At 37.3% G+C, this 141548-nt stretch overlaps 16 protein-coding genes, 1 long non-coding RNA gene and 3 pseudogenes across 21 annotated transcripts; 9 read left to right on the forward strand and 11 right to left on the reverse strand.

Annotated features, from left to right (window-relative positions):
- Positions 1-3267: 3267 nt before the first annotated feature.
- Positions 3268-8462, reverse strand: LOC137732089 (protein LAZY 1). 3 transcript variants are annotated; one of them, XM_068471383.2, is made up of 6 exons: positions 8194-8334; positions 7156-7386; positions 6867-6933; positions 5325-6094; positions 3972-4251; positions 3268-3458 (listed from the first exon to the last, which is right to left on the reverse strand). In XM_068471383.2, the coding sequence occupies exons 2-6, from the start codon at positions 7159-7161 to the stop codon at positions 3439-3441; spliced, it is 1143 nt and encodes a 380-aa protein (XP_068327484.2). In that variant the 5' UTR covers positions 7162-7386; positions 8194-8334; the 3' UTR covers positions 3268-3438. The 3 variants fall into 3 exon arrangements, with proteins under 3 accessions (XP_068327484.2, XP_088544483.1, XP_068327483.2); XM_088688357.1 differs by lacking the exon at positions 7156-7386 and having other exon boundaries at positions 3981-4251; positions 8194-8462; XM_068471382.2 differs by lacking the exon at positions 7156-7386 and having other exon boundaries at positions 8194-8462.
- An 18281-nt stretch (positions 8463-26743) lies between these two features.
- On the reverse strand, positions 26744-27880 carry LOC137732112 (uncharacterized). Its single transcript, XM_068471405.2, has one exon. The coding sequence runs from the start codon at positions 27749-27751 to the stop codon at positions 26906-26908; it is 846 nt and encodes a 281-aa protein (XP_068327506.2). The 5' UTR covers positions 27752-27880; the 3' UTR covers positions 26744-26905.
- A 4292-nt stretch (positions 27881-32172) lies between these two features.
- Positions 32173-34136, reverse strand: LOC137732978 (uncharacterized). 2 transcript variants are annotated; one of them, XM_068472207.2, is made up of 3 exons: positions 33981-34136; positions 32915-33638; positions 32173-32636 (listed from the first exon to the last, which is right to left on the reverse strand). In XM_068472207.2, the coding sequence occupies exons 2-3, from the start codon at positions 33533-33535 to the stop codon at positions 32421-32423; spliced, it is 837 nt and encodes a 278-aa protein (XP_068328308.2). In that variant the 5' UTR covers positions 33536-33638; positions 33981-34136; the 3' UTR covers positions 32173-32420. The 2 variants fall into 2 exon arrangements, with proteins under 2 accessions (XP_068328308.2, XP_088543383.1); XM_088687257.1 differs by having other exon boundaries at positions 34004-34125.
- Positions 34137-47277: 13141 nt separating this feature from the next.
- LOC137731490 (Gap junction beta-4 protein) lies at positions 47278-50087 on the forward strand. Its single transcript, XM_068470610.2, has 4 exons — positions 47278-48105; positions 48484-48724; positions 49366-49483; positions 49591-50087. The coding sequence occupies exons 1-4, from the start codon at positions 47489-47491 to the stop codon at positions 49680-49682; spliced, it is 1068 nt and encodes a 355-aa protein (XP_068326711.2). The 5' UTR covers positions 47278-47488; the 3' UTR covers positions 49683-50087.
- Positions 50088-62723: 12636 nt separating this feature from the next.
- LOC148689898 (uncharacterized) lies at positions 62724-63716 on the forward strand. The gene has a single exon (XM_088688167.1). It carries the CDS (start codon positions 62803-62805, stop codon positions 63526-63528), a length of 726 nt encoding a protein of 241 aa, XP_088544293.1. The 5' UTR covers positions 62724-62802; the 3' UTR covers positions 63529-63716.
- Positions 63717-66740: 3024 nt separating this feature from the next.
- Positions 66741-70051, forward strand: LOC137731966 (glucose-6-phosphate 1-dehydrogenase, chloroplastic). The gene is made up of 8 exons (XM_068471237.2): positions 66741-67238; positions 67402-67634; positions 67732-67826; positions 67987-68101; positions 68321-68797; positions 68888-69117; positions 69213-69410; positions 69585-70051. Exons 1-8 carry the CDS (start codon positions 67034-67036, stop codon positions 69832-69834), a joined length of 1803 nt encoding a protein of 600 aa, XP_068327338.2. The 5' UTR covers positions 66741-67033; the 3' UTR covers positions 69835-70051.
- Positions 70052-76482: 6431 nt separating this feature from the next.
- On the forward strand, positions 76483-79494 carry LOC137732031 (ACT domain-containing protein ACR4). The gene is made up of 7 exons (XM_068471321.2): positions 76483-76788; positions 76964-77009; positions 77135-77249; positions 77349-77416; positions 77889-78488; positions 78631-78735; positions 78822-79494. Exons 1-7 carry the CDS (start codon positions 76715-76717, stop codon positions 79164-79166), a joined length of 1353 nt encoding a protein of 450 aa, XP_068327422.2. The 5' UTR covers positions 76483-76714; the 3' UTR covers positions 79167-79494.
- Positions 79495-82316: 2822 nt separating this feature from the next.
- On the reverse strand, positions 82317-85021 carry PNSL5 (cyclophilin 20-2). Of its 2 annotated transcripts, none has more exons than XM_068470025.2 (7): positions 84835-85021; positions 84513-84734; positions 84252-84402; positions 84053-84141; positions 83233-83287; positions 82912-82997; positions 82317-82681 (listed from the first exon to the last, which is right to left on the reverse strand). In XM_068470025.2, exons 1-7 carry the CDS (start codon positions 84856-84858, stop codon positions 82529-82531), a joined length of 780 nt encoding a protein of 259 aa, XP_068326126.2. In that variant the 5' UTR covers positions 84859-85021; the 3' UTR covers positions 82317-82528. The 2 variants fall into 2 exon arrangements, with proteins under 2 accessions (XP_068326126.2, XP_088544495.1); XM_088688369.1 differs by having other exon boundaries at positions 84032-84141; positions 84835-84999.
- Positions 85022-85718: 697 nt separating this feature from the next.
- Positions 85719-88349, forward strand: LOC137730706 (catalytic/ hydrolase). The gene is made up of 10 exons (XM_068469666.2): positions 85719-85946; positions 86053-86124; positions 86235-86314; positions 86777-86876; positions 86970-87023; positions 87141-87218; positions 87377-87474; positions 87567-87624; positions 87846-87967; positions 88071-88349. The coding sequence occupies exons 1-10, from the start codon at positions 85734-85736 to the stop codon at positions 88222-88224; spliced, it is 1029 nt and encodes a 342-aa protein (XP_068325767.2). The 5' UTR covers positions 85719-85733; the 3' UTR covers positions 88225-88349.
- Positions 88268-95760, reverse strand: LOC137730705 (uncharacterized). Its single transcript, XM_068469665.2, has 11 exons — positions 95398-95760; positions 94368-94430; positions 94159-94229; positions 92995-93843; positions 92804-92897; positions 92574-92723; positions 91716-92471; positions 89453-91621; positions 89283-89343; positions 89023-89165; positions 88268-88836 (listed from the first exon to the last, which is right to left on the reverse strand). Exons 1-11 carry the CDS (start codon positions 95471-95473, stop codon positions 88505-88507), a joined length of 4764 nt encoding a protein of 1587 aa, XP_068325766.2. The 5' UTR covers positions 95474-95760; the 3' UTR covers positions 88268-88504.
- A 599-nt stretch (positions 95761-96359) lies between these two features.
- LOC137730620 (BAG family molecular chaperone regulator 6-like) lies at positions 96360-97230 on the reverse strand. The gene has a single exon (XM_068469601.2). It carries the CDS (start codon positions 97139-97141, stop codon positions 96419-96421), a length of 723 nt encoding a protein of 240 aa, XP_068325702.2. The 5' UTR covers positions 97142-97230; the 3' UTR covers positions 96360-96418.
- Positions 97231-98589: 1359 nt separating this feature from the next.
- On the reverse strand, positions 98590-102587 carry LOC137731849 (uncharacterized). The gene is made up of 10 exons (XM_068471092.2): positions 101392-102587; positions 101112-101284; positions 100828-100986; positions 100585-100734; positions 100347-100490; positions 99992-100148; positions 99710-99882; positions 99495-99550; positions 99025-99127; positions 98590-98914 (listed from the first exon to the last, which is right to left on the reverse strand). The coding sequence occupies exons 1-10, from the start codon at positions 101603-101605 to the stop codon at positions 98825-98827; spliced, it is 1419 nt and encodes a 472-aa protein (XP_068327193.2). The 5' UTR covers positions 101606-102587; the 3' UTR covers positions 98590-98824.
- On the forward strand, positions 102454-102869 carry LOC148689899 (uncharacterized). Its single transcript, XR_015957917.1, has 2 exons — positions 102454-102585; positions 102713-102869. It is a non-coding gene; the product is annotated as an uncharacterized LOC148689899 (long non-coding RNA).
- A 3875-nt stretch (positions 102870-106744) lies between these two features.
- Positions 106745-107532, reverse strand: LOC137730456 (indole-3-acetic acid-induced protein ARG7 pseudogene; annotated as a pseudogene).
- A 3568-nt stretch (positions 107533-111100) lies between these two features.
- LOC137732601 (protein MICRORCHIDIA 7-like) lies at positions 111101-113480 on the forward strand (annotated as a pseudogene).
- A 978-nt stretch (positions 113481-114458) lies between these two features.
- On the reverse strand, positions 114459-116070 carry LOC137732602 (uncharacterized; the record flags this gene model as incomplete). The annotated part of the gene is made up of 2 exons (XM_068471911.2): positions 114459-115342; positions 115923-116070. Coding segments are annotated over 2 exons (882 nt in total), but the record flags the coding sequence as incomplete, so codon positions are not given.
- A 6965-nt stretch (positions 116071-123035) lies between these two features.
- LOC137730570 (glutaredoxin-C1-like) lies at positions 123036-123676 on the reverse strand. The gene has a single exon (XM_068469552.2). The coding sequence runs from the start codon at positions 123540-123542 to the stop codon at positions 123159-123161; it is 384 nt and encodes a 127-aa protein (XP_068325653.1). The 5' UTR covers positions 123543-123676; the 3' UTR covers positions 123036-123158.
- A 5854-nt stretch (positions 123677-129530) lies between these two features.
- Positions 129531-129932, forward strand: LOC148689900 (uncharacterized). The gene has a single exon (XM_088687872.1). The coding sequence runs from the start codon at positions 129531-129533 to the stop codon at positions 129930-129932; it is 402 nt and encodes a 133-aa protein (XP_088543998.1).
- Positions 129921-131202, forward strand: LOC148689901 (uncharacterized). The gene is made up of 2 exons (XM_088688108.1): positions 129921-130593; positions 130917-131202. Exons 1-2 carry the CDS (start codon positions 129990-129992, stop codon positions 130958-130960), a joined length of 648 nt encoding a protein of 215 aa, XP_088544234.1. The 5' UTR covers positions 129921-129989; the 3' UTR covers positions 130961-131202.
- Positions 131203-135567: 4365 nt separating this feature from the next.
- Positions 135568-138053, reverse strand: LOC137730658 (exocyst complex component EXO70C1 pseudogene; annotated as a pseudogene).
- Positions 138054-141548: the final 3495 nt, after the last annotated feature.

Here is a 141548-nt window from a genome sequence, read left to right on the forward strand (position 1 = left end):
GGAGCCAAATACATGTAACTAACTAATAAACTAAATGCACAATCTGTTACAAGTGTCGTAATCACATAACACTAATATATCCTAACAGAAACATGGTCTGCTGATTAGAGCTTTTTACTTAAAGTACCATTATTTCCCTAAGCAGCCTTGAGTTGTCACCGTACAAGAAATAGTTTCTGTGCAGATGATGGGTGTAACCGTAAACCTGATCTAGATTTGTCATCTTTTCATTGCCTCTTTATCTGTGCTCTTTGGCATTTGCTCTTGATATCCAGGCACATCTTTGTCTGATCTCTAAGCAAAGGCAAATAGCAAAGATGGGGAAAACTCTTTAATGAAAGGGGTAGCTCCCTCTCTTCAATCACCATTTCCTTTCCTTTGTTTAATTTTAATCTTCTTAGAGATGAAGGGAAAATCTACGGGAAATAAGAAAGATAGAAGGGTATAAAAATAAAATGATTATCAAAGTAGCCATTGATGTTCTTTTTTATTGATTTTTTTTTGTTCATGCCACAAATAAATCATTTTTCTTAGCATCTTATTTTTGTAATTTTTGTAAGTTGTACGTAAAATTCGAAGAAATATTCAAGTTGATTGAAAATGTTTATAATTAAAGAGGTGTGGAAATATCGATCATAAATAATTGTCCTCTTTTTTTTTTTTGGTAGTTTTAACGAAAAGCCCGCAGTACTGTTCACTTTAACAAAAAAACCACATTTTTACACTAAAAAGTCAATCCTGGTACTATTCACTTTATTCGTTAATTTTTTTATTTTTTTTTTCTGGAAATAGTTGTACGACTGTTTAGATTGGCAGTCTCCCTGTGTTTTACTTCAATCTTACATGGTATGTTGAGATTCTACTTCACTAATTGATTATATTTTGTGTTTTACTTCAATCTCACATGATATTGTGAGGTTAAGTCTATCCCCTTCTTTTCAATGTAGATAATATCGTTTGTTAAAAAAAAAAGTAAAATATTATTGTGATAAAATAGATTGTTGGGACATTCAGTTTTTGGGAAGGAGACATTGAGATTCGCTTCTTATATTTGGTTTTTATGACTAAAGAACTTCAGGTTTTTAGGTAGTTAAAAAAACAAATAAATCTCAAGTCTTTGTCTGCGGACAAGGTATGAGGATCCTTTAATCCTCTTTGTGAGGATCCGGCGTATCCTTCAATCATATTCGTTCATTGTATATCGTGCGGTCAGTTTTTATCAGATACTATTTATATTCAATTTTAAATAAAAAAATTTACAATGATTTCTGACCGCACGATGTACGATGAATAGATGTAATTAGAGGATCCCCAAGATCCTCACAGAGAGGTTAAGGCGTAATCAACTAATATCGTCATTGCCTACGTGTCACGTGATGGTGCCGAATGTTTACTTGACTCTACAACCATACTATTACTAAGTACATTTATTCTTGCGAACTAATTGGTGCTCCCTTAATTTTGATTAAAACACTACTTTTCTAATCAAATTAAGATTAAGCACACATAATCTTAACCTTGGCAAGTGACGCTATAAGCCTATAACCCAGCAACCCACTTGGTGCACGCAATGTCGTGACATGTATTTGCATGTCTCTCGTTGCAAATCCACTAAATCACTTACACATGATCAAGATTTCTTACAATCTAAACTGACCATTATTTCAAGATCAATATTTCATACAATCTAAACTGATCCACTAAATCACACACACACACACACACACACACATAGGATCAATATTTCTTACAATCTAAACCGACCATCATTTCAGGATCCATATTTCTTACAATCTAAACCGATCATCATTTCAGAATATTATTGAATTTTTGCAAGGATGATCTTGTCCTGATAACCTAAAATTTGAATGGTTCGAATCATGAGATTACATTGTGGAGTGCGCTCAAATGAGTGGTTAATGTTGTATTAAAATACTAACTGGTTAACGCTCTTAAGGGACCCCTCAAATAATTTTGATTGAGCGACAACTCCAAACCGTCTATATGTTTATATATCATTCATTAATCATCCTTACACTAATATGCAAATTCAAAACCATTAAGATATCCGATTGTAGTGAAGCAAAAAGATGAATAAGATTTTTCAAAGATTCATTAATATGACTACCATTAATCCAACAGACAAATAGTTCTGAATTTGGGTGGTTTTTGGTAAAATTGATATTTAAGGGAAGACAAAAATAAAATAAAATAAAATAAAAAAAACAGATAGTTGGATCGTGAAATAATGTCAAGGGGGTTGTACAAAATGGGTATAAAAAAACTATGATAGTGTTACCGTCTCACTCAAAAATCAAAATATATTAAAAATTTACAAACAACAGCGTTAGTGAGTTAAATTATTAGTTGTTCAGAGGAAGGGAGATTGATGAAAATCGAACCCACACCAGGATGAAGGTTTGCAAGCTAAGTCTCTCAGCTCTCATTTTCTTCATTCTTTCTTATTCTTGCATAATCGGTTTCAGTTGTTCATAATCACTTGACTGTTAAAATAGTGCCATGTGCACAAGGAATTGATCAGTAATGCCAATGTCCAAAGCATTCAACTTGTTGGCAATGTTAACCAACTTCAGTAAGTGCTCCCGTATGCTGCTAGAGCCATCATGCTTGGAGTTTATTAAAGCTGACAAATAAGCCCCAATTTTAGCTTTGTCTGATCTCTTGAACTTTTCTCCAATTTTGTCCATGTAATTCTTAGCCAAATCAGAGCTAGGAATCCCTCTTCTTAGAAGTCCTCCATTGAGTAATTCTTAGGCAAAACAGGGCTAGGAATCCCTGCTCTTAGAAGTCCTCTATTGAATTTTGCTTGATGAGTAGAGACATTTGATTGGCTCTATCCCACTTTGCAAAATTCTCTCTTGTGCAGTACTTTCATCAGTTAATGTAGAGAGTTGAGGTACCTTGAATGCCATGTTAAATTCCAACATCCCAAGGTTCATTTCAATTTGATGCTTCCATGCTTTGAAGCTATTGCCATTTAACTTCTCAATGTTCTTGGTATAAAAAACGCGTCTTAAGCCCTTCTAAAAATGTTGCAAACGGACCTTAGGCTAAATTTTTTAGTTTGTACCCAATCAAATATCTAAATACCAAAAATTATGATTCCCCTTCCTTCTCCTGTTTTTAAGCTCTCTGATTACATTTTTTTCTTCCTATTTCTATTAAGTAAACACGCCATAAAGTTGTTGTGGGAAAAACAGTCGTGGTTTGAGTTAGCAACCGTAAAAGGGTGGAGCAGGCAACACGTTGGCGGGAAACTACAAAACGACACCGCATGCAATCAAAGGGGTAGATAACATGTTCTTTGATACAAACAAGTAGAATCTCACTCTTACAAACACTAATCAATCTGTAGAAACACTTCTTACTAATCAAGCAGTCACAATTCGAAAAACCCAACTTGAATCTCTTATCCTTTCACAGCTCCAGGATTAGGTCTACAATAAACACAACATAACTGAATCAGATATAATCCTCAACTAAACTAATTCAAGATTCATATAATTAATACTTGATTCGTTTTAGGCTCTTTACATATAAGCATCTCAAACCTCTGTTTCTTAGTCAAACACCAAAACACTGTTTTGAAAAGAAACAAATATTGGACACAACCTGAATATTATTTTACCTGACATTATTTGTTGAGGCAAGGAGTTTTTCTCCATAATTTTAGGGCTCTTCTCAGATAAGCACAGTTTCAAAGAAAGACACTGACTCAACTGTTATTGTACCCGACATTAACACTTGATATATGAGGCGTTATTTTCTATAATTTGATTCTTGAAGTGTTTCTTGTTAACAGTAACAGTAGTCAGAGGCTATGCTATTAAGTATTCATTTTTAAGTGCTTTGCATGTAGTCATTGTTGAGGAAAGACCAAGATCAAACAAAAGGGGTTGATTGGTACTCTACATTGTATTTTGAAATGAGTTGGTGCATAATGGACTTACAGTCTGCACCTGTTTTGATCCAGTGCCCCCTGTTCTCATTTGAATTCATGCCGCTAAGCACAAATTGGGGTGGGTTTGATTGGCTCTTGTAGTGCCGCATGCTCTGATTTGACGAAAATCCTTGTTGAGGATATAACAAGATGTCTTCATCCTGATCTCCATTGTTGTAAGTCCCCTCACTGCTTGGTTTCTTCCTGCTTTGGTTCCCTTTGTACTTACCGGGTTTTCGCTCAGCCGCCGAGGTTTCAGGGTGAACTTTTCTACGGAACATGTGAAGGATCTACACACGAATTTGATACACATATACCCCATTTCAGTTCAAATTACTTTTTCGATGCGAGAAGCTTGGAATGCACGTAAAATGTTTGATGCAATCATATAAAAACTGTAAGACGGGCGGAGAGCATTGGCCTAGGCCTACCCTCACTTTTTCAAAATATTTAGTATCACATGTATTATATTTCCTTTTTTTTTTAGGTAAACTTAATATTATACTTTTTTAGTACACACAAAATTTCTAATTCTATTCACCAATGAATAAAACAAGATGTCTCTTTTTCTTTTCAATCCCAACAACGCTCATCCTAAAACTAAGCATCTTATTTATAAACAAATTGGTAACTCTTAAAATATAAAATCTAAAGTCTAATTTAGTTTTATCAAAATAATATTCTTTTACATTGCCAACCGAAGAATAATAAACTTTGAGCTTTTCTTCCTCCCCTTCTTGAAATTTCAAATATTTTTTCCTCTAAATTCCCAGCCCACAACAATATTAAGGTTTGTAAATCTCTCTATTCTTTGTAACTTTTACTTGGTTTTTAAAATTTGACATATTTGTTCTCCAAATTTCCAATCCATTCTTCTCATTTTTGGTTTGAAAATTCCCAATTTATTCTATCTTGACTTGGGGTGGTGTTGGAGAGACCATCTACTTGAGCCATATTTTGGGATCACATGATTATATAGCGGTTAATAGTTGGATTATTTCTTTAAATCATTAAAGGAAATTAAATCATTAACCACCACATTGGTCTCCAAAATATGGTCTAAAAAGTTGTTTCCTTAGCATTTTTATTGACTTGATATTGGAAGGCTAATTTCTCTTAATCCCTTTAAATTTTGATTTTACTAGTCTATATTAACTTGATATTGGAAGATTAATTTCAACATGAAAAATGCATTTAGCACCTCAAAAAAATTTAATTAGCTCACAACTCCAAGTATGTATTATATTGTCTTGTACGTACTATCTATTTTTTTTAACAATTGTGAGGCCCCTCCTCACATAAAATCATGGCTCTGCCAGTGCTGTAAGAAGCAAAATTTTTCCATATTTTTCGTTAGAGTTACCTTATTGAGTTTTGTTTCTGCTGAAGCATGATCAGCAGCTCTGCCGGAGCCACGAGAAGAAGCGTGAAGCATTTTTTTCTTGAGCATCTTTTTGATTAAGTGCATGGCGGACTTATCCGCTTGCTTCTCCTCTTTGATCAATTCTGCTCCGGAGATCTCCTCAGCCAATTTAGTCCTCTGGAACAGCTCACCAAGAGATGTCCTGTGTTCCTTCTTTGCCACTATTATTGTTTCAGACAACACATATCCCGACCCGAAAAGATATCCCTGGAGCGGGCACACTGCCGTTCCATTATTCCCATTGTTCTCTGCGCCTTCCAGTGCCTTCCCGCTTAGCGTAATGGTGCTTCCTTGGCTACTTCTTCCATTGCTGACATAGCTGTTTCTTCCAGATAAATCATTGCAAATATCATCCTTCGCCGGATCTGCCACTAGCTCTTTCTCCAATTCGTCATTGATGAGATTCAACTCGTTCTCTGCGGCCTCAGTTTCTTTTTCGGTTATGTTCTCCACGGAGATTCCAAGCATTGGGGTTGATGGTTCAGTGTTCACTTGGTCCAAGCTTCCAAGGGTGCCGATTGCAAGAAAGCCATGGAAGAGCTCAGATGCCTCAGCAGATGATTCCTCTTCATAGTATTCTTCTTCTGTCCTGGCTGCTTCTAGACTGTTGAAAGATTTTCGAAGGTGCTGATCTTTCGGGGCTTGCGTTAAGGGTTTCGTGCCCCAGTTTGACTTCTGATAGTATTGTTGATCGTCGAGCGATGGCTGTCCTGAAAGACAACCACAAGAATGTTCTGACACAAAACGCATTGTACGGAACTTGGATGAACATTAACTTTTTTTTGGTTTTTTTATGTGATCATGATTGGTCTTTCAAAATTTCTAGTTTGGACTAATTCTATGTTCTTAGGCAGACTAATTAAGTTTCAACCGTTGGTTATTTTTAATTATTTTAATTATATTTTATTTTAAAGATTCAAAACTTATTATTATCTTATTCATTTTTAATACTTAAGAGTTGTGTTTTATTTGAAGAGTCATAATCCTTTTCTAAAGGGGTATGAGAAATTCTTTAAATAAGAAACCTCATACAGAAAACGAAATATGTTAAAAACTATTCTGTCTCCTTCACTTCTCACATCTTTATCAGTCAATTTACATTCCTACTTTATAATTCTTGAGCAATTGATCACTACTTGGCAATCTCGTCTGCCGTTGGCGTGCATAACAGATTAGACATCCTCTGAGGCTTTGGGTTGCATCTTGGAGCTGTAGGCACCACCATAACCTGCACGTAGGGAGGCGTCTACGGCTTTGGGGCAGCGACATCGTGCCTCTCTTTGGTTCACAAGCCAAATATTCTTATTCCTTTTTTCCTAATTTAATTTTCATAAGCCTGATAGTGATTATACATTTGATTTGTTATATTTGATCATGAAAAAAGTTGATATATTTCTGCAATATATTTCACATTAACTGCATTTTTGGGAGTGAATTTCTCGTGTTACAAGAATGTGCAGTCCAAGGCATAGAGCGACTTACCAACGACGGAAACTTGAAACGGATCGTTGCTATTCTGCCGAAACATGCGATGCATCCAACCTAGTAACTGCAACATTAGCAGGCAAAATCAGTTTATACATCACAATTGTTGAAGAGAGAATTTTACAGATTTCAACGTTGAAATGACCAATCAAATAACAATGGCATATGACATATGGATAAAATGTTGAAACAAAATGATCATTTTAGCAGATGGAACAATGTATTTCCATTATTTTAGCCACCGTCCTATAAGAATAGGAGAATACTAGGGTTTTTCTTTTCTTACCTTCATCTTGTAACCTTTCTTTTGGATGACTTGAACTTTGCTAGGAGAGGCTCAAACTGTAGCTTCTTTTCATTACTGGTTAGTCAGTCTTTATGCTTATTTATGAACAAGGTGTCAAATGCATACCCGAATGCCTCCCGCGCTCTCAACAGAAAGTGCGGGAAAGACAGATGATTACAAACTGGGCTCGCTATTCTTTGTGAAGGTCAAATCAAGTGGCCAGTGGGTCAACTGGGTCCCGGTCCCCAAATCCAGTCACGCACATGGGTACATAATGTGAGATTGGTTGGAGGGTTTATATATATATATATATATATATATATTAGTTTTTTGGTAAATTACATTTTACTCTTTTAGATTTGACTATTTGTGTTTAATTACAACCTCATATAACATTTTCAAAACATTTAAATTTTATACATTTATTATCATTTTATTTCAATATGACACAACCATTAGTCAATCCGTTAAACTGTTAAGTGGTGATGTAGTAAATCTGAAACTTATTTTTGTGCTGACATGGATACCACAAATATGCCACATAAGCCCAAAAAACAATAAAAATAAAAACTCAAAAAATAAATTCTTTTAAAAATTAAAAAAAAAAAATTATTAAAAACCGTGGGCCCCACCCCCTGCCAAGTCCCAGCCCCACTCTTCTTCCCACTCCATCCGTCTCCTCCCCCACCCCTTTTTTCCTACCCTCACCGCCAGAACCACAACCAATTTCCCCCACCACCTTCTTCTCCGGCCGAATTCGGCATTCTTTGATTTTGATAAATATAATTTATCTAAAAAAAAATAGAAAGAGACATCTCCATCCAAGAAAATCAACAAGGAAACTAAAAACCCAAACATTAAAGGCAAACAAAATACCCAGTCCCTCTTCTCTAAAAAGCTCCCTTTTTCTGCACATTTTTGGATAAAAACTGTAAAACCAAACATGGAATGGACACAATAAGCCGCCTTTCTTGAATTCCAATTCACAATTCAAATTTCTAGCCATATATTAAACGACCCCAAGTAGAGGGATTTTACCAGAGAAAGCAAGAACACTAAGATGGGTGAATCGGCCTGCCTGAAGAGATCGTTCTCCGACCCTTCGGAGTGTTCCACTGAAGTCAAAGAGGTCAGTCTTCCTTCTGCAGAATTTCCCATTTCTTTGACTCTTTATGCTTTTCGATTCATGGGGTTTTCTTGTTTTCTCGAAATCTATAATGGGTTTTGATCCGCTTGATTTGTTTTTGTCGCACTGGGTTTTGGTCCCGTCTTCTCTCTCTTTTTCACGCTGCACCAGCAGCCAAGACGCAGTGCCGAGAAGACCAGATCTGAACCTCTGAATGGCTGATCAATCAGTCCGGATCTGATGTGAATCGGGTAGCTCCGATTACCCAAATCGACGTCCACAACGGTGGGAGCCACAGGACCCGTTTTGCTCGACGGCTGATCCACCACCTGCGCTGAGCTCGCCATAATCCTCGACCTCTATCTCTAACGAATGGTGTGGTGAGGGGTTCGTGGAGGTCGATGTCGATGTGGCTGTCTTTCGCAGTGCTCGCGGCCATGGCCCACGGGAGTGGCGTACGGAGAGGCTGGAGAATCTGGCTTGGAGAGAAGGATTTAAGTTTTAAAATTAAATTTATTTTTAACTATATTTTTTTTAATTGAGATTTTTTGTAATTTCTTTTAATTTAATCCACGCGGCACATATATTATGGGATCCGTAATGTCCACGTTGGTAGCTAACGGAAAAGTTAATGGTTTTTATAATGGAGATATAAAATTGAAAAAAGTAACAGTATGTGATTGAAATGTTTTAAAAATATTGTATGAGATTGTATTACATCCAAACTTGATGGGTTAAAATATAATTTATCCTATTTTTTTGGGTGAAAATTGTAGGGTTTATATTTCATAGTATCAATTTGTGGTGAATAATTCCGGGACAATCACTTCATATCTTTCTGTATAGTAATACAAAACTCCACACACACTCATGTGTGTGTATATATTCTTGTTTAGTCTTGTTCATATAGTTCTGTTTGATTTATTCAATCAGGTGGTTAAAAGTAAAGAAAAGGTGAGAGATTAAAAAAAAAATGTGAAAATCAACTTCCTTCCATTTATTGTGAGCTAAATGGTCTCTTAACGTAGGAGACCAAGTACCTGGACTTTCTTTTGGAAGCTTTTCTCTTAGATTTGCCTAGATTTCTAAAAAGGAGGATTCTCTACCCTCGTATTCCCATCTCCTTTTATTTCCTCCTCTCACATATTATTTTTTGTCATATTATATCTATAAAAAAATCAATATAAGATGTTGACGTAACTTAACCGTGACCATTCAAATAAGAGGGCATGAAAAAATAAAGAAATTAAGAGAGTAGAGAATCTTCCCCGATTTCTAAATACGGCGTTTGTGATGCAATTGTGCACGTCCTGTTTTGAAGAAAATGCCCATATCAGTATCAGGTGTGTACCATACTACCATGTTCCTATGGGGCTTCCAGTAACATGTTCGTGCACATCTTCCTGCAGAGGATGATAAGGTAATTTTCATTCAATTATTTTCTACTATTTTGTTATTTTACTGGCTAGGTATGTTGTTGGGAGTTCCCTATCTTGAACAGTACGGACTGCAGAAAATATTTTGTCGGACCCCAAGCCAAACATAAAATTCGACAATTAATTGAATATTAATCCTTTGATAAGATTGAATTCAATATTTAAAACCTAATGTAAGATCAAATATTAATTATAGTCGTTTGACTAGATATCCACATCAGCATTTATATTTAAATGCATAATTAATTGCTATTAGATACTTAAATACCTTTTTTCTTTCCCATAATGCCCATATTAAATATTTAATTTTTTTTTGTAAAACTAAAAAAATTTGATTTATTGATTTGATCCAGATTTTTTGCCATCATCCTTGACTTCCTCTATTAATAAATGCAGTTGAATGATTGAATCCTTGACTTCCTCTATTAATAAATCCAGATTTTTTGCCATCATCCTAGATTTCCTCTATTAATCATAACAAAAAAATATTAATGAAACGTTAAGAAAAAAAAAAAGAAGCAAAATACATGGTCTATCATTATGCAAGTTGCAAAGTAATGAGTATATACCAAATAATTACAAAATGATTGAACCAAAGTATGTGTTCCGAAATATGTGCATCAAAGATGTGCACTGAATTATATAAATGTACTAAAATACAGTAACGAAATATATGTACTGAACCATGTGTACCGAAATATATGTACGAAGTAGTGTTCTAAAAAACGCCCTAAGCGGCCCTTTGGAACCGAGGCAATTTTGTGCAAAACGGCTGGAAAAATCATGGTGGCTCTAGGCGGTGCTAGGCGGCTAGGTGGTTTTTCCTTTTTTTTTTTTTTTTTTTGTGAAATTTGTTTAAAGTCTAAGTTTTAATTATACCTTGAAATTTTGTTTATTTTATAGAATAGGTGTGTTGTGTATCAACTTAAATTCCGGGATGCTAAAGATAAGTAGCTTACATTACTAAATTTCCTTATTTTCCTCCTATTTTCTATTTTATGTTGTTTTAAATTGTGAACTTGTTGTATATGTGTCATCCTACAATACTCCTCACTATGGTTATATGACATATATGCTTAATGTGTTTTTAAATTTTGGACTTGTTGGATACTCTTTTTGCATTTTATCATTCTTTTATTATCTTATCCATGGATTTCATACAAGAATAATTTTTTGAAAGTGTCAATATGCACTTATTTACAATATATACAAGAAATTTACCTAAATCCGCCTAGCCGCCTAGACGCTAGGCGCTAGCCCGCCGCACGACTAGCGCCTAGCGTTTTTTAGAACCTTGGTACGAAGTATATGTACCAAAATATATGTACCTGTATAGTTCTCAAAAGTATAATTAGCTATACGAAAAAAGGCTTCTTGTTGAGATCACTATTACTGTGAAATGAAAAACCAAATGGAAAAAAGGCTTCATATATTTAGGTATGACAATCACCAAATGGAAAGTTCCATTCAGATTAATAGAATTTTTTTAGGGAAGGAGGGAGGGAGAGAGAGATCGAGAGAGCGAGAGGGGGAGAGAGAGATAATCACCACCTTATATCAAATTCTCCAACATTTCTCAAATGAGTAATAAATTAAATGCAAATATTTGGATTTCAAATGAGTAATAAATGTTGCAATATTTCTCATAAAATCAATTATTGTTCACAAGGATATAATTGGAAGAAAGAAAACCATAAAATCAATGTAAAATGGATAAATATAATGTGGAATATGTAGGATGACATGTAAACCGAATCAAATGACGAAATTCAATTCTTAATCTTATACCAAATATTAATTAAAAGTTGATCTTATTCCAGGATTAGACTCTAATTTTCTATTCATGGGAACATTGTCATATCCCGACCCGGGCACGACTCCGCCGTAGCACGATATTGTCCGATGGGCACAACTCCGTCGTAGCAAGATATTGTCCGCTTTGGGTCCCTACCACGCCCTCACGGTTTTGTTTTTGGAAACTCAGACGAGAACTTCCTAGTGGGTCACCCATCTTGTGATTTCTCTCGTGCGAACTCGCTTAACTTCGGAGTTCCGATGGAACCTGAAACCAATGAGCTCCCAAAAGGCCTTGTGCTGTATGGAGGTGGACATGTACATATAAGGCATAGATGATCCTCTCCCCTGGGTGATGTGGAATCTAACAATCCACACCCCTTAGGGGCCCGACGTTCTGGTTGGCACATTCCCGGCCAGGGATTGGTTATGATACCAAACTGTCATATTCCAGACTGGCTCCACCGTAGCACGATATTGTTCGCTTTGGGTCACACCCTCACAATTTTATTTCTCGGAACTCACGCGAGAACTTCACAGTGGGTCACCTATCCTAGGAATGCTCTCGCCCGAACTAGCTTAAATTCGGAGTTCCGATGGAATATGAAGCCAGTGAGCTACCAAAAGGCCTCGTGCTATATAGAGGTGGGCATGTGCATATAAGGCATAGAGGATCCTTTCCCCTGGACGATGTGGGATCTAACAAACACAATATAATTCTCTACTCTTTGGTCAGTCAATCACATGCAGGTGGAATAGGCATAAATTTTCGGTGCGACAATCAGTTTACTTATATATGATATTATTAATCCACTTATGTTATTTATTTATTATTTTTTTTTTTTTTGGAAACTAATGATATTAACCAGAGAAAGCCACACAGGGCAGAAAGCCAACAAGGGCAAACAAACTGATCAACCAACTAGGAGAGAGATAGGGGGTACAAACAAACACACAAAACCTTGAAGTTAACCCAATCGCTCAACATCAAAAGACTAGTTCGGCGGGCAGGGAATGCCGTCATTGTTGAGAATGGCCACAAGCGAAGATGGAGGTCTTTCGACCTAAACGGTATCGGACATCTCTGCACTAGAATGAGACAACACATAGTCCGCCGCACAGTTTGCTGATCTTAAGACCCAAGACCAGTCGCAAGCATGGAAGGAATTCCTCAATGCACGGATGCAGGATAGGATGGGGAATGCCTCCCAACAGCAATCACCAATTTGGCCATTGAGGCAAGACACCACCTCTAACGAGTCAGATTTGATGATAATTTCAGAGAAACCCTGCTGCAAGGCTAACAGGCATCCCTCGAGGACCGCCGAGGATTCCGCTGAACACATATTTGAGGCCCAAACCTCCCTGCGACTGATCCCAATGCAGCAACCCTCTAAGTTTCTTACTACAATACCTGCAAATCCACCGGTCCGACCACCCACAAGGCCCTCAATCCACGATGTGTCAACATTAATCTTTAGCTTATTCACGGGAGGATGAGTCCAATTAGATGGCGAACACGGAAGCCTTTTGTATGGTAGAAGGGGAGGGGCCAACCTGGAGTGGCCAGCCAAGAATGAGGTAATTGCAACCCCCGTTATATGGATAATTTGAGAATGGGATAGGATTATGTTGTTGAACACCCCATTGCAGCGAGCCTTCCAAATGTTCCAGCATGTAAAAGCAATTATGGATAGAGATTTCATCCATTCATCCACGGAGCTAAGATCCGAACCCAAAAAACCTTTAAGCCATGCTTGCAGATATCTTATAGACTCCCGATCCACACGGTTACACAACGGCCCACCAAACCAAACCCTTTCAACCCACGGGCAAAGCAGCATAAGGTGTTCCACTGACTCCTCATAGGAATTACATAACGAGCATAATGGTGAAGGGGAACATCGCCTAACAAATAGACTTAGTCTCGTAGCAAACCCCTTCCTAAGGGCCCTCCACATAAAATTTCAAATTTTTTTTTGGGGGGGGGGGGGGACCTCCATTCTCTATTTGCATTTCCACACCCTTGATTCAACAACATTAGCTGCCAAAGAACGATAAGACCAAGCTCTAGCATTACGATCATGCAGCCACCTGTAGTCGGACTTGACCCAGTATCTTCTTCTACGATCAGCAACCCACACGAGCTTGTCACACCTCGTGGGGTCACCAATAGGTGTATCCAGAATGACTGCATGCTTATCCGGAGAAAGTAGATCAATAATAGGATTCAAATGCCATGAGGAGTGTTCCTGATCAATAATTGAAGAAACAGAAAGTGTGTCATCTGTTGAAGTCCCTAACAAAGGAATGGGATGCCCCGTTGGTAAGGTAGGAATCCATCTATCCACCCACACTCTAGTTTGTGCCTTACTCATAAATTACCAATGAGAACCTTGGAGCAACAAGTCCTGGCCTGCAAGGATACTCGACCAGGCCTACAAAGCCCTCCCCCTTCTATTGGCCTCCCTAAAAGACCCATTAGGAAAGTACTGGTCCTTAATAAACCGAGCCTAGAGAGAATCAGGCTCATGGATTATACTCTAACACTACTTGCCAAGAATGGCCAAGTTAAATTCTTTCAAATTTTTAAAGCCTAAACCTCCATCAATCTTAGCCTTACCCATAGTTTCCCAGCTAACCCAATGAACCTGCCGCTCCCTCTCTTTCTGACCCCACTAATACCTTGCAATAGCAGCATCAATATCATTGCATACAGAGTCCAAAAAGAGGAAAACATTCATTGGATAGGCAGGGACAGCATGGGCTATCGATTTAATAAGAACATCTATGCCTGCTTGAGATAAGAAACAGTGCTTCCACCCTTGAACCTTGGCTAGGACATGATCTTTAACATAAGCCAAGGTTGCCCTTTTAGTGTGCTTTGTTGCACCGGACTATCTCCAACTGGACTAGCTTCAAGGACTAAGCTAGATTGGCTTAAACTAAACTAAGCTGGACTGATTTAGTGAAGTGTTTGGTGCAACATTGGACTAAGAAGCAAGACTACAATATTATATTATTTTATATTAATTTACTATATATCAATTAATATTTTATTATTACTTTTTCTTTTTCTTTTTATTTCTAGAATCCTTTTCTTCATTTTGGAAAGATCTCGTCCATAAACCCACTTAAGCAAATTGACATTCCACTCTGAGAAAACAAAGCAGCAGTCCATCTCACAAAGCCTTCTCTCTCGTGGGTAACTCCCAATTGTTCATCAATCTTTGCTCTTCAATTCATAATCTATCTCTTACCAATTTTATTTTAGATTTTGTGCTTAAACATTCATGGGTTTTAATGGGTATTTCAAAATTTTGTTTTCTGCCCCTTTCCCTTTTTCCCCATTTTTGTCCCTCCGCCTATCCCTCTCATTTCCCTTATTTCCCCATTTTCGCCTTTTTTTTTTTGTTACCAGTGTCTCCCTCCCCTTCCCTTTGTTTCTCTCGTTTCACCTCTGTATACTGTCTCATCTCCCATTGCTCTCTTTGTATTTCTTTTTTCTTTTTTCTTCAAATTTGGTTCTTGTATTTTCTGGGCAAATCACAGTTGGTCAAGAAAAATCACTCAGAGTCACTGCACCAATGCTAAATTTTTCAATCTTATTGTTGGCGGAAGAATCTGGATCACTATGAGACCCGTTTTTGCTGTTGTTCAGGTCGACCCAGATGGAAAAAGACACCAAATCACCGACCCAGATGCCAAAAGGGCGCTGGGTTTACGGGACAATGGAGGGCTGATGCTGCTCATGTGGGTTTGAGTGACGTTGCTTGCAGAAGAGGGAGACGGGACTAGCAATCCCGTGGTTTTTGGGGGTCTCACTAAGACCTCTTAGTGAAGCCTTTAGTGTAGGCGAGTCCGGGCTAGTCTCATTAAGACTAATCCCGCATGATAACAAACATCAGACTGGACTAACTATTAGTCCAGTCTAGTCCAAGGACAGTTAGTGAGGGCAAACAAACACCCCCTTAGATCTCCCCCAGATAGTCGGAACACCAAGATAGTTTCCTAGATTCTCCACTGAAGGCATCCTGAGAGAAAGAACTAGTTTCTCCCGTGTGTCTGACGACGTGTTGTTGCTAAAGAAAACCATTGATTTCTGCAAGCTTAGCTTTTGCCCTGATGCATGACAGTAAGAATCCAAGATGCTTACAATATTTTGGCAATTAGTAGATAAGGGTACCGTCGACAAAGAGAAGGTGAGAAAGCACAAGCCCGTGCGAGCTCAGCTTAATTCCTTCTAGAAAGCTCAACTCACAGGCACAATGAATTAGCCAGGATAGCACCTCACTAAGTAATAGAAAGAGGTAAGGCGACATTGGGTCCTCCTGTCTTAACCCACGTGTTGGGGTGAACTTCTTGCCTAGTTGGCCATTAATAAGAATCGAGAAGTCCACAGTGGTCACACAAGCCATAACCAGCTTGACCCAATTAGAGTTGAACCCCATTTTAATCATGATAGCCTCAAGAAAGTCTCATTCTACCCGGTCATAGGCCTTGTTCATATCGATCTTCATGTACCTAAATTTATGACACGTGAATTAATAATATCATTTGACGAAGCAACAGTCAAACTCAAAATTTTCTCGTGAAATACTTCAACTAAAAGAGCTTTAGCTGATAAACAATGATAAAAGTATATATGACCGCTTTTTAATAATTATCTTCATACTTAATTAGCTTTAATTATAAGATTGAACATCTTTTGAAAAAGATTTCTTTCTTCTTCTTTTTTCTTCTGTTTGCAGTCAATATATTCCAAGTTTAAACTAATCCAAACCTATTGCTTATCGTATGTATATACCAAACTAGAAGAGGGGGCGTTGAGAGAGAGCGAAAGGTGCAGTCGCACAAGGTCCCAAATTTGAAAGGACTCCCAAAATTTTTGTCATCTAATATTTATATATAATAATGTTCTGTATTTAAAAATTACTTTTATTAGCACTTTAAAATATTATCGTGCACTCCTTATAAGCGTAAACTTTTTCCTTTCTAAATATAAAAATTTAGAGTACAATGAGATATTTTGAGTGCTAATAATGAGGTGAACACCTTAAAAAGGGTTTTTTTTTTTTCAATTTTATTTATAATAATGTTATATATTAAGTGAAACTTTAAAGTTAGTTTTGAATTTTTTTATTTATTTATTTATTTATTTTTATGTTTGGTTGTTAAAGATTGAACTGTTTTTTATTATGTAGTGAACATTACGTTTGTAGTTCTTTTTACTTATTAATAATGACATTTTTTAACTTGCAATCAGTAAGTGCTAAACTTTGTTTTGATTTAAATGATTGCTTTCTAGTGTCAATAGATTGTTCTACCTTTTTTTAAAAAACTATCTTAAGAAGGGGTATTTTTATAAATTTCATACAAGACTCCAAAAATCTCATAGACATCCCTGCAAACTAGAATATAGTGTTCTACCATGTTTGGACTCTGGAGGATATAAGTTTTGATGGGATCGGTTGCAGGTCTTGATTCCACATCTCCCTCCAATTCCTGTCATGTTTTCTGTTTGATAGTTGCAGCGAATGCAATGGCATTCATTTTTCACCATCTTTCTGGCGTAGCGTAGAATCAAAAAACAAAACTTCATGCATGCATCAGGTCCAAAAAACAAAACTTCATGCATGCATCAGGTCCTTTATCATGACATCAAAAAACAAAACTTCATGCATGCATCAGGTCCTTTATCATGACATCAAAAAACAAAACTTCATGCATGCATCAGGTCCTTTATCATGACCTTAAATATTCAGAAACTGTTTTTGCCCAACATGAGATGGTAATCTTGCTGCCAATGGTGGAGTTATAAATTTATATAAAATAAAAGCCCTCAAAAATTGATCATAGGTTTATTTATAATTGCCAATTTATAATTTTTTTTTTTGGGCAATCTAAATCAATCAATCAGTACAAAAATCTTAAAAATCCCAATAAACCCAAGATGAGAAAAATACTGATATGATTAGAATTCCGTGAAACAACCAAGTGGGATGAAAAGTGGCTGACTGAACTTAAACATCAGAGAAGCTTTGAATTAAAAGATATAAAGTCTAGATGAAAAAAATGTTTGCATTCAAACGGCGTACGTAGTTTTAGTTTGTGTCAATTTAAAAAATATTGAGGAAAGGTCTTCTTATTTCATTTGTCTTGGCTAGCATAGAGATCAAATGAAATTTCAAAAGAGGGATTTTATGTCATTGGGGCCGGAGCAGCCAATGCATGCCGCATCTTGCCAAGCTGTCCTCTACTCTCCCATTGTTAACCATTCATGTCATGTACTTACAACTATCATTATGCGCATAGGAAGGAGGTGATAAAAGTGAAAGGGTTTGTACTTAGAGACAAATTAAGGTCTGCTGATTGGAGCTTATTACTTAAAGTACCATTATTTCCCTAAGCAGTCTTGAGTTGTCACTGTACAAGAAATAGTTTGTCTGCAGATGATGAGTGTAACCGTAAACTTGGTCTAGATCTGTCATCTTTTCATTGCCTCTTTATCTGTGGCCTCTGGCAACTGCTCTTGATATCCAGACACATCTTTGTCTAATCTCTAAGCAAGGGTAAATAGCAAAGATGGGGAAAAAATCTTAGGAAAGGGTAGCTCCCCCCGTTCAATCACCATTTCTTTTTTGTTTCCCAAAAAAAGAAAATCACCATTTATTTTCCTTTTTTAATTTTAATCTTTTTTAGAGATGAAGGGAAAGTCTATGGGAAATAAGAAAGATAGAAGGGTATAAAAATAAGATGATTACCAAAGTAGTCTTTAATGTTCTTTTTTATTGATTTTTTTTTTTTTTTGTTCATGCCACAAATAAATCATTTTTCTTAGCATCTTATTTTTGTAATTTCAGTAAGTTGTACGTAAAATTCCAAGAAATATTCAAATTGATTGAAAATGTTTATAATTAAAGAGGTGTGGAAATATCGATCATAAATAATTGTCCCTTTTTTTTCTTAGAAATAGTTGTACGACTGTTTAGATTGGCAATCTCCCTGTGTTTTACTTCAATCTTACATGGTATGTTGAGATTCTACTTCACTAATTGATTATATTTTGTGAATAGCAGGAGACATGATCATGGATTTGTCCACTTAATCATGATGGCTATCTGAACTTGCTTTTTATGATAATAATTCTCACAGTGATATCTGAGAATGCCCCACTTCATCTTCTACCTTTAAACTACATCCTATTCTCACTTTTCTTAGAGACCCACTTTTCATTTTCTCCTCCATCTTGCTCTGATTTCTACTCATTATTCACCTTTCCAAACAGTTCTTCCCTTTTCCTCTACAAATCTCACTTTTTTCTGACCAGTCCATGCTTATTAACAAAAGCACTGCCATTGTCTTTGCTTTCAACAATGCTTTCTTCCTCATCCTTCTCCAATTAATCCACCCCCAAATTTCTGCTTCTCTTGCTAATTGAGTCACTAGTGCCATTAAAGAATAAATAAACAAAACCAAGCCAGCATACTTCTTTGACTAGCTTGAATTACAAAAAAATCCTCCAACAATATTAGCAATTAATGATGAAATTGAACATAGAAAAGACAAAAAAAAAATCCTAAACATCGGGAGAACTAATGAAGAATGGATAAGACTGGAATTTGCGGAAAAATGATGAAACAACACCAAGAAAAAACAAATTAGAAGATAATTCCTCAAATAATCTTACCGAATGAGAAAGGATGAGGTTGAATTCGAATTTCTAGCAGCAAAAAGAAAAAACTAAGAGATAACAAAAAATATTAGGGTTAGGGAAAGGGGATATTTGAGAGAGGAACAAGAAACATAAATCCTTACCTGCTTCAATTATGTCTCAGCATCAGTGGTTGTGGCTAGGGGTGAAAAAATTCCCGAAAATCCCAAACCGAACCGAAAAAATCCCGATTCCAAACCAAAAATTTCCCAAACCAAAATTCCCGAAATTTTTGGGATGTTATCCCGAACCAATCCCAAAATTTCGGTATGGGATTCGGGATTGGCTTCTCGATATTTCGGGAATCCCATACCAAACCGAAAATATATAATATTAATTACTATATATATATATTTATACATATATATATATATTATTCTTTTATAATTGATGCTAGTAGTTTCTAATTCATGCTCAGCAACCTAGAATGCCCTACACCTTGCATATTTTTCATGTTCTGTTTGATATTCATGTGGATTTTATTATTGCTGCTGTCATGGCTGATGATTTCAGAAGGCTTGATTCTTTTGTCTCTCAACAGATTGCAAAAAAAGTTTAATTAATTTGAATTTTGACTATGATAAAAAGAGTCAAGCATGCCAGTGTTCAATTAAATGGTAGTGTGAATGAAATGAAATTCCTAGTTCATGAATGTGTTCTTGAATTATATATTTGAAGAACAATTCATAATTTCATATTTCAATTTGGGATTCCCGATTTGTCCCAAAATCCCGAAAATATTTCAGGATTCCCGAAATTTGGGATTCCCGAAAATTTGGTTTGGGATTGGTCTTCAAATTCCCATCCCGAAAAAATTCGGTTTGGGATTCGGGATACTAGTTTCGGTATGGTATCCCATACCGAACCACCCCTAGTTGTGGCAAGAGTGGCAAAGAAGGATCTATGCTTGGAAGAGAGGGAGATAGGCGGAGAACGAGAACGAGAGAGGCGGAGAGTGAGAAGGAGATGAGAGCGTGCAGTTGTTTTTTTTTCTTCTTCTACTTATTCACAATAGAGGTGTGTGCGACGAAACTTATTCATGTCGCAAACAACAGAGCGCCAAAGTTTAGCGCGCATAAAATAATGAAATTTAATAGTTATTGCGAGGGCCACACCACGCGTTGTAAAAAAAGGTGTCGCAATTACCATATTTTCTTGTAGTGATGGTTCTTGGCGAACATCCGAACCTTAAGTTAATGATACAAGAATGGGGCATTTTGTTTTAAAATTATAAATTTGTCTAGTATGGACCGGCCAGGATCTATGGTCATTAAATCCTTAGTCCTTTGATCATTGACTAAAGATCCAACGACCATGAATCTCTTATATGCTATGATCCAATTCATTCTAAATTTTTTGATAAATTACTGCAATAGTTCAATGCTTACAATGAGCTAAACTAAGAGTTTGAGGACTTTATCAGATGTCTAATTCTCACTGTATCTTCTTTGACTGGTCATAGACAACTCACAATCCATGCAACCAACGAATGGAAAGAAAATGAAGGTTTCCGGATCCATGTTTAGAGAAAGATGGTATTGTCCGAGCAAAAAGGGACCCAAGTGAACCCCTCCTTTAAAGAAACCAACAGCAAACTGGAATACGAATCGGTGAAGAAATTTTCTGCAGATATCATGCGGGGAACACAATGTGTATTCAAGGTACGCTCCCCATCCCCACTTGATCACCTTTTTCGCTCGATTATCCTTTCATAGCGCCAACCAAAAAAATCCCATTTTCCAAATGTGAAGGGCAGGCGGTATTTGTCCTAATGCCTACAGCTCTTTCTGTTCTAGTCCTCTAATAGCTAGACCTTAATTATTAGGTCTGTGGTGATTACAATTTTGTCAACTTTACTCGCAGAGTTTACTTCTGTTAGTAATTTTGGTCAAATGTTCAATTTCTGATGATAATTAAGTTTTACCAATCGACGGAAATTGAACAGCTGATCAAAATTAGTAATGCCAACTAGGGAAATAAAATTAACAAAATTAAAGCCACAGCACCTGAAATGACAGCAACTTTTGACCTAATAGTTAACCTGCTTCCTCCTGCTGTGGATACAAATGGAGGGTGATTAATATACAACCCTCATCATCTTATTATCGTTATATTATACTAGCCTTCATGCACGTGCATGAGAAGGTATTTTTTGAATCACAGCATACTACACGACTTATACGTTTTAAATATATTTATATGTGTAAATTGATAAAAGGAAAGTCAAATATTTGAAGTAAATAAATAATCTTAGATTATGCTAGAATAAACCCCTCATAAACCAATTAAAGCAGCTGAATTCACATAATAAAATTAATCTCTATATAATTTACATTAAAAATAGAGAAAATAATATTTAATAAACAATTGATTGAATCACATTATTGTTAACCCATTATGAGGCTAAGCCCACCTATTCCATAGTGTAGATAATATTATTTGTTAAAAAAAAAAAATCATTTGACAACTTATTTAATCACATTATTATTCGTGTGTGAAAGAAATTTTTTATAATTGGCACGCCTCTTAAGATGTTTTGAACGTGTTTAAAAATAGAGAAAATAATATTTAATAAACAACTGATTGAATCACATTATTGCTAGCCCATTGTGAGGTTAAGCCCACCTCTCTTCCCTTTAGTGTAGATAATATCGTTTGTTAAAAAAAATAATAATAATTTGACAACTAATTTAATCACATTATTATCCTCATGCGAAAGATGCCCCTTCAAATGTTTTGAACGTGTTTTAAAATTTGAGAAATTGAATCACATTATTGTTAGTCTATTGTGAGGTACTAATTAAAAAAAAACCAAAAAAAAAATTAATCATTAAAAAAATACTATTAAAATGATGAAAATGCTCCTACCTTATTTGATGCATTATTTTAGGATGCCTTTAAAGTTTTTTGTCTTGAGGCTATTTTTGTTAAAATATTTTTGTTGAAGCTTTGTGACATCAAAATCACTATTCACTTTTCCATTGGTTTTATATATAATAATTAGATAATAGATAGATGAAGTTGCAAGTGTATATTATAATCCAAATTGCAGGATTTTAGAGCCGACATGTTCATACTTATTTTATCCACTTTTATTATGCAAAAAGAAAGGATAACTACTAATCAGCCCATTTGTTATATATCAGTGGCTAAATAGCTAAAATGATTTATGAGATTTGCATAACCCATCACTTTGGTCTCTAATATTAAAAATCAATGGAAATGGTCCCTGAGATTGTCCACCATTCATCATTTTGGTCCTTTAGTTAAAAACTCTTTGGCCAATTTTCAAAGCTTCGTAACTCAATCGTTTCTTAACCAAATTCGACCTATAATATATCAAAATGAAGATAGGAAAGTGTAGAATAAGATTATACCTATTTGGAAGCCAAATGGTTACCGGAGATGGCCGGAAAATAGCCTCAAATGTGACTAGTCCGCGAGAAAACCAGAAAACTCATCGGAAATTGAGTAAACTGTAAACGTCCATAACTTCTTCAATACTAAACAAAATCAAGTGATTCAAAAACTAAAATAATACTTCTCAATGAGAAAAAGAGAATGGTATCTTTCTTGATGGCTAAATTATCGTGGTTTGGCCAGAAAATGGCTCGAAAGTGACTAACGCAAAAATGGTTAGCCAGTTTTGAGCCGTTTTCCAAACAAACCATGATGAATTAGCAGTCAAGAAAGGTACCATTATCTTCATCTTGTCGAGAAGTAAGATTTTTGTTTTTGAATCACTCGATTTCGTTGAGTATTGAAGAAGTTATGAACGTTTAAAATTTACTCAATTTCCGGCGAGTTTTCCAGTTTTCTCGCGGGTCAGTCACCTTTGAAGTTATTTTCTGGCCATCTCCGGAAACTATTGGGCTTTCAAATAGGTATAATCTTGTTCTACATTTTCCTATCTGCATTTTGATATATTATGGGTCGAATTTGGTTAAGAAACGATTGAGTTACGAAGCTTTGAAAATTACCCAAAGAGTTTTTAACCGAAGGACTAAAATGATGGATGATGGACAATCTCAGGGACCGTTCTATTGATTTTCAATCTCAATGACCAAAGTAATGAATTATGCAAATCTCAATGACCATTTTGGCTATTTAGCCTATATTAGTGATCAATACGAGTGATTTGTATACTTTCTTTTCCATTTCATGCATTTTTCTCACTTTATTTTCTTTTGGCCTCTTCCATCCAATAGTTAGAAAGGAGCACATAAATCGCTCCTATTAGAGAATATGCAGAATGATCCAAGACACTAGGCGACCTATAAATGCATAGCTGCTCATCTTTGGATTTGATATCAAGAGTTTAAAAAAAAGTTTAAAATCGCCACTTAATATTATGATTTAGTGGTATTTCTCTTTACTTCTAAATGAAAGGTCTTAGGTTTAATTCTCACCAAAGGTGAATTTGAATGATATTATTGCTAGTCCATTGTGAGTCTAAACCCTCCCCCTCTCTCTTTAGTCTAGATAATATCGTTTATTCAAAAATAAAAAAATTAAAAAAAATAAAAATTTAAAAGCATATTCTTGAGCTTGAGTGCGTAATATGATGTTGCCCGACTTAACATGACATAAACAGAGTTGGGTTGGGCAAAAAGTGTATCTACAAAGCCCATTTTTTTTTTTCCAAAAGCTTTACTTCAGTATTGTTTGCGTTTTTTTCTATGTTAAATGGAATAGGACTTTTAGCAAGGAACATTTTGATAATATCAATAATATAATTTAAACACACAAAACTAATTTTATTATTGATAAAAACCGTTATTAAAGATGAGTTTTATCATTATTTGCGAGACCTATTTGTATTTAAGAGTCTGCCGGCTTTGGGCCGTATATTGATTTGCCACCTCTAAAAAAATATCATACGTGAGGTTTTAGGTTCGATTCTCGTTAAAGCCGAATTTGAATCCATTATTGTTAACACATTGTGATACTTAACTTACTCTCTCATCCTTTTAATGTAGATACTATATCATTTGTTCAAAAAAAAAAAAAAAATGTCACAAGGACTACTTATCTTGGGTAATTTTTGGTAACATCAAATTTGATCCTCACATCTCACAGTTCCAATTGTCTCCTTTTGATAAAAAGTTAGAGAGATTATATTCACACATTCTAAATTACTTCTCACACTCTTTTAATTTTTTAATTTTTTTAATTTTTTTAATTTTTCTATCAAGTGTTAGTGGCGTGTAAAAAATATTAATAAATTAAAAAGATGTTGGAGAAGTAATTTAAAAGGTGTGAATATAATCTCCCAAAAGTTAAAACTACAACTGCTAGTGGTCCTCTCTCACTCAATGCAATCTGTCACATTATTTCCACCCCTATCTATTTCTCTATCCCAATACCACTTGTTTGTAACACAAACTTTGTCCGTCTCCAAGCCAACAAAATACAACCAGACAATTCCTACAATTCAATCTCAAAAGAATTAATTGTTGCCTGTGTCCTTTTCGATATAGAAAACGACCCATGTCTTCGCTGTTTCTGTAATGTCACAAAATTTATACGGATCATAATTAAGACGAGGACTTGGTAGAACTAGAACGAGTTCATCATCATCACAACGATGCGGATCGTAATATAATGGCTAAATAGCCAAAATGGTCCATGAGATTTGCATAACACATCAGGAACTAAAGTGATGTGTTATGCAAATCTCAGGAACTATTTTAGCTATTTAGCCTAATATAAAAGCTAATACACATTTGTGGCATGTTTACGAAATTGGAATGGAGGTAGAAGAAGGGGAATTGAATTCTTCACCAAGTTATTCCAGCGTTTACTAAATTTTGGAAATGAAAATATTCGTGGGCTTCACCCAAAATCAGTAAACAGATTCCTAATATTGCCGGAATCCAATTACTAACTTGGAGGAGGTATTTGAATTCCGGAAGAAAGCCAACTTCCGGAATCAGACTTCTCTGCTGAAATTACCCTGCCCCTTCATCACGATTGAACCACTAAAAGCACACTCATCCCCACCCCTTAATCAACTCACACCACCTCCTAGACTGCCAAGACCCACCACCAATCGACCCCAACAGTTCCACCAACAAACTCCCGACAGCCGCAGATCCAATTCCAGTTGTGGAGAGACAAATGCAGAGGAGTATAAAGATAAAAGCAAACCTTATGATTTGCACACTGAGAATCGAATTGGGAAAATGGGAACTTGACTTACAGGTTGGTTTTTTTTCCCAATTCGATTGCAGACATTTTTACAGATAGCATTGAGCGGCTAACAAAGGGTTGAGAAATCCAAGAATGGTTGCCAACAATGAGTTCATTGTTTACAACTCGATGACCCAACAGGAGGAGATTTTCAGGCCGATAGAACAAGATCAGGAGATGATCACAAAAGCCAATTGAGGATGCAGAGGGGAGAGAATAAAGAAGGTTGTGGTGGAAGTGGCACTATGAAGGTTCCAGAACCTCTCCCGACTCCCGCTATTTTGTTGGGTTTTTTAACTTTTTTTTGTCGCATGAGTTTTTTAATCATTAAAGAGTAAATAGTGAAAAGTGCAAAAACACAAAAACAAAAAAAAAGGTAAAATAATTCAAGTTTTATTAAAAATAACAAACATGGGAATTGTTAGAATTTTAAATAAATTTTTTTTCTTACTATTATATATTATATTAAATTTTATTAAAAAAGTATATAAAATATTTAATTTGGGACAAAAATATTTTAGTAATCATATTTATTTATATTTTAATTTTGCTAAATTAGTAAACAGTTTTATAAAATTAATATCATTTATATTCTAAATCCAAAACATTTAAGTAATCAGCTTCAACAGAAATCTAATTGTGACTCCACCTCATTTCAATTCTCCTTTATTCCAATTCTTCATCAATTCAATTTCTCTCAATTTGATTACGGATTAGTAAACGCACCCTTGTATTAATAGTTCGGAACGTTACGCCGTTTTACATATTCATGATTTTTATGAAAATATCATCTGGAGAATAACAATGATATTGCCCCTCTAGTAGAAGACAAAATTAGCCTGGAAAACGAGACAGTATCCGATTGCAGGTACAGGGAGGGGAAAAGGGCATTTTGGGATTTCCAAGGGGTTTCAGGGCTGCCTTTATTTGTCGGAGAAGCATAGGGGATAGGGCACCTAACCCTAAATTAGTAGTGGCCTTGGGAAAATATAAATAGGAAGGGAAGAGATGAATTATTGAGAGAGGACTCCAGCCAAAAAGAATCAAAAGAGAAGCATAGAAAATCGCATACTTTGACATTCAAATACGAAGAACTCCAATAAAAAAGCAGCACTATCACATTAATCTAATTAATTAATCCTAAATCTTTAATCATTCATCGCTAAACTCCCCAAAACTCAAACCCGACTGGCCCACCTCAAACAATTAAAATTACCCCCTACCAAATTAAAAGGCTCTGTAGCTTGATTCCTAAGCAAAAATAAAGAACAACGAGATAAATATTACGATAAAAAGGAAATTAAAACCCTTTAAAAACAATAAAAATTAATAAATAAACATTTTCATTTAGAGAGAGTAGGGAACATACCTATATTTCGAGCGCAGAAATAAACCTACCCACCAAAAATATAACACTTGCTTCTCTTTTCTTTTCTGAGGCTCGAAAAATAAAAGAAATTAAAGAAATTTATAACTTTTTCCCTTCTTTTAGACATTCGGACTCCAAAGGTTCCACAAACGAGAGTTAAAGAGGCCCAACACGTCCGGCAGCACTTTCCTTGCCAAACCCCTGTGGTTGCTCGCGGCCGCCGCCCTCAAAACCACCGCCATGTCGTCCGCCGTGTCTGGTGGCGCTACCGCAACATCCACGCCCAAGTCTTCCACTTTCCCCTCATTTCCTTCTACCGCATCAGCCTTCTCAGGAGAACCTACGAAAACAACGTCGATTTCAGGCAGCACAGGGGTAGTAGAGCTTTGAACAAACTCCGGTGAAGCTGGAGCGACGTTCTCTTCCAGAAAGATGTCGTTTTGGGCAGAAACATCGGGCGTTTTAGAGGAGTCCCGATGGCCCATCTTGTCTCTTCTCTTGCCCCTGGCGTTCCTCTTGGGCCGCTCGCCGTTGGCCAAGTGGTCCTCGAAGGCTTCGATGGCTTGGTGGATGAGCTCGCGGTTGGGGGAAGAGTCCCATTTGAACCAGTAGCTTCTGTAGCAGTCGAAGCAGTCGCAATCGAACATCGGAGGCTGGTGGGCGGCGGCCGCAGGGTTGCTGGCAGACTTATTAGAACCTTTTTTGGAAGTCTTTTTCTTGGGATCTTGGGCGGCGGGGATTGAAGTAGAAGAAGTGTTGGGGGTGGTTTTCATGGAGCGGGTAATCAAGTAAGCGAGGACCTCGCGGTCCTCGAGAGAGAGGACGGAGGCCAGAGCTAGAATGGCAGCTGGAAGGAGCTGAAGAACGGAGAGAACATACCCATCCGAGGAGGAGGAGGAGGCGGATGAGGAGGCGGAGGAGGAGAAGGGAGATGGGTGGACTTTGCCTTTGTTCTTTATCTTCATGGTGTTTGGTGTTTTGCCTATGAGAGAGTGGGGGATGCTGGTGAATAGGTAGAGGGATTTTTGGAAAGGCGAAAGCTTTAGAGATAGAGATTAGAGAGAGAGAGAGAGTAGTGATAGGGTTTTATTGTTGTTTTTATTTTTTATTGGGTTTTGAAAAGAAAGAGAGGGTGGGGCTGTGAAAAGGCCGGACAGCAGTCGCAGAGAGAGGTCACAGTTCCTTGTTTTTCAGGTTAACTATATTTTCTTTACGCGCGGGGGCGCGTACCCTTTAGGCATTTCTTCTTTTAGAGAAAATTACACCCAAACAATTCATAAATTTTAATTTCAAAAATGTAGTGAACCAGAACCACACACCCATTTGGTTATTGCAAATGTTATTTACTTGTAGTAGCCCATGAGACCCCGTTTGTTACATTGTATTGAAGGGAATGGCCTTCATTTGGAATCTGATATCATGCTTGGTAAGATTATAAGTGGTTGATTGTTCTAATGGTTATAACATTCTTCTTTAACTCAGTATGATTCAGGTTTAAATATATATATATATATATTAGTGCAGTATATCGCTTGTACAAAAAAAAAATACATTTGATGCAACTACTAAGATCAAATTATACTGGGCAAGACTCTACACCTTCATTATATATTTTTATCTAATTTTGCATGTAAATGCAGACTAAAATAAGAACACCTCACTAACATGTAAAATTTAGTAATTTTTCTATTTTCGATGGATGAGTATCATAAAATACATAATCATCTTTAACAATGAATTAATAGTTTTGTTTAGTTAACCGTTAACGACCAAAAAGATAGTAAATTGTCATGTAACAACCAAAATGAGCAAGAGATAATAATTGAATTCTTAAATTTTTGTAAACCAACTTATGTTGTTGATTAACTGGCACGACGTGTACAATTTGAACGTTTATAACTAAAGCCAATTGATATAGTAAAAAACACGAAAATAAACCTAAAAGACACAACATCTTAAAAAGTTATAAAAGAACATTTATTATATAGACGTGGATCATAAGGTAGTAATTCGCATCTTGCCTAAAGATGATGAAACATGTGGATCAACCCCATTTCCAAAACCATTCCAATTGTTCAATAGCTAGCCTAATATGTCCATGTCTATATATGAAACACGATGGTGGAACCAACAAAGTATGCAAACATTTAGGTTTTAGTTTTAACACAATCCGAGCAAATATGAAGGAGAGTTGGTTGCCACCATATCTATGCGCGTGGGTTTTGAATAGCAGTTTGAATATGGAGGAAAAGGTTTATTTCCCAATATCTGAAATTTTGATCGGGTTTTGCCACAGAGCTATATAGCTAGCACATCACCTGCTGTAACTTTTACTTTTACGGGTAAAATAGTCATTTAACCCCCGTATGCAGGATAAGAACGAGCGGCCAAGCGACCAAAAGTACAATGGGAGGCGCCAATTGAGGTGGAGAGGACTGTAAATCGGCTCAAACAGTTTGAGCTCGTAAGGGATTCAGCTCGTGCTTGGGTCATCAAAACTCGGATCATGAAAGAACCAAACCCAACTTAGTTTGGCTTAATTAAGAAACAAGTTAAATTTGAGCATTAGTATTTTTGGCTGGTAAGACCAACTCTAATAGTGGGCTAAAAGCTAAATTACTCCTAAAATTTCCTCCCAAACCCACTTTAACCCAAGGGGAAAATTTGGGCTAAATGCTAAATGCTAAACCAATGTCAAATTCCCCCCAAAATTTAGCCCAGAAATCGGAATGGACTCCACCCAATATTTATCGGAATTTAAATTTTTTTAGATTAAAATGTTAATAAAATTAATTTACGATAGTCTACATATTTATTTAAAAATTAATTAATTTTTTAAAAAAAAATAGCCTAAGTTCATTCTTTAATAATCCCGGGTTAAAATTTTAAACTAGAACGGTTGGAGCAGAAAAGTTGTTTCTGGGCTAAAAACTAAATTTTCCAGGCTAAAATATTTGACTTTTAGCCCAACCATTGGAGATGGTCTAAAGCTCATGAATAGCTCAAAATGTTTTACAGGACAACGAGAGGTAGGCCACAGGCTTGAGCTCGGCTTAGTTATTCAAGCTCGACAACTCTTGTATAGTACGTATTTGAGGCCTAAGTCCAATTAACTCAATTAACAAAACAAAAAATAGACATTTAGTACTACCATTTTGTGTATTTCTCTTAACTTATAGAAGAGAAGTCTTATATTCAAATATCGAAAATAACAACTTCGTAACTAATTTATTCCATTAAGCTAATCAAAAATTTGAACGTAAAAGCTATTAAGACACAGATCGATGTGAAACGATGGTGACTGGCCCTCGGAAGAGTACAGTGAAGTTGTTGGTGCTGGTTCTGTTCATAAATATGCCTCCCGAAAGGTGGCTCTTTGCCGCTTAGGAAGAATTTAGGTGTGGAAACAAGAAAGAATTATTCAATTTCAAATTCGACCCAAGATCAATTAAATGAGAAGTCGGCAAACAAGAGAGCAAGAGAAGAATTGGGATGCAAAAAATCCTGATCAAGATTGAGAAACACTACAAAGTTGTTGCCTGAGTACAAGCACTAGTTTTGTGCTGCCCTGTGATGGAAACAATGAGATGATGACCAATGATGCCACTAAATTACTAATCATGATCATGAGTTGATTAATGACAACTATGATAGATTGTGGTATAATTATTTACTGGTGGACATCAAGTTAATAACATGATGAACGACAATGTGATAGGATTTGACTTCGATGATGATTTTCTCTGTTAAAGAGTTATCTGTACCGAGATATCGATGTTTCAGGAGTTGTTCTTATAACATAGTTAATAACAGAAATAAGCAAATCACAAATACAATTAACCACTAACCTTGTGAAGCCATTGTAGCAGGAAAAACCATAACCCTTCTACAGTCAACACTACTGTATGCAATTAACAAACAATGGGCTTGTTCTCCCTGTTTTGCTTAATCAGTGTGAATGCAAGGAATTCTATTATACATCCTTAGTGTTGGCATTTGATTAGGTTACTTTCCATCATGTAATCCTAATCAAATTGTATAAACAAATATCCTTATCACCACAAACCAAAGTTATCATATCAAAATAGTTAAACCTATTCATACCAGGATTACTTACAGCTTTATATTCGATCAAATACATTCCCTGATAGCTTTACAAGTCTACACTATCCCAATCTCTTATGACTTCAATCCTTTAAGCACATGATAAACTAGGTGGGTAGCTCTAATTAGATTACAGTTGTTGCCTCACAAATTGCTAAAAACCAAGTTAACCTATCCATGTGAGATACATCCTATGTTTTTCTTTTTTTGATGAAATACTAACGGAAGGTTAGATTTCGACCTCAATTGTTGACGAGGCTCACATAGGGATTTAATTAATAACTTCTCGCCATGATGGTCACAATGAAAATATGATGTCACAATAGTGTGTCCTCTTTTTTTTTCAATGGCCTATAATAAATAACGATGTGCATGGGGAGTTCGGTTCCGCACAAGGTGTGCATAGAGTTTATCGTTTTTGGTTCACTTAAATTGTAACAGTCAACTGAAATGCGTTAGGTATACTCCTAACTGCAATTACGCCGGCCCCCTCTGTGTTGAGAACTCGAGTTGATGGTGATAGTCACCCACGCACCATGGGTAGTGTTGAAGGAGCTCAAGCACCTCCAATGGGTGCATTTGCCTAAAAAAAACTAGTGACTCCAAAGGATGAGACAATTGGTGAGGCAAATGCTCAGAAAAATCACTTTTGCGTATATAGGTGGTGCGATCCGAATTGCCTAAACTTTTTCACAACGCAAAAAGTTTTATCAAACCTTCTTTGGAGATGTACACGTCCTCCTATTTACGGCTTCATACCTACTTCCCGAGGTTTTGGAGCTTAATGCTTGAGATCTTTCATAAAATTCATCTACTTCCTCACTGGCATTCGCAGCGGATCTGTTGGTTTTCTCCTTGTTGTCACTCGCTTGCTGTGTATTTGGCTATCATCTCCGACCCACAAACTTGTTATCGCCCATCTTAGGACTCCACTGTCGCTTTGTCTTAGACCATTCTCTCAATTCAGCTCGCCTTAACGCACTGATATACGGTGTTTTTATTCCCTTCAAGTGGTTGGTCGTCGATGATTTTCGGGCGTTCACGACAAATACGATATTTCCCTCGAGTTTCAAGGATTTTTGCTTTGTGAATCAAATTTTACTTGTTGCATAAGGTTGTCCTTTCGGACTTTGTTGGATGAACTGGCCACCCGACTTACCAAAAATCGAAACAATTACTCGCATGTGATCTTCCACGTTATGTTGTTAAAAGGGATTCTTTAACTCGTTACGGTCACTTGATCTACTGGCAATCGATCTCCTTGAATTGAAAGACACTCGAATAACAACAAACTTGCAATAAATTCTGTTGGTAGACTGCAATACAAATTGGAACTTTAAAATGAACGATTTTTGCACTTCTACTTGGATATCTACCTCGGCCAGTGAGACAACATTAACAAACGTTAAAAAAAGCAAACTGATGTGATGATATAGATCAGTGATCCATGCATACAGGAGCAGCATTACACATACCCATTTTCAAGGAAACCCGAACATCATACTACACGACTGAGGGAGAAACCCGAATTCAATCACTTTTCTTATCTGCAACTGGTTCCAACTTATTTGCTGCTGCGGAGCGCTTGTCCTCTACACTCTTGGACTCAAGTTCATCCCTCTCCTTGAAGTATCTCTCAAACGCCCTCGGAAGGAATCGAGGAATCAAAAACCCGAATAGGTTGATCGAGAAATATATGAAGTTGGCTACAGCCAGGCTCCTCCCAAACCAAAACCATGCAACATCCTACAACAACATAACATCGATCAGTAAACATTAGCCAATGCACTAAATAAGAAAATTAATTAAGAACCAAATGTTCAAAACAAGAGAAAATCCTATGTGGAGATGTTCGTCCTACGTGTAAGTGCGTAATGGCACAACAACATAGTCATAAGATGTTCCTATCACGTTTTGAGCATGTGCCATCATATAATAGTCACATCTTTCAACTGTAAGAATGGTCATGGGGCAAGAACGTACGATATAAGTTTTTCTCCTAAAACGCAAGCACTATAATTTACCTTAAACTGTGCATTGGCTGGCAGAGTTTTGTTAAGCCAAACATCTTTCATCCAATCAAGGATGACAAAGATTCTCCTGACAGTGTAAAGCAATGGGACCAATGCCCTCACCGGCGGAGAAAACAGCGACAACCCGCTAATCACATTCTCAGTGAGAATCTGAAACGAGAGCAAGAACAAGTGAGGCGTTGCCGAGCGGACGGCGTGCTCATCGCCCCGCGCAAAGCCACCCAATACGTATGCAAGCGGCAAGAAGAGCCCGATTGTGGTTCCCGCAACCACGTAAAACCTGAAGAATCTGCTGCCTTGGAAAATCTCCCGAGAGCTAGAGCTGACGGGACCATGAGAAGGGAAGGCCAAGCGCGACAGAGCCAAGAGATATGCTGAGGCAAAGGCCGGGAAGATCAAATCAAAAAGCGGGACAAGGCCGCTGACTGAGAAAACCATGATGAAGGCCACGAGTTGGAGCTCTATTACTCGCAATGAGCCCATTACACCGCCAACAGCAGGCTGCTGGTGCTGTTGGCGGTGGAGCGGTTTGTCTTGGGGTTTGGATCCAGGGGCTGTAGTGGTTGTGTCGGGCTCTGATCTAGGAGCCACAGCAAGGGACACACCTGACATGTCTTTTTTTTTATCGAGATGTCAATAAATTTTGTTGTCAAAGGTGATTAATTGGGTACTAATCAACCTAGCTAGATAATACAAGGGTTAATTAGTGTCGTACCTGAAAAGAAAAAAGCCAAACATAAACAAAAGAGAACTAAATCATCTGAATCAAACATATCCAAGGTGAAAAATATTTGACAATATTAATCATACCAGTTTAAATTGTTCAAACTAGCAAGGACTTAACTTGGTTAATCTTAATCATTATTTTTCTAAACATAGGATTTAACTCGATTAATCGTTGATCTCCATGAAACTTGTTTAATCATTAATGTTAGATCGGATAAACAAAAGCAAATGAAATGCAAATATACAAATTAACCGGCTACAACAACAACAAAATTTTACCCAGAAAAAGAATGAAAATTATTCTTTGAAATTAATGAAAACTGAAACTTACTGAGAGAGAGAGAGAGATCTAACTGAAGGTACGACGGATCAGTGAGAAGGAAAGCAAACGAAATGAATAGTTGAAAGCCAAAACGAAAGGGTCTCCGAATGAAAAGACGAAGGAAACGGTGGGAGCAAATATGTGAAAGTTTACACTGCAGAGTATCCTCCTGTGTTTTTACGTGTAGTAACACCGTCAAGACACTTGGCTGCATTGCCGACGTGACTCAGTGAAGGATTAACACGTATCGGAAAATACGGCCATGTGGCCGTTTGGATAAGTCGGTGTGGGACGATCTTTCTTTTCGTATTTTTCCTTGTCTTTGCGGTACCATAGGCCCAAGGCCCAACATAACAATTAGCTGGGATTAATAAGTTCGACCAGTATGGTGGATCCGATTCTGATCCATATCAAATCCGAAAACGAAGTAATTAACAAAATATGAATCGAGATTTTTAATTTGATGATCCCAAATTTTGATAATTCAATTATAAATAGATTAGTGATGTTGATTAGAGTTGATATGTTTTGGCTTATGGTTAAGTTTAACTATTTAATTTTTGGGTGATTCTTAATTGGTCTTAATCTTTCACAACATTTTAAATAACTATCTAAAGTTTCGAAAAATGAACATATGTCAGGTTCAATAGTGTTAAGTGATAGCGTGGACACAAGTATTAAAGAGTGTTTTAACTCTCAAGTCATCTATGGAGGTTGAATCTCCAAAACGACACAATTTAGCTAAGCACAATTACGGTTTAACTTGGCTAAAAGAGGTCGATTTGGGGGATTAAAGCTCCGAGGGTAGAGATTAGTGAAAACCAACTTTTTGTATTTGTCCACATCATCATTTAATGTTGGTAACAATATCATAACTTAATGTTGGTAAAATTTTCAATTAACGCCGATGACCTAACAAATGTCTAATTTTCAAAACTTTAGGTAGTTATTTCGAATGTTTTAAAAGGTTTAGACAAGACTATGTTGTCTATTATACAGCACGAAACCTTTTAGTGTCATTTGGTACACGGTCTAGTAGTTATTTATTCTTACTAATTGTTTATTTATTTGATTGAGGTTGTGGTGTATTGCTAGCTCGTATCTAATTGGAAGTGTAGTGACATTCTTCTCCATTTGTAACTAGTAGGTTTTAGATTTGACCATCGTAAAAGGCGAGTTCGATACAAATTTGTTATGATTGGCCATTGTGTATTTAGTTTGAATTCTCCACTTCTTTTTGTAAATATATCGTTTTAAAAGTTGAGAAATCACTTTTGGATCTTAAATACCTGATTTTATTTTTATCCTTTTGTTGTGTAATGTATGAAAATTAAGAATTAATGCACATATATACTAGCAAATCATTTCAGGATTACAGGGGAAGATTTTAAGGAATCAGACGATTAATTCTTGTTTTGAATTGCCCAGTTACAGAATTTCACTTGATTCCTGTTACAAACTGTCCTTTGATTAAATAGCAAAAAAGGAAGACAGTGAAGAGAAGAAAGAGATCAACAATTTAGAATCTCATGGAGGCCTTTACTTGGCTAAAGAGAAAAGGGTTTGGGACAGCTGACCAAGTCCCCTTAAGAGAGGAGGTTTTCTCTCTTTGCCATGCACGAAAACATGCATGACTAGTGCTGCTTTCGATGCATATCAATTTAATTTGTGTAGCCAGCTAGTTTCATATATAATTTACTTTTTTTTTTTTTTGTTATAATTTGTTTTAGGTTATGTGCCTGCTTGCTGAGCTAGAATTCAACATGCACTGTGGACATTGTGCAGATGATGTCAAGAAATGCTGCAGTAAGACGAAAGGTAAAACATCTTACTTCAATATCCAATGTTTTACGTATAGCATGCATTCAAGTTGAAAAAAGTTAAATACGTCACTCCCTGCCTCTAAATTTTTTTCTCTGTCAGGAGTTGAAAGTGTTGAGGTTGATCAAGTGAACAAAGTAGTGACAGTGGAAGGAAGATTTCGTCATAAAAAGCTTCTCAAATGCCTCCGAAGGGCTAACAAGATTGTTAAAGTAAAGAGGTTGGTTACGGAAGAAAGACAAGGACAATCTGTGATGCAGAACAATTAGCAGGCTAGATTATGCAAGAGTTCCATACGTATGTAAGCCCAAGAAAAATAGGTTTTACGTTTTCTAAAATAAGGACCTTGAGTATGATTTGAGCACATAATAGTGGGGCGATCAAAATTACAGCTCTTACGTGACATATGAGTTTTCCCTAATGGCAATTACTAGGTCAAATCTGCATTTTAAGACTTGGAGAGAATTTTGGGTATTTTTTTAATTGTGTAAGCTGTAATCGAACCATCTTTCTTTTATCAAATAAAGCATAGGTTTCGAATAATTTCTGAATTGCGGTTGATTTGCTCTATTATTCTATTGTTTTCATGGGTTAATAGGCAAGCTCCAAGATTTCGGAGACACTTTGTAAAAATTAAAATGGGCCCTTTTACGTATAAGACATTTTTTTTTGGTGTTTAAAACCTTTTTTTTGTTTCCTTTTATGGTATATTTGTAAGTACGAAACTTACTTAGTACGAAAGTCAGCTTTGCACAATATCGTCTACTAAACAATAGATATAGACAAGTTTTAAGAAACGTATATGTCAAAGAGATGAAGTTTTTAACTAAGAGGAAAGTGTATAAAAAGATACAGTATTCTCCAAAATAAAAAGTAACTTGGATATTTTTCAAATTTGTACATAATCAAGTTATGCATACAGAAATTTTCTTGGAATATAGAGAACTAATATATATAATTAGAAGTTGGGGCCCTTGCAGATGGGAGCCCTGTGCAGCTGCTTCCTTTGCCATTCCCCCAAAGCCGCCACTAGGCCTCATATTGAAGATGAAGTTTGCAACTTTGCACACAAGGAGGATAAAGAAGATGAGCCAAAGCAGGAATTAATAGATTAAAATGCTTATGTAAATGAAATTATTGTTGGTATTTTACGGTTTACTAACTCAATACCAAAATATGTGGGTGATAAGTTTACAAACTCTATCACACCTCTCACTTGCACTCTCAATAAAATTGGACAAAGAAATAGAGAAAGGAGGGAAGCAACAAGCTTTGACAAACAAGGCACTTGGACTTTGATATATGAAAAGAGAGTTTACAAACTCAATAGAATAAGAAAGCTTACAAGCTGAAAATGAGAATGGGAAATGGGATTTGGATGATTTACAATGCTTGAGAACTTGGGTATTTATAGCAAACCAAATGATTAAACTAAGATTATTTATTACCACACAAAACACATTAATTGCACCTAATAATTTTTATTCAACCATACCTAACATTGCCTAACTTTCCATGCCTAACTTTGACATTGATTTTCAACAATGGCTAGCAACATTTTACAACATGTTTTGATTTGAATTTCCAACACACCTCCTCAAATCAAAACGCCTTCATTCCTAGCATTTCACGCAGTAGCCGGAATGTTTCAATTGGCAATGGCTTTGTGAAGATGTCTGCCACTTGTTCCTTGGTGTGACAGTAGACAAGTTCAATTGTCTTTTGTTTCACATGGTCCCTTAGAAAATGGAACCTGGTATCAATGTGCTTGCTCCTTCCATGTTGAACAGGATTCTTTGCAAGTTTGATTGCAGACACGTTATCTACATGAATCACAGTCGATTCCACTTGTGGATGACACACTGACTTCAACAGATTTCTTAACCAAATTGCCTCACACACGGTTGAGGCTACAGCAACATACTCGGCTTCACATGATGACAAAGCAACAATTGATTGCTTCTTTGAAGTCCATGAGAAAGCTGTTGATCCTAGAAAAAACACATAGCCAGTTGTGCTTTTCCTTTCATCTTGGTCACCTCCCCAATCACTATCTGAATAACCAAATAATTTTGCATCTTCACCAAAATTATAAAATAGACCATAGTTTAGAGTACCTCTTATGTACCTCAAAATTCTCTTGGCGGCCAGCCAATGAGACTCCCTTGGTGTTTCCATGTATCGACTCACGAGTCCAACACCATAAACTATATCAGGTCTTGTGATTGTAAGGTACCTTAGGCTTCCAACGAGGCTTTTGTACACTGTTGAGTTTACAAACTCACCCTCTCCTCCTTTGGATAGCTTCAATCCAGTTGCGACTGGGGTATTGACAATGTTGCACTTGTCCATATTGAACTTCTTCAATATGTCTCTCATGTACCTTTGTTGAGAGATGTAGATACCATCACTTTCTTGCTTCACTTCTATGCCAAGAAAGTATGACATTAATCCATTGTCAGTCATCTCGAATTCACTGAACATGGATTGCTTGAACTCATGGAACATTGCCTCATTGTTTCCTGTAAACAATAAATCATCTACATAGAGACAAATAATTAAGAACTCCCCTTTTTCACCATTCTTCATGTAAACTGAATGCTCGTATGGACATTTCTGAAATCCATTTTGGTGAAGGTAGTTGTCGATCCTTGAGTTCCAAGCTCGTGGTGCTTGCTTGAGGCTGTACAAAGCCTTCTTCAAACGATACACCTTATCTTCTTCTCCTTGTACTTGGAAGCCTTCCGGTTGTTCCACGTACACTTCTTCCTCAAGTACTCCATTAAGGAAGGCTGACTTGACATCTAGTTGATAAATTTTCCATTTATGATGTGCGGCAAGAGAGATTAGCAATCTTACCGTGTCAAGTCTCGCAACTGGAGCATAGACTTCATCATAGTCCACTCCATACTTCTGTTTGTAGCCCTTTGCTACAAGCCTTGATTTGTATCGATCCACACTCCCATCTGCAGTGCGTTTGATCTTGTAAACCCACTTGACACAAATAACCTTCTGATTTGGTGGGAGCTTTGTCAGCTCCCAAGTGTCATTCTTCTCGATGGCATGGATCTCTTCTTCCATGGCTTTCTTCCAACAATCTTCTTCCACAGCTTCATTGAATGAGAAAGGCTCGTGGTCTGCATACAAGCAGAAAAGGTTGGTTTCTTCTTCTTCTTCTTGTCCATAAATCTCTGTGAGACTCCTTAACCTCACTGGAGTTGAGGAGCTGCTTTCCTCACTAGATGTAGGACCACTCCTTGCAATTCTGTGCACTGGAGTTGTTGTGATTGTTTGAGCAGGCTGTTGCTCAATCGGTGGTACAACTTCTGGTTCTTCAAAATCAGTGGAGACGATCTTCTCTTTACTGACTTCTTTGTTGTTCCACGTCCATGTCTCTTCCTCACTGAAGATGACATCTCTACTTACCACTAGTTTGCCAGTTAGTGGGTTGTAGAGCTTGTATGCCTTGGACTCTTCACTATAGCCCACAAACACACACTTCTCACGTCTATCATCAAGTTTCCTCCTCTTGGCTTCTGGAACTTAAGCATATGCAACACACCCAAAAATTCTTAGGTGTGTAACATTCGGCTTGTATCCACTCCAAGCCTCTTGTGGTGTCATCCTCTTGACACTCTTTGTTGGACATCGATTCAACAAATAAATCGAACAAGCTACAGCTTCTGCCCATAACTCTTTTGGCAAATTCTTCTCCTTAAGCATGGACCTTGTCATGTCAAGGATGGTTCGATTCTTTCTTTCGGTTATCCCATTTTGCTGTGGGGTATAGGCAGCAGTAAGTTGATGCCTAATTCCTTGCTCCTTGCAGTATGCTTGGAAAGCATTGGAGGTGTACTCTCCACCTCTATCTGATCTCACAGCCACAAGCTTGTGGTTACTTTCTGCCTCTGTGAGTGCCTTGAACTCCTTGAAAATTTTTAGGGCAGCTGACTTCTCCTTGAGAAAATAGACCCAAGTCTTTCTACTGAAATCATCAATGAAGGTAATAAAATACCTATTACCTCCATAAGACATGGGATCCAATGGACCACATATATCTGTGTGCACCAACTGCAGTGGTGCCTTTGCTCTCCATGTATCACCAACAGGGAACGATAGTCGTGCTTGCTTGCCAAGCACACAACCTTCACATACTTGGCGTGTGGCTTCAATCTGGGGTAGACCACGAACCATTCCTCCACTTGACAGCAACTTTAGGCCATTGAAATTAAGATGGCCAAATCGAAGATGCCATTTCCATGACTCATCTTCCATTACACCGATGTTGCAGCTTCCAATCTTTGTGTTCAAATTCAACGGAAACATCCGGTTTTTTGACATTCGAACACGTGCAATAAGCTTTCTCCTTGCATTCCTAAGAGTGAGAAGCATGTTCTCCATATGTATAATGTACCCTTTCTGGAGCAGTTGACCAATGCTCAGAATGTTGCTCTTCATACCTGGTATGTAGTAGGTATCGGAGATGTATTCTTCTCTTCCATCCTTCTGGATGATCTTGATCTTCCCTTTGCCTTCAACTGGCAACTTTGAGGAGTCACCAAGACTTACAGATCCATAGGCCCCTTTTTTGAGTTCGGCAAAAAACTCCTTCTTTCCACACATGTGATTGCTTGCACCAGAGTCCAAATACCAAACATCTTGTTGGCTACTGGAATCATGGTGTGCTAGTAAGACTGTAAGTTCTTCATCAGTATTTCCACTTGATTCTGCCATGTTGACATGCTCACCATTTTTATGTGAACATTCATTGGCATAATGTCCATATTGCTTACAGTTGTGACACTGGATATGCGCCTTTCCTCGAGTAGATCTCCACTCCTGAGACTGACCTTGATTTTGTGCATAGCCTCGACCTCTTCCTCGGGCTCGTCCTCGGCTACGGTTGGATGAGCTCCCACGACGTGAGTTCCACTGCCCACGACCTTTATTTGGTTTGTCAATATTCAACTTTGACTCCAAAGCTTGCTCTAGCGTTGTGGGGCTTGCATTCTTCTGAATGCGTTGCTCGTGAACTAGGAGGGATCCTAGTAGCTCTTCTGCGCTCATCACCTCCAAATCCTTGGATTCCTCAATGGCAGTCACCACATACTCAAACTTAGATGTGAATGACCGGAGTATCTTCTCCACAACTCGTACTTCATCGAGTCTCTCGCCATTTCTCCTCATCTGATTTACTATCACAATGAGCCTTGAGTGATAGTCGGAGATGCTCTCCCCTTCATTCATATGAGCAGTTTCAAAATCTGCTCGAAGTGATTGTAACCTCACTTTCTTGACTCGATCTACTCCTTTGTAGATTGTACTGAGTGTATCCCATACTTGCTTGCTCGTTGTTGCTTCTGCAACCTTCTCGAACGTTGAATCTTCCAAACCCTGGTATAGAAGATACAGCGCCTTTTGGTCCTTCTTTCGTAAGTCCTTGAGAGTGTTCCTTTGATCCGCAGTATATACGGCTTCTTGCTCGGCAGTGGGTACAACATACCCACTACTGACAACTTCCCATAGCTCCTGTGATCCAAACAATGCTTTGAATTGGATGCACCATCTTTCATAATTTTCTTTCTTCAATGTGGGAACTTGGAGTTGCACTAAATTGGACGCCATAGCTACTGCACTTGCCAGAATGGTATTCTGGCTCTGATACCAATTGTTGGTATTTTACAGTTTACTAACTCAATACCAAAATATGTGGGTGATAAGTTTACAAACTCTATCACACCTCTCACTTGCACTCTCAATAAAATTGGACAAAGAAATAGAGAAAGGAGGGAAGCAACAAGCTTTGACAAACAAGGCACTTGGACTTTGATATATGAGAAGAGAGTTTACAAACTCAATAGAATAAGAAAGCTTACAAGCTGAAAATGAGAATGGGAAATGGGATTTGGATGATTTACAATGCTTGAGAACTTGGGTATTTATAGCAAACCAAATGATTAAACTAAGATTATTTATTACCATACAAAACACATTAATTGCACCTAATAATTTTTATTCAACCATACCTAACATTGCCTAACTTTCCATGCCTAACTTTGACATTGATTTTCAACAATGGCTAGCAACATTTTACAACATGTTTTGATTTGAATTTCCAACAATTATTTCAAAAAACATCAACAGTATGAAGGAAATTGCATGTACTGATTTTAGACAAGTAAAAATAGAATGAGGGAGGAAGGGGAATGATAAGATACATAACACATCAAGAATTACATGCAAGCACTATTGAGATGAGATGCTAATGCCAGATTACGTGTGATTGCACAATTAATTCTAAATTTTGATTTTACGTGCTAAGAAGATCCATATTTCAATGCCATACCAATTGTGCCAAACTAATTACTGATTTTTCATTAATTTTACAGAAACTGACATTGTTAAATAGGTAAAAAAAAAAAAAGACAGAAACAGGAAACATACAACTGAAAAGTAGAAAGAAGTAAAAGATCAAGAGTTTGGAAGCATGAAGAAGTGGTTACCCAAAAGAAAAAGCACTTGGGATCGTGCTGATGAAAAAGTACCGCAATTTTGCAAACAGAAAATTATAAGTAGCTTCGGTAACAATTGAACCACACAAATTTTTTATATTTCAAGTGTCTACTCTGATTGCTTCCTAATTTATTTTTCTAGGTTATTATACGTGCGCTGATAAAAATCAACCTGCACTGTAAATGTTGTATGAAAGATATCAGGAAAGCAAGCATGAAAGCGGAAGGTAATTTATGCATCAATTTACACACACACACACACACACACTTCTGAAATTTAATTTCAGAAGTTGTCAGTCCTACCTTTTGAATTTTTTTTTGTCCTATGTCTCAGGAGTGGAAAGTGTCGAGTTCGGACATTATGAGAGGACAGCCGGTCCGACTTCTGTTTATGTAAAAATAGCCGAGGTTGATTACGCGAACCCATCACATGTACAGTTTGATCATCACTATAAACCTTTTGTGAAGACAGCAGCTCTGGTGAAAGGAAATTTTAGTATTAAAGAGGTTCTCAAACGCCTTTGGGATCATGCTACCAAGAAAGGTGAAATTTTGGAGTCATTTGAGAAAAAAGATGAACAAGATGCGACTCCCAAAGAAACAGGAGAAACTGGCTCCAGCCAAGGAGACGACGACGGTGTAGAATATCTGACTCCCAAAGGATCAGAAACTGGCTCCAGCGAAGGAAACCAAGAAGATGATGATCACTTTAGCGAAGCCGGAGCAGTTTCAAGTCATGGACATCATGACTAGTTTTACTTATTTATTTATTCTTACAAAATAACTTTTATGTTCTGGTGTAATTTTTTTTTTTCAAAAATATTATTCATTGAATAAAGAAGATTAATATAGAATGATGTTCTTCACACACCTTTTTTTACATGTATGTTACCGTTCACAATACCTTACATTCCCTCTATTCCGGGCGCTCCCAAATCATGACATCTCCATTCCATATATGGAAGTAAAAATAACTTTAATATAGAATGGTATTATCCACACACCTCTTTTTACCTCTCACACATTTTATGTTAATTTCTATCATTGAATTTGCTTCAATTTATTCGATCTAAGAGCCAAAAATTAAGAGGAAAATGTGAAAGGTAAGAAGAGGTGTGTGCATAACACCATCCTTAATATATGAAAGAGATTTGTTTTGGTTTAAGGCCTTAGCTTATTTGAATTTCACTTTGTAATCCTAACTATTCTTTTTTTCGGCAACATGGAAGAAAAAGAGAAAAGAAACACTACGTAATAACTAGTTTAACTCTAACACCTCATAGTAGTCAATGAAAAGAGTTTGAACTAAACAGGAAAGAGGCTCTGCAAGCTCTTGAAATCCATCCTGCCATTAAACCTAGTTGGCTAACTTGTCAGTTGGAAAATGACTCTCTCTATGAACATGTTACAAATTGCAACTCTAGTTCTCTTTAATCAAACTTCTGCACTTTGAGACAAGACCATAGTGGGGAGGATTAAGGCTAGAAGAAACCATGAATGAGAGAGACCACCAAAGCAGAATCAACCTCCACAATATGATAAAGACAAATTTCTAGCTTTAAAAAAATATTCATCATTCGCAAGATAACTTTTTTCTTCTATTTCTCTTAACCAATTTATAGGCAACTCAATGACCTGATCATTACAGATAGCCTAACTTTCAAAAGAGCAATACTGCTAATGGAAAAAGAAGCATAAGTGGACTAAGATTTTTATTTTTATTTTTATTTTTTTTAAGCCTAAATAATCCAATGACTGGAAATATATCCATATATAAGTCCAATTAAGAATCCAGGTGACAGAAACTCATTTGCACTAAAACCCAATCACTTTCCCTGCAGAGATCATCTATTTTTGGTATAATGGTAGTCCAAGATAACCATGGAATCAAAATGTTTATTTTCTGAAATTGTTCTCAAGTTTGTTTAAGCAAGGCACATAATTAATTATAATTAAAACCAGATGCATGAAACAATGTAATTTATATCTAACATCTTGAAACCCCTCACATTGTATGAGTTTTTCATGTTGCTTGCTTGTGATTGAGTTTTGCTTTTCTAATTTATATTGTATATATGCTGAATTTTTTGTGTAATTTTGTTTTGGTTTAGAGGAAAGATAATCAGAACATCCAAAATGAACAGAAAAACCAAGGCGAGGCAGAGCTTAATGGAGAAAAAAAGGGAAAGAAAGAAAATGAGAAGAATAATAATACTCAGTCCAGCAAAGAAATTGTACTGAAAGCACTTACGCATTGTGAAGGATGCAAAGGTAAGGTTATCAAATGCTTCAGAGGTCTTGAAGGTAATTTCCAATTATTTCTTGTAGGTGTTTGGTTGGATGCATCTTTAATGTTTACATGTGTTTGGTTGGATACATCTTTAATGTTTACATGCATATATAATTTTTGTAAATTCGTTAGGCATCGAAGATGTTGTGGTTGATTACGCGAATCATAGAGTGCTTGTTAAGGGGGAAAAAGAGCCGACCCCTTGAAGGTTTTAGAGAGATTGCAGAAGAAGTACAGCAGCTGTGTTGAACTTATCTCCCCAAAATCGAAGCCTGAAAACAAAGAGAAAAAAGAGCCCCAAAAGCGAGAAAAGGTATGTTATTACGGTCATGCATTCTTCGCGTTAGTGCACAAAAAATTTGAAAAATATTCAGTTTCGAATGCATATTATTTTAACATGTGAGTGAAAAAACCGTTACATTAAGCATTTTCATTTCTTGCCATGACATCAATCTTAGTGTTGGTATTGCAAATTAGTGCAGGCTCAGGTGGAAGTTGTGGTGTTGAAAATGTTGATGCATTGAAGATTGCGCAAATGATATTAAGAAAGACTTGGAGAAAATGCAGGGGCAAAAAATAAGGAAAACTAACGAAAATTGTATGAAAATTTTGAGTTTTAACGATAATGACAGAATAAAGAGTAAAGTGAAAAATATTAGGATTGACTTTTTAATGTAAAAATATGATTTTTCATTAAAGTAAACAGTACCGAAAACTTTTCGTTAAAATTTCTAAGAAATATCCCAATGTGGTTCTTATTTCTCTTGAAATTCGTTGACAGAGAGGGGAACTGTTGATCCACCAAAGCTGCTAGAATACATTAAAAAGTGAAGCAAGAACGAGGACAAGGGCAAGAAAAAATAATAATAAAAAAGAATTAGAAAGGGAAGGATATTCCAATAGACAAAGATTGTCTGCCCTTCCACTTTCGATGCTTTCCTGTGCACTTTTGTTTTGTGTGGTTACGGTTAAGCCACGTCAACGTTTTATATTATTTTTTTTATAGAGATTATAAGACAAAAATGAATAATAATATGATTTAACCGTGACCACACAAATAAGAGAACACGGAAGAGCACTGAAAGTGGAAGGGCAAACAATTCTTGTCCTATTCTAATATCCTCCTCAGTTCTCAGCGCAATATATTTATCCCAATCGGACATTTAGTGATGATAACCCTTTTGCATGTTCCATTATGTAAAACTTTTCAAGATTATAATTGAGATGGATTAAATAAGAGAAAATTGTAACGATGATATATTAACTTTAACTTAATTAAAGAAATAGTCTTTGAATTAAATATCTATTATCATTGGTCCCTTAACTTATAAAAATGTGCAGCTATGATCATGTTCGTTAACTTTGTCAGGATACTGTCAATATAAGTTATGTTGAAATGACCATTGCTACAATTGAGTTACAGTTGAGGGACCATTACTCCAATTGAATTAAAGTTAAGTGACTATTTCTGCAGTTGGGTTAAAGTTGATGGATCATTGCTACAAATTTTCTCATTTAGTTTTCTATATTTTCCCCTTGATTCAGCCTCATGTGTGTGACACATGACTCATTTTGACAGAAGTTCTAATAGAGTTAAAGAAAATGACCATAACTGCACGTTTTGAGGAGTTAAGAGACCAATGATTATAAATTTTTAATTGAGGGATCATTACTCGAATTGAGTTAAAGTTGATGTACTATTGTTACAATTTTCTCATTAAATAATTTCATAAATGTTAACTTCTTCATTCTTTTTTATATATTACTAATGTCATACAATTTTACGCTGAAATATAAACGCAACACAAGAAATAATTATCAAATAACGGTATGGCTAATGCACTGAAAAACTTAATATACATTAATCAGAATCAGAATTTTTTTGGTCAGTGTTATAAAGGTTACCATAAATGTTCTTGATAAAATGGTAAGCAACAAAAATTGAAATTTGATACCATAATTGATAAAATTTGATTGCCCAACTTATTTACCGTTCTTGCGCCACCAACCCATCGCAGTCAACAACCGCGCCAAACTATTATAAAAAAAAATATAAAAGTAAAAATAAAATAATAAAGGAGAGGCAGGCAATGGACGAAATAATGAGTACAGATCCTTTTCGCGTCTAAAAAGGTCAAACTTAAGATTAAATAATCTGAACCGCTTAAATTTGATCCAACAGTTATCATTATTATAATTTTTAAATAAAGCTTATATTTATAACCCTTTTGATCAAATTTTAACGATTCAGATCATTTGATCTTTAAACTCCCTTTTTTCAGATTTGGAGAGAATTTGTACTCCGAAATAATAACCGTTGTAAAAACACGAACAGAGCTATGCCACGTGGTTAATGGACCGTTACTATCAAGATGAACAAGTCTACTGGGTCCCACTAAACTGTAAGCTGAGTTGGCGAAATATTAGTGGTTGGACCACAATGACGGGGACCTCATTGATCATCCACACGATTACACCAACCCCAATAAACATTGGAATTTCGGAGCAGCATATGCCACCAAACACCAACGTGTAGTGGGCGAATATTTCCATATAAATTATAATTTGTATTTTTGGGAAAAAAAAAAAGAAATAAAATTAAATCTGGATCATGCTTGGGCTTGGCGCACGTTCACGCACCGGCTCACGTTAGTACCTCACCCTCGGTCAGCATATCCCTTGAACGCGTCAGATTTTTCCACGTGTTGGAATTGTCCCGCGCTTCATAAATCTATCCGTTAACCCTCCTCTCTCTCTCTCTCTCTCTCTCTCTCTCTCTTTCGTCTGCAACTTCCGTTGGAGAGGAAGAGAAAGAGGATCGCGAAAAATAAATAAATAAAAATAAAGAAAAAAGATTGAAATTTTTTTCAAAAAGAAAAGGGAGAAGTTAGGAAATGGGGAAACTATTGTGCGATTCGACCGCCGTCGCGGAGACATTTCAAAGCCCTTCGCCGACGGTGCCGTGGAGGGACCCACCCAAGGCGTCGCCGCTTGACGAGGACACAATCTCGGCTGTAGATCTGGTTGAGCAGTCGACCGACGACGCCGCATGGGACAGCGTGGTGGGCCTGGAGGAGCAGCAGAGACGGCACCTCCAGAGGCTGCATACGAAGGGGGTGCTCTGGAAGCTCCCGGAGGATCACGACTCGTCGAAATCCGACTCTATAATGCCGCAGAAGTCGATGGTCTTCAGACTCTCGCACGGCGGCGAGGTGTCGTCCGACGGAAATTGCCTGTTCACGGCGTCGCAGAAGGCGATGAGGGTGGCGCGTGAGCTGGACGCGCGGGAGCTGAGGAGGTTGACGGTGCGGAGGTTCACGGAGGACTATGGATCTGCGGCCGCGGAGGAGAAGCGGGTGATAGACGACGCCATTCGACATATGTACGCGCCTGATCTGAAGGCCGGGTGGGGGATACATGTGATTCAGGAGGTCAAGTTGCTGGCCAAGAAAGACGAGCGCGTGAGTCTCGACTCCGCCATTGACGAGCTTCTTCAGCTCGGCATGCAGAGGTAACATTTCCGCAGATCTGTACTTTTTCATTACCTTGAAATCTAAATTTTTAATCTAGAAATTTAATAAAATAAAATAAAAATTCATTTCTTTGGAGGCGTAAGAACAAAAATTTGATTCTATTCTTAAAATTTAATACATTTTATTCAGATTAAATACAAGAGTTTGATTTCCCTACGTTTAGATCTGAAAATTTGATTTCTTGTCTGAAAGTTTGATTTTTTGTGGGAAAATAATGAACACATGACTGTATATTAAGGTTGATTAACAGACATTGGTATGTTCTTGTTAAATTTCAGTTCTTGGAAAGATTTATGTTGTCGGGTTCGATTGTCTTATTATTTCTTGTGTTTTGTTCCCGTTTTTGTTGAATGTAGGGAGCTGGCAGCAGAGTCCATTTACAAGGAGAGATGTATCCCAGTGATTGATGGACAAAGTTGGGCCAAATACATGTCGATCTCTGGTTCACCGGATGATGAATACGACATCATCACATTGCAATACACAGAGGAAGGTTTATTAACCATCGACGAAAACAGAGAAGGTCATGCTGCAGCTTTCGGAGATGACATTGCAATTGAGTGTCTTGCCACAGAGTTTAAGCGAGAGATTTATGTGGTAAGGACAAGGAATGATTTTGATTGTTGCTCTTCATTTTTTTTTCTTTTGCAATGTGTATGAGTGCAATTTCACATCACTATCGGTATAATTTTATACGTGTTTGTATATCACCTCTTCTCTTATGATGTTAATTTTGTTGAATTTTTCGAAGTAGTGGGAGTTACTCTTAGTTTCTAAACGTAATATTGAGTAAATGCTGAGTTCGAAAGCATGAGTGTCTAAAATATTCTCACTCTAAAATCATTGAGTAAATGATTATTTCAAAAGTACAACTGTATTAAGATTTATTGCACCAATTCCTGGGAAAGCTGAGTTGATATTTGAAGACTCTGCATTTTCCTACATCGTAATTTTTAAGATTTTAGCGTGGAATCATCAACACTTGTTTCTGTTTTGAGTCCAAAAGCTACCGCCCGCCTTGTTGGTGTTCTATATGCTGCTGTAGGCGGAAAAAGATAGTTATTCTCGGTTCTAGTATTAGTACACTGGCTAAACCTGTTTTTTATGCCTTTGATAATTTTTCCATTTTATGTCAACATCGGGATACTGGCAAGTATAGATTGGTGAAGTTTTTGAGCATGAACCAGATTATTCATCGTCTTATGAAGCATTCTTGTCTGAAACTCATCTTCTTGCAGGTTCAAGCACATGGTTCGGATGCGATGGTTGATGAAGAGAATTGCGTTTTCTTCCTTCCCCACCGACCAAGGAGTCAAATTTGTGAACTTCCCTTCTTTCTTTTCATGAAAGGAACAGGTAAAGAAAAGAAAGATCTTTGGCTGAAAATACATTTCTAGGCAGTTGATTAATTTTGTTCATTACCACTCTCAGCCTACCTATAATTCTGAACATTTATTGTACAGGTTGGTGTGGCGCCGGAGCTGATCACTACGAACCCCTCATTGCCCATCCTTTGTCATTAATTTCCCAGGAGAAGGTCGCGGTGGTACTCTGATGAGGGCCAGGGCCGTCCTGCAGTTTTGTGGCTTTAGAGAGATTGGCTAGAAGTAGTTGTTCTATTTATTCGTTCCCTTAGTGTTTGGCATGCAATCTAACTCTCCCGATTCTTCTCTGAATCGTCACAAGGAGAATTTGATTGCTTAGCATTCAATTTTTTGTTAGCTAGAATCAATCGGTTATCTTCGACTGCAAGTTGCAGGCTTTGTTCCTGCATTTGAGCCACCCTCTACTAGTATTCGCAATGGTTTTACCGGCTTTTGTTGTTGTCGTAGTTGAGTGTTTTCATTTCCTTTCGGGTGGATATTTAGCTCGACGCTATTTCGTCCAAGCTGAAGCAGTAGTCCCTTTCTGTTGTATCTTAAGCTGGCTTTTATCATTTGAATGAAAGAATTGACTCCCATTTGTTCTCTCTTCTTTCTGGGTTTACTTTAATGCTTCAAAAATTATGAGAAAATGTAGTTCTCTATGCAACTCTGCTTTGAGGAGCCTTTTGTGCCACTAAGCACGCGTTTAAAGAATTCTGAACCTTTTTACGCAAATTTGTTTAACGTGATTCTTGTGACCAAAGAATGACAAAAGAAAAGAGTTCTCAGTTCCCATGGCTTTTTTCATAAAAGTGATGGTGATGTAGTGCAACACGAAAATAATGTGAGTATTTTATATTAATTCTGAGGTGAAAGTAGTTTACTTGTTTAGTGTAAAAGGTTAGGGATTTTAATCAGATTTATCTCTAGTGAAATGATTTTTGTCTTTGAACTTGATTTTCTTTTTTGTTCATTTGTCACACATAGGTATAAGTGAATTAAAGATAACGATTTCCAAAATGCAGTTAGGAATAAGATAACAAGAGGTTTTAATAAAAAATGTGAGGAAGTATGAAATTTTCCGATGTTCGACTCATCACTCATTTCAATTTTTTTTTATATCACAGATTTCAGTTTGGTTTGTTCAATATTATGGAGATATTTTTGGGGCGAGGAGATTCAAACTCGAAATCTTAGGGCCTCAAGCCCCCTAAACTCAAGACTTCAGTGCCTCTTGCTTAAAATAGAATGACCTTAACTAGTTGAGCTACAAGCTCATTGCTATGAAGATTTTCTTTTTTAATGAGTAGTTTCTTAGATTTATTGAAGTAAAAAGGTAATATGGTCTTTAGATTTATTGACGTAAAAATGTAATATGGTACCCCTTTTTCATTTAAGTGATTATTAAACTAAGGACATGGTTGGTGAAGAATTAGAGTTATTAAAGTTTTTATCAATCTCTGTGTCGGATGCATTTGCAACAAAACGTAAGGCGGTACAAACTACATATGAAAAGATAATGGAAAACAGCTTAAGTTTGATCAAATGCATGTTATTATATTCCAAGTTGATAGAAGAAAACAATTAAGACCCTTGTTAAGTTTGCTGCATGCTGCATAATCTCCACTCTCTCCTTCTCACTCTCCGTGTTTGAGAGGTAACAAGTGAAAGTTCTTTTAGGACATTGATGGTTACGCACTTATTTTTACCTCCCGTACATTCTTGCGTACATTCTTGTAAATTTTTTGTCATTAATCTTTTTCAATTCATCTGAATCGATGGCCGGAAATTGAGAAGGTGTGTGAGAGAACTAAAAATAAGTATGTGGATAACATTGTCCTTCTTTTATAGGGAAATCTGTTAGATAGTCCATTTGGTAAAAAAACAACGGCCTTTATTGCATTTGCTTTCTTGGAATATTTTTTGGTGTTATGAAGTATTCTATATGTTTCGCAATTAAATCTTATTTATTGTATCATTGATCAAACATTTAACGGTTAAATATTTTGGAGTATACTAAAAAATCTCTCACTTTCAAGTAAAAGTTTTATTCAATTTAAAAGATTATAAATAAATAGCGTGCATATATAGATAAAAAAGGTGTAAAGAAATCAGTTAGTGTTATAATATTATGAGTCATTCAATGTGTGGATGACCAACCCACTACATCCCACTGATCCCACTCTACATGTCCTTCCACTAGGAGCTGCCACTGCTTGCTTTTGGTGCTCCTACTTTGCCTATAAATCAAAGGAGATACGAAGAGAATAAAAAAGATAGAAGAAAAAAAAAACGGAAGAGAGAAGCTTGAAGGCTCATGGCAGAGAGAGGAAAAATAGAGGAGAGAATAGAGAGAGTTATATTTGTAATCTTATTATTTCAGATTATAATGAAAGCACCACTACTGCCCCGAGGACGTACTCCAATCATACTGACTGTAGATGAACCTCGTAAATTTTGTGTCTTGTTTATTTATTTCATTGCACACACCGTCAATTTTACAACACGTTATCAGCACGAGAAGTTCTCATGTCAATGGAAAGCACAACGCCACAAATCATGTTCACCTATGTTGCCTGGAATCTCACAGATAAGAAAATCTTTTCATTTCATCATAAAATCTTTGTACTACTGAGTTATAGACACTCTTGGCTCCAAAATTTATGGGAACCATTTCAATTTTTTCGAAACCCACCAAAGGAGGAACACCAATTGGAACTTAGTTTTACTATTATTTCCTGGATAACTAAAATGACTTCGAATTGTGAAATAATAATAAAAGTAAAAGGGATGAAATAAAAGAAAATGGCAGACCAAGAAAAAGAAAAAAAGCAAAAGATAAGGACTTAATCATTGCATTTTTTGTTTTGGCATATTTATGTACATGGTGTTGGTTTAAAGCCCTATCACAAGTTTTATTTATTTAAAGCAGTTTATTTACAGTGGGTAGAATTATTACCCTTTGCTTTAAAGCTTTGATATTTTTGTGAATGGTGCTTAATCAAAGCCCTTGTCACAAGCCTCATTTACTTAAAAATAATTTATTTACCATGGTTGGAATTACCGCATATTGTTTTAATTTATTTATTGTATTTCTTTTTGTTACGATGAGTACATACTGGATCCGAAGTTCCTTGATCAGATAAGAACCTGAAGTTTCTTGATCTTCATCACATAAACTGATTAGACCCGAAGTTCCATCATGCAAAAAGATCAGGAATGAAGTCCCTAGATCCTCAAGATCGGACATGAAGTTTTTTGATAAGTACCTTAAGTTTGAAGAGCCAAAGTGCCACAACTTAATTGTAAGGCCATGAGAGTCCCAATTCATATGCTATTAAATAAAGACCAGAAGTTCCTTGATGTATGATACATTTTGCTGGAGAGTTTACATCTCGAAGTTTTGATGATTATTGCATGTCGGGCATTGATGTTGAACACCATGTTCTTCATGTTCCTACTCAAAATGATTTAGCAGAGGCATTTATTAAGCAGATGAAATTGATTACCTGCACTCTGCTCATGAAAACAAGATTGCAAGTTTTCTACATGTGAACATACCATTATACATAATTCACTATTAAGTTTGATTGATATCAGTTACCAACCATCAATATTTCTCAGTACAACTCGTGTTTGGGCACCAGCCAAACATTACACATGTATGAGTTTTTGATTATGTTATTTAAGTACCTATTGCACTGCCACAATGTACTAAAAATGAGGCCTGAAGCAAACTAGAAATTTATGTTGAATTTGATTCACCATCTATCATTCAACATTTGGAACCCTTGACTGGGGATATGTTTACCACACGACTTGCATACTATGATTTTGATAAGACAGTTTTCTTGCCATTAGGGGAAGAAAATAACATCATTCTAGAAAAATGATGAGAAAATATCATTCCAGAAGAATGATGAAAAAAGACCGTTCCAGAATAACGATGAGAATTTGTCTTATTTTGATTCATGAAGCAATCAATATAAAAACGAAGTGCGAATAATTGAATGATGCAATGATATGCAAATCAAATGCTAGATGCATTTAATGATGCAACGAGAGTAATAAAATCACATATACTTGCAGCAAATGTGCCTACATGAATTGATGTTCTTGTTTAACAAAATAATGTGGTAGCAAATCTGTTACATGCCTGAAGCATGGCAGACCCTTAGATTCAAAAGGTTCAGTACTTCGAAAGAAGAAGAATATGACACTACTGAACTATTGCATTCCCAAAGCATAACTATTGCATGCTGGAAGTATGACAGTCGCCATATGGATACATGTCCCAAAAAAGGACAATCCGCGGACATGAGAATGTTGATGTCTCATGCATGAAGTATGAGAGACATATAGGTTCCAATGACTCAACTCCCGGAAGTGGAGATTAAAATCTCAGCTCTATAACGCTCAAGAGGAGGTTATGATCTGCATTCTTTAAATTATGACTATCTTGGAAGAAATAGTGTATTGCCTTGAAGAGGCAATGGATATCCAAAGAAATTAAAAGCTTTTATGCATGTGCATGCACATGAGAATATGGGATCAATGATTGATGACAACCAATGGTAATTTTGGTTTTTACAAGTAACTACTAAATTCATCAATGAGCTGTATTGATATTGAGTCACGTTCTTTTGTTCGTCGACGAAAGGAAACATTATTTGCCAAAAATGGAGAAAGGCAATTCCATTACAATCTTGTAAGAACGTGGAAAAATGGACATATATATATGTGTGTAAATAATACAAATAGTCAAAAGATGTTGAACCAAATGAGGTTACATATGGGCATTTGTAATACAATGAATTACACTCACATAATATGACACAAAGTTACTAATTGAAACCTGAAATTATGCTCTTATAAACAAAATCATATGAATGGAGAATTATATACGAAAGGTTATGAGTCGCCCACCACATATCTCCATAAGTAAATCCCTTAAATATACATGGAAGCAAGTTGCTCTGTATAAATTCCAAAGGAAAATGTGTCATGAAGTGTAGAAAATCCCTGAAGGATTCAGATTGCTTGAAGAAAACCCTGGAAGGGTAAAGCATAAAATATGTACTTAAATACCAATGGATGGTATAAATTGTCTTAGTGAGTACTATCATTACGATATTGTTGTAACATACTAAAATCTCTTGCAAGATTTGATAATATTAGATTTAGACTCCTGAAGAGTCTAGAAAGTTTATAAAGTGTTGAAAGAGATATTATTTCGAACTGCAGAATCGAACAATATGCCAACACGAATCTTATCCATGATGTTTATAAAGAATCATATGGATTGAAGATTATGAGTTGAGTACTCAAATTATTCAGACACTAAGAATAATCATTTATCTTCGTGAAGGTAAAGATAAATTGATATTTGGTCCAGAAGTATCACATCTTGGTGAAGTATATGCTTTATTGTATTTGGCATAATACATTGAATGAAATAAAGCTTATCTATTAATATCTCCGAGAAATTACATACACATGAGTTAAAACAAACAAACAGGAGGAAACCTTCACAAAGGTTGCTCATGTGAAGCCTCGGTACTCGAAAATACCCCAGAAGGGGAAGGCACCAAAGGTTGATTATTTGGAGCCTCAGTACTTGGTGAAACTCCAGACGGCTGAGACAATGTGTATCTTTGGAATAAAGACCCGAACCCCTGATTGTCCTTTTGAGTCCGACCTTCGGATTCCAGTAGCTGGTCGAGCTTTCTTTTCATGCTCGTCAAGTAATTATTTGCAAGCATGTGTAACACTCTATTCTTATGCTTGAGCCCTCTAATCTCTTGTTTAAGACTTGCCACCTCAGCCATCAATGATTCAACTTGGTGAGTTTGAGCAAGTAGGCGTTAGCCCATATTAGAAACAGAGCCCGCATACTGAATATTGAGAGCCAAGAAGTCTTGAACGGCCAACTCATTAGACCGGTTTGAAAGGATTCTGTTATCCTTGGGAGTGAGAAGATTCCTAGCTACCACTGTAACGGTTAGGTCATTCTTCATCACAGAGTCCCCAACCGTAAGAGGACCATTAGAAGATAAGAAAGACGGGCGCTATATATTATCTTGACGCTGCTCATCTGTATCATTCCTAAGACTCAAATCTAAACAAATGTTAGATAGGCAAGCCATTTTTTAGAAATGATGAAGGAAAAAGGAGGTCAGATAAAATCTCAGAAGTGCAAGAAGAGGAAATTTCTGCTGGTAACAATTTTCTGAGTGTATCTGAACAAAATTGATATATCTATAAAAAAAAAGAGGTAATAGGGTCACCTGTTCAAAAATCAAAGAGACACCGCTCTCCGAATTTCAAAAGCCAGATTTTCAGGATAAAAGTTCGTTAACATTTCTTAGACCCAATCTCAGCTTTTGGATATCACGTGGAACTTTGTCAAAGATCTCTGATAAAGTTGAAAACGCGTGAATCTTACTGTTCTAATTACACCACAGTTGCTGACAAGAGTAAAGGCACATCACCACTACCTGTTATTGGGAAATCCCTATATATGTCGACCTTTATCTTCCATAAAAAGGTAGACCTACAAAAATATCTAACTCTTCTTCCTCTCCGAGAATGCATCTTCAACAAAGCATCTTGAAATACTCAGTTTTCTTCCTCTCCGAGGATACCTCTTCAAACAAGTCACACCACAGCAAGAGTATTTCATATCATCAGGGACGAGAGTAAGAGTATCTTATATCATGCAATCTCCATGTCCTTTCCTTTATCATTGTTCTCACCTGCAGGACAATGAGAAAGTGAGCAATCAGTCGCCACATGGAATCAAGCTCCCGATCTGGAACTAATTGCCCGAAACCTCTGCCTAGTTGCTTACCTTGCATTGCTCTCGAGTACTCATCTTCAACTATTGATATGATGTTGGCTATTTACACTGAACCTGCCAAGCATAATGAGTCACTGAGAAGTGATGTTCTAAAAGACCTTTCCAATGCAAGGTTTGCATTATACTCCTGCATCAGAGGACAAATACTGCAAGAGAAGATGCCAAACCTACATAGGAAAATACCACTTCTGCAAGGGGAACATATAAGACAAGTGAAAATGATACATTGAAGCATCTGGAGACAAGCAAAACAAAACACGAATTGATTCATCCCCGACGGAGCCGAAGATCACTTGTTAAGTGGAGCTGCTCGTGGTTCCATTTCATTCAAGGACAAGTCCCAAGGATCTTGAAGAAATCACAAGTCCGATTCAAGATCAAATGTCGACCACCCTTGAATCAAATTTAGCTCTAGATAAATAAAGTAAATTCAGACCTTTAGAGGAAACCAGAAGGCCCTCCAGCCCATTTCAAGAACAAGCCTGTGGAAAGTCAACAAGTACAACAGATGTGTTACTACTCATCAGGGGGAGCATCCAAAAACATATCAAGGTTTTAACGAGTCAATCAAAGACTTATGGTCATCCAAGGGGGAGTATTATAATATTATGAGCCATTCAATGTGTGGATGGCCAACCCATTACATCCCACTCATCCCACTCAACTTATCCTTCCACTAGAAGCTGCCACTGCTTGCTTTTGGTGCTCTTGCTTTGCCTATAAATCAAAGGAGATACGAAGAGAATAAAAAAGATAGAAGAAAAAAAAACTGGAAGAGAGAAGCCAGAACGCTCATGGTAGAGAGAGGAAAAAGAGAGGAGAGAATAGAGAGTTATATTTGTAATCTTATTATTTCAGATTATAATGAAAGCACCACTACTGCCCAGAGGACGTACTCCAGTCACCCTGACTGTAGAGGAACCTCGTAAATTTTGTGTCTTGTTTATTTATTCCACTGCATACACCATCAATTTTACAACAGTTAGCTTAATTATTAATTTGGACATCAATATGCATGACAGATATATGGGTCAACAATCAATGTTGGGTTTTGCCTGAGTAGCCTTGCTTTTACAGACACCACCACTAATTAATATTCCACATGCAAAAGCATTCACCTTACTAGTTAGCTTCTTCGTACTCTTTGAAGAATTTCAAATTATATTCCTGCAGGACTCCATATTTCTGGCACCAAGTTATTCAGAAATATAACAATCTGGAGCTAAGCATGGTGGATCTGGGTGGGAACTGGGAAGAAAATGATTTCAGCATAGGGAAGGAAGCTACGTTGTTCTTCTTTGATTCAATAACCCTAATAATTAAAAAATAAATTAAAAGTGCTGATGTCACACGAAGTACACTGTACATGTACGATCATACCACCTATGCTATTGCAGAAACCAGCAGCTTGCCTTCATAAAGTCGTTTGTTGATGCAAATGTAAGTTTCTTATTTCAGAAGAGGAAAATTGAAACCCTAAACCCTAAAACAAAAGCACCCAAATGAATACATTCTCAAAACCTAGCTACCTTGTTTTCAATTCTATACAGTGTGTTTATCTTTTAACTCTTCAAATTAATCTTTCAAATTAAATCATCGGTGCCGGAACTGCTTTGCTTGATTGCTCGAGCTTTGAGGGCCTGAAGTGCCAAATAAACCCACGTTTGGAGACTTCTTAATCCTTAAGGCAAATTTGTTTCGTTGTTACCAATTTTTTTTTTTTTTTCAAGGACTGAATATTTCTTAGTCAAGAATTCGGGTTACAAAAGTTGTTTCACATCTAGTAATAAATATCAAGGATACAACAGCATCAGTATATTTTCTTATACTATTAAAGTCGGTCTATAAATATCTGCCACAATATAAAATGGAAAAGATATCTAGCTAGCTCATTATTCGATCACATGTTACAATTATATGTTCCACGTTGATAGAAGAAAGTAATTTTAACACCCCTGTTTGGTTTGCTGCAAAATACTATGCATAGTTCTAGTTGTGGAGACAAAAGCAATGCTTTTGAGTCCTTCTGTGAAGCTTCATTCACGTCCAAATACATATGGACTCCACTTTTTGTGTGTGTGTGTGTGTGTCTCTCTCTCTCTGGTAAGAAGTGGAAGTTATTTTGTAGGAGTCTAGGAGAATCTCTAAGCCGTCCATTTTGTAAAAAGCAGATGCCTATGCATTGAACATTTGGGTTCCAAAAGACGATAAAAAAGGAGCAACAAGCATATACTTGCTCTATATGAATATGCATTGCCAGATATATGGGTCAACAATCAAATATGGTACATGGAGAATTCAAAATTTGGAGAAGGGAAGGGTGCTACTGAATAATGTTGAAATAAAATATTAGAAGGCGTACTTAATTAGATTCAAACGCAAGTTACCTATATGGCCTTGCTTTACAAACCCGCCACTCTCCATGCCGTGTGAGTCTGTAGGGTGCTATTCTCTGTAGAAAAGTAAATTTCCTTTTTCAATTAATTTTGGGTTGAAATCTCAAATTATGGGCTGATTTGGAACTTAAAAAAAAAGAAACAACTTATGAAAAAATTTAAAACATCAAATATATTTGATAAAACAAAGAAAGTGTTTTTTTTTTATATTATAAATTGTGGTCAATGACAGTAGAAAAGTATAAAAAAACAGAAGCAGGGTTTACCATGATTCTAAAAAAATATTTTTACCCGTTTAATGAAATTTTCAAATATTAAGTATACCCCCACATATTTTACAAAATTACAATCATTGCCCCTCACATTATTCTTTTTGACAATTATTATATCACATTAATGGTCATATCATTTTTAGTCATTTTACATACTCAAAGCAATTTATATAAAAATTTACCAAACACTTATACACTTTTTTTTTTTTTTTTGTTAAAAGCATTTTTACAAAAATGTGTTTACCAAATACTCAATAACATTATTTTACAGCTGTTAATTCTTACAGCACAACAAAAATTGTTTTTTTTTTTTTTGTTTTTTATTTTTAAGCACAACAATACCAAACTAGCCCTCTGTGGTATAAGAACAAGTTGATCGATCGATCCACTTGTGAAAGTTCGACGACTAGCTAGCACACATACTTCACATCATCCAATATGTATTGATCATATATTTGACTTGAGTGTTGTCGTATGCAGTATTTAAAATATCAGTATCAGTAGAAATATCAGTAGGCAAATTTGTGGAAATATTGATGGATATATCATATATCTATATCGATATCGATTGCCTTCGATAGAAATGATGGAAATTTGCTCAAAAACATGAAAATTTAAAGTTATTTTTTAGGGAATGTCATATGAAACCACAACACACCTATGAATCAAGAATTAATGATTAGATATTGTGTAAACAATAAGTATGCGATATGTGAGAAGAAAAACTTCCTTATAATGACAAGTAATAAAATAAAGCATTTCACTAGAAAGAATAAATTATACATAACTTAATTGAAATTTTTGTCATGACGCAGTACAAGTTTTATTGAAGTAAACTAATACCATAAAGAAAGAAATTAAAAAAAAGGGGTTTTTGAACATTAGTCCTTGTAAGAGATTAAAAAAAAAAAAAACCTAGTGCTAGATTACATATTCAATTTAATCCCTTGAAGTGTACTTTTATCAAAATTTACATTCAATTTTTGTTATTTAATGTGTATTTTTATTTAATCTCTCCACATTAAATTTTAATTTTGTTAATATGCACATATTTAGTTTTTTTTTTAATTATGAATGAATGTAAATGAGAAAATATTAAAAGAAATTTGTGATACAAAAATATATAAATACATAAGTGTACAGAAATTATTGTGCCGAAATATATAATTGACTTTTTTGTACCGAAATATTTGTACCTACATGATTGTACCGAAATATATTATAATGAACCTAAATGTATTATATTGAATTAATGTACCTAAATGTCAATACCGAAATGTATGTACCTAAATGTCAATACCGAAATGTATATACCTAAATGTCAATACCAAAATGTATGTACCAAAATGTACGTACCTAAATGTATGTATCAAAATGTACATACCTAAATGTATGTACCGAAATATAATACATTGAATTAGTGTACCTAAAAGTCAATACTCAAATGTGTGTATCAAAATGTACGTAACGAAATGCATTATATTGAATCAATGTAATTATATGTTTGTACCGATGGATATACCAAAATATTCAAATGTATTAATGTACCTAAATGAAGAACATAAAAAATTGTTATTGGAATATATATTATAAAAAATTTAGTTCCCTAAATGTAGACATTAAAATATATTATGATGAATGAAATAAAAATTAAATTTAAATGTAATTAATACATTAAAATAAAAATAAAAAGATAAATAAAACATCAAAATATAACTAATAAATGATATTATTAAATGTACTAGGGACTAAAATTGGATTTTAATCTTACACAAGGTTATAGTCTAAAACTCATCTTTTTTAAGGATTAAAATGAAGTTTTCTATATATAAAAAAAAAATAAAGAATGGATAGGCTCATGGATATTTCCTGCAAACTTTTTGCAAATTGTCTTCAAACACTAGATATTTTCTGTAAATATCGAAAATATCTAGGAAATTGACTGATTTCCGGAAATATCGCGGATGTATAGTGTAAAGTCTTCACCCCTCTTTCCATATCGTTCCCTAAATTTTTGGATATTTTCGTGGAAATATTGAGCATATCCAGGATATTTCAAACGTTGATCGTATGTGATGATCGTGTAAAATTTAAAATAGTATTGTCACATATCGAAAAATTAAGAGACATGTATGCATGTTTATCAATTAGTTTCAAAATGAATGTCGACTTCCTTCTAATCACTATAAAGCGTTTCACCTCAATAACTCTCTCCTACCCTCTTTGTGGAAGGTAGGTTTGGACTTTGGTGATTTCCTTTTACCCTTATTTTTTTTAGAGCACTAGCCGCTTCAAGAATATTCATAATTAATTTTCTACAGGGCTCCATATATCTGGAACCATACAGAGAACAATTTGATCAAACTAAGCTAATTGATCATGCTAATTCTTGTTAATGTCATGACTAAACTATACCTTCCAGTTCCATTTTGTCAATCTTTGAACTCCTTTGTTTTGAGTTATTGACTACGACGTCGTCCCCGAGCTCCTTTACAAAGTGCTTTTTCTCTTCATTCAACACATGTGCCGTTGGCATATCAATTTTTTAGGGCAAAAAAGCAACAAAAAAAGGCATTTGGGGCATATACTAGGGTATATTAATGTCGTATATATTGATCTCTCCTCAGTGCCCAGCGCCTACCCTATATAATTAATTAGGGAATGGCAAGCTCTTTTTTTATGGCAAAAGTCTAAGTACTCCAAGTGCTTACTACCTTTTAAATCACTGTACGATACTAAGCAATATACAAAAATAACGCATTAATTTTTTTTTGTAAATGTTATACAAAAATCGATGAGCATATTTAAAGAGAAAGAGCCATGTTTTGATTTATTAAATTTATGCTTCGTTTTGTTTTTGAGGTCCTCCGTTGTACTTTATAAAAAGATCAAGGATGGGCTAATGTATAAAGAGAAAAGCCACCTCGAGTCATGACATGCTTGCGTACATGCGTACGCATAGTGTGTGTGTGTGTGTGTGTATACTGTGTATTTAGTTACATTTATTTTGCAGCATAGATTAAGAAAATGGTTAAAGCTCAGGAAGGAAGCTATATTGTTTTTCTCTAATTTCTATAAACCCTAATTATAAAGAATAAAATAGGGCTGATGTAACATGGACGTACGAGTGCGACAAAACCACCCATCGAATTGCAAAACCAGTAGCTAACTTTTATAAATCGTTGCTGATGCAAATGTACGTTTCTTACCTCAGAAGAGAAAAGTTGAAAACCATCAAACACCACACCACTCCAGAAAAGGAATTTTGAAAGGCTATTCGGAGGCTGGAAAACAAGAGCACCCAAATCAACACACGAGAAATGCTAATAAGACTCTTTGAAAGTAGAACTTTTAATGAATTATGTGTCACCTTGCAAATTAACTTTAATTTATATGCCAACATTACAAATATTATGTAAAAATATGAGGTGACAGAAAATCTAAAAAGAGTTTTATTTTTAGATAATTTCTTTAGCATTTTTCAAGACATTCTCAAAATCTGCCACGGCTTTTCATAAGGTAATACATACCCCCACACTCAAAACTAATAAGAAACATTAACAATAATTTTATAAAGTTGCATGCATGCCTTGAATTCCACAAATTAACCAAAATAACACCTCCCCCACCCCCCACCCAACCCCCCACCCCCACTTCACTATATATAACTCCTCGTTTTACCTTATTTACGTTCAGTCAGATGTGAACACAATTCCTCACGGTATATATCAGAATATATACAACTTATCCCTCTAAATTCCTCATACTTCCATTTGAGGAATTAATGGATCAAATCAAGGCTGAAAAGCTTCGAGCCATGAAATGCTACAAGAAGAAGCAGAACTACAACAAGAGTAATCAATTTCTTTACAGCCTTATTGTTCATGCTCTTATTGCAGTGACATGCAGTTTGCTTTGTTCATACTCTTATTCGTTTCCTTCTCTCTACACTATCAAACATTTGCTATTTATTTCCCTTCCAAATTCTTGGTCGGGGTTTAACAACCCCAAGTGCCTCTTCATTGTGGTGAATTTTATAGTCGTATTCCTTATTGGAGAATCAAGGCTCAGCAGCAGCAAGCAATCGTCTCCAGTCACTGAGATGTACAACGAGTATGTTGAGAGAAGTCGGAACCTCAGGAGACCACTCTCCACGTTTCAAGAGAAGAAAGAGGAGAGGACCTTGCCGGAAATGTTGAATCCGATAAACGAGGGCAATGCGGAGAGTATTGAAGATAAAGAAGTTGATGAAGGTAAACAAGATGACAAGCATGATCATGATCATGACGAGGAAGACTTTAAAGAATGTGGGGAAAACGATGAAGAAGAAAAGGAAGAAGAAAAAGAAGAAGAAAAAATGGAAGGAAAAAAGGAGGAAAAGGAAGAACGAGAAGAAGATGAGGCTTTAATGCCTGCTGAGGAACTAAACAAAAGAGTTGAAGACTTCATTGCAAGGGTTAATAAGCAAAGGTGGCTTGAAGCTACATATTTGGTTTGTTGTAAAGCATGATTAATATATGTTGGGTACCCGATCATTGAAAACAGATTTAATAAATTAGTTGGTGTAGTTATTCTATGGCATTTGTAGCTTGAAGCATGATTCTTGACAAGAGGGGTTTTTCTTTTTGTTCCTTTCTTTTTGGTACTTAATTTGTGATATTAGTTACGGATTACCAATTTACAATAACAATTTTCTAATGGTAATTGCCATATATAATGCCATTTGCTGTCATGTATATTTAGTTATTGGAGAAACCAAAGAAAATGAAATGGGGAAATGCATTATAAAGAAAAAAGTACGGTTCAACTATTTTCTCTGACATTTTTGGCCGTTTTACTCCAAGTATTTTTGTCAGTGACAAAAATAACTAGTTATTTTTAGTTTTTTACTTATTGTAGTGGAGATGAAAGAAGAATGAAGGGATGTGGCGTCGGGGGAGGGGGAGATAAATAAATGAAGATTATATGAAATCAAAAACTTGAAACTATCTGTTCCATGTTTTTTGTTTGTAGTTTTTACTTTGTGTCATTCCATACACATTCTTTTCACGTTTCTTAAGCCATCATTTCTTCATTTTGTCATTCATTCTTTAATTTTTCTTCATTTATAGCTCAAAAATTAAAAACTAACAAGTAAAGATATATGTAGTAAAACTTCTATAATTAAATACTATGGACTAAGAAAAATTATTGTCTGAGAGAGCTTATTATTATACTGATGAATGCTTATTAATTTAAAAAGAATTTATGTTTTGTTCAATTATTTTCTATGTATATTTTTTTTGATAGAGATCAATTACATGTATCGATCTAAAGGTGATTTGGTGTGATCTATTCCACTCCAAATCATTTTTTTTAAATGCTTAGCTAATTGTAAGTGAGAGATCTCAAATTCGATTTTTGCCAAAAACAAATTCGAATCAAATTATTATGGCTAGCCCTTCTTTAGCTTATTCATCCACCCCTTAGGGTAGATAATATCAAATGTATTAAAAAAAGGTGTAGACCTAACCTATGAATTAAGACATAAAGTTCTCATAAACAAAATTACTTTTCCTATTAGTTATTTGATAACTAAATGCTTTCTTGAGACTAAATAAACACCAAGTTGATGATATATCTTTGTTGTGAGTTTTATTTGAATTATAATTGTTTGTTGCAATTTTTTCCCCTCAATACCGACATGTTTATTAATAATTTTGTAGTTGAGATTCTTAAATTTCTTGACATTAAATATCTAAATACTTTCCACATTGCCCTAACCCTAAAAAGGGAGGAGAAAACACTTAGACAAGTCATACTTCCTCTGTGCGCTCATTCTAATTTGGAGGGAATAATATTGTATTAGATTCGGGAATTTTGCAGGTTTGAGGGTAGCAAGTAGAAAGTAGCAATATACCCTACCACACCAGTCCACACCAGTCGGCACTCAGCACCAATATATATGCATGGGTTTGATTTTGACGCCCATATCAAGGGCTGAAATTCCTTCCTTAGCTCCGAAGAGAGGAAAAAGATGAATATACCAAAACCAAATTGTGAACAGCTGAAAGTTGCCTACCCTCTTTCTTAATATATAATCCCTTTACTTATTTGACATAGTCAAATACCTAATCAACATATGATTAAGCATCATGTGCTCGTGGATAAATAATGCATTTAAACTTTAAAGTTGTAATTGCCAAGCCCGACTGGATAACAGTAATATATATATATATATATATATATATATATATATATATATATATATTTACAATCAAAGAGCACTTACTGGACATGTATGTTTTAAAATTGACTGAAATGACTAACACTTTTATTTAGGCAAAAGGCATCAAAATTTAATAACTATATATGTTCCAAAGCGGGAGAGGGAGAGGGAGAGGAAGAGGGAGAAGGTGGGAAGTAGAATCCACCACTAAAACAAAGAAACTTTAGGAAGAAAAATTAAAAGAAACTAAAGTTAGAAATGAAAGCATCACTCGTAAGCAGATTTTCTTTTGCTGATATTTGAGAGATACCTTTGGTCACACATTTTATGTTAGTGACTTGAATTGTCTATTTTATAATCTTTTGTAAATGATTACTCTTGTTCAAAGTTCTACAAGATAATAGGCGCTAGTTGGGTAACGAGTTGGGGCCTAGCGCTAGGCGGATTAGACGGATTTAAGTAAATCTATTATATTTCGTGTAACTAAGTATCTTTTTAAACGTAAAATATATATAATTTCATATTATAAACTACAAAATAGAATGATATATATATATATATATATATATATATATATATATATATTACAAAGTATTGGAACATAATGAAAACATGGGGAACATGCATATAATATGTATTCATTTAGGTATTGAACAAGTCTCTTACAAGTTATTGAAAACAAAATGCAAAATGAAAGTTAATTATATATTTTCTGTCTAAGTGAGATTCAACCTAGGCTGGTGCCTAAGCGGTCTAGGTGGGTGCCTTAGCAGGTCGTCATTTCTTAATTTTCAAACGCCTAGACATTAATCGGGACGGTGACCAACTGCCTAGCGCCTAGTCAGGGATTTTTAGAACAATGCTCTTGTTTGAAAATTTGACAAATTTAAAATGACCAAGATGTTTAACTTTAGATTGAGTGTTAAATGATTTTAGATTTGAGTAAAGTTCTGTAACAGTGATCTTTGAGACCTAAAAACTAAATAATTCGGATCATTGAAAAAAAATACAAAGTGAGGCCTAAAAAAATGTCCGTAATCTTATATGAGCAATTACACAATTAAAATCCCTCTTCCTCAGGGATATGTGTGATTTTAAAAACTCCAACGCCCTCAGTTTAGTAATTAAAGGGCCAAACATATGTTTTCTTGAGCTAAAATGATGAAATTTACAATTATAAGTGAGATATTTTAAGTTTAAATCTCGTGAATGTTGAGTTCGATATTAATTTATCCTCTACCCTTAGTTTAAATATTTCGTTTATAAAAAAGTTTCAAACATGATATATTTCCCCGGTTCTTTGCTTCATGTCCCTCTGGATGAAAATTTTTCTTGAAAAGGAATTGAGTCCATTAGGTAAACTAAAGTTGGGTCCACTACTATTTACGGGCCGACAAAAGAGTTGGGCCATTTAAGACTCGGGCCAACGTCGTTTTTGTCATCAACTTTGTATTTAGCACTTTCATTGCTAAACTGTAATTATTATTATTTAATCACGAAGTTAAAACCTAATTAGAGATGGAATCAAGGGGCAAGCAAAACTTGTCTTGGTAAAGCTGTACGGTTTTCTGGTGTTTCACATCAAGGGTCCTCTTTGCTCCGACCCAAGAGACAAAACAGCCTTTCGGAGATCTCAAGGGTCCTCTTTGCTCCGACTCCTTCGATGCTTCCCATGTATCTTCCTTGTTAACTCCTCCTCTTCCTTCTCCAACCTCCTCACCCCAAAACCCCACACCCCATTTCTCCTCTGAGTTCCGAAAACCGACAAACGAAACACAGAGAGAGAGAGAGAGAGAGAGAGAGAGAGATGGCAACTCTTCCTTCCACCCATTGCTGCCACACCTACTCGCCGCTGCCGCCGTCATCGTCGTCGTCGTCGTCGTCGTCAGTTTCGTATTTACGTGTTTATTCATCTGTACACGGACGCCTGCAACGCGTTTCAATTTCCTCGATTCCCAAGCGTTTTGTTTCAGCTAAGGTTTCTCAGCAGAATGCTCTCGGCATGCAAGATGGTTAGCTCCTTCAGTCTTCTAATCTTAATTTCACTGGTTTAAATGTCATCCGAAGTCAGAATATTTGTTTTTATTTTGGTTTTAAATTACAGTCGTTTTTTTTAAGGAAAATTGCAGTCGTTTTAATTTTGGTTTTTTTTTCTTTTTCTTCCCATTAATGCAGGCCCGGCGGCGCCGGCGGCGAACCCGATTGAGAACGAAGCTCATTTCAAGAAACTGAAAGATGGGTTGTTTTCAGCTCCGTCTTCGAAGGAATCTAAAGACACGACCGTCTTTAATGTCAATGAAAGTGAATCTACTGTCAGTATCACAGTGGTTGGAGCCTCCGGGGACCTTGCCAAGAAGAAGATATTCCCTGCACTTTTCGCACTTTTTTACGAGGATTTCCTCCCGAAGGTTTGCAATTTTTGTTATTTTTCTTTCGTTTGATTACATTATTTCTTAGACTTTGAATGATCGGTGATACATGAGTTATGTAAATGTTTTGTTGCAGCACTTCACTATTTACGGTTATGCTCGGAGTAAGATGACCGATGCCGAGCTCAGGGACATGGTTAGCAAGACGCTTACTTGCCGAATTGACAAGAGGTGAGTCAAAAGCCTTGGCCTTTTTTGTGAAATGTGGTTGCTTTTGCTTATAATGTGTTGCTTGAGAAGATGGAAATGTTATTTCACTGGTTTTTTCTTGCTGGATATGGAAGGGGTGAAGTTGATTGATGTGTGACGAATTGTTTTGTTGGAACTTCAGGGAGAATTGTGGGGAAAAAATGGACCAATTTCTTCAAAGATGTTTCTATCATTCTGGTCAGTATGATTCACAAGATCATTTCGCAGAGCTGGACAAGAAGCTAAAGGAACATGAGGTAATAATTTGAGTGTATTCTGAGCTTAGTGAGAGATAGAGTGTTGAATACAACTTTATACCGTGCATTCTGTTCAAGTTGTCGTGGTGCTGTTGTTTGGGCAAACTTTCAGCTTTCTCTATGTATGTCTTGTTATTGCCCGTTTGAATGACGATCATGTAGCTTTTTCTGCATCTTGATTCTATTTCCATTTAGATTGACAAGCAACTGCATGTGTAGGTGGGAAGAGTTCCTAATCGCCTGTTCTATCTTTCTGTCCCTCCAAACATATTCATTGACGCTGTTCGCTGTGCTAGCTCATCTGCCTCATCTGGTAATGGCTGGACTAGGGTTATTGTTGAGAAACCCTTTGGCCGAGATTCAGAGTCATCTGCTGCTTTGACCAAGGCCCTCAAGCAGTACCTAGAAGAGGACCAAATTTTCAGGATAGACCACTATCTGGGCAAGGAGCTTGTGGAAAACCTATCAGTTCTCCGCTTCTCCAACCTTATTTTTGAGCCCTTGTGGTCAAGGCAGTATATAAGAAATGTACAGTTAATATTCTCTGAAGATTTTGGCACTGAAGGACGTGGAGGGTATTTTGACAACTATGGGATTATAAGAGATATAATGCAGAATCACTTGCTTCAGATACTGGCACTCTTTGCAATGGAAACCCCTGTCAGTTTGGATGCAGAAGATATCAGAAACGAGAAGGTTTCACGAATACATGAACTGAAGCTGCTTTTAGTACTTTGTATTGCTTTCCACTTTATTCCAGTATTTATTTTGCTTGCTTGGTGCCAGGTTAAAGTTTTACGTTCTATGAGGCCACTACAACTTGAAAATGTGGTCACAGGGCAATACAAGAGTCATGTTAGAGGTGGTATTACTTACCCAGCATACACTGATGACAAGACGGTACCCAAAGACAGCTTGACTCCAACGTTTGCCGCAGCTGCTCTCTTTATAGACAACGCAAGATGGGATGGGGTGCCTTTCTTAATGAAGGCTGGGAAAGCATTACATAATAAGAGGTTTGTTCAATTAGAGACAAGATCCTCATTCTCGTTCACCAGTCATGGTTTCGGATAATACTAATTCATATTTGCTTCTTAAATTCTTCGTCCAGGGCTGAGATAAGGGTACAGTTTCGGCACGTGCCTGGAAATTTGTATCGAGATATTGGAACGGAGCTTGATCATGCAACAAATGAGCTTGTTATCCGAGTACAGCCTGATGAAGCTATTGTCCTGAGGATCAATAACAAAGTCCCTGGTTTGGGAATGAGGTTGGACAGGAGCAATCTAAATCTTCACTACGCAGCCAGGTAAGGTTTAAAATGTGGAAGTTTATTTATTAATAGGACGAAGGAATATGATCCTGTGTTTGCAATAAATAATCGTAATTGTAATATTACACGTACCGAACAGTATTGTATTCTTTTTCCCTTCAAACAAATCATGAAAAACTTAACCAAATTTGTTTGTTATGTTATTTGTAGATATTCAAAGGAGATTCCGGATGCTTATGAGAGGCTTCTGCTGGATGCTATTGAAGGGGAAAGGAGGCTGTTTATCCGGAGTGATGAACTTGATGCAGCTTGGGCACTCTTCACACCCTTGTTGAAGGAGATCGAAGAGAAGAAGGTTATTCCCGAATACTATCCTTACGGAAGCAGAGGTCCTGTCGGGGCACACTATCTTGCAGCAAGATACAAAGTCCGGTGGGGTGATGTTGGCTTGGAGCCGTGAATTTGAGCAGGCTGGCCTCATTGCCATTGCTATCATAGTCAAACAGGGTAAACTTATCGAAATTTTTGCTTTGTAATTTGTTCATCGTAGATTAGGGGTGTGTTGTTTCCAATTAACAAGAACTTAGAACTAGGATTGAATTATCCTTCGAGATTTTGCTAATTCTTCTCTGTCAACGTAAAGAAACATCGAAGCAATTTCACTCCCATTTTGCTCACTCCTTTTTAACTCCAGTCTAGTCGCATAGAATCGTGACACAAAGTTTAGATATTCATTTAATTATTGCACTACTCAAACGGAATGTCCGAAGCGAAAACTCGAATCCAAATTTATCGATCGACAACAGACCACTGTTTACAAACCGTAACGAAGTTAACAGACAAGTGATAAAATACAGACATTGTAAAACGAAGGAAATCTATTGAAATCTTTGCAACTGCAAACGTTGTCGGGACACCAACAAAGAGATCACTTCCAATTGCAGCCTCCAGAACGCTACACCCGTTCAACGACTGATCGGATTCCGGTTCAAACCACCCTCGCGGCATGTAGGATAGCCAAATGAATCCTCCCAGCTCATACAACCAGTCCAGTTCTTTGTTGGTGGTGCAGTGGGCATGGACAGGACGTTCCAGACTCCCTCTCTCTTGTTCCAAATTGCTGCTACGTGTTTTTATTAATTTATTTATGTTATAATACGTGATAATACATCATGAAGCTAGGAGGATCAAGATTTTCCAATAAAATAAAGTTAGCCAACTCATCAAGAACAAAATTGATCTATCGATAAATATGTCAAAATTCACAAACCCAATTAATTTGTAAAAAATCACGAAAACCTGCACGCTATGAATTAGGTCTATGAAATATGAACTATATACGCTCATATTGTAACATGTGATATAATAATGTAATTGTCACACTCAAAAGTTTCTCCACATTGAAAAATCGCCATCTGCGATTCCGCCGACATGGAGGTGGGAGGAGCCACCGATCACCATTAGTCCGGTGGCATAGATAAAAGGATAATAAAATGTGAATAGAGGGAGAAACTATACAGGGGATGCCGGTGGCCATTGCATCCGTTGGGGAGAGAGAGAGAGAGAGAGAGGTGACGCCAAGCGACAGGGAGAGAGGAGAAACTTGAAACAACCTTTGTTGTGAAATATAGTGTGAATGTCATGCATATGAATGTATGAGGAAGCAAACTAAAATACACTTTGATGTCAATAATTAAAAGTTTTAGGTGAAAAAATTTATTAAGGAGGTGAAAATTTTTCTTCATGCATGTAAGGTGTTGTCGGATCAAAAAGGCAGAAAGTGAATACAAATCTTCCTTTCCTCTCTTTACCTGCATTTTTTGTGTGATACAGTTAATAAAATAAACAGTATGGTATATCACACCGGTTCTATTTCGATCTTTAGAAAAAGTTCTCTCTCCTTCACTTTTACCTATTTATAACACCTTTGATATTGATAGCGGCCAAGAAAAAAGTGTGTAAATAACATGTGCATTTCGGCATGTGCAATAGAGAAGAGAAGCCTCGTTTAAAATTAAAGCAAATGGCCCGTTGTCTTAAAAAAGAAGCAGGCAGTAGCAGGCCATCAACCCAAGTTAGTGTCCCGTTTTCTCCTTTCAGCCCAACACAAACCCATTTCAAACATTGAGCATGACGTTGCAGCAACAACAAAGAAACTCCTTGACAGCATAATATAACGTTGTTTCTCATGCTCACATGGAGATATTTTAGCAGAGTTGCTAATTTGTTTTTTTGTTCACAATAGTAGAGTTGCTTAGTTATGGCAGTTTTCCCACCAAGTAATGACGAATAAAACTAAAATACAGAGTTTTACAATATTGTGAAATAGTATTTAACGGACAACGTAGTCGGACACTTCTACTAAAGTTTTACAGAACATATTGACGTGTAAAAGCTTCACAAATACTGACAATACGTTGCAATAGTGCCAGTAAGCTTAGTTGATTAGTAACCATAGACAAATGATAGGTGGTCCTCTCCAAGTGACTTCTAGGACCACCCCAACATCGAAATCAAATACTGGATCGGTTCCAGCTGCATCCAGTGCTCTAAAAAAAGACACTAACCAAATAGAGTATCCTTGTAAAACTGTATGGACTGTAAACATAATACCATTCAGTTCATAACCGGAAATCAATATCTGCTTATCAGTCATCATAATTACATACAGAGGCGGATTCAAGATTCGAACCCTAGGGTTCTGGTGGTAAAGATTCAAGTTTTTTAGATGAAAACAGACCGCGAAAAGCGCAACAAAAAAAAAAAAAAAATTTATTCACTGAGACATTTCGTCGAACACTTGATGAGCTTGATGTCGTCAACCAAACCATGTTGCACACATTTCAGCAGATATTGACATATGCGAAGCAATCTGATGAAGGGTATCGAGAGAATTTGTCGAGGGTTGTCGACACAACCTGTTAAGATACACCTACCAAGCATTACATCATACACTTGGTGGGCACAAAAAAAGACCATACCAAAGATTCGGAGAGTCCTCAGTAGACCTTCACATGTATATTTTTCAGACTCTGGTGGTCCTGAGACCATTTTAGACTCAACGTAGATCCGCCCACATTCACCCATTTCTAAGTTTTCTTTGGCTAAAAAAGTTTACATGATCAAATCATAAATTTGGAAAAATTTACAAATTTCGTTATACTCAATTCGTTTAGTGTTTTAAAAAAACAGGTAATATGCTTAGTCACCTTTATCCACCCCATTGTTATTCGAGTATATTTAAAGTCACGAAGTATTATAATAACAACCGTAATTTTATGTATTATACTAAAGAAAAAGTATGTGAGTATATTATTTAATTAAGCATAAGTTGGCTAATCAGCCAATGGCATAATTTGCTTATATGCTAATTTGTTTTGTCGCTGCTAAGCACCCTTCCGGAGTCTCGGACTTATGAAGATGCATGCGATGCAAGTGGACCACTGAGATATGATAGAGGCCGAAAGGAATTAGAGTTTCACTGTGCTGAGTGGATTTGCACAACCCTGGGGCAATGGAATTGGATGAGCTCTGGTGAGTGGTGATGCATGTTTAACTTGAATAATATCATCACCCTTTCGTTAAATCCACTTGAAAATATCTTATTAGTCATTTCCTAACGTTTCCAAACACATAATTAAAATCTTTGATTTCCATCTTCGGACACGTTTGTTGCCATGAATAGAATATATAAATTACGAGTATCATTCTCAATATTTTTTATACATCGTAAGTTTACTAACACATAATAAATGAAAAGTCATTGAGTCTCGTGTTAAAATTAGGCAAGTTATCAAAACAACCAAATATGGAATCACCAAGAAAGTTGCTTATCTCATACACGAACAATCATGTATCAATCATGAATTCTATTAGGTCAAGTAAGTAAACATGTGTAAATAGACATAAGAATTTTACTCCAAGAAAACCTAATTGGAAAACCAATCGTCACTTTATGCTGTAAACTCTTAAAACATAAGAAAGAAAGTTGCACTCAATTCATGAGATGATGATTTCCTTATTAAGTGTCATTAATTACGTCATGTAGATAATATTATTTATTAAAAAAAAAAAAAAAGTCTGTGTGATTGTTGTATTGGGGGTAACTATCTAAGAAATGTTATCCACATACTGATTTTTATCTCTCACACACTCTTATTAATTTGTTGTCACCGATCGTTTTGAATTCATTTAGTTTGATGACCGAAAATTGAGAAAAATGTGTCAGAAGTAAAAATAAATGTGTGAACAGCATTATCTATTATCTAATGCATTGTTACTGTTGATGAGTGCAACGTGTACCATGATAAGATTCCTAGCTAAGCTAATCCATTTGTGTATTTTAATTTGGCATGGGACATCCCATCACATCCCATGCTTCTTTGAGTCTAGCTTGCTCTCTATTGTGTTGTAAAAATGGACCAAACACATGCCGATACTGGCACGACAGGTGGCTCTCTTTTAACCCTTTCACAACATCCTGGTATGGACATGCTGTCCCCCCTATGATTTTCTTTTCAACTAATAGTGCTAACCAACAAATTAATACATAAGGAATATATATATGTAACCTCATATTGCTAGAGATTTCAAGCTCTATTTTTTTGTTTTTATAAGTTAAGAAGATTAAGTGAGAGAAGCTCTTCGACAATCATTATGTATTCATTTGCGAGGTATTTATCTGTATTGTAAGGAAGATAACTATTATTCTCGTCAATTGAATACTCTTGACCGACCTTCTTCACCTCGAATGTCTATCAATAAAAAAGAAGAATGAAGAAATACAAGCAGAAAAACAAAGCCAATGCACCCAAACAAAAATATATCAATGAAAACGATAATGATTGAGAACGACATGAAATGTCACAAGTAGGGCTTGAAAATTGCACAAGTAATGAGAGTTTAGGCCCACTTGGTTGATTTAAGTGTTTGTTTTCCTCATGTTGTGCTTGTTCCATGTGTGTATCATGTGCAGATCCTGCAGAACAGTAGTTATGAAAAGCGGCATGTTTCAGTGTGTCCCTGTGATTCTCATTTGTTTGACTTTACAGTCTTTAGTTACACAAATAATATCTTGCACTTGCACTGCAAATATATATAATCATAGATAATAGATATGGTGGGTTGGTTCAGATTATCCATTTTTAATCGCCACCTTTAAATTAAGGATGGGGTCCTCCTAGGCAGCTGAAGTTCCTAGCCGTCAAGGTCTCCAGATAGAATCTGATCCAACGGTGTATACTGCACGGAATATGAACAAGTTTGGCAATTATTTCCATCCCACTGTTGGTATATTTCTTATGCCAATGTTGTGGGGGTGGGGGGAAGATGCCTATAAGTTAGAAGCAAGCGTTGTCGATCATTTCAGAAGTAATGTCAAAGGAAAGCCATTATAACTCACCATTACACGAAAAAAGAAGTTATTATAATTTGCCATTACACGAAAAAGATACTATGGTGTCAAACAAAAGTAGAATGGGGGTAGAAGCATGCTACTTTGGTTTACTATTCTCTTTCTTAAGCTTCGACCTCCATTACACGAAAAAGATATTGCATAACTCGCCTATTTATCACTTTAAGCACAAAAAACTAGTGACTAAATAATAATTTTCGATATCGACAGCTGACGTTGATTTTCATGCCACCTTGACTGTCGCTTGCACATTTGTTCACACCTAGGTGCTCGCCGACTTGACTCCTGCACCGATGTTGACGTCATTCAGTGTCAGCATTAGCGGTGATTTGTCCATTGCAGAATTAAGAAGGAAAATAAATTACAAAAGCATTTTAGGATATTTTTGAAATTCATAAAGGTACTTCGAGAAAGATTTAATACTCTCAAAATTTTCAACATACAGGAAATTAAGAAGTCATCATGCGTTATAGTTTTTATTTATATCAAGAAGTGTTTAACATACGAGACATTTTAACTTTATAGTACTTGTACATGTCACTGAACCTACCGACAAATGTTTTTTAAATACAATGATAAGATGTGAGAGGGAAATAAATTTGTATCAAACTCGTCATCCACAATATTCAAACCTAAGATCTCTTACTTAACACGTGAGAAATGCTTTGAACCAATGTTCCTTCTCATACTAAATGTCAAATTGGGTAGTGAGATCGGGTTCGAAAGTAGGCAATCAAATCAAATCCGAAAAGGGCAGATGCTTAGTGGCCAAATAGAGGAACAAAAGGGGATCCCTCCAGCTTAGGACAGCCCTACTATAAATAGAAAGCTCTTCATTTAAATTTTTTTTTTTTTTTTCCAGTCATTCAGTAATACGGTTTAATGATATTTCTTTTTATTTTTATAAGTGAGATTTATTAAACCAATAAAGCCCAACAAAATCCTTCTAGATTGGAAAAATGTAAAATAAAAAATGAAAAATCCAAATAGGGTGGCCAAAAAGCCCAACAAAATCCTCCAAGATTTCGAATAATTATGATTGATGAGAAGCTTCCCCAACTCGGAGGGATCCCTTAAAGTTGCGTAAAGCACAGCGTAATCCTACTAGATTTCCATATTATCAGAGAGAGAGAGAGAGAGAGAGAGAACAAAAAAGCCATGCGTGCCATTAAATCCGGCATTTGTTATATAAGAAAGATTGCAGCACCAACTTGCATAGACAAAACTAAGGATAAGGTACTACATTAATCAATAATCATCCATACATTAAAACCAAAAGAGCCTAACCCTAATCAGTTTAAAATAAGTAGCTACGGTTTTATTTGTACGACGAGTATGATATCAAAATATAAATGTTCATTCTCTGACTAAAAAGATCAACTAGATGAATTTTGACATGTCAATATTGGACCAACATTCTCGTCACTTTACACTCGATTTCGAATTTCAATCTTCTTTCCCTTGACAATTCGAATTTGAACATTCCTTTCCATGGAGTAGAGAGTCATAGAATACAGTCATGTCAAGAAATAGTAAAAGATAAAAATACAAGGAAGAGAGAAAAATTAGCCGCCTTGTTTTCTTGAACGAGAGAGAAAATCACACAAAAGAGGGCAGACCAAGTTTTAAGAGGGTGAGATGGGCCCCACTTGGCAGTGACTTAATACTCGCGTGCGCCTCTAATTTTTTATTTTATTAATTTATTTTGTTTGCATGCTTGTTTAGTTAATCATATTTAAATATTGTAACGCAACTAACTCTTAACACAGAGCCGCACACATCCTACGAAGCTACCCAGAAACCCCCAGAGACTGCGAGACTGCGAGCTGAGAGAAGAAAGCACGAAAAGCTCCAACCTTTTCTCATCAGTTTTTTACCGCTCTGGAAACCCAATCACTGAGTTACGTCTCTCATTTTCTTCTCCCCAATGGATTTTTGGTCCCCTTCTCTCGCCGTCGACGACGAGTTCGAGAAGCTCGCCATGAGAATTAACCCCCCGAGGTGAATTCGCTCTCCCTTTCGTTTCTGGGATTTTCAGGGGTCGAATTGTTGTTGGTTTTTGATATAAAAAAATTGGGTTTCCCTTGTTTTCCTGAATATCAATGTTTCTTGAGCTGAAATTCTCCATTTTTTACTGTTTCTCTGATATGTTTTCATGTTGATATGGGATTTGTAGGGTTACAGTTGATAATGCATCAAGCAGGAAAGCCACTCTGATTAAGGTATCTGGCTGAATTTCTTGAATTGTATTCTGCAAGGAATCCAAAAGGGTCAATTTTTTTTAAAAAAATTCATATAATTTTGAACAATTGTTTTTGTCTTTTTGTTTCATTTGAGAAATTTGTAGGTGGACAGTGCAAATAAGCGTGGGAGTTTGCTGGAATTGGTTCAGGTTCTGAATGATTTGAACCTCATTATAAGAAGAGCTTATATTTCTTCTGATGGGGAATGGTTCATGGATGGTGAGCTTCTCTTTTTAATTTTTTTTTTTCACGTGCTGTGTTATCTCAAATTTTTATTATTTGTGAGTGAATTTCTCGTTTTTGATGGAATTTTTGCAGTTTTTCATGTCACTGATCAACAGGGGAATAAGCTTTCTGACGACGGAATCGCTGAATGCATTCAACAGGTAGATCCCAGAAATTAATTGCTCTTTTCTTCTAGTTTACCAGATATGGAATTTAATTACACAAAAGAGACATTTCGCTGAGGGTTCCGGTGTAATGGCAAAATTGAGAATGGAGTTTAGACTGACATTTAATAGGTGGAACTTAAAAGTAAACTTGATTAATCGATGTGTCTTCAAGCTGTATTGTGGTGGTATTTGCCCGAGTCTTGCTGGATTTAGGAAGCTTGCTTTTTTCAGCTTTTGTATGGTTTTATGTGCCTCTTGATCTGCTCATGTATCAACTAGGTTTAAGTACTAGTATCGATTTGCAAATATTTGCATTTTAAAGCATGGTTCACATTGTTGGCGGATGACAAAGAAGAAATGGTGCTTTTTTTTTTTGGGTTTGCACTCGAAATAGTTAGCAAAATTATCTGTGGAGTGGAACCATGTAGTTCTAAGTCATTTGGATTATCGAATTCAAATTTTGCAGTCACTGGGACCAGCAGGACGAAGCTTCCCTTCTTTGAGAAGGTCTGTGGGTGTCCAAGCTGCCACAGAACACACTACTATTGAATTGACTGGAAGGGACAGGCCAGGCTTGCTTTCTGAAGTTTTTGCTGTTCTTTCGGACCTTAAATGCAATGTGGTTGCCGGAGAAGTCTGGACTCACAATTCAAGAATGGCATCAGTTGTGTACATCACTGACGAGGCAACTGGGAGACCCATTGATGATCCCGAACATCTTGCCAAGATCAAACAGCTTCTCCTTTATGTGCTTAAGGGGAACAGAGATAAGCGCAGTGCCAACACCGCTGTTTCTGTTGGTTCCACACATAAGGAGAGGCGGCTTCACCAGATGATGTATGCTGATCGTGATTACGACATGGATGATGCTGATTGTGGATCAGCCAGTGATCGAAGCAAACCACTTGTCACTGTTGAAAATTGTGTCGATAAAGGATATACTGTTGTGAACTTGAGGTGTCCGGACCGTCCTAAGTTGCTCTTTGACACGGTGTGCACCTTAACAGATATGGAGTATGTGGTATATCATGCAACTGTGATTGCTGAAGGACCAGAGGCTTATCAGGTTTTCCTTATTTCCCTCAAGTTGTGTTATTTGTTTTACTGGTTGGATTAGTTATGTTATTTAAATCTTAGAAGAAAAAAAAGGCGTATTGCAATCAATGCAAATATATAATTTGTTCTAACATTGTAAATTTGTGTGATAGGAATATTATATAAGGCATACCGACGGCTGCCCTATTAGTTCTGAAGGAGAAAGGCAGAGGGTTATTCATTGTTTGGAAGCTGCTATTCGAAGACGGACTTCTGAGGTACGAACACACTGGAATTTTAATTTGAATATACTCTTCCCAATTTCACATGGTAATTTGAAGTTAATGCAACATTTCTAATGCAGGGTATAAGACTAGAGCTTTGTGGTGATGACAGAGCCGGCCTTCTTTCTGATGTGACTCGCATATTTAGAGAAAATGGTCTTTCAGTCACCCGAGCTGAGGTTGCAACCAGGGGCTCCCAAGCCGTGAATGTGTTCTACGTGACTGATGCATCTGGAAATCAAGTCAAGAGCGAGACAATAGAAGCAGTTCGGCAAGAGATTGGCTTGACATTCCTGCATGTGCAAGACGACTTCTTTTCAAAATCTCCACCACAGGAGAGTGGGAGATTCTCTTTGGGTAATCTCCTTCGCATTAGGTCGGAGAAGTTCCTTTACAACCTGGGTTTGATAAAGTCGTGTTCTTGAGTGTCTCATTAGGTAAACTTAGGTCCTGTCGTCTGTCTGTGTATATTAGGATGCTTTTCGGTTAGTTGTAAATCGTGCTGTCCGAAAGTGCAATGCAAAGCTTCAGGTCAATCCATTCGTTGACATAAAGTCCGCCCTGGAGCTTGTAAATCAGAATTCCGACTTGTACAGTTTCGTGTACATACATTTCCCCTGCTCTTAATCCTTTGCTCTCTAAAGCCTAAAGGTATGGTAAACACATCTATGACCTATTCTGCTACAGCAGAATCTCAAACCTGGTATGTTTTATTGGCTTTATAACTGAATAAGTGCTTTTGTGAGCCGACAAGATTGACCGGTTGTTGTTATTTTGATTAAATAAGTGCTTTTGTGACACTGCGCATTTGGGCATGGTTGGTAATTCACCTTGAACGAACAGCAACAGGAACAGGGGCTTTTAGTTAATTGCTGCAGTGGCAGGTGTGCCTCCGAAAGTTGTTTTCACTCGGGGCATTTTGTGGGTGGGCCACATAGTGCTTTGAGTAGGACTGTAAAGTCACTGTGGGAACATTTTCCCTTTCAAGAATCAACCAATATCTGGCCTCAACGGCTACAATAATGTGGGAATAAACATCAATCACTATTTAATAATTACCGTCACGTGAAATTCTTTTGTGGTTAGAATTTCTGATAAGTTATCTGTAAGGTATCTTTCATAAAGCGTAAGATTTCCAGTATTATGGTCTCACTCGACCATGTGCAGCTATTAGTTGTGAAAATTATTCTATTCAAACAATCTAATTGAAGTTTCTCTTGTTTGCACTTTGTCAAATATCCAAGATTGTACATGAATGAGCGGTCATATTCAGACCGTTGATGCAGTGTGATCCTGCTTGCTCTTGTTATACCATTCTCCAATTATAATATGCTTCAAAATGAGAATGACCAAAAAAAAAGGTGGGGGAATAAACCCATTGAAAAGGAAATTGTGAATATTTATGGAAGGAGGGGAGGCAAACGATAAGGGACATCAAACGTCATGATGAAGTAATTAAGACGCAATCAAGACCGATTGATTGGGTGGATGATGATTGTGATGAGCATAATTATTCTGTCGTGGGAATTAAAACGACATGAGCTTAATTGAATGAATGAAAAGTCCAACACCGACAGAATCTCAACGGGGGCGCGTCACGAATCCCCACGCCCGTATGATCCGTCGCTTTCCAATTTTACTGTCGTTTTTTAGCATCTTTTTTATAGCTGTTTATGTTGGTGACGGTTTCGGACTCTTCCTGCGACGTGGCGCGGTCGTGGCCGGGCAGAGGGCTGCCGGTACATGTGGGACCCCGTTGTTGTATTTTGTTGCCGTGGACCACTGGCGAGGGGCCATGCACGCAGGGAATGGGCCCTCCAAGAAAAAAAATTTAAATTGAAACGGAGTCACGTGATCGGGATCGTATCGAATCCGCCTCAAGTTGTGAATAGTATGGGCTGAGAGATCATTCAAGAAAAATGATCTCGGATCCCTTCTATCAAATTTTCTCAATCAATTAATCTAGGTTTTTAAAATTTGATTTAACGATTAAAATTATTATAACTTTTAAAAGAGATTCTATTTGTAGCCGTTAGATCAAATTTTAAGAATCCGGATTAATTGATTTAGAAGATTTGGTAGAAATGATCCGGATGATCCCTTTCCTTTATTCATATAGTGCTGCTAGGCGCATTTCATTGTCTAATCTCGCCACCTATATTATGTTCTTACACATTATAAAAAGGTAAAAAAAATGACAACGCTTTTTTTTTCCACCTACCCTTATACAAATGGTTATATTATTAATTTGAGTTTTTCCTTTTCCTTTTGCTGAATTTCGTTAGAGGACATATTTGTTTAAGTCCATGGGGGCGAAGATTTTAACTGCACTCACCACTAATTTGAGTAGTATCATAATTCATACATCTTCGTTAGTTCATGTCTTGTGTAATGATAGTCTTCTGTGTCCTCATTAGCTTAGCTGTGGTTGTGTTTGGGATGACACTTTTACTTGGTTAAAGTGTTTGTTGCTTGTATCCCTGCTCACTGCCTTGGTCTTGGTGTTTGCCTCTTGGTAGGCTTTCGTGTCCTTGTTTGGCTTTTTAGCAGGGAATGTGAATTCCTTGTTTTCAAAAAAAAAAAAAAAAAAAAAAAAAAAAAAAAATCACACATCAATCATCGTTGCAATGGGAATGTTTGCTTTAAAGAAGAGGGCCACCTTTGCTCTGGCCTTCCACGTGTTTTGTCCTTCAAATTAGAAGTAAATGCCTGCATTTAGCCACGTTTTAAACATGCGAAAAATTTGAAATAGGTCTAATTTTATAGACCACTTTTTGAAATAAATCTAATTTTTAGTAACTTTTGACTTTTGAAATAGGTCCAATTTTTAGTTACTTTGGACTCATTAATATCTATGAAATCTTGAATGATAGTAACTCGCTTTTTCGTCAGGATGCTTTCCCTCCAAATTATCAACAAAAAATCACTCAAAGTATCGTCTGAAATAAACTAGTCCATGAGTAATGCAACTTATGTCTACATACACAAAACTAAACTCGAATTATGTATGGAACGTTGGGATGAAAATAGGAAGAATCGCATGATTTCTTATGGTGGTAAGAGATGTGTGGTTCACGTAATTAAAATTTATCTCTGCAGCCTGCATCCGAGGTCATGTCCTATATTGTTTTTCCAAAGTCATTAGCAGATACATCCAGTTTCTATATACAAATCAGCAATTGAACCGTTTAGTACAACGGTTAATACTATTTTTTTTGTTCACTTGTAAGTCAAAGGTCTTAGGTTCAATTTTCACCAAAAAACAATTCAAACCAATTTATTTTTTTTGCTAAAACGGAGGCGGCCTAGTCGTGTACAAACCCAACCGTAGGTATGCCACAACTTATTGCATATTTGTACGTGTACTTCTCAACCATGCCCTATACTTGATTACAATGGTCACTTTAGACTTCCCAAAGCATAGATACGACTACCAATTTATGTTTAGGGCCGATAAAGCCAGGCCCAAGCCCATCCTCAGCCCAACAATTTCAAGGCCCGTTTAATTCCGACACAGCGACACCTACCCATATGTACCCGAGCCCACATCAAGGCCCAACCAAACATTACTAGAGTAAAGAGAAGATCAATCCTTTAGCATTCATCAACAAAATATTATGGCTCTAATATTAATAGAGATTCAGGGGAAAAAAGGCGACATTTGGTGCTGCAGCCTGCAGGACTAATCCACCAAACAAACTGAATCCTCTTACAAAAGCCCACATTTCCAAAAAGGAGAAATGATTCGAGGGAAAACGCGAATAACTAAAACTCAGAGAAATCCGAATCAGGCCACCGGCAGCTCTCCGCAGTCGGCAATCACCACCTTCTTTGTAGGACGATCACCTCTGTCTGTCTCTTGAGACTCGATTAGTTTAACAACGTCCAGGCCTTCCACCACTTGCCCAAAAACGACATGCCTGTTGTCTAGCCACGGTGTCTGGAACAGATAATTACATATAAGCATATATCAAGTTACAAAACGCCACCTCTTCTCTAAGCCTACAACCACACAACCACCTTCTGAGAATAAACTAATAAATCTACTTAATTTCCCAGGCTAGGGAATTGCGTTGAACCACGATCAGATGAGGCTTCAAACTTTCATGCCATAGCATTCTTAGCCGAATTGATTCTACGAGTACGATATAGAGAATGAATGACTCTTACCTTGACCGTGCATATGAAGAACTGGCTCCCATTGGTATTGGGCCCTGCATTGGCCATGCTAACAACTCCTGGTCCAGTATGAGATACTGCAAAATCATGCATTCAAGAATTATGACTGCAATGACATTTAAAAATCTATAATTTATAATGTCAAAAGTGATCGCGCCCATATTCAATCTCATATTACATCAGAGACAAAATCTCTTGCCAATAAAAGGCAGTTCATAGATTACTGGAGTTTTCCTTGACGTAAAAATCCAGAAACACATGAATGATTATTGATAAACTACTATGAGGCATGAGAAGTAGAGATCAACTTACACTTGAAGTTCTCATCCTTGAAAGTACGTCCGTAAATGCTTTTACCTCCAGTGCCCTGAAATATGTTTCCAGAATTGTAATTTCACTGTCACATCCAACCAAAAAATGATAACCTCAAAGAAAAACAAAAAATGATAACCTTCCAAATAATTGAAAAAAAAAGCATGAGCAAATGTTACAGGTAAGCAGTTAATAAGAACATGAAATAGTCAACAAAGATGCAAGGCAAGTCTTTGGAAATGCATATGAGGCTGTTAGATACGATTGAAAGGCCAAATGGGTACTTCAAACAACCCCGGTCTAGCTACTTCCCTAGTTTAGTCAACTGCTTCCAATTCTCAGTAATTCAAGCTCATTTTTTACGAGCAGGGAGAAAGTAACTTTGCTTACCAACATTTATCTAACATATGTACCTTTGAGAACATGAGTCAATACATATGGGAAGAATTAGCTAATACTAATACTGGATAACCAAAATGGTCAACCAGCCATTTATATGCAAAGCAAATCCCGAATTAGAAAAGAGACCTATTCAAACTATCATAAGTTCAAAACAGTTCTAGCAAATCCCAAATTGTTTCTCTGTTTTAATATATTTTAACTTAACCTTGCAAACGTTGTTTGGGTTAAAGTGAGCCATTATCATTTCCTTATTATTGATAGACTGGTTTTCCAAGTAATATCGAAACCTTATATCAAGTCAATATGGAACTAAAAAACCTATAGCATATATCACTGTTAAATGTATAGTCAACCAATGTGGCAATCCATAAAAATAAACCAGAAACTACGAGTTTACAAGACCGGGAAGAGCGCTCACATTGCCTTTATCGAAGTCCCCTCCTTGAATCATGAAATCCTTGATCACACGATGGAATGCGGACCCCTTGAACCCGAAGCCTTTATCACCTAATAAAGACACACAATTCATATGAAATCCAAACACATTCAATCAAGATGTCACTTATATTAATGACACTACATAAAGCCATATACAAAACCCAGGAAAATCGTAAAACCTGTGCAAAGCGCACGGAAATTCTCCACGGTTTGAGGCACATCATCACCATACAATCCAATCACAATCCTTCCAGCAAGCTTCCCAACTGGGTTCCCAATGCTAATATCAAAATACACCTTATGGGTCACTTTTGATTGCAAAGTTGCTTCCTACAATTACCAAAAAGAAACTCAAATTACGTTCTAAGCTTACTGAAAGCGGTAACTTTGAATTTTTAATAAATTAAAAAAAAAAAAAAATCGAAGCTTTCGATGCTAACCTCAGCACTGGCGCGGACTGAGCCAGCAAGACTGGTCCTTTTCCGGGAACTAGGGTTCGAAGAGAATGTCAGAGAGGACAAGCGCGACGACCTGGAGAATAAGCTGGAGGACAACGACACCGTTTTGTTAGACGACGATGGGATTGTGACCGAAGAACAGGTAGGGGTCAAAACTCTGATCTGAGACACGCTGCGAGAAGCCGGAAGCGAACCAACATTTGACTGCGAAAGAAAAAGCACAAAAGAGTAAAACTTTTTACTTAATTTTCCATTTGGGCTTTCTCGGTAATCAAACAGGGGAAGAGAGAAGATGGGTTTTTACCAGGGTGGTCAACGGAGCCGCCATTGAAGCTACCTTGCTGCTGCTGCTGAAGCTTTTCTGTGCAGTGTTGTGATAAGGCTCAATGCGGCTGTTGTAATTTTATGGATGGTATATTCCTTCTTTGTTGCAAAGAAGCGATGAATTCGAGAGTGAAGCCAGAAGGCCACCGACTCACCACCAACACCAATGCAATGGCTCCAAAATTACAAATGTAATGCTCAACTTTCCAAAAATGCCAATTGCATCCTCTTGATATTTTGAAATTTTCAATTTTGTGCAATTACTAATTTACTAGACAACTATATTGTTTTACAATTTGCACAAATTGGCCTCCATACTCTTCATTACCACTCTTTAAAATGCTTTAACATTTTTCCTTCATAAAAAAAATGTGATTATGCAGCCTTTTTTTATTCTTTTATTAAAAAGCTTTAACGTTTTTTCTCTAATACTCATCAAGTTCGTACTTTTTAGAGTGAAATGACGGAATTGGCCTTGAAAAAAGTGTTATGTGTTATTGTCGCGAGTCACTATTGGACAAAAAGTTGACAGAAATAGAGATAGATAGTAAATTGCGAATAGAAATTCACTCTGTATGACCTCATTATCACATCATAGTGGCTTATCTCGAAAAAATCTAAAAACTTGAACGGTTCGAATCTCTTTTTCTCTCTCTTAAACCGTGGAGTTGTCTCGGTCCCCGGACTCGGGCACAAAGATCCGGGTGAATCTCATTCGGTAAATTGCAACATAATTTCAAGCTTTAGGTGAAAAAAAAAATAAAAGTTTAAATATATTTTGTGGATTGCTGTGTTTGCTGATAATTGGGCCCAGATTGGGCCGGGTATGTATCATATATGTGATACTGAAGCAGTGAAACAGTTTATAGCCATAATCCAATGGCAACGGCCGCGAGGGTCGCATCTCTTCTGCTTTCACCTCCAGCTGCTCTCCCTTTGGTACGACTTCAACGTACACAACCATTTGCCCACATTTCAACAAAGACCCGGCTCATCGCTTCTGCTTCTGCTGCTGCTGCTTCAATGGCTTCCACTGCCAGTAAACCCAAAATCATAGATTCACATCTGCATGTGTGGGCATCCCCTCAAGAGGTAAAAGTAAAACCCACCAAAGTTTTTAACTGCTTTGCAAGTCTCTACTAATTTTTTGTTGATTTTTCTCAAGTTAATATGGTATTTGGAATTTCGGGTTTTGTAGGCTGCGGATAAATACCCTTACTTTCCTGGCCAAGAACCCACTTTGCCTGGAGATGTCGATTTCTTGCTTCAGGTGTGATCATATGACTTTCATCAAGCTGTATCTTTTGTGTGTATTTCTTGTTTGATCTAATGATATTTTAGCTGAAATTAGATGATTGATTTTTTTTTTTTCCATTCCAGTGTATGGAAGAAGCAGGTGTTGACGGTGCACTGATTGTGCAGCCCATTAATCACAAATTTGATCATTCTTTGGTGACAAGGTCTGTTTCTGTTTGATCTTTCTTCATACCGATGTCGAAGTTATTCTTCTCCGATTTCTCCTACTATAGTAAGATAGATTACTTGAAATAATGTCAGTCACGTTTACAACAAAATCATGAAGCTTTAGTTGACATGTGAAAAATATCTGTATGGTACTCGATCTTATGTTTCGACTGTAATAACTAGACGGCTCAACTGCCAAATCGCAGCATCAACATTATTACTGTCATGTCTCACAGAATCAAAGTTTGTATCCCAATTCCCACCTAGTGAACTTTGCGTTCCCTGTAGACTTGAATTTCACAACTAATCAACTAAGGCTAATGGTCAGAAGTTCATCACGCCATGTCCGACACTTCTTAGTCATGCTCCATCTAAGTTGTATCTTCCACATTTATAGTTCTTTACAACATATCATTTAAGGTTATAGCCTAAACCTTATTGCTTTTATCTTGGGACAGTGTGTTGAAGAAGTACCCTTCTAAATTTGTCGGTTGTTGTCTAGCAAATCCAGCTGAAGATGGAAGTGGGATTAAGCAGCTTGAAAATCTCATTTTGAAGGTATTTGGATAATTTCCTATAATTTTAATGTTAATTGGGTTTTTCTCTAACGTCTTCAAGGAATTACCTTGACAAAATTTTCTCTTATGCTAGGATAACTATCGTGCTGTTCGCTTCAATCCATATTTGTGGCCTTCTGGTCAACAGGTAATTTAATTATTTTTGGACTTCTTTACATGTTTTAAGATGTACATATCCCGGTGAAATGCCACAAAATATGGAGTAAGTTCCTCCTAAAGTGATAACATTTGAGGGTTTCTGCAGATGACCAATGAAGTAGGAAGGGCAATGTTCTCTAAGGCAGGAGAACTTGGAGTACCAGTTGGTTTCATGTGTATGAAGGTATTCCTTATCCTTTCTTATTATCTTTGGAAAATTGGGGTGCAACTTTTTGTTCTATTACTCTCTGTGTGCGCGCGTCTGTGGGAGAGGGCAGGGAAGAGTTGGATGCTATTGGAGTTTCAGACGTGTTTATTTACTAAAAAAAAGGGGTAATTCAGGGCCTCGGTTTGCATATATCAGAAATTGAGGAGCTGTGCACGGAGTTTCCATCAACAGCTGTATTGCTTGATCATTTGGCTTTCTGCAAACCACCAATGTGAGTTTTCCCATAATTTACTTTGCTATAAAGAATGAATGTTTCTGCAGACCATTTGCAACTCTTCTTACTTTAAAGTTCTTTTCTTGCAGAAACGATGAGGAAAAGCTTGCTTTCTCTGCACTTTTACAGCTATCCAGATTCCCACAGGTAAAAAGGCTCCAGAATACCTTTCGTAGTTACATATCTGATTACTGAGGAGAGTGAAAACGACTAGATTATCAGATCGGGTATAAAACAGAGTCACGAATCCTTGCAACCACTTTGGCATCTCTGTCCAATGCCTGTTCACTTCTCTTTGTTCCCCAACTTATAGTTCACCTACATTGATAGTCTGATTCTTAAGCATAACGTGATATTTTCGTGGCCAGGTCTATGTAAAATTCAGCGCGCTGTTCCGGGTGTCGAGAATGCCATTTCCATACGAGGACTTATCTCACTCGCTGTCCCAAGTCGTGTCGAGCTTTGGTGCTAACCGCGTCATGTGGGGCAGGTAGCCGTGTTTCACTTGTTTCTTTGGGTTGAAATTTGAAACAAATTGCTTCCTTCTTGATCGGGCAGGAAGCAGATTCTAACACTAATAGTCTTCATTGCAGTGATTTTCCATTTGTTGTTCCCGAGTGTGGCTATAAAGGGGCCAAAGAAGCCGTTTCTCTCATTGTCAATCGAGTGCCGCTATCATCTTCGGAGTTGGAGTGGATCATGGGAAGAACGGCGTTGCAACTCTTCCGAAATCAATGGCTTTCCTAAGTTCAAAATGTAAGCAAATATGTGGCCGTGACAGGCCGATGAGTGTGACGATAATCATACTGATATTATCCCAACTTCGACTACGTTTTAATTTCCATTTATACAGATGTATCATTGGATCACCATCCTTGAAATCCAGATCGCTGATCAATCGATCTTTATGGACGGGGAGAAAAAATAAAAGAATTTTCACCCGGAGATGCTTTACATCGAGTGTTCTAAACCTATACGAGACTATGATGAAACGGAGATTTACACATAAATTACACAATAAACGGGCCTACTCATCTATGCGATGGATTTCGCCCATCATTATCCGGTTGCTGGTAACTTTAAAACCAAGGAGGGCAGGATCGATTTGCCTCCCTTTCTTTCCCTTCTTTTTGCCACTCCGGCTCCCTTGCATTGCATCTTCTCCCGCCGTCGCATGGGCATCCGTCGGAGCCAGCTTCTTGGTATTACTCTTAAGCATATCCATAAATGAAGCCTCTGACACATCAGCATCGCTGGCGGATGAAGTACGCCGAAATTGCATTTCTTTCTTTGAAGATGACGGCAAGGCATCAGGACCTTGGTTAACTGGATGACCAACAACGGGGTCTTGCCTCCCCCCTGTAGATTTCAGAAAAACAGTATTTGTCAATCTGATTGTAATTGAGAATCTTCCCACATTGCCACAAAGTGTTAGAACAACGTAGGTGGAGCTATAAAGTTGTTAACCTTTGATATAAGCAACTAGACAGACCTCAAACCGGTCATGCTAAGATAAGAAATAACTAGAGAGCTAGATGTACATACCATCTGGAGTGGCACTTGCACTTTTTCCTCGGAAGACTGGATTAGAGATCAGTTCTGACAATCCTTCGTGGGATGCTGAAGCGCTTGAGACAGGAGGTCGTCTCAGCAGAATATTATCTTGAGTTTTGGATGGGGCTGGAACCCTGTGGCATTGTACCGGAAAAAGAAAAGGAATTACTTCTATACATGCTCTGAAGAATTTACATAAGAATTTGGATGATCAAGACAAGGGACCAATAAGAGCAAGGTCATTTATGTACCGATCCCTGGTTGTTTCTTCTGCAAATGAATTACTTCGGCCAATCTTGTCGCTATGAAAGCCTACATTCCCCCATGGGAACAAGCAAAATTTAGAAAACCAAAACTCTTACATGAACAATTTTGAGCATTATGCACTGCGTCAATATTAAAAAGAAGCAACAAGAAATACCTGAAACACCAGATGACGAACGCATGTTAAGGGAATTTGCTGACCTCTCCTCATAATCTGGAGCAGCCAACCCTGCTTGTTCAACCATTCGTTCTTGAGTGTCAAACCCTTGTCCCCTAATGATCCCCTCATTCTTCATCCCACGCTTCCTTCCCTCCAACTCCAAAACCTCTTTACTGATAGAAGACTTACTGATCATGTTAGAATTTGTGTAAATCGGCTGACTCGTAGCATTGATGCCAGCCAAGAATGACTCTCTCTCAACCAATGCTCCAGAATCAGATCTATACACCAACTTTTCATTGCTTTCCATGCTGCTGGCCCGCTCTTCCAGTGGGAGCTCCATATGATTTGAACCGTACGATCCTACTTGAAATGAATTATTTAGACCTGCTTCTTGGTCTGAATGAAGACTGAATGGGTGACTTGAAGAGCTTGAACCAGAGTACATGCCAGATGAAGGCCTTTTATCAGAGAACAAGCCATTGTTGACATTCAATGACTCAGCAGGTTGATGGGCTGATTTTTTATGGAGTAACTCCATCAATAGTCTCTTTGAATGCTCTTCATTCAATCCATCTGACATCCATAAACCTCGATCCTGAGAAGGAATATTGATCTCTGACTCCCTTTTCTGCCGCTCAGCATTAATATGCAACTGCTGAAACCGAGAGTCCATCCAATCATTTTCTAGCTGTTCATTCTTCTCGGGCCAGTGACCCTCAATTGCATCCAAATGTGAAGCATGAAATTGGTTAGGAAGAGGGTGATGAGGATTATGAGAATGGATGCCAGATGAAAATGTTCCCAATTGACCACCCGATGGCATCCGTCCAAGGGAATCCTGCATATCCAAGCCCTGAGCACGAGCCATGGCATTTATAGCATCCAAGTTCATCCCTTGTGCCCCAGGCAGTGACATAGACCGCTCAAACGGATGAGAGCCAGGCTCATAAAACCCTTGCTGAAGTCGATCCTGCAATGAAAGATTACGGTCGAGTTGGCTAAGCTGCTCCTCATGGGATGGCCTCTGTTGCCTCTGATAAAAATCTAAAGGACTAAATCCGGAAGAGTGAGCTCGCTGAGCACCAGCATGGGTCCTCAAAAACTGATTTGATTCATCGGCTGGCCAGACAGAACCACCATGTCTGTCGTCTTCCGTCCTCTGTCTCATCCCTGTTGGTAACTGCCTGGCTTGCATCTGATGTTCCAGTGATTGAATTTGTTCATGCTGCGCACGAGACAGTAGATCAAGAAAATCTGCTTGTGGTGGTGACTGACCAAACTTCGCTTGGACAAGCTGCTCCAAAGATGGATCAACATGCCTCGGAAAATGGTGAGACCTTTGTTGGAGTTCATGCATAAGGCGCTGCTCTAATAGAACCTGTTCAAGAACGTTGTTTGCTCTGACAGGATCAACGTGTGGCTGCCTAAGCGCAGGATCATGCATTTGACCATGCAGTAGTTGTTCAAGAAGCACCCGTTGCACTTGGGACTGCTGTTGCTCCTGTAAAAGCTTCTGCTGTTGATGAAACTGCTGCTGTTGCAGTTGCTGATGTTGCTGGAGCTGAGCCTCCCGGTGCTGTTGCATCTTAAGTGCCACAAGATGATCCAGATCTGCTGAAGAATGGTTGGCTAACTGTTGGTGGATAAGATTCTGACTTGGCAAATGCTCTAATGCTGCATCATTCAAGTGTCCAAAGCTAGACAACATATTCCGCTGTTGGAGCTGCTGCTGTCGAATTTGCTGTGACATAAGCTGCTCCGCTAAATCATAATGACTGGGTTCCTGTTCCATGTGTGCCAATTGACGAGGGGCTACCATGTCTTGATACAGGTTCGAATCAGAGACTGCATTTTTTCTATGAACATCAGACCATGTCTCAGCAAGAATCGCTGTATCAGAAATTCCACTAAATGGAACAGCCCTCCCCATGTTCGAAAGCCTATTGGCTGGCTTGACTTGTTTTGTTTGACCGCCTTCTAACTCAGACCAAAGCAAGCCAAAGGGGTGCAACTTGTCATCATTCTGAATAGGCACACCAGATTCTGTCAGCTCAGTTGGAGAAGGAAGGTGGCCAATAGAATTTTCAATAGAATCATGAATGGTTCCAGAAGATCTTGCAGTAGAATAGCCGGTGGTTCCAGGTATTCCTGGAAACACAATATCTGGAAAATTAAAGATGAAATAGGATGAGATAAGCGAAATACCATCTGTCAGCACAATAAACAGACCAAAAAGAATTTATTATTACAGACAAACCTTCATCTTCTGCACAAAAATCATTAAAGCTTTGAGCCGTTGAATGTGGCAGTTGTAGTGGAGCTTCAGGATCAGAATTTCTAGGTTGAATATGCAGAGTTGAAAGGCTATTTAGATCAGTCAATGGCCGCCGTAAGTCATTCACCACTAATGTAGTCATTTCTGAAACTGGAGCGGAAGAAGGTAAGCTAGACTCTATATTCCCTAAGGAGCCACTTGATTCTTCTATATGAGAAGTTGGATTTACAAAATTCCCTTGCGCATCCCAAACTTTCAGATGCGGCATGACCTCCCCCAATTCCATGAAAGGTGTTCCTTCGGGAGTATCCGCCAATCGAACAGGCAAGTCTGTCCCAAAAAACCCTTGTTCAAACCATGAAATAATGTCTACCCCCAAATATGGTCCCTGAACCGCCCCTTGAGGATCAAGGTAATACAAACATAAATCCTCAGGAGGGACATCCCTTTCTAACTCTTTCACCCGAGAATTATTATTCAGATTCTGCTCAGACGAGCCAAAAGCGTAGAGAGTATTTGAACCATCGTGAAGTTTTGATCTTAAGTCAGAAGTTGCAAACTCAATGTCATTCGACAAAGAATGGCCGTATAAAAAAGAATCTTCATTTTTCCTACTGCCACCATCAGTCTCAACGTCACTGCCGATACCATTACTTTTCCGAAATGTTTGAGAAAATCCATCAAGGCCCTTTTCTGCGCTATATTTGGTTTCCCATTCTTTATGATTGACATCTTTTTCTGCAATAAAATAAGTACTGTTCAGATGTTCCAGTCAACAATACCTGCATATAGTTCAATACAACAGACAACATGCCAAATCAGAAATGAAATGCAACTCACCATCTACCACATTCCTTTGTGCACCAGAATTCCATGAAGTCCCATAATCATCAGCATTTGCAGAATCCTGCAAGATATTGTTCGTCTCTTCGGTGATGCTCGAGGGCAAAATACCCAGAACTCCATCAACAGCTTCCAATTCTCCGCCACCTAGAGAATGAGTGTTTTACAAATTAGACATCCCAGTTCCAAAAATGGACGCAAATTGGGAACTATTGAGCTGAAAATACCTGTATTGTTTTCAGTTGATCTTCCCTTTCTAAATGAATTGTATACTATCCCGCTACTTGTAATCTTTCCCTTCCATATATCACTGAGGATGGCCTATTAGCAATACACGAACCAATTAAAAACCATAAAAGAATCAGTACATTAAAGAAAAATAATCCACATTCACAAGATGCCCAATCCTATCTCTTACCTCCTCTTCACCATCGGGGGCAAGAAAAGCTAATGGCTCCACAAAGCCCACTTGAGTTGTAGGAGGCGATTCTTCCATCTCATCTGGCATGGTAGCAAAAGATAGATCAAGCTTTCGCTGGCGATAAATGTCAAGAAGCTTTCCCCTTGGGTAGCAAAAACTATCAGCTGAGTGCCTAGGTTTCCCAGGAACACTTTCACTTTTTCCAGAAGGAGCAGAGCCAATAACACCTGCAGATGATCTCCCGACACCAGATGCCCTCCCTCTTCCAAGGGTAAATCCCAAATTTGAACCCTCCACCCGTCCTTTTTCAAGTCCAAATCCTGGTGCAGCACGGTAAGCATTTGACCCACCAGAGTGAAGATCCCTATGGCGTGGCCTCCATTTATCCCGAGAATCTGACTCGCGCTCAGAAGCTGAACGGTTGTTACCTCCAAGGGATTGATTGTCACTGTTACTGTGAGCATATTCCTTCTCCATATCTGTTTTCTTTTCAGTTCGAGTCTCCTTTTCTTTGTCTTCAGGACCCCACCTTGATGACCATTTGCTATCACGCCGTGCTTCATGTGCAGAAGTACGGCCATCATTCCACCTTTCAGATGCAGGCAGTGCCCTATTGTCAGTTGTGTCTCTCACTGGAACACTGTCGACACGGCGTTCTGGTTTCCTTCGGTCTCTTCTGCCACCAAGCAAGCTAGTTTCTCTTTCCTCTTCACGCCAGCGACGGCTACTTTCACTTTCAGTGGCAGGCCGCCTCCAATCTTTTTTGTCATCAGATCCTTCCAAACGCCAACCTTCCTTCTGGTTGCTATCAGTAGAGTTTCCAAGGGAACTTGGGCCGCGCATTTCCTGTAATATACAGCAAATTTAATGACTAGTCAGCTAAGTTGTGAATTTCCAAGTAATCCAGGTTTAAATGGCAGTAGATTGATTATATGTTGAGTTTCCACTATATGCAGATAAAATCAGAGTATGAAGAAAGCAGCTGCACAATTCCAAGTACAAAGTCTTTTTTTTTTTTCGGTAACAAGTACAAAGCCTTTCAATACGTCTAGAGGATTGAATTAACTACAACTAATCCTGATTCAGGGAGATAACAGAAGAACATATACCCAAAAAAAAGTCAATTAACACTAAAAGAAATTCAATCTCTAGAACACATACCAACTTAGACTCACTGGGTTTGGCATAAAGCCACTGGGGGGACAAAGGTATGCTCTCTGAGGCAGCTGGATCTGCAAAATTTATAAATTAGCAATACAAAATCAGATGAAAGTAAGACGAAACAAACAACAAATAGGGGAAGCAAAATATATTACTTAATCGACTCTACAGCTCATGAAATTAATGCTAAAAACTTGAACAAAGCTCACCTTTCGAGTCATCAGATGACCCAATAAGCACCTTTTCTTCATCATTTCCTCCAGAGGCTTCAACTGCCAAAACACGAACACATATTAACACACAAATCTATGTTTATGCTCTCATTACAAAGCCACTCAATGTTCCACACTAATCCAGTAATAAAATCGCTGACCCCGTAACACTAGATGAAACATAAGGGAACTGTACATTTTTGTTAACTGCAAATAAAGATATAATAGTGGAACTGCAATTCAAATAGTGTTTCTGCCGAGGAGAGAACTATAGCAGCCATTAGTGAACTCCAACAAAAAAAATAAAAAATGTGAGAGCTTAATAATAGTAACCACTTGAACTACTACGAATACTAACTCCCTAGATTTGCTTTTTCATTGCACACCAGAATAAATCTCAAGAATTCTTGACATCCATGATTGCACTACAGTTGATCAGAAAAATATAAGTTCTATCTTTCATTGATTCAACGAAAAAATTTAAGCGTAAACCAACTTTGTCATCGAAAGAGGCGATAACAATCAACTATTGAATACTTGATAAATAAATTTAAAAACAAATTGGAGCCTAATCTAAGGACTGTAGCACGTGCAAATTTCTTTACTTGATCTTAAAACATAAAGATCAATGAAATAAAGAACACAGAATCAATAGGATAATTCAATACGGCGATAGTAAAAACACGAAGGATTACAATACATTAGTGTTAAACGAGTTCGAATGCTAAAATTACAACAAAAAAATGAGAGAAGAAAAACTGATTTGAACAAAATCCAATACACGAAAGATTCAACTAAAACGTAAAAATTCGAATAGCTCAAGATGCAGGAAGCCGAAATTAAGGAAGCTGATGCCGAAAGAAATCGAAAATGAACTGGTCCAATATATACTTAAACGCTCCAGATCAGTAACCACTCACCTCACATTAGCTTCACATCGATCAAATCCAATGAATACCCAAATCGAAAAAAAATTGAATTGCTAAAGAAATAAAATTGCAGAAGAAAACTGAAACGGCGGAAGTACCTTTGGAGGTCCAGGACTGATCGGAGGGTTTGGAGGAGAGGAGATCGTCGGGCAGATCGAGCTTGCCCTCCGCCATCGAAAAGTGAGGAAGTTGGAGGGAGGGGGAGAGGAGATCGAGAGAAGGAGAAGAAGCGCGCAGTGGATTGGAGCTCCAATAGAGAGAGAGGGAGATTGTGAGTTCAGGATTGAATTTTTGAAATTCAGAGAATCTAGGGTTTCGCAGAAGAGTTTTGTACAATGACACTGAGAGCGGAGAGAGAGAGAGAGGAGAGAGAGAGAGGTGAGAGAAGAAAAGGGTGAGTGTTTTGGGTGGTAGTCAGAACAGCCAAATCAACTAATCAAGTAAACGATTTCAGGTTGCTTGTTTAGTAGAATAAATAATAGTTTATTTAAAATTAAACAATGTTTTGAATTACATAATAAAAAAATTTAACGAAAAACTTCCAGCATTATTTACTTAAACGAAAAATCATATTATTACATTAAAATATCAATTCTAGTACTATTAATTTTTCTTAAATATAATATTAAATATTTCTACTTTTGGATTTTCAGCTTCTGGGGAAAAGGCGCAAAAGAAAGGTTCCATGACTAAACTGCCAAAAGGCCAACGAATTTTTTATTTTTTATTTATTTTTTGCTTTTGCGTTTAATGGCCGTCAAGTCAACTGCGAAATGGACTGAAACGCAGTGTCGTCGCAAAGTGAATACGTTGGGCTTGGTTCGAGTCTTGCATTCTACCCATCCCAAAACTAACCACAACACGGCCCATGAGTTATAATTTGATTTTTTTTTTTTTAAGTAAACGATATTATCCACGTAAACAAAGTAGATATATGTTTTTTAGGTACAAAATAAACCAACTTTTTTTAATTTTTGATCAAATAGACGAATCAAATGATAAAAACACATGAGAATGAGAGCGTTGACAACGGAAGCCCAACCAACTTACAAAATCAATGTCGCTAAAACACCAAAAGCATCAAATTTCATCAATCAAATAATTCAGTTTCCGAATGCTTTACAACAAAAGCCAAAATGTAAATAGGAATCCTTGCATTATTAACTTGGTACTTGGACACGACATCTGTAGTCGCAGCAGCATGCCTTCTTCCTCTCTGCACACCCTCGCATTTCCGTGTGGAACAGTTTCGATGTGGGCTTCGGCTGCCGATTCCAATTCTGAAGACTGCAAATTCGGAGTCTCATCCGAATTTACAGGGGATTCGGATTGCAATTCTAGGTTTTGGTCGATTTGGGGACTTTCAGCAACAGCGCTGTCCACTCTCTCCTGCAAAGCAATCGCCTTTTTTATCACGGCCCTCCTGAGATCCCTAACTCCAGAATCGACGCCCTTCACCGAATCCAACTTCAACAGCAAGTTCATCAGCGTCTCGTTCACCCTCAGCCGCTCCTTGGCGTCCCTCCTTATCAATTCCACCGCCTCTCGCTTCAAAATCCGCTTCGAAATCTCACCCACCTCGACTCTGATGGCGGCGATCTTCCTCACGCTTTTCCTCACCATAAATCCTCTGAACGCCTTCTGGATTTTCAGCGCGGAATCCGACCGGCTGCGCTCCGACCCGACGTAGTGGACCGGGATTGAGACCACCTTCGGCGACGGGTCCGCTCGGCGCTGGACCGGGACTTGCCTCGCTTTCTGATGTTGTGGCAAGAAATTGGTCTGCGGGTACTGATGTTGTGGGGCGAAATTGTGCCAATGCCTTCTTAAGAATGGATCCATGGGTGACGAGAACCTCGAAACCTTGAATGAAAACGACGACGATTTGACAGCTTTGACGAACAAAATTTTATCGGGAAGCTTTTCTAATTTGATGATTGAGAAAATAAGGGTTTGGGATACTTATATAGAAAAGGGCATATTTGATCGAGGAAGGGCGCGAAAGTTCCAGAAGTTTCAAGTAATAAACTTGGCATGCTGACGTATAATTGTAGAAAGTGTGGGAAACGCTCTTTTTTTTAAATAAGCTAACACATTTCGGTACACCAACTATCGTGTATTTGAAAATAAAAAAAAATTTAATTAGTTGTACTGTGATATCTAGTGTACGTACCCGACACATTGAATATAATTAAAAAAAACAAGAGTGGTAAATCCAAGAAAATAAAAATGTGTATTTTTAGAGCAAACAAAGGAATTTGCAAATAAAAGAGCTAAATCTAGAGTGAATGGTGAGTTAGTAACCATTCTGCACGCTTTGTTTGGCCTCTTGCCTACCCTTGTTTTTATTTATTTTTATTACCTATTGAACTGACAAATCAAAGAAGAATCAACGGCCAAAATTAAAAGGACCATACGGAATATAAAAAAATGTCTAATTGGATAAATAGTTATCTTGGTGATAGGGCATTTGAAAAATAGCTCCCGTGGTAAAAATAAAATAAAAAAATCGGATTTAAACCCTTGTTCAGATTTAAACCTAAAAAACAAATTTCCATTATCTTTGTGTTAACCCCAAAATCAAAACTTCATAATGCTGTGAATTTATGCACTCCCTTGATTGTGGGTCAATATAAATGCTTCAACGATTAATCCAATGAAGTAAAAATGTAATTCTATATTGATCCCTTGTGTTTTCTTTATTCCGAAATTGATTTCGTGCATGTTTTGGAGAGGAAGGAGGCTCTGCATCAGTTTGTAAGGCCCTCCTTCTCTCTATGATCTCCTCATTTCTGTGTTCTTTCTCATGATGTGAGATGACATTGAAGAAGCAGTAAGGCCCTCCTCCTCGGAAAAATAGGCGCAATGATTACTTGATTGAATTTGAAGATTCTTTCAACCATGAGTGAATTTCCAGTGAGCCACAAACAGGAGAAGGAACACCAGCGAAGGAGGAACACGATGAAGATGCATGAAAGTAACAACTGATGAAGGGGAACAAAACCTAACGGCACATAATGACTTAAATATAGCGAAATGCAGGAAAATGCACGAAGCCCAAATGTAGAGATTCAGGATCCTAACGCCTTTAAAAAAAAGGAAACTTAACGGAAAAACTAAACGAAAATTTTGATTTTGGGTTTAATTCCTAACGAACTTCACCACAAGGGTTTAAATCCGAATTTTTTTACCACATGCTATCTTCTGAATATCCTATCACCACGAGGACCATTTATCCAATTAGGCCTAAAAAAATGTACATAAATCAGTTCTCGTGTTACAAACCTGTGTTTCTCTTTTCAAATGCCAATTTTATTCAATCAACGGGCACTTACAACACTTCAAAGTTTCAAACTTATTTCCCTGATGGACAAACTGATATCGTTTATGGCATTCGTGTCTCTCGATTCTCTTCCCTCCTATGTTCAATAAACCGACATCTCCTACTTCTAGCATAGCAGCATACTGTCGTGAAGTGACCCCTTTATCCATTGCCTCGCGTGTGGCGTATCTTGAGCGTTGAGCCTAAAGAAAATTCATTCTACTTGGTATTTTGATCCCTGCCCGCTTCAGAATTTCTGCGGAAGCTTGCTTTGCCTTTGCAAGAACTTCTTCCTGTCCAGTTATAATTGGCACCCGTCAGTAAACAATGAAATTTTACGGCCTGGCTATCCGCCATTAGTCTTCGTTTGTATGTTTAACAAGCGAAAAGTATGACAGAATACCTCATCCACGTTCAAAATCTTCTTATCCTTCATAATCCACAGACCATTGCACATTACAGAGACTACATTTTCGGTTCGCATACTGTACACAAGGCTGGAAATGCTGCATATGTAGCAAAAGGAAAAGATTAATCTACCTGAATAAATGGCTACATTGCAGACAAACAGAACGAATTTTGTTTTTTTTTTTTTTTTTTTTTTTTTTTAAATACAGATTAGATTGGAACCAGATCCGCTGAAAAGCCAAAACTGCCTTAGATAATCATGGTTCCAACAAATTGCCATACATTTACAAATCAATATCTATGCCACTGCGCATGGAAACTGTCAAAAAAGAAGATCAGCATGCCTTTTCATAACAAAATGTGGCATGGATACAGATGTAGTTGATCCTTCTTCATATTTAAAGTTTAAGGGTGTTTGATTGAAATAAAATTACTGCATATGATTCCTTCGGGGATGGTTCTTACCTGTCATGGAGAGGGACCATGGTCCAAGAGGAAGGATTGATAACAACCAAGTCAGCCTGCCAAATCATGGAAGAAGGAAGCTAATCAGCCTCGTGTTTAAAATTCGTTGAGATATGCACAAATGTGTATGGTATGGCTTTACTTAAAGAGAACGCTGTATAAGAGATGAAGCAGAAGGACAAGAGAAACTAATTGGAGCTAGCCAAAAGTCCAACCTTTTTCCCGACCTCAAGGGATCCTATTTCATTATCCCAAAGTACTGATTTTGCACCATTTATAGTCGCCAACTCGAGAACTGTTTCAGCAGGAAGAGCAGTAGGATCCGTAGTTCCATTTGTATGAACTTCCCGTCCTTTGTTAATCAGAGAAGCCAGGTACATCTCATCAACTGCAAGGAAGTAAACTATCCATGAATTTTGAGGTCCAACCATCAATGTTTCAATGTGCAAACCCCCAAATAAGGAAAAAATGCAAGAGTGGGCGATCAGAATTTCCACCTATGCTCATTCTATTATTCGAGGGTGCCCCATCTGTTCCCAAAGAGACACAGATGCCAGCATCCAGCATCTCTCTAATAGGTGCAAATCCAAGCATTCGCATCGCAGCAGCAGGGCAATGAGATACTTTGACCCCGCCCCTTGAAAGACAATCAATCTGAAAATACAGAATAACGGCTCCATACCAACTAACAAGTTTTGAACCACCAAAGTTATTGATGAACAAGTAATACAATAACATACATAACACTCCAGAGGCTAAAAAACTCATGATATCTTACTATTAAACACACACAGCTGCATCTACTCCTATTCTGTATATAAAATAGCACGAGCAAGAAAAACCGCAACTCACCTGAGAAGGATTAACCCAAACTGTGTGGGCAGCTAGCAAATTGTTCTGGAGAAACTGTACATTCTCCAAGTGTGTTACCGTTCCATGGTCAACTTTTCGCGTCTCTGTCACAAATTGATTCTCGTATGCTATCTCTGCAACATGCTAAACAATTGAAAACTTGAGCTAAATCTATGTTAAACTTCAAAATATCTTTGAACAAGTCCAAAATGCTGGTAGAGTTAGTTGAGTATTATACCATGTGGATTCCAGTTTTCAGTTCCTTGGCAGTGTCTCTTGTTGCAATCAGCAAATCATCAGTTGCATTCATAATCTGCCTAATTCCTAGCCACACTCTGATGCGCCCGTCTCCGGTGTTATGGTGCTTCTTGTAAAGCTCTTTCTGAGACTGTCCTTAAATGTGTGCGAGCAGTGAGTGAGTGAGGACATTAACTTGACAAAACCAGCAAAAAAGTATGAAAGAGCTTAGAACTCAAGTTACCTGGATGCAATCACCGGCGCTCCGGCCTGCCCAAGACTTGGGCAGGCCGTCACCTGAGTCCATGGTGGACTCAGCCAAACACGCCCTTAACCCCAGCAACTCCACCGCCCTCGCCATTCCCGACACATGTTGCCCTCCTGCTTCAGCAAAGCAAGTTACCTGTACAAACAAAAAACCAATTCCGCATACGTGGATTAGGCCAGTTGCTCGCCCGAGTTCAAATCCTCCTCGCTCATAAATTAAAATAATTTAGAATATCGCCTTGTTAGAAAGAAAAAACGTACACCAGAGTGAATGAGCTCTATGCCACAAAGCAAGGTGGAAATGTATGAATCTTCCTCGCTCATGTTGGACTCGTAGGGCCAAATCCGATCGTGCAGCCACGTCATCAAATCCACATCATCTGCGATCCCTCTTCCCAGTTGCTGCGACGTGTGCACGTGCGTATTGATCAGTCCTATTATTTTCAACATTTCCAATTATTCCCGTCTAATATTGCTTTTCAAAACTTGGAAGTAAATAAATAAGCAGAGAAATTGGGGATCGGAGAGTGGAGCAGCTGACCAGGGAGGACGACTTGGCCGTTGAGATCGACAACCCGGCGGGCGAGAGCGGAGAACTGGCGGAGTATATCGGAAGACTGACCGACGGCTCTGATCGCGTCTCGCTCGATGACGATCCCGCCGTTGCGGAAGACGCGGCTGTCGGAATCCATGGTGACGATGGTAGCGTTGTGAAGTATAGTCACTGCTGAGGCGAAGTTGGTCGGAGACGCCATCGTCTTCTCGATCTTCCGTCGCCTTTGAATTCGTTGAATCTGACCAGTAATCTGAAAGTGTGCAACTTCGGAAAGGAATTGGATAAAGATAAATTTTTTTATTCCTCAATAAACAAGTTCTTGAATCGATTTGTTTATTAATGAATTGGATGTCAGCCGTTAGCTTGTTGCTGGCTGGCGGGGTTTTCAGTCGGATGCGGTCACATTTACTGTTAGATAGTTTGTTTGTTTGTTTTTTGTTTTCTTATTTGATGAAAGGTAAAATTTATTATCTACTTACAAACATAAACAAAAGCCCATAAACACAACAAAACCGAACAAAAGATGGGCCTCCAAGACAACAACCAAACAACCTTACCCGAGGGTTGAGCCCGAAAAGGAAAAGCAAAAAAACTATACAAACTAAACCCTAGCCTCATGGTACCCCCGTCGCGGGCAAGTACTCCATGGTGACCACAAGCCATCTTCCCAACCAACACCGGAGGTGAAACCCAACCAAGCCCCAACAAAAAGAGAAGACGCCGTCCTTAATCAAGCTCCACAAAGAATCAATCTATCGCCACCGATGGTAGAAAACCTGGGACGAAGTTAGTAGATCCACTGACAATAGTGCCGAGATCGACACATGGGTGGAAGGTGGTGGTGTGAACACCCGAGCAGAAGATCTACACACCTTCCAATAAAGCCGTTGAAAACGGCGGAACAAGGTGGAAGCAGATCGGTTCAAAAGTGAAATCGAGAAAGGCCGAACCCAAGTGGGAGAGAAAGAAGAAGAAAATAGTGAACGCATGGAGGGGAAGGGCAGTGCGGGGAAGAAGATAAGGGAGATCGGAAAAAGAAATTTTATGATCAGAGCAAGGAAGGGTTAAAATGGAAGAACAAGAGCTGGAAAACAGAGGGGAAAACCAGGAAAAGCATAAGAAAATGGGCCGCCACCAACCTTCACCATGTCAGCACCACCGTTTAGTGATATTTTATTTGTAAGTGCATGATATTGGGTTTGATTTTTATAATAAAGTTTCAATGTTGTTTAATTATTATACTAGCTTAACCATCACATGGTGGTCAATGGTTGCTATAAATTTTAAGTCCATATTCTATCGTCAGGTTTTGGGTTTTGATTTCAAGTGCCAGTGAACCACACGATAACAGTCAATGGGGAGGTTGGACCCCCAAAAAGGTGAATTGTTGTGATGCAAAAACAAAAAATATATATTGTACTAGCCTCTTGCCACACACATATGTGTGGCAATTCACCTTTCTATATTAGAGTATGTCTTTTAAATTTTTTGTTTGAATTACTAATTTATATTTTTATTCAAAATTATTCAAAAAAATAATAATAACGAAATAAAATGAAGCAAAAACATAAAGTCACCTGCGTGAGAGTTTTTAATTTTTTCATAAAGTTTTAAAATTAAAATGTAGTGAATTACTTTATCTTTTTTTGGTTCAATAGTAATTTTATTTTTAAATTTTCAAAGGACAATATATGGTATTTTGATTGTCTCACCATTTAGGATGCTTCCTTTATTTATATAGAAAAGTTGATAACATACCTCAACTCTTCATATGTCATTATTTAAAACAAAATCATCATTTTTCTTCCAATAAACTAGGAAGACCACATAATTATCATATAGTATACAATCTCATGTCGCAAGTGATTTATACCAACATTTAATGAGAGAAATTCATTATTAGCGTGACACGTACACATCACTTACTATTAATGCACAAAATTTGCATGTCAAACCCAGATGAATCCATGTCGACACTAGCAAACTTTAAACCCAACAATCGAAAAAACATAACCCTTGATGGGCTTTTGGATACGTACTGGATTAAAATGAACAAAAATATAAGTGGTTCACTTCACAAAACCTGGGTTATGTTCACTGTGTTGCTTGAATTCTGTTGATTAGAAGACTAAAAATAACGATCATCTAATACATCAATTTCACTCTCTCAAATTGTCCAACCCTGATATTGGGGGTTCTCACTCCTTTATATAGGCCTCCAGTAAACCCCATTTATTGGGTCTTTCCCAGTGAGCATTTATGTGCCACTCCACATGGACTAGCTGGCTAACACCTTTTTACCTGTCAACCAGACACTCGGCGATGAAGTGACTGGTGTCCAATCGAATGCATGTCGGCCCAAAATAAAGTAGCATATTTCCCCCGATTGGCCTTGGTTACTTAACCTAATCTCCCTGAATGTCGCTCCGACCCACATCATGTCCCATCCTGGGTCTTCACTATTGTTTACAAGTTGCCGTGTGGCTTGAATGTCATCTTAGTGGACATTTTTCTTGAAATCCGTATCATAAAGATACCAGTATGCCCACGTGCTCAAGTTGGCGGCCACTCAACGTTCAGCCCAATCGGTTAGTGTTCATCGTGCGTGAACATGCCCTTTTACAAGTTTCCTAGCCCTTGAACTTCTAAGCCTTTGGGTTTCTTTTTAGGGCTTTTTTCCCAATCTGGTGCATATCTTTGGGCCTAAAAGTGGTTAGTGTTAATACTTACTACATTAGATATTGTACATCAATATAGTTCAAAAGTGTGGTCTCCCTCACATTTTATTTTTTGTTAATGATGTTTTATCATTTTTCCCCTTGATAATGATCTTATCTTCTTCATTCTTTTTTTTAACTCAAAGTGATACTATTTTGTTACATCAAACGTAGTTCGGTGCAATTGGAAACTACTAGACTCGCCACCTCCTCGTCAAACCACAAATTACAATCTTCGAATTATATCAAAAATAAAAGCAAGAGGCTCTTCAAATCGTCTTTTATAATCTTATGTGAAGTACAAATCGAGCAAGGCGATGTGAAACATTGTTGGTGTGCTGATGCACGCATGTAAAGCCATCTCCGGTGATTTAAAGTAACACTACATTCCCGTCCTCAATAATATGTCCGTAGAAGGACAAAAAGGGGCCCGAACTATACAAAGCAGAAACAATGTAGAGAGAATCACTTCAAAAAGATATATTAGAAAACTCCAAAGTCACCATCTAAATCACCACATGCTCTACATCTTGTAACATAGTATCTAAGAAAGACCCATTTTCATCTTGCTTGCAAAGCTGTTGAAACGAAATTTTGAGCTGAGTTACATAATGTGTCAGTCATAATTTGACGTCAAACTCGTTATTTATATTTATGATATTCCGTTTACAATTTACAAACGAAAATAAATGAGAAATGGTTTTCAAACACCTTTTTTCTTCTCTTACACTAAACTTTTTATGTATTCAATCTAAAAACAAAAGGTAATCAAATATGTGTAAAGAGAGAAATAAAGTGTGAGCAAAATGACACCACAAATAAATGTAGATAGCGCTAAAAAGACTAAAGTACCTTATCCAAAGTCAATGTTGTTTGGGTTAGTGGAGTGGGATGAAGGACCTAATCCTAAGAGGCCCATACAAGGTAAATAATAAACAGCCTTTAGATGACCAATAGAGGTGGCTTCACAGCAAAATCTGCTTTCCGTAAAATATGAGAGAAGCTTGAAAAGAATTCCACTCCGGCCTTGGCCTCGAATGTAGTCAATAACGAGCATTCAAACTTTGCATGGAAGTAGTCAATTTCTCATATCTTTCGATTCCAATAGCTCTGAAAAAACCAAAAAAAAAAAAAAAAAAATCTTGGATGCATTGCACATACAAGTTTTAGGTGATTGTGAAACATCCAAACATATCGATATCAATTTAGTTGACGGATGTAACACTCCCTTTCCCGTAGGGCATTAAAATTCAAAATGTCAATGCTCTGCAAGCAAAGGAATATATTTAAAAAAAAAAAAAAACACTAGTTGTCTATTTTTTTGGTCTGAAAAATTAGTAAATTAATTAAAATGTAATTGTTATATGAATTTTGACGGAAAAACAAAAGCATGATTGAAGTCTAGTTGTATTAAAAAACCGAGTCTATAACAATTCCAATGACTGACGAACTCCAAATAAATATTATATGAAAACCAAATTATCAAAATGAGGACGAAATTAAAAACTCCAATGTCAACTTTGATGAAAATGGCATGCGTGGTGGTAGTGGCCTAATGGCTAATGTCAACTGTGAAAGGTCCATATATTGCTAAATTAACTTACCAACTACTATTGCTGATTAAGAATTCATAAGACAAGCTCTTATCCAACTAAATTGAAATCAAGCGTATAATTCATATTAAACAAGGACTTAACGCTTGTTAATTTATAAGAAAAACTTCAAATTAAACATTTGTAGCATTCATTTAGCGAGGAGTTCTATAAAAATAAATAAATAAATAAATAAAAGACACAACAAAGGGAGATTTGAACTCAAATACCGAAGAGAAGAGACACTACTTTAGCCGACTTGCGTCAAAGTGTAAGTCTACAATGAAATGTATACTTCATTTGAATCCTCTCGTGCATTCATCATTCATTTCACCAATCCAAAACAAACTACAAAAAACTAACAAAGATAGTGTGCAGTAAAAAAAAAACGGCAACTACTTCCCTTCTCGTACATTCCCGACTGCTGCTTCACAAACTAATAAACATGGTTTAATATTTCGACCATACAAATAGTATTTCGATGAAAGACAAAAAAACAACGGTTTAGTATTAATTACATTAGATATGCTGTTTTGTTACTAAATTACGTGATCAAATGTGTTTAGGTATAGTCTCATGACTATCAGCCAAAGAAGATAATGAAATGTTACTCTCAGCCAGGCCACCCATTTATCTACCGACCTTAAACCGCTATGCTTAATAATCAAATTTAAAAACAGCCTTTTGTTTTCGGATTACATAGTTGAAATTAATTAATCATTTGGACTGTAAATTCTTATGCATATTCGACCCTTGAATTATTCTTTTTGGGGTCAATTCGCCCCTTAATTTGTTTGCAAGTTGCTACCAACCTTATCAAGAAATATTGAAATTTATATCGTATTCTTACTAAAATATAAATTCCAACCTTATTTTACAAGATATATTACGTACCCATGAACATGATGCATGGTTTGTACTTCTAGTGATCATTGCAAATAACAATTTGTAAGCTTAGTTGTTTGTAGATTTTAGCCTGCCAAAGAGAGTACTTGCTGATTAAAAGCTAAGAGCAACTAATTAAGCAGGTGACTGAGAAGAGATTTAATTAATAGATATTCAAAATACAAAACATAACAAAAGATTTATATATTACAAAGATAGCTTGAATTTCTTTCATCTCCTTATTCTCTCCGATCCTAATATTTAACAATTAAAGTTATTGACATATTGCAAGACTCAAGAAATCTAAAATCCCACAAATTATACATCAAACCCATATATTTTATCATCAACCAAGCAAGCTATCAGTTTTGTAAAGTGCTAAATATGCATTATAACTAGAACTGGTTGATGGCAACCATCCTAGACGGGGTAAGATGATGGTAAGAGCCATAACGCTTAGCCAAGCCACGCCCTTGAGGAACCTTTTGGTCACCACAATCGTCCATTTCCATCAAAACCTTGTAGAATATCTCAACATTACAAGGAAGCACAAGAGGACCTCGACTGTCATACCCAAATTCAGACTCGGCTTCTTCGAGTAGCATCTTGAAGAGAGGATGGTTTGCGTGTTCCGTTTTGACCACAAACCTTTGCTTTTGGGAACCGACATAGACTGTAAAGCAGCCTTCAGGAGCCACTTGGCGCTTGCTCGCACGCTTTTCCTCGGGTATCCCGAGGTTGATGTTCGGGCATGACTTGCTCTTGGTGGTCAGAGCAGGCACCATTCCATGAATATTAGTAGGACGACCCCGGCCTATTGATTTGCATCGCTTCCAGGTTTCGGTTATCAAGCCCATCTTACCTTTTCGTGAACAAGAATTATTGAAACTGAACAACGGATAGAAAAAAGATTTATATGCTGATGTTGGGTTTCAAAAACAACACACAACACCACCCTCCATCAATTTAGTTTGAAGGAGAAACGAGAACTTTGTGATATGAACAATATAAACAAAGGGCACGAAAAAATTGTGAAATTACAGGATCGGATATGTGTGGAATCAACCCCTGTCGTAGACCAAATAAACCATGACTTTCACTCTTGGAATCACTGTGTTACTCATACTTTTTCAATGAATAAACAAGTGAAGGATCATGCAAAATATGAATGAAGCGATCGGAAAAGAATCACAAGGATTCAAGTACTGGTGGTTGTGCTTGGTTTTCAGGAATGCCAGGAAGGGCGAGGGAGGATACAAAGGGGAGAGGAAGCAGAAAGATAAGCTATCTAGCTACAATTTGCGTCTTTGATGGGGCAATCTTGGCATGGAGAGGGTAGTATATAAAGCCCACATGCATCATTGTTTATTCATAAATGTAACCACTTGTCAACGGCAGGCATGCCTATTTTTCTATATGTGAATACATCAAGTTATATCTTCGGCCAATAGCGTAATATTATGTGTTTAATATTGTTAGTTTAAGATATCTTAATGACGTATTGAAAATGTAAGTGAGTCCTCCCAAATATATAGATATAGGAATACGTACGAATTTACTCATATTATTATTACTACCTGTACAAATAATTTGCCACATGATCTCTAACTACAATCATGAATTGTATTGTTCGGATAAATTTGGTATTTTTTGTATTAGGTTTCTTAAGTTTAAGCCTCTACAAATATAGCTTATAAGTCAGTCACAATATAATCTTAAGAATCATGTCCTCTTGTCAAATTTGTAGTGTTTTCTTTCATTTTGAGTAATATACTTTAGTTTTTGAAATTTGTTCATTTCTTGGTATTCTAATTTTTAATTCTAGAACTGATTACAAATATTATATCTATGTGATAGTTTGAATTTAAGATTTCAAGGACAAAAAAAATTGATGGTGGGCTACGTCAAAATACACTTGAAATTGTGTGGGTGCGAGCTAGTTAGAGTCTACACCATTACTGACGGTGGTAACAATTTTTTTTTAATACAATAATATATTTACACTAAATTTGAGACGAAATCTCAATTCGGATTGACTACCTATTCAGTGTTCATATATGGCAGATGATCATTTGCTGGTAGTGGTATGTAAAAGCAAAGGTTCTCAATATTATGTACGCGTATTCATTATTCATTTGTTGACAGTTAAGAAAGCTAGCATTTGAGTTAGTAAATCTATATATGATGACGGCTCAGAAGAAAGCTCCAAGCAGAAAATATATATACCTCCCTTCGATAAACCCTAATCCATTCTATGTATCACGTGAATAAATCAGTAAGTATACAAACTTAGGCTCACCTTATATGTTCGATGAACCAGGCTTAGCCAACTATATATTGTCAAGTGGCCAATAAAGTGTATACCTTGGCTTTGATTAATATACATATTTATGCAATGCCTTCTAATTGGTTAACCAATAGAGGCGAGCAATAATTCAGGCTTTTTAACAGAGTAATCTTACACTTATCATATTTTTCACACTCTGTTTGTACCACATCTCTAATAGAGATTGAGCCCGCCAACACACATGGGTTTCATCTCTATTAGAGAAGTGGTACGAATGTGGTATGTAAACTGTGGTAAGAATATCAATTTTGATTTTACAATCTCTAATACAAATCCTTTTTCATAGACTCCATTTGTAATTGTGAGATATCTTAAGTTCGATACTTGACTTATATATACTAGGGGTACCTATTTTGTAGGCTTCACCCAAACCTCTCACCCTTGATAAGAGTACATATTTTATCTTATTACTGACTCGTGTCATTGGCTAAATATATGGTGTTTTTACTAGTGATGACAATGTTCTTAGTTTATTCCTCATGGTAGAGATTATTCATGAAAGTTTCATGTCATCACTTTAACTTGTTAAATTATTCTAAATAATGTTATATTTGTATCACATTTACTGATTATTTTACGCTATTTACTCTTTAATAAAGGCCAGTCACATGTATTAGAATTAGAAAGGTAACAACCAATATATATGTTCCAAACATCTCCCAATTAGCTTAGAGGTTTTTAATTCCAACACAACAATAAGTGAAGCTGCTGGAAATCTCCACGAGCGACCAAAATAAGTCGAAAACCCTTCTAGCATGTGACATCACCAAGAGCTTAATTGATTGTTTATAAAATTTATTCGTCGGTCTGAAAACTGAAAAGCCAAATTATTGTATATAAAAATGATGCGACTAACCTAAGTAACAGACTAATTACGATTACTGATCACGATGACTAATGCATCAAACATTATCACGTTTATAAATTACGATAAAGTGCCACATATCGAGTTAGATGATTAAATACTTGCCGCATCTTATAATATATTATATCTTCAAATTTAGCTACGTACTTAAAACATATTCAAAATGATTTCTCATTAAGTAGACAAATAATCTGAGGGACAGATATAGATCATGCGTTGCAATCATGCTTGTTAAGTAGAGATAGAACAAAAAATTTAATAATGCCATTTAATACTATGGTATAGTGATATTTCTCTTCACTTGTAAGTAAGAGGTCTTAAGTTTGATTCTCGCCAAAAACGAATTTAAACCACATTATTGCAAGCTCATTGATAGGCTTAGCTCACTCCTCAGCCCTTATATTATCTCCAACCCTTGGGGATAAAGCTTAAAAATTTAAGCCAGAAAATTTTAGTAAGTCATATCCCAGAAACTGTTTTTCTCCTCCAACATAAGGCTTAAAATTTTAGCCCGAGATTATTAAACAATGATTTTAGCCAAACCTTATGATAACTTTTTTGAAAATAAAATTTATGTAGATTATCCTAATTTATTTTTATGAACATTATAGTCTAAAAATATTTAAATTTCTATTAGTAATTAAAAATCATACAAATGTATAGGTATTTATAAAGTTTAAGTTAAATTTGATTTAAATTATTTTAGACGTTAGATTTAATTTTGGGCCGTGAAATTTTTTTTTTTTTACCATTACATTTGATCTCGTTTGATCATAGCCATTAGATTATAAGTGAAAAAAGGTTTGAAATATGATAGTTTGGTGGGTCCAAAATAATTTAAGCTAGACTTAAATTCTAGGGGAAATCTAGCCCAGATATATATTTTCTTCTCATAGCTTATTTTAGGCCATGGTTGGAGATGTTTTTTTTTTTTTGTTTTTTTTTTGTTTTTTGGGGGGGGGGGGTTAAGTTTATATTTAAAGCTTTATCCCATGGGTTGGAGATGGTCAAAGTATAGATAATATCGTTTGTTCAAAAAAAAAAATAATAGTAGACTAAACTGTTGTTTGACATTATGAACTATTATTTTAGTTGAAATTGACCTCTTAATTATTTTTTGGTAAATAACCCCTTGAACTATTTGAAATTAGTCAATTAATCTCTCACTATCAAATTCGATGAAAGTTCATCCACTTTGCTGTTAAATTCGTGCCTAACACATAATTTCCTTTTGAGAGTAAAATCGTACCAATATTTGACGTCAAAATGAATGAAATTTCTTTCTTAGATGGCAAAGGCTTTAAGACTGAGTACTATGAGGCTTGGAGCAGACATAATAGTGTTTTCTCGTTGTGTTGGGAAGGATGGGAGAAGGTTTGTCTCTCTCTCTGTTAAACCGTAGCTTGGAAACTTGATTCTCTTGGTCTTAGAAGCTGTAGTTTACATGATTGTAGTACAAGGACCTGCAGAAACGGCGCAAACTTTTTGTCACATCTTTTTGTCAAATTGAAAAGCAACCGACTCATATTGTTCTCTCTTAGGCCGACGCAGACCATTGGATTGCTATCCTACACCTTTTTGAAGGGTACTGGAAAGGAAGACTTTGTGGTTCCCCCAAAATTTCTTTTTCTTTTATGGTGGTAAATAATGACAACTACATTTTAGCCGTCCCTGATTCATATTCTTTTGGGTTTATAATTTTGTACCGTAACTCTGGAGAACATGGCATTTCTCAGGAAGAAGATCCTCCTTATTTAGCCATGCTTATTTAAGCGGAGAGGATCTTCTTCAGCAGGTAATTCCTTAAAGAGCATGGTACGCGTATAATAATATACAACCTTTGGGAGGATGATGAAGGAAAACTGGAACTCGATTTGGACACTGATCCTTTTGACTCTTTTTCATTTGATCGTTGTTTTTTATCCGAAGTCTTGTAATTATTGGGTACCTGCACTACACTTTCAGATTTGAGTTCTTATCATTCGTGGATGAAATGACAGGATATTCAAATTAATTAGAGGAGTCAATGGGGATGAGAAGAACATTCAGATGGCAAAAAGCTATCCCAGCTTTAGACACTACTTAACTGTCGGCATTTGTTTAGGGTATGTTTGAAGAACTCACTCACTTCAATGAATGTCAACATTCACTGTGACAGAAACTGTAATTCTCGAAGAAGACAGTTTCACATATGATCTTACATCAGATAGAACTTTAGAATTATTCCTCATGGAAAAGATGTTGAACATCATAATATAGTGAATGACATGATGTTAACTAAGGAGGTAACGTACAGACCTTGCAACTTCCAGAAGGAATGTCGTCAAAAGATGAAAATGTAATACCTTCGAGACTAAATCTTGAAATAGCATTTTACAGATGACCGTTTAAATGTGACGCTTGGTTTTGTAAATATCATATTGATGTCCAAGGGTTCAGCATATATCATAAAAATCGACTGATTAAGGTTAGTTGTCAGTGTTTTTTGTCTTAGAATGTCTCATTTAAATTGTTGTTGGTACTTTGCTAGAATAAGGGACAATAATGACTTGCATTCTTGTACAGTATATTCTGTTTTCTTCTCTTATTTTGCCTGAAAAAACTTCCTTAGCAGCCGTTTTGGAGGCTATGGAATCCTGCTGGCAGTGGTGGTCATGGCGTTATAGGTATTTTGTAATACTTCTCATGCAGATTAGTTCTTGTGTTTCTCTCGGTGTTGCAGAGACTAATTGTAATGTGGATTAGTTCTGTTACCCACCCTTGTCATCTTTCTCCTTGACAGGTGTTTTGGAAGCTAATTTTGTTGAACCAGCTCACGACAAACAGGGATTTGAGCAGACAACTGTGCTTTCAAGACCAGAGATAAAATTGGTTAAAATTCAAAAGGATTACTGGTTTGTTCTTTTCCTAAATACCGCTTAAGTACTTGAGGTTACATGTATCTAACTTACTGTGAGCCATTTTTTTCTAGGTGCAAAAATTGCCAGACTGTTGGTTATGCTCCAAGAAGACGTACTACTGATTTTCCAGAAGTGTCTGGTAGAGGCAAATCCTGTCTCGTAAATCAGAACTGCCATGGTTCTAAGTTCAGCAACAAACTTGATAAGGGATCGTCACCCGTAAATGCTTCAAGTGAAGATGGGATCTGTTATGAGGAATTACACTCTTCTATTGAACCCCAGCACGATCCTGCTTCAGATGAAAGAGTCCCTCAAATGCTTACGCGTTCAGTCAAAGGCATTTTATTTTACATTTACTTCTCACTTATGCTTATAGCAAACGCAAAAGAGTTAAAAGATTCTTGTGGACCTTATGGTTAACCATCGAGAATTGGACGGTTAATAGAAAGTTGTGTTCACTAAAATTTTGCTAACCACCACCACAAGTTTTCTCACTGCTTATATTTGCTCCCACTAGCAGACATCCGCTACAAATGGAGTGGGGCAAGTTTCTACAGATTGCAATGTTGAGTGTTCAACCAAATCGCAGGAGGATTATCATGAAGCGACAGAAAGGTTCTGTGAAATTAAGCTCCTTACCTTCTTTGATTGTGGGAATCGTCCTTTTATCCAAAACTTACCATTTCACTGTTGTCTTCTTCTTTTTGCAGTTTGAAGGAGATTGTCAATCCAACAATGGCTAAATTGCTAAATGAGCGCAATTTGTGAAAGGTGTAAATCTCTTGGAAATGAAGTCAGCGTGCTTGATTTTAACATCTATCTTGAATTTGTACGTTATATTACAACATTAAATTTCAATACTCATGTTTTTCACTCTTCGTTTAAATCAGCTTGAGCTGGGCAAAACAAAAAATAAAAGAGTTGGAGAAAGAGCAATCGACTTTCCTTGAAATAATAGTGCAAGAAAAGGCTGAGAGGGAACAAGAGGGGGAAAGACGAAGGAAAAACCTATAGGTGAGGATTTACCACCAACCTCTCTTAGACCTGGTTTGGTACTGAGGTGATTCTGAAAAAAACTGCTATCAAAAAAAGCTGGGAGCTGTTTTTGTGTTTGGTAAACACTCAGCTTCAGCTTTTTTTCACAGTTTTGGATGAAAAAAAGCCAAAAACAAGAAGCTGCAAAACCTAGCTTTGAAAAACCGGCTTTTTTTCACATCTGTTTTACATAAAAGTTTACCAAACACTCTAATACTGCTTTTTTTTTTTTCAAAAGCACTTTTACAAAAAAGTTTACCAAACACTCTACTGCTTTATTTCACAGCTGCTTATTCTCACAGCACAGCAGAAGCAACTTTTTTTCAAAGCACAGCAATACCAAACCAGCCCTTAGCATCTTCACGTGTCCATTGTTTAAGATTTTTTTTTTTTTTCTCTGGCTGCAGGGGGTTTCTAACACCGTCGGTAAGTTGCTTGAGAAGGTGAAACTTGGAAGAGCTAGAAGGAAAGAAGCTACTAAACCCTAAAGTTGCGTGTGAATGAGGCACATGCACGAGCGTCCGGGCTTGTTTTAACATGTAGCTAGCTAAATGTTAACGCAATGGGGAGGACTTTTGTGTGGGAAAATATTGTTGGACCATTTCTGATAAAAACCCTTAGCCACTTTAGGACCAGTTCAAAGTTGTCTTAAACCCTAAACAATTACAAGTCACAAGCTAACAGAGCACAGAAATATTCGTGGACCGAGGATTGATGTGAAATATGTCTTAATTGTTATATTCAAATGTTTTTCATCTCATACATGAACAGAATCTCTTTTTGCTACCATGGCAAATAAGCTTTTTTGACCATGATAAACAATCATATATATGGATCATAATTATTTATATGTCTGAAAAACTAAGGATTCTGGTTTTGTTGGGTCCTATGAGGGGACGGAGGAGGAACATATGGTATCCAAGTTCTGGGGTCTCCAAGGCTGAACGCAGGCAGCGGAGGAGGAGGATAAACTGAGGGGATATAAGGAATCCAAGTCCTGGGATCCCCCAAGTTAAACGCTGGCGGAGCATTTGGGGCAGAAGGGTTCGGTGCCGGAGGGAATTGTGGGAATCGGAAAGGCAAAGACGGTGGGCCCCGGAATGGGAATGGGGGCAAAAATGGCAAAGGAGGCAGAGGAGGAAAAGGCAGGGAAGAAAATGGCGGCAGCTGAGGCCAAGGGAAGAACCCATACGGTGGGAAGTATGGGAGGAAGAATTTGGAGGAATTGAACGAAGTTACCAGTTCACCCTCCACCTTCCTGTTTCCACACAATGTGAGATTTTTCTTAGGTGGTCGGAAACTCAAGGCGTTCATGTTGTAGATGCAGAGGTTGTCTTGTTTCGATTTGACTGAGATTTCGTCTGCGGTGGTTCTTAAGGAGGGGACATTGCAGGAGGAGGAGGAGCTGCCTATTAAGGTTGCCTGGCACATTGACTTCAGGGCAAAGCCACTGATGCAATTGACTCCATCGACAGAGGGGATTTCAAGTTTATAGACTCCGTACTTGTCTGTGGTTTTGTTGACCTGGAAGTTCATCAGTGATGCTGACTTGAGGGATTTTGCTCCGAATTTGCATTTTATGAGGACATCCGCACCTGATCAGTCAAAAAATTAAGGGTCTTAGATTCAAATTTTGTTTTGAAACTAATAAGTACTAAGTAAATTAGCTACATTCATCATTTTTTAAAACACAAAAAAAAAAAAAAAAAAAAAAAAAAGAAGAATTTCTAAAGTGTTTTAGAATGACAAAACTTTCAAAACCTAAAAAGTCTAGAAAGTGCGCATTCTACGATGTTTGACAAAAAAACTTAGAAGTTAGAAAATATTTTCATTGTGTATTTTCAGAAAATACTTGAACTTCTGTGTTATATTTAGACAAGCGATTTTAAAGTATCAATGAGCTTTAGACTAAATTATTAAAAATGCGATAAATACAATCAATGAATTACTCAAACACTACAAATCTACTGCTAATTCACTACAAAATGCACTACTTTTAAGTTCAAATCACACCTTGAAATGTATCATTTGAAATCTCTCCAATATATTTTTGCAGTGCACTCCTAAACATACCATTATAAACATTTGTTGTGCTTTTAACAAAAGTGCTTACAAGCAGAAGCACGTATTTATAGATTCTAAATCAAACTATGCTATATTTCGGAGATTATATACCTGGGAGAAAGTAGCTGCTCCTAGAGAAACAGTTGCTTAAACAGGTATCACAGTAAACAGCTCCCACAACAGTGATCCGAGCTGTTGGTGGTGTGGATCGAGCAGCCAGAGCAGGAGGGAGGATGGCAAGAGATGCATGAAGCAGAAGAAATTAAATAATTGGATCCATGAGTGTTTGTTGCTAGCTGGTCTGTATTATGTAGCTGGAGGATTCAAGCTCTCCGTATAATGGAGCCCATGAGTATTTGGTGTTAGGACCAACTGTAATCAGAGAGATGAAATGCTTTATATATTCAGAACAAAACAAAGATATGTGAAGAACCCTGTTGGCATGATTGTCAGGGAAGAGGGAGGGATAGACGAGAAAAATTACATGCAAATGCTAAAGTGACAGTATTCCAAACACATCACGAGTTACTGTATATTTTAACTTGCACTTATGATATTGTATAATTAGTTTTGGAATATTGACAACTTGATGTTCCTATTACATGTAAGTTCGTGAGGGTTTATTGTTGGGATAGTGGGATTTAACTTCTGTTGTGAATTCTGGACGAAACAAGATGTAACTAGATATGGGGCTTTTCGCCCCTTTTTGTTTTTGACATTTTGCATTTGGGGCTTGGGGATCATTTTCTCTTGGACTCCTCCCCCACATTGTTTGAAGACCACTAGATGATTCAATTTGAAGGAAATTTCTTTGTCATGCACAACTCTCCATATATTTGCTAGCACTGGTCCTCACACACTGTCCGTGTGAGAAATTTACAGAGTGAGAAGTTAAAAAAGTAAAGAACGGGAGAGGGAAGTTATCTTTATCTATTTGAAACATATTTTTTGCGTTTTGGTTGTTTTGATGACGTGTGGGTGAGAAAAAAAAAAAAAATTTGTGCAAAATTACTTCAATACCCAAATTTTAAAAATGTTTTTCTTAATTATGCATGAAAAAAAATATAAAAATATTTCCTTAAATTTTTAATTGAAAAAGAGAATTTTATTAATAAATCATATTAGGCTTAATTATTACAATGGAATCTGGATTCTCACCAGATCCTCTTTGTGAGGATTTTGAGAATCTGTGAATTATATATGTTCATTGCAGTGGTGGATCCAGGATTTTACACTCGGAGGGTCCCAATTATAAGGGTCAAAAAATTTATAGACAAAAATAACATTGAAAATTTACATATAATACATTTCATTCAAAAATCATATGCAAAACAATAGTACAAATTATAAAATCATAATTCAGGCATTACGAGGTTTCATAAGTTACTATGGAGTACCTAAGTTATTGATTATCTAATATGAACCACTAAATTTAAAACACCGGTCAAATAAAACTCCCCAAACTCCCACTATCTTTCTAACCAAACACACCATTTTTCTATTTTACCAGTTACCAAACATCCACATTCTCTCTTACTAAGAACAAAGCTGCCATACCTCCACCAACCGCCTCCCTCCCCATTCTCCCGAAGCCATGGCAGCTCCACCCCTAAATTTCACCAACCCATGACAAATCATATCCATCTTACTAACCTTATGAAGGAAATTTCACCCATAAGAAAAATTACTAAGATAGTTGAAATAATTTGGGGAAATTTGGGCTCATGTACTGCCCCCGCCAGACGACAGAGAAAGGTTGGAGGAAAAGTGGGTGGCACCGACGGATGAGACCATGGCAGAAGCAAGGAGGAGAGAGGCAGGAAGGGTCCCTATTTTCTTTCTTCTCCGTGGTGGTCATCTTCTCCGAGAAGAAGACAGCCACTGCAACATGCAACCTACAACCTGCACAAACCTCATGCTCGAGTACGAGGGGTCCTCAGAAAATTTATAGCAGTGATTTAGGATCACCGACCGGTCCTGGGACCTCCCAGGTCCCTATGTGGATCCACCCTTGGTTCATTGTATATCGTACGGTCATAAATCATTTTAAATATTTTTATTTAAAATTAAATACAAACAGTACCTAACAAAAATTGACTGCACGATATACGATGAACGGACACGATTTACAAATCCCCATGATCCTCACCAAAAGGATTAGGACAGGATCCTGTTGGATTATTATGGTGTCTATACTTTACCCCTAGTATTATTTTAATCTCTGAACCTTCATATTAAATTCTTTAGTCATCGAACTTAACAATGTCTTGTACTATTGGTCATTTTCAGTAACGCCGTCTATTTTTCCGGTAAACTTAAGGGTATATGAGGAACTTCATCCCACATCACTAAAATTGAATATAAAAATGATAAATGAGAAGACGAAAAACTCTTTAAATAATCAGATTTCTTTGTGTAAGAAAAATACATAGGAATTTTTTTTCATAGCTCAATATGTAATTTGTTAGTTGTTTAAGTTTAGCTACAATTCGATCTCCTATCAATTTTGAAATCGCATTAATATTTACGAGTTGCTAAAGTCCAACCATTTTCATTTTGTATTTATATATTTCAAAGTTCATTTTATTTTAATTTTCAGATATTAATTTATAAATTTTTATTTGCTTTTTAGCTTCTATTGTTATTGAAGTTTTAAGTTGAAGTTTCTAATACAATCTTAGATTTAATGAAAGAAAAGAAGACGTTAGAAAAAAGGACTAGTGGTGTAACACATTATTAAATTTGAGGCCTAAAAAACTAAAATGAGAATTCAAACCAATTAACCTAAATCTAAAGTTTAGAAATCATCACTACAATTAAATTCCTTAACCCCTTGTACCATCTACTAATATTTTGCCGGACGCTGGCAAGAAAATTTTTCGTGACAAAAACAATCTGGTCCGTCGCTTTAATCCAACGGTGGACAGAAAAAAGAATTTTGTTTTTTAATTCTCTCTCACCCTCTATCATCACTACAAAAAAAATGAGCACTGCACACAAAAAATTATATGTGCCTTTTGAGGCCAAAAAGCACCAACATTTGTGCTCATAGACCAATAGCAACAGTGTAGCAACTAAGTTTGTATATGTGCCCTCTATGGGCGTCACCATTACTTATAGCACACAATATGATGTTTTGTGCCCAAAGCTAAGCACAAATACAACCCTTATTGTGTCTTACCTCTAATAAAGGCTACTGAATGTATGGTGTAAGATGGGCACAATTGCTATTTTAAAGGCTTAGATTGCTGTATAAATGTTAAAGCAAGGGCACAACTTTAAAATTGTGCCACTATTATATTTTAATAAATACAATAAAACTCCAGCACAATTAAAAATTTGTGGCATAATTGGATATTTTTATTTAAACATGGAAATCATCAGGTTGCTCATAGAACCTAATTTCCACCTAAATTTAGAAACTTACAAATCATCCATTACAAACTAAACATAAATCAACATTAGCACTAAAATAGTGAAGTTAATATATTACATAACCCATGTTCTCGGCTAAGACCGATTCATGCAACCTAACAATACAACCCATCCAAATGTTAAACCAAAAAATACATGTTATCCTATGCTGGACATACCCGGGATTGTCTATATACAACAAAATATAACATATCCAAGCTTGTATCCCCAAGTCAAACGTACTAATGGTTAAACTAGCAATATATAAACAAAATACACATCTACAAGGGCTGCTTGATGACAACTAACCAGTATTCTCACTTTGGCAGTCCTCATGCATCATAGCACTAGAAATTGGAGGTCCACACTACACATCCTTGTCATTTCCACCTTCGAAACGCGTTGAAATCTGAGCGTGTGAGCTTCCACACCCTTGCTGCTGAGTTAGGGATTCATTAATACAACTATGCCTTAGCCCAATTCTATTTTTTTTCATTTGGCCTAAAATAGAAAGAACCAAAAACTTCAAGTTAAAAAATTAGAGAAATAAATCTGAAATTTTAGAGAGACAAAGTGAGGAGAGAGAAATAGGCGGAGGACCTTGGGCGAGGAGTCCATTGACGGCTTCGTTGGGGAGGACCTGAGCGCAGTTTTTCACAATCTCCTTTAAGCTTTGCACCAAAAATTAAAAGCAACATATCATGATTGAAGAACACAGCAGCTGAAGAGCACTGCCGCAGTTCCATCAAGTAACACGACCAGTACAGCAAAGCAAGAGGGAAATATGGAGTCCTCACCTCAGGCTCGTGTGAAGAAACAGAGCTGGAGGACGCCGCCGCAGTTCGAGGTGGAGCTGGACGGGTTCAACTGCTCTAAGACTCTCGTGTCTCGTTTAGTACAACAAGTTAAGGTAGGTGGAAAAAGGATAAGAATGGCGACGGAGGCGAGAGAAGGGAGTCGGCAGCGAGATGAGGATAGGACGGAGGCGAGACCGTTTGTGTCGTGTGTCACCGAGAGAAACGATCGGCTTCATCACCAGCTCGGGCCTCATCACCCATCGACGCCACTGCTACTTCTCTCTTCGCCGTCCCGCACGCCGCTCTCATACCTGCAAAACACACAAAACCCGAACAAAATCATATGTTTCTTAGATCTGAAATTGAAGAAACTTGGCTATGAATTTGTAGAAACTAACTTGAGGATCGGAAAGATGATGGGAAGAGGATTATGAAGGTATAATTTGACGGTCTGTGGTGACAAGTGGAAGGCGGCGCTGTTGCCTGAAATATATGGACAGGAAGGATACGGGAAGGAGAGTGAAGGGGAAGGAAGAGACAGGATGAAGGGATGAGAGAGAAGACTAATATCCTTTTTTTCATCTTCAAGTTTTTCATATTTTTTTCACTGTTATTTTGCACAATTATTTTTATACGTGCCGTTTGAAATCTAAAAAGTATATAGGGCAAATAATTCGAAATGTACATTTGAGGGTGGTATTCTTATTTTATTTAAAACAAAGGGCACGAAAATATTATTGTGTCAATTTGAAATTAATAAACAATCTTACTATTGTGGAATAGAAAAAAGTAAATATGTAGAGGGCACAAAACCATATTTTTTATTTAAATATATTAAATTAGAGGGCACGAAAACTATTATTGTGTCTTTGTAAATTAATATTAAATTTTCATTTCTGATATTAAAAGGACACATGAAAATTGGATGGACATTTGGGCACAAAAGTCTCGATTTTCGTGCCCAATAATGTGTTTGTGTCAACTTTTTTTACATTTGGGCACAATACTTGGTGCCCTTTATAAAATGTGCACTGTTCCACCCTTTTAGTGTTCAAAGGGACACAAACTCCTCATCCGTGTCCTCAATTTTGTATCCATAGCCCATTTTTCTTGTAGTGCATCCTCCGGTGTCACCATTCTCTCTCTCCTCCTTCCCCGTCAGAAAAACTCTCTCTCTCCCCTTCTTCTACGGAAACCCCAAAGAAGCTAAGGATATCTGAAACTGAAATCGAAAATGAGCTACCGCTGCTGCTGCAATTCTGGAAATTGCTCGATCATATTTGTTTCGAGCTATTATTGCATGAATCGGATCCCAACCATCAAAATCTTTCAAAAATCAAATACTTATAGTCCAACACCTTATGCCTTTTGCTCTGCTTGTCTCATTTGGGGTGTCTCGTGAAAGGGGAGAGACGGAGAGAAGGGAATGGTGGGGATGGCATGAGAGAGAGAGAGAGAGAGCTGAAGATTTGTTTTTCTGTCACCGTTGTATTTCAACTCGATTAACTTTCAGTAAACAATTGAGATAATTAAAAAACAGTGTTGCCAACTTGTCATTGTTTATGCTGTAATCAGTTTTATATAGCTTCTTACTGTTACACTTCAAAACGCCAGATAAATCTTGGTAATTGTGCCTGAGTATTATTAACTAGGTAATTGTAAATGACGCGTCAACGCAGTGCGGGAAATAAATTATGCCTATCCGTTCTGGTGAGGGTTCGACTTCCTACTAATCATCCTCCTCCTAACAATTAATCATTTAATCGGTTTTGTTTGTTAAAATATATATACATATATATATATATATATATATATATATATATTAACTAGTTAATTAACTGGAGGCTATGTTGCACCAGTACTTCAAATTTGGACAAGGGTGAGTATCGGATACCTACATCCCACGATACCTTTCGATACATATCGGATACTTCATCAGAAGTATCGTTGACTTTTTGTGCAGTTGACTATCAGATACTTCTCAAATACTCTAAGGATACCATCGAAATACTCTAGAATATGGTCAAGATACTCCTAAAACATTGATCTTGAATTAAGTTAGGAATTTGGGTTGTTGTAGTTTTTAAATTCCGTTGTGGATTTGGGAGACTCGCTAGAACATTTAGAGATGGATGTAGCCCCATCAGGAAAGGATAATCATTTTGGTCCTGGGAGAGGCAAGGATCAATCTCAAGAATGTTAGGTTTTTCCAACCTATGATAAGTTGTCATAAGTCTATAAGGATTTATAGTCTTAGAGGATTAAATTGTTTTCCCAATTGGGGTTAGTTTCTCAATTGGAGTATGATTTATAACTATATTCCAATTAGGATTAATAATCGTTATTAAAGAAGACCTTTATTATGTCTATATAAAGGGGCTATTGTACTAGTTTTGAATTAGGAGGAAGCAAAACAATAAATTGTATACCACTCAAGGGATTAGAGTGAGAGAACATTGTAAAGTGTGTGCGAGAGGAAAGAAAATAGATAGTTTATTTCTTATTCTTGTTCTTTCAGGTTTTTCGTCAAGTCCTAGTTCTAGAGATTTGGCAAGATTATTATTTGTACTCATTATTGATATAGTGAAAGATTGTTGTTGCTATCCCGTGAACGTAGACACATATTACCGAACCACGTAAATTCTTGGTGTTATTTATCATGGTTATTTGTTTTCAATTTCCGGAGTTTGTTATTTTTTTCCCATTCTTAAACACGATATTCTCAACAAAGAATTAAACACTAAGCAGTGTTCTATTTTGTTAATGTTATAAGATAAAATGAATATTTCATTCACTGGATAGTGATTTAACTTATATAATGAATTATGAACATATGGAATATATTTTAGAAAAGATGTATTATTTTAATTTCCATATTTTTACTATTGTATGCTTATTTTTTAGAAATTTTTGTATCGACATACATTATCATACCAGATACCTAACTTGTATCCGTATTCGTATCCGTGCAACATGGCTAGAGGTGAATAACATGAAGAGCAGAGCAAGAAAATGAAAGTGAAATTAACATAAATATATTCCAATGTAGTTAAAACTGAACATCATCATGAACACTCTCACTCTTTTCTTTTCCTTTTTTTTCCCTGACATGCATGTAATAATTCGACGATGACGATCAGAGCCAGAGGGCCCCAGCCTCCTTAAGAAGTGGGACCAGGGACCCATTGATATGGGACGCCATGACTCTATCCATGGCGCCGACAAGCTTGCCACCAATGAACACCACCGGAACCGCCGACGAGTTGCCGAGCAACCTCATGAGTGCCCTCTCGATCTCCTTCCCTCTGGGGTCCTGGTCCAGCTCGTACACCGTTGTGTTCACCCCCATCCCGCAGAAGAGCCTCTTGACGGCATGGCACATGCAGCAGCTGCTCACGCTGAATATCACCACCGCGCTCTTCGAGGCCAGCCTTGCCACCCGCTCCAGTGGATCCCCCATGCTCATCCTCACCGGCACGTAGTACCCCCATGACTCAGCAGCTGCCTGGTAATGCATCATGATTAACAATGCACTAATACAATCCTAATCTCTCCTCTTAATTATTAATTAATTGGACCCAAAAACGAACAAAAAACCCCACTAAGTAAAATCGTAGATTGCAACTGAGAGGAGAGAAGAGAAGAGAAGTTGTTTATGGTTTGAAAATTGAAATTGGAAAAAGTGAGAGTGAGGTGCGGATTTTATAGGGATGTATGTGAGGGGTAAATTGGTAATAATGAAGGGTTGGGAGGGGTCAAGGGGGTTGCCCGTGTGTTGTCGCAGGGCGTGCGAAGAGGATGTCGTGGTTTTTGCTTTAAAAGGATTGTTGTCTGTACTACAATGTACAAGGAGGGGAGAGGAGCGTACACGTGGACAAAATACATACTCGTATTCTCTGGTGGTCACTGGCGGATGCGGCGGTGTCAGGAGGTGGAAGGCGGCGAATGGGGTATTTTTGTCTACGGAAGTTAGGGAGGGGTACTGTGTCAGCTCAATTTTAAGCTGAAATGTAGTGCTTTATTCAGATTATGTTGGAATTGAAGCAGGCTTTAATAAAAGGGGGCAAAGGAGGCAGAGGGAGGGATTAGACGGCTGCGCTGGTCCTAGTTGTCGAGAGCGTTGTTAATTGTTATGTATGACCAAAAACTTCTGTTTGCAAATTCTGACGTGACCCTTACGCGCATGTCTCTAATCTTTTTCTTCTTTTTTGGTTTTTTGGGGTTTTGGATTTTGGTTCCATCAGCAGATACAGTATTGGAATGGCCATTGGCCATTGGCCAGAGATTGATGGGAACAAAGGAGAGATTTTTTAATGTAAATCGCACATAAAGTGGTACATTACGTGTTTTTATAGAAAATGTCGATTATGTGTGTTAAAAAGTTAATAACTTAAAAATTAAAATTTTCTATCATTTACATAAAAATACGTGATATATCATCTGTATTCTCGTCACAATTAAAAATTTCTCGGAACACAGAACATGATCGTGATGATCAACGGTTTTTTTTTCTTGAGTTTTGCAATTTGACCCCCACACAACTCCCATCCCATGGAAAAGTAGAACTGCGACATCTAGCAGCATGCCACATTGCCATGCATGCATGCTGGTGTTTGAATTATTTTCATGTTTTTGTTGTCTGTGGAGTCGTGTCTTTCTGCTAAATTAACTACTTTTTACTTTTTCTAAGCTAATTGACCATAGTAAATAAGCTCCATATAGTTAGTTTACTTTAGTGTTCACTGTTCACAAGGTTCTACTAATTAAGAGATTTTTTATTGTGACCGAAATATGGAAGATACATTACGTGTTTTTATATAAGTAGTAGGAAATTTTATTTTTTAAATTATTAATTTTTTAACACACATATCCTACCATTTGTATAATGACACGTGATATACTACTCCATGTACCAGTCACATTGAAAAATTTCTCCCACTAATTAACGCATGGAACTCCAAACACTAAAACCCTCGTGCGTTAGTTTTTTAGAGTAGTGTATATATTGCACTTCACTATTAATTTCTTCCACTAATATGTACGTTGAGAAGTTGTCCTACAATTAGGCAAATTCTTTAACCTCCACTGAACGTGTACAAGTGTGCGCCTGTTTCTGTAATTCAATCACATGACTAGTAACATGATTAGAAAAAGTAACATGCGTGTATATAGTCTGTAAAAGGGCAAATTTTCTCTTACAACGGGGTTATATCTCTTAGTTAATTTCTATAGCTCTTATCATGTCGTACCAATTGTAGGTGCAATTATATGTCTATTTCTCTCGTCATGTTATTGATATTGTGAGATCGATGAGAGAACTTAATGAGTGAGAAAGACGCTTAGTTGAATATAATTGGTGATAAGCAGATTTTCTCCAACAATTGAAGTATATCTCTTAATATCTACATCTCTTATCATATGGTATATATGAATAGACATATATATCGCACATGACAAATTAGATTTTCTCCGAAGTATGGCTTGGACGTCCTATATATTCATGTTAGTTTTCTAAATTAGTAGTGTATGTAATTGACGACTGTCTTATATATCTATTTTTTAAGAAAAAAATTAGAATGAGATGCCTCATTTTATACTTTTCTAGATCAAATATTTGTTACTTTCCAACTTTAGATTAAAGTGTTTTCACTTTTGATTAAGAACACTACTCGTTTCTGAAAGAATAGCACCAGCTACTGCTAAAACCCAATCACTAATGGACACGTGTCCAAATATTGAAATTGGAAACCCAGATTGGACACGTGTCCATTTGTATTGAGGTTAAGTAGTGTTCTTTGATTAAACTATATATTTCAGATATATTCTTAATTTAAATGTTTTTCAAATTCATTTTAAATTCATTACTATGTCAAAAATCTACTCAATAATACTAATTAATTTATTGTTATCTTTATGGAATCTCATCCCTTCCTCAATTTAAGGATTAAATTACATTTAGTGAGGATTGAGATTAATTTAATAATCAATATATGTCTAAATTATTTAAGAAATTTCAAGATATCCAAGAGCTCTTTTGGATATACTTCTTCCAAGAAGCACTTTAAGTATTTTTTTCAAGATAAACTAGCATTTTTACTAAGAATTGTTTCTAAAAATATCTTCACTAAAAGCGCTTTCAGTCATTTTGAAAGCATATCCAAACAAGCTATAAATCACTTGTAACCTTGCTTTATACAAAAAGTGTTTGTAACTTTTTTCTTTATTACTGTAATTATTGTTGTTGATGGTTATTTTTCATTCTTTATTTTCATTTTTAGAAATTCAAGTATAATTGAACTGAAATGTACCATCGTTCTTTAAAAATAAACATTGACATGTCTCAAGACAATTTATTCTCACATTGAAACGTACCTATACTAAATTAAAATGTATTCATACCGAATAAAAATGTATGCTTACTTAATTGAAATTTACCCATATTAGCTTGAAGCGTACCGACAAGTTTTACGGCTACACATAACTTGATGTTAGCTTTTATGTCACAACCCGACCCTTGGCCCCCACCACATCCCGGGCTCGACTCCACCGTAGATATTGTCCGCTTTGGGTCCCGACCATGCCCTCACGGTTTTATTTCTAGGAATGCACACGAGATCTTCCCAGTGAGTCACCCATTCAGGGAATGTTCTCGCCTGAACTCGCTTAATTTCGAAGTTCTGATGGAACTCAAAGCCAGTGAGCTCCCAAAAGGCCTCATGCTAGGTAGATATGGAAATATACATATAAGGCTTACAAGAGCCTCACCCCTGAGTGATGTGGGATCTTACAATCCACCCCCTTAGGGACCCGACGTCCTCGTCGGCACAATTCTGACCAGGGATTGGCTCTAATACCAAATTGTCACATCCCCGGCTCGACTCCACCGTAGCACGATAATGTCCGCTTTGGGCCTCGCCCATGCCCTCATGATTTTGTTTCTGGGAACTCACACAAGAACTTCCCTGTGGGTCGCCCATCCTGAGAATGCTCTCGCCCGAACTCGCTTAATTTTGAAGTACCGATGGAACCCGAAGCCAGTGAGCTCCCAAAAGGTCTCGTGCTAGGTAGAGATGGAAATATACATATAAGGCTTACATGATCCTCACCACTGTGCGATGTGGGATCTTATATTTTACATACCAAAATTATGATAATATAAACGTATCAATACCTAGGTATGTATCTAAACAAAAAATAAATAACATATCAAATACTAATTGATATATAAATTTGGATTACATAACGTACCAATAATGTACCAATTATGCCCCAAATTATTGGTACGCTCTTTTTTAATATATACGGGCATGCATATATATAATGTATGTACTATCATTTGGAGTAAGTTAGTACGTTTAAAATAACACTTTTTTTTTTTGGGTTAAAAAATCATCGTCTTTTTCACACCCACAATTCAAAAGTTTTTTGTTATTATAAATATTTTATTTTATTTTATTTATTTGAAGTATATTGAATTAATGGACATAAATTAATTAACAATATCTTCTTTTGCAAGATTTTAGAAACTTGTTATATATAGGGTTTAATTAGTAAATTAATTATAATAACAATTTGTGTAATTTGAAATTAATTAGTAAATTAATTATAATTGTAGAAAGTAGTTTGATCAAAATCTGTAAAAGACTTAGGACTAGTTTGGTATTGTCGTGCTTTATAGAAAAATTGTTTTCACTGCGCTATGAGAATAAATAACTGTAAAATAAAGTTATTGAGTGTTTGGTAAACTTTTTTTTTTTTTTTTTTTTTTTTTGTAAAAGTGCTTTTAACAAAAAAAAATTACAAAAAAAAAATGTATGAGTGTTTGGTAAACTTTTATATAAAACTGTTGTAAATATATTAAATGACTTAAAAGAATATAGTATGAATGTTAATAATTGGCGAAGAGAATAATGCAGAGGTAAAGATTGTAATTTTGTAAAATATGTGAGGATGTATTTGCCATTTGAAAATTTCATTAAATGAGTACTGTTCACTTCATTTGAAAAAAAAAAGGCACTTTTCTTGGAAGCAATGCTTTTCTTTTGTCATTAGCAGCAGTTTTTCAAAAAAAAAATTATTGTTTTATCAAACACATTTGGTGTTCCAGATTTTTATAATAAGCTACTTTTTTTTAGAAGCACCACAACCCCAATTAGCCCTTAGATGTTTAGCCTAAGAAATTCAAACCAAAGTATCCAGACCAAAATGCCCCTTTTTTTTAAGCTTTAATTTGGTTTATTATATGTACATGTAAAAACTAGATTAAGGTCGATTAGGGATTCATTAAAAAAAAAATATATATATATATATATATATATATATATGTATAAAAACAATGGGAAATAATAACAAACAAAAAAAAAAGTGGAATCTAGTAACGTGTAGCAGCAAAAGCAATAACAAAGCAAACAGTTGACTTGGATGTTGGATCGATTACAGAGAAAGAAGAAAAGGGAAGGCGTGGCGTGCAATATAATACAGAAGAAATCGGGCGGCGGGCACAGTTGCATGCAGCGGCAGGATGTGAGGAATCTTTACTCCATCTATACAAATCTGGGTTTAATTTAGTTGACGGTTTGGGTGTATAGGTCCGACCAGAGATTTTTGTTTTTGGCTTTTTCAGCACAAATAGTACTGTAGCTACGTACTATCTATGGGATTCTCTCTTCTCTCAGATGTTGAAACTGGACCGGTTTTAAGAACAGAATCTGGTTTGTGCAGTACAGCCGTTGAGCCGTAGTTAGAGTAACCACAGAAAGAGCAGGATCAACACTCGAGACAAGTCGAGAAGCCAACTCCAAACTCAGAACATGAGTAAGAAACTAGGAGAGAGTTCACCAACAACGAGAGTTTTAATATTTTTTATATGTTTAGATATTCAATTCAAATTTTCTCTCCACTTAGCTAAATTCAGCTAGCGACACCACCAAGTCGGTTTAGTTAGGCATAGAGTCTCTTATAAATATGATCATCATGCATGCATTTGGTAAATAACTGAAAGCATGTTTGATATCCTTCTTGAAATTGTTAAAGGAAAGTATCAGACAGCATAACAAGGGTGTACAGCAGCAGACTAGCACATGGTGTCAGATCATGTGCTCTGATGTGTTACAGTATGGGCAGCAAGCACGCCACCTTTATGTCTGTAGTTTATTGCATGCGTGTGTGTGTGTGAGATGTATATAAAACCATTGCAGCAGAGAATGAAATATATAACAAAATATTAAACTTGAGATGGTATCAGAGCACCGATTCCGGTGACTCTTTCATGCTTCCGCCACCACAAACACAATAACCACCATAGCCTTCTTCACCATCTCCACAGCCATTTTCAGTCTCATTGCCACCCTCAATATTTTCACCTTCACCTTCACCATCACCAGATTCCCCTTTACCATCACCATCAACAAATTCTCCTTTGGCATCTCCCCCAAGTAGTTTTCTTGCTCCTTCACCTTCGCCTTTCCGTAATCTCTATAGCTCTCCCACAAATACCATTGACCACAACATGACAGAACCAGTCAAACCCAAAAACAATAAATCAGATGAGAATCTCATGGAGTTCTCAGACCCATACATCATTCATCACTCATATCACACTGGACTTGTCCTGGTTTCCAAAACTCTTGATGGAAACAACTACGGGCAATGGAGCCGTGCCATGCGCATGGGTCTCAGCGCAAAGAACAAGATTGGGTTCATTGATGGAACCATCAAGGCTCCCTCATCACTGGACGCAAATTATGCGGCCTGGAAAAGATGCAATGACATGGTTACATTATGGATTGTGAATTCAGTCCACTCAGACATAGCCGGCAGCATCATGTACACTGAAACTGCTGCTGCAGTTTGGAGCGACCTTAGAGACAGATTCTCACAGAGTAGTGACTCGAGGATCTACCAGATTTGACAAGAAATTGTTGAAAATCATCAAGGGCAGCTCTCTGTTTCTGCCTATTACACAAAGATGAAGGCCTTATGGGATGAGTTAGCGTCATATCATGATCCATTAGATTGCACTTGCACAGGTTTGAGAGGACTTGCTGAACGGGAAGAGAAAGAAAGAGTTATGCAGTTTCTGATGGGATTGAACGAATCATATGCAACTGTACGAGGCTCGATTCTGATGATGAGTCCACTACCTGATACACGCAGAGTCCATGGCCTTATTCTTCAACATGAACGGCAGATGGATGTGGCTAGTCGTCGCGATATGGGGACATCCTCGCATGCGATGCAAGTCCAGCGAACTTATGCATCATCCTCATCCAATAGCAAGACCTCCAACACATTTTCACGTAAGTCACTCAAATGCACTTACTGTGATGGAGATGGACACTTGGTGGATCGTTGCTATTACATCATTGGGTTCCCAGAAGGACACAAATGGCATGGAAAAAATGTGAAGCCCAAGAACAAGAGAGGAGCAGCCAACAATGCCGAGGCTATCACCCCTACCACAACCACCAAGGCTAATGCTTCTGATGGTCCTACATTCACTACCGAGCAGTATAATCAAATCATCGCCATGCTTCGTAACGGTAATGGACAGCCACTTGCCAATGCAACAGGTATTTTCTTGCCTAAATGCAATATAGCACAAACAGATCCACATTCGAATCTATGTTGGATTGTTGATAGCGGAGCCACTGATCATATTTCTCATTCGCCACCAACACACAACATCATGGATGCTCAGCATGACTATGTTGGCTTACCAAATGGGGGGCAAGCGGAAATAAAAAGGATTGGTTCAATGAAATTGTCACATGAGTTATCTCTTGATAAAGTTCTTTATGTGCCAAAGTTCCGCGTCAATTTATTGTCTGTTAGTAAATTGACAAGAGCTTTGCGATGTATAGTGACGTTCTATCCTGATTTTTGTGTTGTGCAGGACATGGATACGAAGAGGATGATTGGCCTGGGCAAGCATTTTGATGGGCTCTACTACCTCACCCCGACACAAAATCCTCACCTTGCCAACCACATTTCCCACACCACAAGTCTATGGCATCGGCGCCTTGGGCACCCATCATCCGCACCTTTACATTCCTTAGCCAAAACCACTGCTGAAATAATGTTTGATTCCAAACACATTTGTGAAGTTTGCCCTTTAGCAAAGCAAACTCGTTTACCTTTTCCTACTAGTGAAATAAAATCTTCCGCACCTTTTGATTTAATTCATTGTGATATTTGGGGTCCTCACAAACATCAAACACACTACGGGGCACGATATTTTCTCACTATTGTGGATGATTTTACTCGTTTTACTTGGGTACATATCATGCATTTCAAATCCGACACACAATCATTACTAAAATCCTTTTTCTCTTGGGTCAAAACCCAATTTCATCATAACATTAAAGCTCTTCGTGCGGATAATGGGAGTGAATTTCTTTCCATGCGTTCTTACCTAGACTCATGTGGAACCTCCTTCCAACATTCTTGTTCTTACACACCACAACAAAATGGGGTAGTCGAACGTAAACATAGGCATCTTTTAAATGTTGGTCGTGCTCTTAGATTTCAAGCCAACTTACCTTTAAAATTTTGGGGGGAAAGTATCCAAACCGCTTGTTATCTCATCAATCGTCTACCTACACCCTTGCTCTCTCATAAGTCTCCATATGAACTTTTGCATCATACACCACCTACTTATTCCCACTTACGAGTTTTTGGGTGCCTTAGTTATGCCACCAACCTCACACCCATCACTAAGTTTGACGCCCGTGCTCGTCGTTGTGTTTTCCTTGGTTACCCACTTGGTCAAAAGGGTTATCAGGTATATGATCTTCTCACCCATAAAATTTTCACCTCCCGTGATGTCATCTTTCATGAACATATATTCCCTTACACCACCTCACCAACCCTTGACCAAAATGACCTGCCTATTACTCCCTTTATCCATCCACCTCACGACATGATCCACGGCACAAATACCCATATTCCCACCACCTCACATCCCACGGTCCACACGCCTATCTCACCATCCCCTCCACCTTTGTCAAATCTCCCCCCTACCAACCTTGAGACTCCCTCCACTTCTCCCTCACCCATTATCTCTGCCACCCACGACTCTTCCCCATCATACTTCAACCTTCCCGCGTTACCTACCACCACCAACAATCACCCACCATCTGACCCCGTCTCTCCTCGCCTCTCCCTTCCAGTGTCTCTCCACCCACCTCCACCCCGTCACTCTACTCGCCCCACCAAACCACCGGCTCACTTCAAAGATTATGTGGCTCATCATTCCACCTTGCTCACGCCAACCGAGTCCCTCTCGCGGTCCATGTCCAGCACGTGTTATCCGCTACATCGGTATGTTTCCTATTCTTGCTTATCTCCTGGGTATCAACGGTTTGTTTCTCACATTTCCCACTTGGTGGAGCCTACTACCTATGAACAGGCTTGTCAAAATCCCCACTGGGTTGCAGCCATGCAGGCCGAACTCACAGCTCTAGACGACAACAAAACATGGAGTCTCGTTCCTCTTCCGTCCGGCCACCGTCCTATCGGATGCAAATGGGTTTTCAAACTCAAGTACCACTCCGACGGCACTCTTGATTGCTACAAAGCGCGTCTCGTTGCCCAAGGCTTCACCCAACGTGAAGGTATCGACTACAAGGAAACTTTTTCCCCGGTTGCCAAACTCATCACAGTGCGTTGCTTACTGACCATCGCTGCTGTCCGGCATTGGCCATTACATCAAATGGACGTCCAAAACGCCTTCCTTCATGGCGAACTTCAGGAGGAAGTATACATGTTGCCTCCTCCGGGGTGTCGTCGACAGGGGGAGAACATTGTGTGTCGACTCCACAAATCTTTATATGGTCTTAAACAGGCGTCCAGAAGTTGGTTTCGAGAATTTTCTTCGGCTATCAGTGACATCGGTTTCTGCCAATCTAAGGCAGATTACTCTCTGTTCACCCAAGTCAAGGGTACTTCACTCACTATTGTATTGTTGTATGTTGATGATATGGTGATTACAGGCAACGACGAGACAGAAATCAAGAACCTAAAGACTTTCCTTAGCAGTCGATTTCGAATTAAAGACCTTGGACCTCTAAAATATTTCCTTGGAGTCGAGGTTGCACGTTCGAAAGCCGGAGTCACAATTTGTCAACGGAAATATACACTGGACATACTGGAGGAGGCTGGGTTACTTGGTGCTAAACCCATGAAAGTTCCAATGGAGGCTGATTTAGTGCTAACACCCACATGAAGCACTTCACTTCATGAACCTGCGAGGTATAGGCACTTAATTGGCAAGTTGATTTATTTGACCATCACAAGACCGGAAATAGCATACATTGTCAACACGTTGAGTCAGTTTATGCAAGATCCGTAACGACACCACCTTGATGCAGCATATCGACTCCTTCGATATCTTAAAGGAGCTCCTGGGCAAGGTTTGATGTTTTCTTCCCAAAGTGAATTATCTTTAACTGGTTATTGCGACGCAGATTGGGCTCGTTGTCCCATTTCACGTCGGTCAGTGACTGGTTATTGTATTTTTCTTGGAAAATCACTGGTGTCTTGGAAAAGCAAGAAACAAGTTACAGTAGCTCGTTCATTCGCAGAAGCGGAGTATCGGTCCATGGCTACTGCCACTTGTGAATTAAGTTGGTTGAGGTATTTATTGGAAGATTTACATGTTAACCATCCTCAGCCAGCAAGATTGTTTTGTGACAATCAAGCCGCTTTGCACATAGCTGCAAATCCAGTGTATCACGAACGTACAAAGCATATCGAGATCGATTGCCACACAGTCCGTGAGCGAGTTCAAAAAGGAGAAATCAAAACTTCTTATGTCAAGACGGGGGAGCAAGTCGCAGACTTATTTACTAAGCCATTACGTGCACCCATCTTCCATGCACATCTGGGCAAGTTGGGTGTGATTGACATTCACACTCCAACTTGAGGGGGAGTGTTAAAGGAAAGTATCAGACAGCACAGCAAGGGTGTACAGCAGCAGACTAGCACATGGTGTCAGATCATGTGCTCTGATGTGTTACAGTATGGGCAGCAAGCACGCCACCTTTATGTCTGTAGTTTATTGCATGCGTGTGTGTGTGTGAGATGTATATAAAACCATTGCAGCAGAGAATGAAATATATAACAAAATATTAAACTTGAGAGAAATGATGTTCAAAGACCAAATTTAACTGATATTTGTGTTCAAAGAAGAAATATATACACACTATGATAAAAGTTTAAGGACTAATTCTAATTTCACATTAAAAAAATGATGAATGTAGCTATAAATTACTTAATACTCATTAGTTTCACAAATAAAAAATTAGATCCAATAATAAACCATACAACATTGTGGAGCTTTTTATATTTAGTCATACGTGATGTAGATAATACAAAAGAAATTTGCAAAATATGATGTCCAAAGGCCCAAACAGAAAAAAAAAAAGAAAAAAAAAACATCACAAACCCCGCATCTGCAAAATCTTTTGAATAATAATTCCCAAAACAAAAGCATCACAGATCTAATTCTAAAACTGGAAAAACAGATCTTTTATATTTGTCTGTTGTCATTAACCATTCTTTTATGATGTACATGATAGTTGAAGACGATGGAGAAAATTTGGGAAGAAAAACAGATGAGAGAGAGAAAGAGATGAAAAAAAATGAACCATTAGATTAATTAGTAGGAAAAATAACTGTGAGAGTTTTAAATATAAAAAAAATAATATTTAAGACTTGCCATATAACGAGTTTTGATTGAATTATAGTGCCATTCAGTAAGGTACAGTGACAAGTAAAGCCCCACACAAGTATTTTTTCCTTATAATTAACTTATCAATAACATAAAATTTCTTCCATATATTCAGCCCACTTATCTTTATGATATTTTGCAAATACAGAAATCTAGGATACATATAAAGAGTAATGTTAGCGAGACTAACTATTTAGACCAAATTTTATAAACCATATGATGATGTGGTTGTTGATGATTAAATTATTACTTAAGTGTTGATTAACTTACTTATTACCTATTGGCTATTGCTATAGGTGACACATTACACGGTTTGCAAATTTGGTCTAAAAAGTTGGTCTAGCATTACTCACATATAAAATGCTCTTTTCTAGCCAAAATGGAACTGAGGTTGGCATAACTCTTCAATTTGGTCTCTAACAATGAAGGTCGATAGAAGTGATCCTGAGTTTGTTCACCAAATATCATTTGGTCGTTTCGTGAAAATCTGTCAATATCCTTGTTAAATTGTTGCGTGAACGACCACAGGTCCACATGACAACCTTTTTAAGGGTATTTTTGTCAAACAAACAAGTCTATTTAATGAGGCTATTGATAGATTTTTTCCTTCTAAAATGACCAAAATAATTTACGGTGAACAAATCATAAACCATTTCTATGGATTTTCATTGTTAGTGATTAAAGTGATGAGTTATACAAATCTTAATGATCATTTTGACAAAAAAACACTTAAATGCTCACAGGGTAATTCTCATGAACTGACACAAAACGCGCGCGCGCGCACACACACACACATACAAACAGATTAACGTTATGTTATAAGATTTTCTATGATCAAAATCAAAATAAATCCAAAATATAGTTTACAAAACATATTATTCATCTGCAAAACTGAACGAAAAAAAAAAAAAAAGAAGAAGGAAACAACAGAAAAATCTTTGTCATCAGAATCGAGCGATTGAAATATTTCCCACCATGCATGCATGAATGATCACGTAGCTCGATCAAAATACATATTATTCGTCATGTCTTCCTCTTTGACATAGAAGTAGAGTTCCCATCAAACAAATCATCGATCAAATTCTCAATGTCCTCCGGTTGGTACTTTATATACTTCTCGGCCTGCTTCCCTCCCTCCAAGTACTGCTTGAACCTCCCCCAGAACGACCGGTACGCCGGAATCATGACCGCCGACAAGGAAACCCTAAGCTCCGACTGAAGTTGCTCGTCGCTCACCACCCACGTGCTCTGCGTCTTGTGTATCTCGTCGAACAACGTGTTGAAGCACTTAAACCGCTCCTTGATCACCGTCTTCGAGACCTTCCCGTTCACCTGCAAACCCTCGTGGTTCAGGCAATGCAAAATCCTACCCCACGTCTCCCGCTGGTAGTTCTTATGGTACCCCCTCAAGTCCGTCGACCGCTTCCTGCACCACGTGTCGCCCATCAGTTGGTGAATCTCTGTGGACCCCTTCACTTTCTGCATGATGTACCGCCCGTTGTTCATCAAGAAGATAAACCGCAACGCCGGGTCCCTGTACAGCTTGGACCTCATGTCTAGGTTGGCATCCAACATGTCCATAACGGTTAGTAACTGAATTTGGAACGGCGACGACATCGTTCCGGGCATGCCGTTCGTTTTTTCGTACTCCAGGAACACTTGCTCCAACGAGTCCTTGTACTCGCAGGCGTATTTTAGATAATTCATGACATAGCGCGTCAACGGGTGCACCGCGCCACTGGGGACCGGGGTTTTTCCATTGTCGCTTTTGATCGAGTTTTCGAGATCGCAGAAGATGCTGACTGCGGTCTGGCCGATGCGGTTCCGTGCTGCCTCGGCTTCCATCACTAGCTCTTTTCCGATCTCCTCTGGGTACGAGTCGCGGATTGCCGGGACCAGATCCCGAAGCGTCTCGTACATGTCGAGCATCTTGAACAGCTTCTCCGGCGACCGCTTCGTCAAGACGACGGCGTCGGCGAAGTTGAAGAGCTGGATCGCGACGGCGCGGGCGAGGTTGCAGAACAGGGACTCGGACAACGACCTGTGGCCGGCGAACACGGCGTCGCAGAGCTTCCGCTCGCCGGAGAAGTGGACGGAGGAGCATAGCTTGACGACGCTGATCCACGTGGCGATCTCCCCTTCCAGAGACTCCCACTGCATTCTCTGGACCTCGTCGATGGAAATGTTCTCGTATCCGAGATTGTTGAGCGCCAATTTGAACGCGTTCCGCCGCGAAATGCTGTAGACCATGCAGCACTCGTTCTCGTAGCCGGCGGCGATCATCGTGGAGGCGATTTTGTTCATAATGGTGATTCTTTCATCCGAAAACGAAGGAAACTTGTCTAATTTGTCGGGTTCGGATTCGGGTGGCTGTGTTTGTATGAACAGACACGAATCGTGAGCGGAGCTGCTGTTGCTGTTGAAGGAGGAGAGCTTGGAGGTGATCCGATTCGAAAAGCTCTGGTCCGGGTTATTATCCGGCTTGGCAGTGCCCGGATCCTGTTGATCGAGGCTGAGAAGGTTGCGGAACTCCTCGTCCAACAAGGCCATGGCACGTTGCAGGACGGTGCTGGTGCGATTGAACCCTGTGGTGGTCGTGGAATTGGACGGGAATTCCTCCAACACCGTGGCAATTTTGGAAATGCGCGTCACGGATTCGACGTACGGCGCGTCGTCTTCCTCGTTCTCGCCGAACCGGGCCAGGCCCCTGCCGTATTTTGTTGTCATGGAGTCGACGGCTTTGGATAGCGACTCCACCGATGCGGGGACCACCTCCGGCGGAGTCCATTTTTCTTTAGATTCGGAAAAGGTTTCTAGGAAGCGATCGACGTCGTCCAGAATTTCCTGAAAGCTCAACTCTGCCGCAGGATTGGAGGAATTGTTGGGGCCATCGGGACGATCCTGGGCGCCGGATTCTGGTGGGGCATCCTCATCGATGGTCTCGTATCGCTGCCTTGGGGTGGCGGGACTCGAGAAGAGATTCTTGTTGCTGGAACGTCTTTGAAAACTGACGGACTTTTCAGGCGCTGCCGCGTTTTTCTCCATCAAGTCCGTTCCGTTCCTCCCAGTACTCACTTTCGCTTAGCCCTTAATCAATTTAGTTAACCTCTAATCAAATTTCAAGCAAAAAGAAAAAGTTAATTAATTTTTCCGGACAAGAAAATGGGGAATTTCGGGAAATGGGAGGAAGTGGAAGAATGAGGGGATCCACAACGGCAGGGAAGGGAAACGAGTGAAGGAGAATTTTTCCGAGGGAGATGGGAAAAGGAAAGGGGACGTACGGATAGGAACGGATTTTGATTTTGTTTTTCAGTATTTTTGTTTTGAGCTAATTTTGATTTGTTTTGTGTCAGGGTGTTTTTGGAAGAACAGGATCGGAAACAACGTTTCTAATTTTGTTTTAAATTTGCAATCAAATTTGATCACTTTTCTTTTTTTGGAGAAAGATTTGATCACAAATTTTTAATTTGAAAGTTTTCACATATTCGCAAGTGGCATTTACCACAGTGTTGGAAAAGTGTTGAGTCCTTGCATGACGGCGTAGGTTTAAACTGCGTTGGTGACTAATCTAATAAAATCTATCATTTAACAAAAAAAAAAAAAAATGTTTTCACATAATCAAAAGTCTTGAAATCAGGTAATCTTGAAAATTTCGAATCTCGTAAACATAATTCGAAATCATGTATTTTATAAGTTTTCTAATATTCTTCTAACCTTTTCACATAGGAAATTATTATTTTTTCTTAATATTTGATATATGCTTATGTATAAATTTAATTAATTTTGTTATGTTTATACTTTTTATTATATAAGTGGACATCTAATATAAAAAAAATGCACAAAATACATCAAAAACTAACAATAAAAATACAAAAGTTCACCACAAATTATATAGTTTGAGTAAACAACTATAAAGATGAGAATATTTTGAAAGTTTTTTATTGGAATAAGTTCAGACCACTTCGAAAAAATAATCCTCAATTGAAAATTCCTAATTTTCGAAATCTCTAAACACCTTCTAATTTCCATTCCTAATTTCGAAAAATATTCAAATTCGGAAGTTTTTGGTCGGATTCGAAAGTTTTACCATTTAAATTGGAAACATCAGTCAACCTGCACCCTAGTTTTGTTGTTTGGGACGTTTATCTTCTTTGGGGAGGTGGAAGGTGGCTTGTTGACCGTTGACCTGTCATTTGTGCTTCCCACGACTATTCCACTCTTTCTGCAACACAACTAAATAATTGAGGCTTTGTATATGAAGATCATGAGAGCAATCCAATCGTGCATCCTCATGTTTAATTTGGCGCTAAATCTGATTGTTTAATTGGAGAGGAGTGGTCACGTTGTGTTGTTTTCTAATTTTCAATGTTTGTCACATGTTTCCAACACAAAGGTTAAAAAAATGTTTGTCACATAGTTGCCTTTGAATTCCAAGCATAAGTTTGGTTTAGTTTGATTCAGCTCTCAAATCTTGATTAAGTTAATCAACCATTAAGTGGTGCAGTTTGGTTTGATTTAAACTAATTATGGAACAAGCAGTGGCGAAGCCAGAATTTTTCAAGGTCAGGGGCGAACTTAAAAGCATGCAAGATTAAAGAAAAATGGCAACGACTAAAGTTTTTTTATATAGTAATGTGTTCCATAATTAATGTCTTCCATGATGTGGTCTCTAGGTTGACAAAGATCATTTTGGAGATAGTGTCTACGAATTGCTTTACGATTATTAGGTGGATAATCAAGCATTCGACGTCTATGACGTCTATGTCCAGGGTCTGCAGGAAGTTAGCCTTTTATAGTATCATTTGTTCCATTACTAACTATAAAATGGAAAGAAAAAAAAAATCTTAAACTCTTAATCCTAGAGTACACTATACTAATATGCATAATAACTAATCCAACCAACAATTCAACCAATCCAACCAATTGCATAAGCTCCAAATAATTACCCCTAATATGCATAATAACTAATCCAACCAACAATTCAATTAATCAATACCAATAACTCAATAAGCATACAAATTATTCAATAAATAAAAATTCAATTCAACTAAGCATGTGAATAAGAATAATTATATACATTATGGAATAATTCAATTAATTGATCAAGAATCAAGAATTCAAATTTTAATTTTCACCCTAAAAAATAATTTAATAATTTAATATAAATAATCATAGAATCATATCAATAATCAATAACCAATAACCATATTAGTGCATTACCATATGATTCTATACCAATTAAAACTCATTCGTACTAAATAATTAATTAGGGTTAAGGATTATAAATTTAGGAATTAAAAAATTTACTAAAGAATGGCTTTGAAGGCTGCAAGACGTCGCTGAAGATTGATTGGAGTGGCTGGCAGTGGCTGGAGCTTGGAGAGTGGCTGGTTTTCCATTCGCTGGCTGCCAATTTTTTGGTTGGGGGGTGGGGCGCGGGGCAAGCTTTGCCCTCTGATTGGCAAAGGCAAAGTTGAAAAAGAAAAGGCGGACATGCACGGGTCTGAGGAGGACACGCATTCCCCTTGTATATTTTTTTTCTTCTTTCAAACTTATCAAAACGGCACTGCTTTGGTTTTGTTTTGTTTTTTTTAAGAAGGTCTAAAACGACATCGTTTTGGCCTGGATGTTTAAAAAAAAAAAAAAAAAGGATCCGGCTCTGCTGCGCGCAGAGCGGAACCAGACCACTGGAACAGGGAGGGGGTGAAAACTAGTCAAGTTTCCGTCAAGGGGGAGGGGCTGAACCAACCCTCCAGGTGTATTTTTTTGGCGAGGGGAGTGGTGGATGCCACTCTTCGCCCTCATGTGGCTTCGCCACTGGGAACAAGTAATGGGTAGTTTGCGAATATGACTGATGAGAAAAAAGCTTATTTCGTGCTTTATGAAGAAGTCTTACAACTATGTGACTTATCCTATGAGCAATAGTAACGCTAATGCATTATATCGACCACCGATGGGCACCAATATTAAATTGCCTCTAATTTTGAACTCAGCCCAGTTCGTGCCCACCACTAATTTTAAGCTTTGCCGCCTCAACTTCTTCCATCATTATGAATGTCATTATCTCATTTTGTTTAGAGCAATTCCACCCAAGAAAATAGCTTCGGGTATTAGGCAATTCAATCCCCCAACCTCTTGAAAACCACTCCAGCCTTACCCAATTAATTGGGCTCCAGGAGAGCTCGACTCCACACACGGGCTAGAATTACCTAATCCACATACTGAGTGGATCTATTGTCAGCCTAGCGTCTGCCACCTTTTTATATTTTTTTTGCCCGGGGCATGAATTACACGTGAGAGAAGTGGCAAGTGGCTTGACAAGAAAATAGGACTGGGGCCGCCGGGCAGGTGCACTTAGCCCATCGATGAAGTTCATATAGTGAAGATATGTTAATCATAAGTAAATGGACAAGTAAGTTCTCCAGTACAATTATTATCCTAGTGATTACCAATAAGAAAATATCAAAGTGCCAAAAACTGATGAATTTTTGTTTTTGTTTTTTTTTTTTTGTTTTTGTTGAAAGAAAAAAAAAATGAAATTATGCAAACGATTTCCTGCCAAGCAAACTCCAACCAAACCATACTATTTACATATTGGTTCAGTTATAAAGCATAGGCCCAATGCACAAATTGAAGGCGTGAGGGCCTGGGCCTGAAACTGCAATTTGGATCTCTGTTTGGAGTTCTCAGCCACACTGGGTTCCCGAAATAACATTGTATTGTCAAATCTGCATCTGCAATAATCCTAGGGCTGCCAATGATACGCGTCGCAATCCAGTGATGCATTTAACCGAA

The sequence above is a fragment of the Pyrus communis genome, chromosome 16 (genome assembly GCF_041283825.1).
Source record: "Pyrus communis isolate YQ-2024b chromosome 16, ASM4128382v1, whole genome shotgun sequence".
In the NCBI taxonomy this organism is placed as follows: Eukaryota; Viridiplantae; Streptophyta; class Magnoliopsida; order Rosales; family Rosaceae; genus Pyrus; species Pyrus communis.

Bases quoted from the DNA above. Each gene is read 5' to 3' on its own strand.
- LOC148689900 (XM_088687872.1), top strand. From the start codon at position 129,531: ATGACAGAACCAGTCAAACCCAAAAACAATAAATCAGATGAGAATCTC.
- LOC137732112 (XM_068471405.2), bottom strand. From the start codon at position 27,751: ATGAAGATAAAGAACAAAGGCAAAGTCCACCCATCTCCCTTCTCCTCC.
- LOC137732089 (XM_068471382.2), bottom strand. From the start codon at position 8,313: ATGGGAAATTCTGCAGAAGGAAGACTGACCTCTTTGACTTCAGTGGAA. The intron at 6,934-8,193 runs GTAAAATCCCTC...CTAATGTTGCAG, and splicing joins TAGTGTTCTTGCTTTCTCTG to TTACTAGGTTGGATGCATCG. The intron at 4,252-5,324 runs GTAACTCTAACG...ATTCGTGTGTAG, and splicing joins CAGAAACAAAACTCAATAAG to ATCCTTCACATGTTCCGTAG.
- LOC137732031 (XM_068471321.2), top strand. From the start codon at position 76,715: ATGGATTTTTGGTCCCCTTCTCTCGCCGTCGACGACGAGTTCGAGAAG. The intron at 77,250-77,348 runs GTGAGCTTCTCT...GAATTTTTGCAG, and splicing joins TGGGGAATGGTTCATGGATG to TTTTTCATGTCACTGATCAA. The intron at 78,489-78,630 runs GTTTTCCTTATT...TTTGTGTGATAG, and splicing joins AAGGACCAGAGGCTTATCAG to GAATATTATATAAGGCATAC.
- LOC148689901 (XM_088688108.1), top strand. From the start codon at position 129,990: ATGAAGGCCTTATGGGATGAGTTAGCGTCATATCATGATCCATTAGAT. The intron at 130,594-130,916 runs GTATTTTCTTGC...TGTGTTGTGCAG, and splicing joins GCCACTTGCCAATGCAACAG to GACATGGATACGAAGAGGAT.
- LOC137730620 (XM_068469601.2), bottom strand. From the start codon at position 97,141: ATGGATCCATTCTTAAGAAGGCATTGGCACAATTTCGCCCCACAACAT.
- LOC137731966 (XM_068471237.2), top strand. From the start codon at position 67,034: ATGGCAACTCTTCCTTCCACCCATTGCTGCCACACCTACTCGCCGCTG. The intron at 67,239-67,401 runs GTTAGCTCCTTC...CCATTAATGCAG, and splicing joins TGCTCTCGGCATGCAAGATG to GCCCGGCGGCGCCGGCGGCG. The intron at 67,635-67,731 runs GTTTGCAATTTT...GTTTTGTTGCAG, and splicing joins ACGAGGATTTCCTCCCGAAG to CACTTCACTATTTACGGTTA.
- LOC137732978 (XM_068472207.2), bottom strand. From the start codon at position 33,535: ATGTCAGGTGTGTCCCTTGCTGTGGCTCCTAGATCAGAGCCCGACACA. The intron at 32,637-32,914 runs GTAAATTATAGT...ATGTTGTTGTAG, and splicing joins CAGCCAATGCACAGTTTAAG to GATGTTGCATGGTTTTGGTT.
- LOC137730705 (XM_068469665.2), bottom strand. From the start codon at position 95,473: ATGGCGGAGGGCAAGCTCGATCTGCCCGACGATCTCCTCTCCTCCAAA. The intron at 92,898-92,994 runs GTAAGAGATAGG...TATTGCTAATAG, and splicing joins CCCCCGATGGTGAAGAGGAG to GCCATCCTCAGTGATATATG. The intron at 92,724-92,803 runs GTATTTTCAGCT...CTCATTCTCTAG, and splicing joins ATCAACTGAAAACAATACAG to GTGGCGGAGAATTGGAAGCT.
- LOC137730706 (XM_068469666.2), top strand. From the start codon at position 85,734: ATGGCAACGGCCGCGAGGGTCGCATCTCTTCTGCTTTCACCTCCAGCT. The intron at 85,947-86,052 runs GTAAAAGTAAAA...CGGGTTTTGTAG, and splicing joins TGTGGGCATCCCCTCAAGAG to GCTGCGGATAAATACCCTTA. The intron at 87,024-87,140 runs GTAATTTAATTA...GGGTTTCTGCAG, and splicing joins TGTGGCCTTCTGGTCAACAG to ATGACCAATGAAGTAGGAAG.
- LOC148689898 (XM_088688167.1), top strand. From the start codon at position 62,803: ATGGATCAAATCAAGGCTGAAAAGCTTCGAGCCATGAAATGCTACAAG.
- LOC137731849 (XM_068471092.2), bottom strand. From the start codon at position 101,605: ATGGCGTCTCCGACCAACTTCGCCTCAGCAGTGACTATACTTCACAAC. The intron at 101,285-101,391 runs GTCAGCTGCTCC...TGAAAATAATAG, and splicing joins CGGCCAAGTCGTCCTCCCTG to GACTGATCAATACGCACGTG. The intron at 98,915-99,024 runs GTATTCTGTCAT...ATAACTGGACAG, and splicing joins AGATTTTGAACGTGGATGAG to GAAGAAGTTCTTGCAAAGGC.
- LOC137730570 (XM_068469552.2), bottom strand. From the start codon at position 123,542: ATGATGCATTACCAGGCAGCTGCTGAGTCATGGGGGTACTACGTGCCG.
- LOC137731490 (XM_068470610.2), top strand. From the start codon at position 47,489: ATGGGGAAACTATTGTGCGATTCGACCGCCGTCGCGGAGACATTTCAA. The intron at 48,106-48,483 runs GTAACATTTCCG...TGTTGAATGTAG, and splicing joins CTTCAGCTCGGCATGCAGAG to GGAGCTGGCAGCAGAGTCCA. The intron at 49,484-49,590 runs GTAAAGAAAAGA...TTTATTGTACAG, and splicing joins TCTTTTCATGAAAGGAACAG to GTTGGTGTGGCGCCGGAGCT.
- PNSL5 (XM_088688369.1), bottom strand. From the start codon at position 84,858: ATGGCGGCTCCGTTGACCACCCTG. The intron at 84,735-84,834 runs GTAAAAACCCAT...TTTCTTTCGCAG, and splicing joins CGGCTCCGTTGACCACCCTG to TCAAATGTTGGTTCGCTTCC. The intron at 84,403-84,512 runs GTTAGCATCGAA...TGGTAATTGTAG, and splicing joins CAGTCCGCGCCAGTGCTGAG to GAAGCAACTTTGCAATCAAA.